The 135,255-nt window shown below is 45.5% G+C and overlaps 1 protein-coding gene and 1 non-coding gene across 4 annotated transcripts; one reads left to right on the top strand and one right to left on the bottom strand.

The window, feature by feature from the left end:
- Positions 1-23,569: 23,569 nt before the first annotated feature.
- Positions 23,570-78,095, bottom strand: oprl1 (opiate receptor-like 1). Of its 3 annotated transcripts, XM_038803368.1 has the most exons (5): positions 78,067-78,095; positions 46,069-46,140; positions 45,131-45,373; positions 29,733-30,088; positions 23,570-25,549 (listed from the first exon to the last, which is right to left on the bottom strand). In XM_038803368.1, exons 3-5 carry the CDS (start codon positions 45,355-45,357, stop codon positions 25,029-25,031), a joined length of 1,104 nt encoding a protein of 367 aa, XP_038659296.1. In that variant the 5' UTR covers positions 45,358-45,373; positions 46,069-46,140; positions 78,067-78,095; the 3' UTR covers positions 23,570-25,028. The 3 variants fall into 3 exon arrangements, with proteins under 3 accessions (XP_038659296.1, XP_038659295.1, XP_038659297.1); XM_038803367.1 differs by lacking the exons at positions 46,069-46,140; positions 78,067-78,095 and adding an exon at positions 45,917-46,037; XM_038803369.1 differs by lacking the exons at positions 46,069-46,140; positions 78,067-78,095 and adding an exon at positions 45,839-45,898.
- Positions 49,539-49,725, top strand: LOC119969786. The gene has a single exon (XR_005461465.1). It is a non-coding gene; the product is annotated as a U2 spliceosomal RNA (small nuclear RNA).
- Positions 78,096-135,255: the final 57,160 nt, after the last annotated feature.

Raw genomic sequence — 135,255 nt, forward strand, 5'->3', positions numbered from 1 at the left:
TATTACTTTATCAGAATTAAAAGGGCCAGAGCTCACAGGCAAACCCAGCATGGGAGTGTCAACACATCTTCTGGATTACGCACAAAAGCTTGTTGAAAGGGTTAATTGTCTTGCAGAGACAAAAAAGGGCGTATAGTGGGTGGATAAATTGGAATGATGCCATTCGCATCTCTAAACGTTTTTTTATATTTTTCACACAAATGGACTGGGAGTAAAAGTTGGAGTGCTGCCAAATTCCCGTTATCAAGTCTTTCAGCAAACACAATATGTTATTGAAACTCTGAGTCAACCAATTTTGCGCTGATCATGGACATATTTCATTTATCCATCTGTTGTTTATAAGTAATTCTGCAATCTCATAATTAAAACATCTGCGTTGTGAGACAGGCTAGTTTCACCCTACTGATGATTATTTGTGTCAGGGAAGTTTTAACCCTGAACTAATGAAACACCGGCTTGATCATATTTGTCATATGTATTTCAACTATCCTAACCTCCACTGAACACCATAAAACTAATATTTTCTTATTCTTACATACGTGATTTTGCACCCTGATTAAAATTCCTTGTGTATCAAAATTACCCTGGAAATGCCAATGATAGCCTTTGAAAATAAAAAATTGTTAACTGTACTCAAACTATAATCTTTAAAGGCAATGCGTAGACAATTAAGGTTAGGGGGGGGGGGTTGTTGGGTAACGGGTATAGGGTGGATACGTGGGTTTGAGTAGGGTGGTCATTGTTCGGCACAACATCGAGGGCCGAAGGGCCTGTTCTGAAAAAGTGTCACACTGACCTGAAACATTAACTCTGTTTCTCTCTCCACAGATGCTGCCAGACCTGCTGAGTTTTTCCAGCAATTTCTGTTTTATTTTAGATTTCTAACATCTTCAGTGTTTTGCTTTTACTAACCTAACAAAATGTTCATTTTAAAGGTTGCACGGTAGCATGGTGGTTAGCATAAATGCTTCACAGCTCCAGGGTCCCAGGTTCGATTCCCGGCTGGGTCACTGTCTGTGCGGAGTCTGCACGTCCTCCCCGTGTGTGCGTGGGTTTCCTCCGGGTGCTCCGGTTTCCTCCCACAGTCCAAAGATGTGCGGGTTAGGTGGGTTGGCCATGCTAAATTGCCCGTAGTGTCCTAAAAAAAAGTAAGGTTAAGGGGGGGGTTGTTGGGTTACGGGTATAGGGTGGATACATGGGTTTGAGTAGGGTGATCATTGCTCGGCACAACATCGAGGGCCGAAGGGCCTGTTCTGTGCTGTACTGTTCTATGTTCTAATTTGAAGCTTTCAAATAATCACAGCTCGTAACCAAAATTTTAAAAGTCAAAGTCTGAAGTCAAAGTCTGAATACAGAGACAGTGAATAGTTCAGAACAAAGTTTAGATGCCTAAAACTCCCTCTCTATAGATGCCTAAAACTCCCTCTCTCTCTCTCTCTCTCTCTCTCTACGTAACTCTGTCTGTCTCTGGAACTCTTGTCGCTCTTTTTCTTTATCTAACTATCTCTCCCCGTCTCTGTCTCTGGCTCTCTCTCTCTCTAACCCTCTCACTCTTTCTCTAAAATGGAGCTCAATTAAAATACTGAACAAAATTTTTAATTCTCCTTCGAAAACTTTATCTGTGTCATTCCATTTAAGTCAATTTCCACTGATTAATTTTAGAGGCATTAGCTATTCTTAGAGACGTATATGTCTTTGTGCAGATGACCTGCTTGCTGAAATGGTTAAATTTTTGTACAGAATCGAAAGTGGAGAACTTGGCATGATGCCATTTCCATCCGCTACGTGACCTCAGACATTATCCATCCTTTCTTTCAATTTTCAATGTTCATTATTTAACCGGTTTTTGGAAAGAGACATTACTGGATGTTTATTTTTCTTTTATTTCAAATGAGTTGAATTACTGCCGAATTTATCTGGACGGCTTGAAATGATCTGAAGTTATTCTCGACATGTATCCATTGTTAAATTTCTAACTGTAATCTTGTATTGATTTTCCTCCCCATTTTTTGTTTTTGGAGGGGAGGATTAGTCATCCTCAGATATTCCTGAACAAAACTAATTGAGTGTTTTAGCCCCTTTCTGATCTTTTGGACTTCACTTAATTTGATTTTTTTTCTCCTCCTTGAGACATTCCGAGACAGCCATTAGCCGTAATTGTTGGCAGTTTGCACAATCTGTACTGCCGTATCTTTACTCGCTTTATTGCTATGCTTAAAGAAGTTAGAGCTCAATTCCTCTAAACCAGCCTGTCTTCCAAATGGTGTGAAGGTTTAATTTATGTCATTTGTGCTTCTAACTTTATTTGTCTTATCTTTACTTTTGTGTATCTCACCATTTTTCTCTGTTCCACAGAAATCACACCCATCTTTGATCATTGTTTTTTTTTAACCAGAGTATTTTGCTCTTCAAAAACCAAAAAAATGTTTTAAACTGACTATTTTACTCATTTGGCCTTGATACCAAATTTATTGGATGTTACCTCACCGTCTGTCCGCCTTGCCGAGTGACTCTAATTTATGGCGGTCAATGGTTTGACTACTCGCCTTGTCCACTGGCTCGAGCGGCGTCCAGCTCAGCAAATCCTTGCAGACTTACACTAAATGTTAGGGGTGAAAATATTCACACAAAGGCCTGAGTATCAGTAACAAAGCAGTTTATTATGTCAGAATTCTGGGAGATAAGATTTGGGAACTCCGCAGTCCCTGACAGCACCTTATCCCACTTAAGCTTAAACTCACTCTAATGACTTGGTTATTTTCCCGTATGCGCATTCCTTTTAAGACCTTGGCTGTTTTAACTATTCCTTTCTCTGTCAATTTTATACCCAATTTTAATGCATTAGTTTTCCCCCTAGTGGCCATTTTTCTTCTCCTAAATTTTTATGAAATTCTCCTGACAATTGTCTCAGTTGCTTGGAATATTCCAGATATTGTTCACACAAGGTTTGAAGCGCGCTTCCACTATCAGAGGTTGTATCTAACGTATTACCCATCTCTAACACTATTGGCATTTAATGATCCTTGCGATTATTGTTTATTTGGCGAAATGGTCCTGGACCACTTTATTCAATCATGAATTTAAATTGAGTTATCCTGCTCCGTTGCCCAATTCAGGCAGGCTCATCCGTGCCTGCAAGCCTACCTAACTACAAGGTTATAACATCCTTGTTATGTTGTTACCTTAGGGTTGATCGCGCACCTTTCTAAAGCCTCTTATCGCGGGGGCACTTTTAGACAAAGGCAAGGATCATGATGATGCCAAAACCTCTTCTGTAGCTATAACTGTAGGGGCTACACCCCTCCCTTAAAGCACTAGTCCCTGATTGTGCCTGTGACTATAACTATAGGGGTCACACTCCCTCCCTTAAGACACTAGTCCCTGACTGTGCCTGTGACTATAACTGTAGGGGTCACACTCCCTCCCTTAAACAGGTTCGCCGGACTAACCTGGATTTCGTAGGAGCGTCCCTGAGCACTGGCAGCGGGGCCGAATCGCGGACAGTACAGCGGAGGGGAATACCAAAGTGGCAAAAACTTTACTCACAATGGGGACCCAATTCCTCCTTCGCTCCCGAACTCGATCAGTCGCTTATGCCGCCAGTCTCAGCGGAGACACTTTGAATTCCCACCGCTGCCACCAAAATGTGAATGCTTCTCTAATTCACTTGTCTCTCAGCCCGGAAGAAACGGTCTCGAACACGTCTGTACTTCAGAATATTCTTTATTGCGATCGGGGCAGCTCTCTACGTATTCCGGAGAACTACCTTGGAGAGTGCCAAAGTTTTGCTCGAAACATCCTTTTTTTATATGTATTGTTAGGGGCTGTCTCTTACATTCACTTGAGCTCGCCCCCATTACAAAGCATACATTTGTTATTAATTCGTTATTGCAATAGTTCCAGTACATAATTATACAGACTTTAAAGTTATCTATTGGCACATGAGTATATAGTAGTCTTAGCATAAACAGCAGGTGTTAGCCATAATTGCAAGCGGCTCCCACATTTCATACCCTGTCACCTGGCCATCTTCCTTGTTTCTCAAGGCTATTCAACTCCCTTATTTCAGCAAGTTCGTTCTCCTTCAATAACAAGCTTCTACACTTGTAATTTTCCACTAACATATCCCATTCATTCTGGCTCTTTAACTTTGCTTCACATCCTCAAGGGCACGTGTGTTCGCGCATCTTAGGGGACTGAAGGCGGACGTAATGTTGCAGGAGACGCACCTTAGAATAACGGACCAGGTTAGACTGAGGAAAGGCTGGGTCAGTCAGGTCTTTCACTCGGGATTAAATTCAAACACTAGAGGGGTCGCGATCCTGATCAATAAGCGGGTGGTGTTTGACATGGGTAGAATAGTCTTGGACGTGGGAGGTCGGTACATGATGGTCAGTGGGAAGCTAGTGGGGGTGCAGATTGTGGCGCTAACAATTATACTCAAAGACGAGAGACAAGCACAATAGAGGCTTTATTGCTGTGTGATGCTATTCCTCCGGCTGCAACTGAAGACTAGAGTCTGAGTGACTCACACGCATATTTATACACATGCTCCCTGTGGGCGGAGCTAGCCGGACTCTAGTCTTCAGTTGCAGCCGGAGGAATAGCATCACACATCAATAAAGCCTCTTTTGTACTTGTGTCTCGTCTATGAGTATAATTGTTAGCGACACAATTTATTGCTGTGTGATGCTATTCCTCCGGCTGCAACTGAAGACGAGAGTCTGAGTGACTCACACGCATATTTATACACAAACTCCCTGTGGGCGGAGCTAGCCGGCAGGGGCTTACCGGAGGAACCTGTATTACAGGTACAGCCATACATCCCCCTACTGCAAGTATGCATATCTACAGTGGTTATCACCACACAGGTGGTACTAGTAAATGTGTATGCGCCAAATTGGGATGATGTGGAGTTTATAAAGAGGATGCTGGGGAAGATACCAGACCTGGACTCGCACAGGTTGGTCATAGGAGAGGATTTCAACACAGTTATGGACCCTGGCTTGGACTGGTCAAGCTCGAAAATGGGCAGGGTATCAGCAATGGCAAAGGAACTAAGGGGTCATGGAGCTGATGGAGGAGGGGGGTGGATCCATGGAGATTTGGGCAGCCGAGGGTGAAGGAGTTCTCCTTCTACTCACACGTACGTAAAGTGTATTCCGAGATTGATTTCTTTATTTTGAGCAGGGCCTTGCTGGCTGGGGTGGTGGACATGGGGTACTTGGCGATTACAATCTCAGACCATGCTCTGCTCTGGGTTGACCTGCAGGTTAGTAAAGTCGGTAACCAGTGTCCATACTGGAGGTTGGATGTGGGACTTTTGGCGGACGAAGGGGTGTGCGAGCGGCTGAGGAGATGTATTCAGAGCTACCTGCAGGCCAATGACACGGGGGAAATTTCAGCAGCGGTGGTGTGGGAAGCAATAAAGGCGGAGGTCAGGGGGGAGTTGATCTCGATCTGGGCCCATAGAGAGAAGGTGGACAGGGCAGAGATGGGCCGACTGGTAAAGGAGATACTAAAGATTGATAGGAGGTATGCGGAGTTCTCAGAGGCAGGGCTTTTAAGGAAACGACGGAGGTTACAGGCGGAGTTTAGCTTGCTGATCACAGGTAGGGTGGTGGAGCAGCTGAGAAAGGCTAGGGGGGCGATCTATGAACATGGAGAGAAGGCCAGCAGAATGCTTGCACAGCAGCTTAGGAAGAGGGAGGCAGCTAGGGAGATAGGGAAAGTAAAGGACCGAGATGGGAACCTGGTTGTTGATTCAGTCAGGGTGAATAAGGCGTTTAGAGATTTCTATCGCAGGCTGTACAGGTCAGAACCCCCTAAGGCAGGGGTGGGCAAACTATGGCCCGCGAGCCGCGTGTGGCTCGCCAAAGGTCTTTATGCGGCCCACCAAGATCAAGTCATAAAAAAAAAGGTTAATGGGGGGGGGGGGGGGGGGGGGCTGTTGGGTTACTTACTGGTATAGGGTGGATACGTTGACTTGAGTAGGGTGATCATTGCTCGGCACAACATCGAGGGCCGAAGGGCCTGTTCTGTGCTGTACTGTTGTGTTCTATGTTTTATATGAGGCGCCCAGAATCATAACCGGGTGAAGTAATTATTTTACTTAATATACTATGCGGCCCTATAAAATTGTGAATTTCTGAATGTGGCCCTTGCATGGAAAAGTTTGCCCACCCCTGTCCTAAGGGGCCGGAGGGGATGGGGCACTTCTTAGAGGGGCTGAATTTCCCCAAGGTGGACAGGGAGCAGGTAGAAGGGCTGGGGTCCCCAATCGGGCTGGAAGAGATAGTGGAGGGCTTGAAGGCCATGCAGGTGAGTAAGGCCCCGTGTCCGAACGGGTACCCAGTGGAGTTTTATAAAACGTTCTCGGGGATATTGGGGCCGCTGTTGTTGAGGATGTTCAATGAGGCAAGGGAAAGTGGGGTGTTGCCCCCGACGATGTCACAGGCAACGATTTCGCTGATTCTTAAGCGGGACAAGAACCCGGAGCTGTGTGGGTCCTCCAGGCCGATCTCCCTGTTGAATGTAGATGCCAAGTTGCTGGCCAAAATCTTGTCCTCCAGGATCGAGGATTGTGTTCCGGACATTATTGGGGAGGACCAGATGGGGTTTGTTAAGGGCAGGCAGTTGGTGGCCAATGTCAGAAGACTGCTAAATGTGATCATGGTGCCCCTGGAAGGTAGGGAGGTGGAGGTCGTGATCGTAATGGATGCAGAAAAGGCTTTCGATTGGGTAGAATGGAAATATCTGTGGGAGATACTGGGACGGTTCAGATTCGGGCATGGCTTTATTGACTGGGTCAGGTTACTGTATCAGCCTTCTGTGGCAAGTGTACGGATGAATAGGACATCGGACTATTTTAGACTGCACCGGGGGACGAGACAGGGATGCCCCCTCTCCCCACTGTTGTTTGCGCTGGCTATAGAGCCGTTGGCAATTGCTCTGAGAGCCTCGAGGGGCGAGAGAGGACTGGTCTGGGGGTGGGGTGGGTGGAGCACAGGGTTTGGCACCATGCGGATGATCTGCTTCTGTACATTTCGGACCCAATAGAGGGGATGGAAGAAATCATGAGGACTCAAGGGGAATCTGGCCAGTTTTCGGGGTATAAGCTTAATATGGGAAAGAGTTCCTGTGGTCCAGGCGAGGGGACAGGAGAGGTGACTGGGTGAGCTGCCGTTTAGGTTAGTCGAGGGAAGCTTTAGGTACCTCGGCATCCAAGTGGCGCAGGAATGGGACCAGCTGCATAAATTGAATCTGGCCCGGCTGGTGGACCAAATGAAGGCCAATTTTCGGAGATGGGACGCGCTTCCACTGTCTTTGGCCAGGAGGGTGCAAACGGTGAAGATGACGGTCCTCCCGAAATTCCTGTTTGTATTTCAGTGCCCCCCATCTATATTCCGCGGTCCTTTTTTAAGCGGGTCAACAGAGTGATCACGGGCTTCGTCTGGGTGGGCAGGACCCCGTGGATAAGGAAGGTAATGCTTGAGCGGAGTCGGGGAGAGGGTGGGCCGGCGCTGCCAAATTTTAGCAACTATTACTGGGCGGCTAATATAGCCATGATCAGGAATTGGGTGGTGGGGGAGGGTCAGCATGGCTGCATATGGAGGCGGCTACAGGTAAGGGCACCTGTTTGGGGGGCATTGGTAACTGCGCCTATGCCGTCCCACTGGCATGGTACTCCACCAGTCCAGTGATGGTGGCGGCCCTGAGAGTTTGGGGCCAGTGGAGGCAGCATGTGGGAGCAGTGGGAGCATCGGTCTGGGCCCCAATCTGTGATAATCACGGTTTGTCCCAGGGAGTATGGAGTGGGGTTCCGGTTATGGCAGAGAGTAGGGATTGAGAGGATGGGTGAATATGTTTATAGAGGGGAGCTTTCCGAGTATGAGGGCGTTGGAGGAAAAGTTTGGGTTGGCGAGGGGAAACAAATTCAGGGATCCGCAGGTGCGGGGCTTCCTTCGCAAACGGGTGTCAACCTTCCTGCTCCTACTGCTAAGGGGGATTCAAGACAGGGTAGTTTCCAGAGGGTAGGTAGGAGAAGGAAGCGTCTCGGACATTTATAAGGAGCTTATGGGGTCGGGGGAGACGCAGACCGACGAGCTGAAGCTCAAGTGGGAGGAGGAGCTGGGAGGTGAGATAGAGGATGGTCTATGGGCAGACACGTTGAGTAGAGTCAACGTGTCCGCAACATGTGCCAGGCTCAGCCTGATACAATTTAAAGTTGTTCCCCGGACTCACATGACAGTGGCCCAGATGAGCAGATTCTTTGGGGTGGAGGACAGGTGCGCAAAATGTGCAGGAGGACTGACGAACCACGTCCACATGTTTTGGACATGTCCAAATCTTAGGGGATTTTGGCAGGGGTTTGCAGATGTCATGTCTACGGTGTTAAAAACAAGGGTGGCACTGAGTACAGAGGTGGCGATTTTCGGGGTGTCAGAAGACACGGGAATCCAGGAGGAGAAAGAGGCAGACGTTCTGGCCTTTGCTTCCCTGGTAGCTCGGAGACGGATACTATTAGCTTGGAGGGACTCAAAGCCCCCGAAGTCGGAGACCTGGCTATCGGACATGGCTAGCTTTCTCTGTTTGGAGAAAATCAAGTTGAGAGGGTCACTGTTAGGGTTCACCTGGAGGTGGCTTCTTTGCAGGAAATTAATCGTCAGCAGACGGAGGCGGGGTGGGAGGGGGAGTAGTTTAGATTAGATTAGGGGGGTAATAAGGGTGGGACCTTTACAAGAGGTAAATGGCTTTTGTACTATGTTCATGGTTTTATGTATATTGTTTATTTTGTTGTTGTTACTATACCAAAAATACCTCAATAAAATGTTTATTTAAAAAAAAGAAATATCACAAATCCAGAAAATGGAAAGCAAAACTGCTGGGTCATGCTGTTCACTGAATTATCCAAATTAGCTGAAGTCAGACACAAAGTTTGGAGGAGAAAAGTGTGTCTGTAGGAAAGCACTATGTAATCATTGTTAGGGAATGTGCTGAGGTGCAGAGACTATGTAATCATTGTTAGGGAATGTGCTGAGGTACAGAGACTATGTCATCATTGCTGGGGAATGTGCTGAGGTACAGAGACTATGTCATCATTGCTGGGGAATGTGCTGAGGTACAGAGGAAAGACAATGCTGAATTTGATGAAGTGTTATAGTATATAACAGCCAGTTGCCCTGAGAGTTGCCATTGTGATTCTGACTTAATGGTGCTGCCAATGAAAATTGCTTGTTTCACTGAATGATATGCTGCAGGCTGGCCCAGATGGTGATTTCATCACTCAGATAGGTAATGCCACATAATAAGATTTTTCTCCAGGCTGACACCGACCGTTATGCAGTATCAGTGGTTTCTGAGCAAGAGACCTCAGGTGCGCAGATGATGAGCACATTTGGAGTCCACGTCAGGCACAATCCACCTAGTGATGGACAGACATAATGATCCATAGTAAAGATGTTATAAAGATCAATTGTGAGCTGCTTGGTAACATTTGAGGAACAGCCATCAACAACAACATGTATTTGTGGAGTGCCTTTAATATAATCATGTCCCAAGGGCATTTTGATAGGACTGTGACAAACCAAAATGTAATATTCAGTCCCATCATGAGAAATTAGGTTAGATGACCAAAGAGACGCAGGCTTTAATATGTACCTTGAAGGAGGAAAGAGTAGGCTGCATGTGGAGGAGTTCCCTTCTGGGAACGCAATTTTGTTCTGTTTTTGTTGGGAACTTGCACCCAAAACACACAAACTTACTTGCTTCAGCCCGTCATAGCGAGGGGATACAGAATAGATATCAAATCAGACACCAAAAGAAGAAAGAAACAAATTTTGTGAGCAGACCGATCACAGGGCGAGGGCGCTCCAATAGATTTTTTTTGGATCTTTTTCGACCTTTTTGGACCCAAGGAACGGGCACCAAACCGGTGAAAACACAGTAATAAACCTCGCGAGAGTACGAGGCAACCAGAATGGAGGGACCGAGACTAGAGTGAGGGGCAATCGGAGAAGTGGGGGCCGAGTCCGCAACATCAAAGCCACGGGGCTGGGTACAGAGAGCCAGGCGGCCTGAGCGGCAGGGCTGAGTCAGAGCTTGAAGCAACCGGAACAGTGGGACTGGGTCTGGAGCACGAGGCAGCCGAAACTGCAGAGCTGGGTCCAGAGCACAAGGCAGCCAGAGCAGCAGTGTTGAGCCCAGAATGTGAGGCAGCCTAAGGCGGCCAGTAGAGGGGTTGTCACACATTGGGTGGCTCCTGCTTTAATGTTGATTGCTGGTTTAGCACAGTTCGCTGGGCAGCTGGTTTGTGATGCAGAACAAGGCCAACAGCGTGGGTTCAATTCCCGTACCGGCTGACATTATTAATGAAGGCCCCTCCTTCTCAACCTTGCCCCTCGCCTGAGGTGTGGTGACCCCCAGATTATATCACCCACCAGTCAACTCTCCCCCCTCAAAGGGGAAAAGCAGCCTATGATCATCTGGGACTACTGAGACTTCCATTTCATACTAATTGCTGGTACCAATGAACAGAAACGCATTAGATTCTTTGGGCAGCACGGTAGCACAAGTGGATAGCACTGTGGCTTCACAGCGCCAGGGTCCCAGGTTCGATTCCCTCCTGGGTCACTGTCTGTGCGGAGTCTGCACGTTCTCCCCATGTCTGCGTGGGTTTCCTCCGGGTGCTCCGGGTTCCTCCCACAGCCCAAAGACGTGCAGGTTAGGTGGATTGGCCATGCTAAATTGCCCTTAGTGAGCAAACAAGTTAGGAGGGGTTATTGGGTTAAGGGGATAGGGTGGAAGTGAGGGCGTAAGTGGGTTGGTGCACGCTCGTTGGGCCGAATGGACTCCTTCTGCACTGTATGTTCTATGCTTGAGGTGCATTTTGGGGGAATTTTAATGTTTCATGAATGATTAAGAAGTTAAAAAAAGGTGAAAAATTGTCTAAAAACCAAAGGAAAACAGCAGCGAAGAAGGCAGAGAGTGAGGGCTTGCTGCCGAGTGTGAAGAACAGCCCGGGGGCTGGCAAAATGGCAGAGGCTGGGCAACTGGGTGGAGCCGCACTGCTTACAGCAGAGAAGATGACGGAGGTGATGTCCATGGAGCTTGAGAAACAGTTTGCAAAACATATGGAGGTGCTGAGAAAGGAGATGGTGGTAGCATTGAAGGCATTGGTGGAGGAGGCAAAAGCCCCGGTGAAGGTAGATATTGCGAAGACGTGTTGGAGGTAGATATGAGATATGCAGAGGATGTGGATCCAGCACAGCTAGAAAAGAGCAAGGAGTTGCAGGCGAGTTTTGATCGGCTATCCACAAGGAAGGCAGTGCGCCAATTGAGGCGGGCGAGGGGAGCGACCTATGAGTCTGGAGAGTAGGCAGGGCACATGCTGGCAAGCCAGTTTCAGAGGGAGGCAGCGGCGAGGGAAATTGTTCAGGTTCAGGATAGGGCAGGGATATTGGTGGTGGCTCCGGACCAGATTAATAGGGTTTTCGAGGAGTTCTGTGTGATGTATAGGTTGGAACCACCAGGGGAGGAGCGGGATATGCAAGAATTCCTGGCTGATTTGGAATATCCGAGGTTGTGGGAGGACGATAGGGCCACATTGGACGGGGTGATAGGGCAGCAGGAGATAAAGGACGCGATTGGGAAGATGCAATCAGGGAAGGTAGCAGGGCCGGATGCGTTTCCGGTGCAGTACTACAAAACGTTTAGGGATAAGCTGGTGGGGATGAGGCAGTAGGGGAGGGGGTGTTGCCACAGACTTTGAGGCAGGCATTGATTTCTTTGTTGCTTAAGAAGGATAAGGATCCGACAGAGTGTGGATTGTATATGTCCATATCACTTTTGAAAATGGATGCAAAGGTACCAGAGAAGGTGTTAGCGGGTAGTTTGGAGAAGTGCCTCCCGAAAGTGATAGGGGAAGTTCAGATGGGGTTTGTAAAGGGGAGGCAGCTCTTTCCAAACATTAGGAGGGTATTGAATGTAGTTATGACACCGGCAGAGGGGAGCGAGACAGTGGTAGTGGTGGCGTTGGACGCCGAGGAGGCGTTTGACCGGATAGAGTGGAGGGATTTGATGCCGGTTTTGGAGTGGTTTGGGATTGAGTGTGTGGAGTGGGTAAAATTACTTTACTGGGAGCCGAGGATGAGTGTCTGCACGACTAATATAAACTCTGGGTATTTTGCTCTACATCGGGAGACCAGGCAGGGGTGTCCTATGTCCCCACTGTTGTTTGCGCTTGTGATTGAGCCTTTGGCCATTGCATTGAGATGTTTGGTGATGTGGAAGGGGATAGTGCGGGGGGGGGGGGGGGGGGGGGGGGGGAGGGAGTGTCGTGCATAGAGTATCCTTGCATGCAGATGACTTGTTTTGTCTGTGTCAGAACTGAGTGCATCAATGGGAGGCATATTGCAGCAGCTTAGAGTGTTTGGGTCTTTTTCGGGGTATAAACTAAATCTGGACAAAAGCGAGTATTTTGTGATGTCCCGACCGTGGGTGGGGGCAGGGATGGGGGGGGGGGCGGCCATTCTGTGGGACGTTACCCCACTTTAGATACCTGGGGGTGCATGTGGCACGAGATTGGGGGGGTTCCGTCGGTATAATATTACTAATTTGGAGGTGAAAGCGGATTTGGCAAAATGGGACTGTCTTCCTATATCACTGGCAGGTCGGGTACAGGCAATTAAAATGAATGTATTGCCGTGGTTTTTGTTCATTTTCCAGTGTCTGCCGATCTTTTTATCAAAGGTGTTTTTTAAGGAAGTAGAAAAGATGATTACATTGTTTATTTGGGAGCGGCGGGGGGGGGGGGGGGGGGGGGGGGGGGGGGTGGCTAGGATTAGGAAGGTACTGTTGCAGACAGGATGGCAGTCAGGGGGCGTTTGGTCTCCCGAATGTATTGTATTACTAATGGGCGGCGAATGCTGAAAAGGTGAGGGGCTGGCTTAGAGGCGGGACTCCCAGCGGGTTAAAATGGAGGAAAGTCTATGTAGGGGATCGGGGCTGAGGGCGTTGGCAACCGCGCCGCTCCCGATGGCCCCGGGGAAATATTCAGGGAGTCTGGTGGCGGTGGCAAAGTTGAGGATCTGGAGGCAGTTGCGCCAGCATTTTAGATTGTGGGCGGAGTCAAAGGAAATGCCAATTCGAGGGAATCATAGATTTGAACCAGGGGAGGTGGGATTGGAAATTTCGGTGATGGGAGGAGAGGGGAGTTAGGGTGTGAAAGGATTTGTTTCTGGGAGGTCAGTTTGTGGGGTTGGAGAAGCTGGGGGAGAGGTCTGGGTTGGGGCAGGGGAGATATTTAGGGATATGCAGGTTCGAGATTTTGCCACGAAGGGGGTACAGAGCTTTCGGGGGTATGGCCACCACACTATTGAAAGAAATACTGACAACAGGGGGAATGGAAAAGGGGGTGGTGTCGGCGATTTATGGGGTTATTCTGAGAGAAGACAAGGTATCACTGGAGGGGATTAAGACAAAGTGGGGGCAAGAGTTGGGGGAGGGCATGAAGGAGTGGTTGTGGTGCGAGGTGCTCCGGAGGGTGAATGCGTCAACTTTGTTCATGAGGTTGGGGCTGATACAATTGAAGGTGGTGCATAGGGCGCACCTCACAAGGGCGAGAATGAGCCGACTTTTGTGGGGTGTGGAGGATGTTTGCGAACGTGAGGGGGGGACAGGTGGGGGGGGGCAACAGAAATCACATTCATTCGCTTTGGTCTTGTCCCAAACTGGAGGGATATTGGAGGGAGGTCTCAAGGGTAATCTCAAAGGTGGTGCACGTGAGACTCGAAGCAGGTCCACTAGAGGCCATATTCAGGGTGTCGGATCAGCCGGGGTTGGAAGCGGCACCCACAGATGTCTCCGCCCTGTGCATCAGCGTGTTGGGGGGGGCCTGTTGGAGTTCTTAACACTCAAGAAAGTAAAGTTCGAGTTGAGGAGAAGGATGGAAGGGTTCCATAACTCATGGGCCTTGTTTATCATGCATTTTCAAGATTTGGATGACATCACTCGGGGGTGCTGGGTTTTGGGGAACAGGGTTTGAAATGTATACGGTATTGATGATTCTGTCTGAGTCGCTGGTGGATTCCGGATTCTTTTTCATTGATGTTTTGTATTTAAAATGTTGGGAGCTGTTGAGGATGGGTGGGATAAGGGGATTGTTGGTCAGGGCATTGCCATTGTATTTGTTATTGGTGATTATTTGTTGATTGTAAATTTGATGAAAATGTGAAAAAGGAGGAGAATAAAAATATTTGAAAAACAAAGAGGAAAGAGTAGGAGAAAGGTGGAGAGGTTTAAAGAGGGAATTCACAGCCGAAGGCTTTGGCAGCTGAAAGCACACCGACCAACGGTGGAGTGATTAAAATTTGGAACGCTCAAGAGGCTGAATAAAGAGGACAGGCATTTCACAGGGCTTTGGAGCTGGAGGGGATTACAGAGATCAGTGAGACATTTAAAGCAGTAGTTCAATAACCTCCACACACAGATTAGTGAATTGTAAAGGTCTCAACCTGCCACAGAAGCACAGAGAGAGGAGTGTGCTAATCTCCTAAATCTAGAGAGGTGGCCAGAGAAACGTTGCAAACATAGATATACTGAAGCCCTTATTAAAGAGATCACTGAAGATCTCATTCTTTAGGCAGTACCTCCTGCCCTGTTCACTACTGGAATTTGACACGCCATTTCAGTTCTCTTTATTCTTCTGATGTTATGGGCCAGGGTTTAGAAATTCCAAAGTATATTATGGAGTTCACCCGACCTATAACGTTTTGTTGAATTTGGCTCGGATGAGAACAAGAGCCTTCACTTGAGGTGTGATCCAACAGTCTTCCTAGACACTTTAATCAAATGAGCTTTATTCTACAAACTCAGTTAACATTTATATAAACACACAGCAAGAATTTTTTATTAAATACAAACATAAAGACACCCCACAGCTAGAGTAATCCATGTATTATACTTAATTAATTCCCCTTAACTGTTCCAATTCAAAACCAGAATCCCATAAACCAAAACCTCTTTTCAAGGGCATGGCCCAGCACTCTGTATTCTCACTTGAATAAGACTGGCTTACCCTGAGATTCTGACCCCGTCTCACCAGGTTTAAACTGTTCCGGGAAGCAAACTATATCTTTTAAGTTACAAAATCAGCAGGTAGCTATAAGCACTTTTGTTTTAAACTGGAACAGATATTTAAAATTAAAAGAGAGGCAGGCCAAAACACAGTCAAATCCGAAAGCAAAAGTAAAAGCCTCACACAGCCACAGCCCAGCCCCGCCCACACAATGACATCACTGAAGCCATGTGATAAGACAAAAACCTTTCTTAAAGCGACGCTCACATGACACTTCTAATATGCATCACTTCAAAATTCATCGCATTAAATTTCACTTTCCACCTGCCTATCGATCCTACCAGCCGATGTCCTCTTGAAGTCTATCACTATCCTCCTCACCGTACTTCCATCTGAAAATTTGGAATTATGCCCTGTACACTGAAATCTAAGCTAAGAATATATATCTGAGGGCAGCACGGTGGCACAAGTGGATAGCACTGTGGCTTCACAGCACCAATGTCCCAGGTTCGATTCCCGCTGGGTCGCTGTCTGTGCGGAGTCTGCACGTTCTCCCCGTGGCTGCGTGGGTTTCCTCCGGGTGCTCCAGTTTCCTCCCACAGTCCAAAGACGTGCAGGTTAGGTGGATTAGCCATGATAAATTGCCCTTCGTGACCAAAAAGGTTAGGAGGGGGTTATTGGGTTACGTAGGGTGGAAGTGAGGGCTTAAGTGGGTCGGTGCAGACTCGATGTGCTGAATGGACCCTTTCTGCATTGTATGTTCTATCAAGGAAAGCAGTGGTCCTAATATCTACTAATGCTGGGGGGGGGGGGGGGGGGGGGGGGACCCCAAGAACCCCAGGGGGAGACCCCAAGAACCCCATTGTTTGCTTTCTTCCATTTCGAAAAATAACTTTTGACCACAACCCTGTCTCCTCTCAATGAACTTTTTCTCCATGCTGTCCCTTTTATCCCACAGGCTTCAACTTTGCTGGCCAGCCTATCAATTGGAGAATTAGTATACGCCTTTTGGAAGTCCACGGTTAACACATCAATCTCATCACTATCATCAACCCTTTCTGTTACCTCATTAAAAAACTAAATCATGTTAGGTAAACACGACTTGCATTTAACAAATCTGTGCTGGATTTCCGTAATTAATTCAATCTTGTTCAAGTGACTGTTAATTTTATACTGCATTGTCATTTTACAAACTTTCCCACCAGTGGGTTAAATTCATTGGCCTGTAGTTGCTGGGTTTATCCTTACATTTGTTTTTGAACAAGAGTGTAACATTTACAATTCTCCTCTGGCACCGCCTCTGCATCGCAGTGCCTCCATAATTTTCTCTCTTGCTTTCCTCCATATCATCAGATGCATCCCACCTGGTCCTGGGGATTTATCAACATTAAGTACTGCCAACCCTTCTAAAACCTCCTCTTTATCAAATGTTAGCCCATTCATCAAGCACCTCCTCTTTATGACCAGTAGAATCTTCTTCCTTGTGGGAGGAAAAATAAAATTTCTCAATTTCTTTTCAATATTATTGTCACATACTGTGAAACGGGCTTCTGGGTGTTAGTATGAGTGTAACTAGTTTAAATAAACTGTAGAGAGTTAGACTTCAAGGGTCAAAACATCAGGAAGGGGCAAGTGTTTGAAATAGGAATTAACAGAGCTAAGATGGAGTGCCATGGTGGTGGTGGGGGGCAGGGAGAGGGAGTGAGGAAGGGGTGGGTATAACTAGGAATTTATATCAGGCAGATTTGAAAAGTGATTGAAAGTAAAATATTGTATTTCAAAAGAAACATATAATTGGGAGATCGTAAATGGATGAGGCAAAGTAGAAATTTACTTTTGCAATAAAAAGTAGGCAAAGAAATTTGAAAGATTGGTAAATTCGTGGCATGGTGGTTAGCACTGTTGCCTCACAGCCCCAGGGTCCGGGGGTTCAATTCCGACCTTGGCTGACTGTGTGGAGTTTGCACATTCTCTTGGTGTCTGCGTGGGTTTCCTCACGTGCTCCAGTTTCCTTCCACAGTCCAAAGATGTGATAGTTAGGTGTTCAACGGTTGGGTGGAGCTATGAGGATAGAATGGGGGTGATTGTGCATAAGTGGTGTGCTCTTTCAGGGGGGGGGGGGTAGGTGCAGATGTAATGGGCTGAATGGCCTCCGTCTGCACTGTTGGGATTCTATGATACTATAACATTCTGGGTAAAGGAACTTCTGAAACATAGAAATATAGAACATACAGTGCAGAAGGAGGCCATTCAGTCCATCGAGTCTGCACCGACCCACTTAAGCCCTCACTTCCACTCTATCCCCCTAACCCAATAACCCCTCCTAATCTTTTTGGACACTAAGGGCAATTTAGAATGGCCAATCCACCTAACTTGCATGTCTTTGGACTGTGGGAGGAAGCCGGAGCACGCAGAGTAAACCCACTAAAGGACTGTAGAAACAAAGAGTGGAAGATCAAGGGGGAAAAACATATTTAAAGAGGAACTGAACACAGCTCGAGGTGGCTATGAGAGCCTAACAAGGCAGTGTGTGCTGGAGACAGAGCTACAAAAACCAGCTGTCATAATCCTCAGAGAAATTTGTTTTTGTCTATAAGGCTTTTGAGGCAAGCTGTGGCTTCAAGTGAGAGATGAGGTAAAACCCGAGTCAGAATTCCCTTCTTGCAGCAGTTCAGTTTGTGGGAATATTACTGAAAATCTTTATAGATTAAAAATCTTTGAAGACTGGTTGCCATCAAAAGGGGGTTGAGCTCTGAGTTTACTTCAGCCAAAATCTTTTCGGAAATATTTGTATAAGTATTGTTAACTAGGTAAGGGATTATTGTGACTTTAAGTGTTACTTTCCTTTACTTATGGTGAATGTTTAAATTTAATATTTAATATAACGTATGTTCTGAAATTTACTTCTTTTTTTAAAAAGATACCTCCTCATAAATTACAAATTGAAAATCATCGTGACAGCTTGTTCAGATTTCCCTTTGGGCAGCCTGGCACTTACCATCTGGCATGTCATACCACTTGGTAAAGACAGATGCAAAGTACTCGTTTAGTACCTCAGCCATTCCCTCTGCCTCCATGTGTAGATCCCTATTGAGCCCTAATTGGCTCCCCTGTGCTCTTTACTACCCTTTTACTATTATGTGACCGTAGAAGACCTTTGGATTCCCTTTTATGTGAGCTGCCAGTCTTTTTTAATACTGTATCTTTGCCACTCCTATTTCAATTCCTTTCTGAACTTTCTATTTACAGCCGAGTTCTCACTTGTATCATCAATCTGACATCTGCCATATGCGCCCTTTTTCTGCTTCATCTTTTTTCTCTCTCTTTCATAGTCCGGGATTTAGTTGTCCTATTTTTCCACACGTCCGCATCCCCCGCTAGGAATGTACATGGAGTGGACCTGAAATATCTCTTTACAAACAATTCAGTGCTCCATTAAAGGTTTTACCTACCAATCAGTGATTCTAATTTGCCTTGGCTAGATCTTATATCACCCACTGAAATTGGACCTTGTCCAATTAAGAATTTTTACTCTAGATTGCTCCTCGTCTTTTTTAATAGCTAACATCAACCTTATGATAGATACCAAAATCACTGTTTCCCAAATATTCCTCAATTGTCCTTTGATCCCAATTGACTCGCCTCATTCTCCAGAACCAGGCTATCAATGTCTACTTCCTTTTTGGGTCTCAAACATGCAGCTCAATAAAATTCTCCTGCACTCTCTTGAAAAGCTCTTTCCCGATTCCATTGTGATATTAATATTAATATCAGGATCAAGTGTCCTATAGATATTGCACCTCTCCATATTTTCCATGCAAGTTTTCTTTTCTGTATATCTCTCCCATCAGCTGATAACTTCAGAATAGATTGAATAGTACATACTTACTGCTATTGTTTCTTAATTCTAATCAGATTTGGCCACTCCAGGACATCCCCTCTTTCAATCAGTCTCCATTATCAATAATGCCACATTTCCTTTTTTTTTTAAATTCCCTATCTTTGCTGAACACTTGGTATCCAAGAATATTTAGCACCTAGTTCTGCCATATTTTGCACCAGATCTCATTATCACCACAGCATCATATTGTCAGATAACTGGAGAAATGATGACTTCTTTGCCCATTTCTGATGACTGAAGTCACATCATGTTAGGGACTCATAGGCTCATCTGGAGAGAATGTCTCCATTAAAATTAAATGTATTTTTTTGTTTGCGTCAGTCGTTCTGAGATGCTCACAGAATGAGTGTTACCAATTGGGTCAAATAATGTGAATTAACTTAGCACATATTTATAACTTGCATTTGTTGTTGCACGAGACAAATATTGCTAATTAACTTTGCACATTAGCACATTTTTATTTCGATGTGGCATAAAATGTTGACATCAGTAAATATTTGGAACATTCAAGCTATTCATATGACAATTTGAAAATTTACATATAGCTGATGAAAACATTTATTCTCTTTAACTGAACTTTCTTCAATTAACATGTAAGTACATTTAAATTACAGCTGAATAGACCAATAATTTATAATTATTAACACAAAATGTTTTAACAGTTACTGCACTTCAAATAGAATCCACCGTGCCACACACTTCAAGTGCTGCTATATAAATGCAAGTAATGTGATAAACGTTTATACAAGTTACCATAACCTTTAAGCAAAACTGCAGCAAACATCATTTGAAACAAGATAAACAATCAATAACATGACTGCAGAAACAAATGTCAACTGCTACCCATGAATGAGTATCTGATCTTAAAATTATGCTGTTCAATATCAGAGTGCAAATGCTTAATGTACTCAGATACCGATTCTTCAATCTGGCCTTTATAATGCCAGTGTTAACCTATGAAAATGGGGAAGCACGTTCAGTGAAATTGGAGAGCGATAAATTTGATATTAATTTGTTCAGCGTTAATATGCTAAGCTCACAGAATGATTGCAAACCACATTTATGCACTTGTTATTAAATATATTATTGGGATATTTAAAACATGAGGAAGGATCATCTTCAGTTTATAAATTGGAAACGTGTAAAAATCAATGGCTCAAGTAGCTCACTGCATGGGAGATTGTGCTGTAAGAATGGGCACAAAGAGGACCTGGCGACAGTAACCATGCCAAGAAGAGCTGCCCAATCCAGTTCTATCAGTAGCTGCAGAGCTGCTGCTTACTGAGAAATATCAGTGTGATCAAAAAATAGGTGAAATTGGTTCATGAATACTTAACTCGTTTATCTTCAAAACATGTGTAACAATAATTGTAAGGTTTTATTAGTTATAGCAAATTTTACTAGCCATAGTAAATATTATTGGGAGTAGAAAATGGTATTACTTATAAATGAATAAAGAATAAATGAATTAACACGTAATAAAGAAGGCTTGGCTGTGACTGAAGAATGTGTTAGTTCTTGGACACCAGGGTGAACCAGTGCAAAGGTGCCTGGAGTGTGCCTGGGGCTTGAGGAGTTTCAGTTCAGAGTCACTGAGCTAGAGACTGAGTTGTAGACACTGCATTGCATCAGGGAGGGGACGGTTATCTGGACATTTTGTACCAGGAGGCAGTCACGCACCCCTTAGGGTTGGGTCTTCTGATTTGGTCAGTCGGCAGTGTCAGGAGGATGTGATTGTGAATGTGGCAGGGAAGGGGATCCAAAAAGTGGAAAACACTCAACGGTTGCAATTTCCAGCAGATCGGAGGTCCGAGGTCCTTGCAGCCTGTATGGATGGAAGCGGTGGCTGCAGGGTGGCTGAATAAGCGGACTATGGCACCATTGTACAGGAAGCCATTCAAGTGGTTGGGGGGGGGAAATTAATAGGTATATAGCGTTAGTTGGGGGGAAGTATAGTGAAGGAGATAGACACAGTTCTTTGCAGCTGAGAGCAGGGATCCAGACAGTTATGTTGCCTGCCTAGTGCCGGGATTTGAGACATTTGCTAAGAGAGGAAGAGGATCCAACGGCTATGGTCCACTTAGATAACTAAGTCATAGGTAAAACTAGGAAATATGTTCTGCTGAAGAAATATGAGCAGCTCGGGGCTAAATTAAAAAGCAGAACCTCAAAAGGTGATAGTCCTTGGATTATTACCTGAGCCATTAGCATAGGGTAAAGCCGATTAGAGAGTTAAATGAGTGGATTAAAAATTGTGGGAGAAATTAATTTTGATTCATAAGGCACTGGCGCCAATACTGGGAAAATTGGGAGCTGTACCTTTGGGATGGTCTTCACCTGAACTGTGCCAGGAACAGTGTTCTTTTGGATCATAAAACTAGGATGGTAGACATGACTTCAAACTAAAATTCTGGGGGCAAGGGATCAGGTTTGGGAAGATGTTACAAATAAATAGAGGAGGCAAGGCAAAAGAGTGAGGTGGGAATAAGGGAAATGATGATCACAGCATGGCAGGAAGGGACAGAGGGTGCAAACCTAAGAGTTTGCCTGCAGATAAATGCAGAAGTTACAAAAAAAATACAGTACTAAAGGCTCTGTATTTGAATGCACGTCGCTGTCAAAACAGAACAGATGAATTGACCGTACAAATACAGATAAATATGTATGATCTGGTAGCTATTACAGAGACATGGAAGCAGCATGACAAATACGGGGACCTGGATATGAAAATGAAAATGAAAATCGCTTATTGTCACGAGTAGGCTTCAATTAAGTTACTGTGAAAAGCCCCTAGTCGCCACATTCCGGCGCCTGTCCGGGGAGGCTGGTACGGGAATCAAACCGTGCTGCTGGCCTGCTTGCAAAGCCAGCGATTTAGCCCATTGAGCTAAACCATATATTCAAGGTTCCATAACGATTTGGAAGGACAGGAATGTAGGAAAAAGTGGAAGGGTAGTTCTGTCAATTAAGGATGATATTGGTACAATAGAGAGGGATGACCTTAGTTCTGTAGATCCTTTTGGGTAGAGATGAGAAATAGGAAAGGGAAAAAGTCACTTGTGAGTGTGGCTTATATGCCTCCTAATAGGAAGGGCTTGGAGAAAGGCAGTAATAATCAATCATGCATAATTTCAATCTACATATAGATTAGGCAAATCAGGAGATATTTCAGAATACTCAGAAAAGTTGCATTCGAATGAGAAAGAAATACTCTAGGGGAAGGACACATCATCTATGGCTAAATAAATGTTAAAGATAGTATCAAATTAGAAGAGAAAGATGAATGGCAGGCCACAAGATTGGATAGGATATAAAGATTAACTAAAAGATTAATTAGGAGGGAGAAATTAGAGTATGAAAAAAAGCTAGCTCGAAATATCAAAACAGATTACAAGTATATGAAAAGGAAACAAATATATAAAATGAGCATTGGTCCTCTAAGAGAGTGAGAATGGGAAATTAATAATGGGAAATAGCAAAATGGCAGATGAAGTGAACAGATATGTTGCATCCGTCTCCACTGTAGAGGGTAAAATAACATCCCAGACATAATTATGAATCAAGAGGTGAAAGGAAGGAACTTAAGACAATTACAATCACTGGGAGAAGGCTACTGAGAAAACTATTAGAACTAAAAGATGACAAGTCACCAGGCTCTGATAGACTTCATCTGGGGGTCTTTAAAAAAGTGGCTGCTAACTTGGTAAATGCATTGGTTTTAATTTTCCAAAATTCCCTAGATCTCACAAAGGTCCTGTCAGATTGGAAAACAGTGAATAAGACTCCTCTATTCAAGAAAGGAAGGAGACACTACAGGCTTATCATCTGTCGTAGAGAAATTGCTGGAGTCTATTATCAAGGAGGATATAGTGGGGTGCTTAGAAAATCTCAGTACATTCAAGCAAAGTCGACATAAATTTTATGAAAGGGAAATCACACTTGACTAATTTACTGGAATTTTCTCAGGAAGTAACAAGCAATGCAGATAAAGGGGAACCTGTGAATGTGATGTACTTAAATTTTCAGGGGGAATTTGGAACTCGCCAAGATGTGACATGAAAGCTTACTATGCAAAGTAAGAGTTGATGATGTAGGGGTAACAAATTAACATGGATAGAGGATTGATTAGCTAACAGGAAAGAGACAGAAAGCATAAATGTGTATTTTTGATGTTGGAAAGGCATGATGAGTAGAGTGCCACAGGCAGTAATGCTGGGGCGTCAAATATTTACATCAATGACTTGGATGAACGTATGGTTGCCAAACCTGCTGATGACAAAAAGATAGGGAGGAAAGTTTATGAAGAGGACAAAAGGTATCTGCAAAAGGACATAGATAGGTTAAGTGAGGGGGAAAAAATTGGCAGATGGTGTATAATGTGGGAAAATGTGAACTTGCCCATTTAGGCCGGAAGAATAACAAAGTAGCAGATTCTTTAACTGAAGTGAGATTGTGGAAATCTGAGGTACAGAGGGATCTGGGTGTCCTGGTACATGAATCAGGAAAAGTTAGTATGCAGGTACAGCAAGCAACCAGGAAGGCAAATCGGATGTTGTTTATTGAAACGAGAATGGAATACAAAAGTAGGGATGTTTTGCTACAGTTGTACAGGACATTGGTGAGACCCTATCTAGAATATTGCACATGGTCTTGATCTCCTTATTTAAGAAGGGAGACAAATTCATCAGAAGCAGTTCAAAGAAGGTTCACTCGACTGGTACCTGAAGCGGAAGGGTTATCAAATGAGGAAAGGTTGGAGAGGCTGGGTTGATATCCGTTCGATTTTTGAAGAATTAGCTGTGATCTTATTGAAAAAGATAAGATCCTGAGGGAACTTGACAAGGTGGATGCTGAAAAAGACTTTCCCTTGTGGATTGCCTTGAGCTAGGGGACACAGTTTAAAAATAATGGGGTATCCCATTTAAGGTAGAATTAAGAATGTTTTTCTCTCGGAATCATGAATCTTTGAAACTCTCTTCCCCAGAGAACAGTGGAAGTAGGGTGAATTAATATTTTTAAGGCAGAAGTAGATTTATTCTTGGCTAACAAAGGAGACAAAGACTATTTGGGGAAGGTGGAATGTGGAGTGGAAGCCAGGATCAGATCAGCCATGCTCTTATTGAATGGCGGAGCAGGCTCAGGGGCCGAGTGGCCTACTCCTGCTCCTAATTTATATGTTCATAAGGATAAAAAATCCCATTTAGTGCAAGCTGCAAACACCCACAAATGATGAAGGTTAAAAAGCAATTGTTTCCTCAAGCTACCGTCAAAAGGCAAGCCAACAAGCAGCAATATTTTAGCGTGTGTCCTGCAATAGGTTTTATTATAATCATATGGATATTTTGGAATATTGATGACTAAATTATTCGAAAATGCAAAAGTCTGTTTAGTCCTTACCTCTCAGCTATTTAACATCAGCAACATGAATCCAAAGATATTTCATGCTTTGCAAGATTACTCTGCGCTTACAGTCAAATAGTCCCGAACTGGAATATTGAAATTTGCAAAAAAAAATGCTTTGTATTCAGTCACAAAAGGTAAATATCAACATCATGAATAATTTTGTAGTGAGACAATCGCAATTACTCATCTGATGAAAGGACTACTTCATTAACATGCAATGATACCTTTATCATCAAATGTTCATTAATACAGCTGACATAACTCAATACTGTTTTTTTGTGTGGACAAACATTACAGTCACTTAAAGAGTTGTGTAACCCATCACAAATTTCTAGTGGGAAGCCAGTCTTATCTGAAAACCATGACCTGCATTAACCTGTCTGCAATTGTTTCTGTTTCCCACAATAATTCATTTCATATCAGATTGTTTGTCTCATTACCCATCATGGTAACGCATCGCTAATTGGGTCCATTCATTTAAAAATAAACAGCACTTGATTTAAAGAAGCCAGTAATGTGACTGCCACATTCATTTTAAAAGTGCAGCAGGTGTTTGTTTTCAAAGACCTACATAATTCGAGTCAGCTCTACATTTAAGTTAATTCGGTTCTCCTGATAGCCGGTCGCTGAATGAGTTGCCATCTCTCGTCATGCAACGTTTTCTGTGCCATCTGTATTCTTACATGAGTAAGCAACACCTTTTGTGATACTTCTCATCCCGTTGGACACCTTAAGTTCTTTTTTAAAAACCGAGGGAAAGCAGAACTCTTTAAAGCACCGTTTGAAGTTTTCGTCCAGAAAGGCATAGAGAACAGGATTGAGGCTGCTATTGGCATATCCAAGAGCAACACAAAAATACCAGCTTGGCATGATGGTCATGATTTCACGATTACAGACAGCTTGCACTAACACTAGAATGTGAATCGGGGTCCAACAGATGATGAAGACTGCAACGACCACTAAGACCATTCTTGTGATTCTACGCAAGTTCCTATCCTTCTCTTTTGATCCAGAAAGCACGCGCACACTTCTCAACCTTCTCAGCATTAAAGTGTAGCAAACTGTTATGATGGCAACTGGAATAACGAAGGAGAAAAGAAATACAGCTATTTCAATCGTGGGCTTCCAGTAGGTGTGGGGCTGTGGGTGAACCAGAAGGCATTCAATTTCTGGAATAAAAGAAGCAGAAAGCAAGATAAGATATGTTTCGATTTAAATCATCTTAATCAAGTTTGCGGCAATGATCCTGTACAATTTTGCATTACTGGTTGTTCCCCTACAGCATTTCACATGAGGGCAAGATAAAATTGCACCCCCGTGTGCAGATTCCGCACAACTCGTGGTTCAGGTTTGGAAGGCACTGCCTGGAGGTGTCAGAGCATCAACACAGAAAAGGCCCTTCAGCCCATTAAGTTTGCACCGGTCAAAATCAACCACTTAACTATTCTAATCCCATTTTCAATTGGCCTATAGCCTTGTATGCCCTGGGATCGCAAGCGCACATCTAAATACTCCTTAAATATTATGAGAGTCTCTGCCTCTACCACCCTTTCAGGCAGTGAGTTGCAGACTCCCACCACCTTCAGCCTGAAAAAGATTTTCCTCACACGCCCTCTAAACCTCCAGCCCCTTCCCTTAAATCTCTTCCCCATGGTCTTTGATCTTTCCACCAGAGAGAAAAGTTTCTTCCTGTCTACTCTATCTGAGCCCCACATAATTTTATACATATCAATTATGTCCCCCTTCAGTCTCCTCTGCTCCAATGAAAACAACCCCAGTCTATCCAATCTCTCTTTGTTACTAACTCTATCCAGCCCAGGCAAAATCAAGGTAAATCGCCTCTGCACCCTTCCCAGTGCTATCACATCCCTCCTGTAATGTGGATTCCAGAACTGCAAACAATACTCTAGCTTTAGTCTAATCAAAGTTTTATACAGTTCCAGCATAGCCTCCCTGATCTTAAACTCTGTGCCTCGGCTAATAAAGGCAAGTATACCACTGGTCTTTGTGCATATGCTTTCTTAGTCACTTTCCCCACCTACCCTTTTAGGGACCAGTGTACATGCACACCAAGGTCCCTCTGAATCTTCCCAGGGTCCTGCCGTTCATCATATATTCCCTTGCCTTGTTTGTCCTGCTCACGGGCATCACCTCACGCAGAACTTGGGATTGGGTGAGTGAGAGGGGGTCGAATCGGAGAAGTGGCTATCTAAGGGAGACATTCCCGAAGGTTGAGAAGGTCTGCGGGGCATCCACCCTCCATCTGTGACAGCCTAAAAGTTCCAACCCAGTAAGAAACAGTCCATAGGTGGACATTAACTGCCACTTTGTGACCTCAACTGGGATGATGGCAGTCATCGGCCTTGCCTGTCGCTGGTGAAAGTGCTACAAGCTTAGGGCAGATGGGTAAGCAGTGGGAAGGTAGCCTTTGTTGTTGCTTTATTTGTACGTTTCACGGTGTTCACGATGAAATTACATTTTAATTTCAATGTTAACATTAAACGCTCTCAGGCCGAACAGCACAGGCTAGATGTATTACAAATCCTGCCCAGGCTATATAAATGTACATTAATCTCAATTTCTAAAGAGCACTTGAAACTGAATGAGTGTTATAATTCTACTTTCCATTCTATCAAGCTGGATTTGGAATACCCAAAATCGCTTCATGTTGAATCCTTTTAACCAATAGATAGACGAGACTTTCATCCCAATAAGCAGGCATTGAGTGTGGTAAAGTTTGCAAGGTGAAATTCACCCGCAAATGACAGTTACTGATGGACCAATGTCCATTATGAAACACAGGACTCAATTGTACAGGGGTTCAGGGAGGCATATTACTTCCCCCCAACACTCCTGGAAGAAATGTAAGTCGCCAGCCAACTCGGGGTAAACAAGGCCGCCCCACAGTATTGACATGCTGTGGAAGGCATACACAGGGTGGGAGTGGCCAGTGGCGATGAAGTCCAACCATCGAGAGTTGCCAGCCATCTGAATGGCCAGCAGCTTTACCAGTTTCAGAAGGTTCAAAACACTGTAATAGTTGCTGCTGGGACTGCGAGAAGAGCCACAGATGAAGATTGACAAGGCCTCCGGACCCAGGTAGTCAAGGTTTTAGCAGGCAGGTGTGGGGGGGGGGGGGGGGGGATCAGGTTTTAGAAGCCAGGTAGGAGGAATAAGGGAGGGGTAACATCTTTGGGGGAGTGACGTGGCCCCCATGTGCACAGGGTACCTCTCTAAAGAACATGCACCCACTTACTTCCTGCCTTTAAAGCAGTTTGTTTAAAAAAACTGCCTGCCTAGTGCTGCCTGTTTGCCCACCCCAAATGTATTATAGCATGAGCATCATATTATTCCCGTCAATCGGCTTGATATTAAATTTATTTTAAAAAAAAAATTTAGAGTACCCAATTATTTTTTTTCCAATTAAGGGGCAATTTAGCATGGTCAATTCACCTACCCTGCACATCTTTGGGTTGTGGGGATGAAACCCACTCAGACATGGGGAGAATGTGCAAACTCCACACGGACAGTGACCCAGGGCCGGGATTCAAACCCGGGTCCTCAGCGCCGCAGTCCCACCCTTGATATTAACTTATAATTATTGATTTAAAAATTGCAGGCAGGCTGTTGATTTTGGCACCCATCCACCTTCTGTATGATGGAGCCAGATTGGGAGTCGGTGGGAAGCTGATGGGCTTAGAAACAGCAAAAATAGAAGCAGGAGGGGGCCATTCAGCCCTTCAAGCCTGCTCCGCCATTCATTATGATCATGGCTGATCATCAAGTTCATTACCCTGGTCCCGCCTTCCCCCGAGTCCCGTCTGATCCTCACCTATCATCTTCGGGAGGCACTCCTCCAGCCTACCCGCCAGTACCTTTGCCAATACTTTTGCGTCCACATTCAGAAGTGATATGGGCCTATACGACCCACACTCCGTCGGATCCTTATTTTTTTTAGCAACAGTGAAATCGATGCCTGCCCCAAGGTTTGTGGCAACACCCTCTTCCCTATCGCCTCTTCAAACATCCCCACATCCGGGGCGCCAGAAGGGAAATTCTTCAGATGAGGGATAGGGCAGGGAAGTTGGTGGTGGCTCCGGATCTGATTAACAAGGTTTTTGAGGAGTTTTATGAGAAGTTTTACAGGTCAGAGCCACCCAGGGGAGACCGTGAGATGCAGGAATTTCTAGATGGGTTGGAGTACCCGAGGCTATAGGAGGGGGACAGGGCTACATTAGAAGGAGCAATAGTGGAGCAGGAGATAAAGGATGCGATTGGGAGGATGCAGTCGGGGAAGGTGGCAGGGCCGGATGGGTTTCCGGTGCTTCGCTGGGTCCCCATCTTCTGCATAACTCATATCTACCTCCAACATCTCATCTATTACCCTCTGCCACTCCAACCTCTCCTCTTTGTCCACCCTGGCCTTAACAAAATTACCTCACCCCTCACCACCGCCTTTAGAGCCTCCCAGGCAACTGGCTTCGACACCTCACCCGTACATTTGAAACCTACACATTCCTTAATTACCTTTTCAATTTTCTCACAGAACACTTGGTTCCTCAAAAGCCCCACATCCAGTTTCCACCCCAGCCTCTGCGCTACCCTCTTCTCCAGTACCATATCCACCCAATGCGGAGCGTGATCTGACACTGCAATTGCCGAGTATTCCGACCCCTTGACCCCAGCCAGCAAAGCCTTTCCCACCACAAAAAAGTCGATCTGCGAGTATACCTTATGGACTGCTGAGAAAAACAAGTACTCCCGTTCCCTTGGGTGCAGGAACCTCCAAGGGTCCAACCGTCCCATTTCCACCATTAGTCCAGCCAGCGCTTTGCCCCCCCCCCCCCCCCCCCACCACCCCCTCTCCCGCCTCCCCGATGGGACCAGCGAGCGCGGTCGTGATCTGTCCAACCTTGGCTCCTGCACCAAGTTCCAGTCCCCCACACAATCAGCTCATGTGTGTCCAAGTCGCAAATGGCCCCATACACCTTTTTCGCGAATCCCACATCATCCCAATTGGGACCATATACACCTAACAGTGCCACTAATCTCCCCTCCAGCGCCCCTGTCATAATCACATATCCACCCCCCTGATCTGCCACCACCTTCTCCATCTGGAAGCGTACCCTTTTGCTGACCAACACCGCTCCCCCTCGAGCCCTTCCATGGCCTGAACTACTTTTTGTGGTAGAGAAATCCACAGATTCATCACCCACCACCCCATCTATACTTTACATGACCCCCTCCACCAAAATCATACCACTAGGAGCAGTAAAATCCAGCCGAGGTTTCTTTATATGATATGAATTGTATAGAATATGATAATATCAAAACATTTTGTTTGTGACTTACCATTGTTATCCATGTCAGCCGATCCCATAATCATTGCTGGTATTCCAATCATAGAAGCAAGTACCCAGATGCACACATTAACAACCTTTGCATTGAAAGGGGTTCTTAAATCTAATGCTTTAACAGGATGACAGACGGCTATGTACCGGTCAACGCTCATCACTGTCAGAGTGAAGATACTGGTGAACATGTTATAATAGTCAATCGATATTGCTATTTTACAGAGTATATTCCCAAAAGGCCAGAATCCCAGGAGGGTGTCGGTCGCCTGGAAAGGTAACGTGATTAATTCTAATGCATCTGCAAGGGCCAGATTGAAAATATAGATGTTTGTTGCTGTCTTCATCTTTGTATACCTGAAAGAAATGGAACTTGTGAAAGTCGTTGCTTTTTATTTGGAATTTAAACGGCACAATTGAAAATAATAATCAGATTGATACGTCACTTCAAGATACTGAAACTTTGCTTTTAGAAAAATACAATAGAGAAGAGGCAAAATTCAGTTTTATAATTAATCTGACCTACTGGATTGACAAGTCATTGTAAAGCCCTCCCAATGTTCATCCCATTGTTTTTGTGAAAGTTATCCCCTAATATTGTTTTACTTTCAGTGAGCTGTCTGTCACTGGTGTAATTCTCGGTTATTGTATTTTATTGAACCTTATTTGAAACCATCGTCCTTCAATTGCTTTTCCACTTCTGCTGCAATGCACACCAGTAAACCACAGCACAATGGTTGTACTGATAAATCATCCCAGTGAACAAATGTGAATTGTTCTATTTTCCTGAGAACAACAGTGACTCTTAAATAATAAGACATTTTTTCCCTAGCTATTCAAAATTGAAGAAATTATGGCACAGAAATTAGACTTTTCCTTCCATTGCATGCATGCCAATGGTCGCTCTTTGAGTGGGTTTATCTACTCGAATCCCATTTCCTCCCCTTTGTCGTATATACTTTGATGTTCTTTTTCTAATACATATTCAATTCTTCGAGTGATAATCTGGAGTCGATGCAATGATACGTACGGCTAGATGAAATGGAGGACCTTGCAATCCAACATGTTCTGGTCTCTCAAAACTTTATATCTAAAAATTCAATTCAGCTTGGATTGACAGTAAATCAAATGGCAGTTTTCAGTGAAGGAAAAAAACATGATAGGTATTGTATAAACTGAAAGGGACAAAATAGACACAGCATAAATGTGCAATAGTTTGCCTTAGTTTCAAAAGATTTTGAACAGCTATCCTCAGCATTGTGTATGATATGCAATTCATATTCCACAAAAATAATACTCAGCAGTAGAATTGCAAACCATTTATTACAGTAACACTGCATCCATTAAAATTCAAATAGTAGTTGAAGAAAATACATTTTTATTAGTTCATGAATATTGAAAGATAAGGACAAATGGGGCAAGTTATAGTTTGTTGCATAACTGAAAGCACATTAATCTAAATTTTATTCTGAAACTGGAATCATGAAGCACACTAATTTGTTTTTGTGATTGGTAATTGTTTTTCCACTATGCTTTATAGAATGTAATGCTAATCTTTTCATACCATTTCATAGTCCATGATTAGGTTGAATGGAAATCTCCCAGGATTTTTTTTTACACTTTGCAGAATTAATGGCCAGTATTTTGGGCTGTTTGGGTTGGCGTGCGTCTGATTCGGAATGTTGAATCAACGTCGCTGTCTGCTGTCCTCTGCATAATCTTGATGTCTAGAGGGGGTAGCCACCGGACCAGGGTAACACTGAGGTAAGTGACTCAGAGGATAGATCCAATGATGACTCAGATGCAGAGTCCGAGTAGGGAAATCCACAGATTCATCACCCACCACCCCATCCATATTTTACATGCAGCCCCCCCCCCCGGCCACCGGCGGGGCGGGCAATTCCCGTGCAAAGGAGTGGTGTGAACCACTCCGGTGTTAGGCCGCCCTGAAGGTGTGGAATCCTCTGCACCTTCAGAGGCTAGGCCGGTGCCAGAGTGGTTTGCACCACGCCGGCCAGCACAGAAGGGACTTGGCGCCACACTAACCGGCGCCGAAGGGCCTCCACCGGCCGGCGCGAGTTGGCACATGCGCGGGAGCGCCAGCGTGTGCTGGCATCGTCCCAGCGCATGCGCAGGGTGGGAAGGGAGCGGGGGTGTTCATCTCCGCGTCGGTCATCGCGGACCGTTACGCGGAGGAAGTAAGTGCCCCCACAACACAGGCCCGCCCGCGGATCGGTGGGCTCCAATCGCGGGCCAGGCCACCTGGGGCCAGATCCCCCCGCGCCCCCCCCCCCCCCCCCCCCCCCCCCCCCCCCCCCCCCCCCCCCCGAGGACTCGGGAGGCCGCCCACGCAGCCAGGTCCTGCTGGTAAGCACCTGTTGTAATTTACGCCGGCGGGACCAGCCGAAAACGGGCGGCCACTCAGCCCATCGCAGGCTGGAAAATCGCCGGGGAGAGGCTGCCAGCAGCCGCCGACCGGCACGGCGTGATTCCCGCCCCCACCAAAAGCCCTGGGCCGGAGAACTCGGCAGCCAGTGGGGGCGGCGATTCTCCGACCTGGCGGGGGGGGGGGGGGGGGGGGGGGGGTTGGAGAATCCCGCCTGAGGAGCCTTGAAGGAAGCAGGGTCACCAGGGGAGGCTTTAATTTAATGTTCATTCAGCTAGGGATGCCACGGTTTGCCTTCCAGCTGAAACCAGGAGCACCGCCTCCTTCCTAAACATTTCACACAAAAACATGCCAAGAACCTAATGTCGCATCACTGCCTCAGTGATAAAGTTTGAGACCCCTAACATTTTTCACTAGGCACGGCTGAGGCCAAAACCCATTGAATGCACAAGACACTTGGAGCTTGTGAGAAAAGTCGATATTTATCTTTGTGTCATTTAAGTGAAACAAACAAAAGACACCCAATTTGAATGGATTAAAACACAGGTGAGATTTTAAAAAACACAAGTCACCTGTGCAAACCCATTGATGTGTTCACTGTGCCTTAAGCTAATGTTTTTGGACGCTACATCTTGCTGCATCCCCCCCCCCCCCCCCCCCATATATACACCTCATTAGCAACTGCATCAGGGGCAGATTGCGGACTGTGCTGCCTTGTTGTCCCAGATGATTTTGGTGGCTGTCATCTGGCCAGTGGGGCCCGGGCACCCTCTGCCTGAGCAGGTGCATTCAGCGACATTGTTGGGCACTCCTCAGACATCATGGATTCTGACGATGGTGCCTTGTGACTGGCAGAGAGGCAGACAATCTGCTGCTCTCATCCGGGGTGCCGTGAGGGGAGCCTACAGAGATGACAGGGAACCTATCTGCCATTGTGAGGTATGTCGGGACCGCCCTCCTCATCATTGATGGGTGAGCATCCATCTGAGAGACTAGATACCACATCTATCTCCCACACTGGAAGTGACGTCCAGAGAGCACTGCCTGTCTGAGGGCTTGCTGGTCTGAACACAATTCCGGGAATCCCTGCTTCTGTTCCTGGAGCTGCCTCTCTATGAGAGTCGTCACTCAGTGCTCAGGATCAATGAGGCACTCATGCTCCACATGGACTCTTCCAAAACAAAGACCATGGCATGCAGATCCTCAGAGATCTCCGCTAGATCTCCCCCCGCATCCCGCTGGAAATCCAGCATTTGCCACCTGATTGACTGCTCCAGAGGCTCATCATCTGTTTCGGACTTAGCATGGTCCTGCTCTCCAGCACTCCTCGGAGTGTCAGCACCCTGGGCACTCCCTGTCTCTACCAGCTGCTCTCACGAACATGATGTGCGATCACAAAACCATCTCATCCGGTGTTGTACTGGCCACCGACATGCTAGTGTCTGTGCTGGTGCTTGGTGTAGAGAGAGGGTGCAACATGGGTGCATCTGTCATCTCCACCTGCCCTGGTGTTAAGGGACGGTCATCGGCTTCCTTGCTGGCTCTGGAGTCTGGCTCACCTGAGGGAGCAAACAAAATTGTTCAGTACTATTTTTCATACCACACAGTTGTTGTCCATGCTTTGTGTCCGAGTATGATTGATATCAACATCATCACATTGGCTTATTTATTGGTGAGTCGTGGCATACTAGTTCTCAGAAGTCCTGATGCAGAATGAGACAATCCTACATTATTCACACTCCACCTGTTCCACTTCTGCCCACTGGCTTTTTATCTTACTCAGAGACACCAGCCTCTGTGACCTCAGGAACTTTTCCCCCTCCTGCATTTGAGCTCCTGGGCTTCCAGATCAGGGCTGGTGAGGATTGCCAGGTTTGCCACCCCACCACCAGTGGCAGATCTCTCAATGTGGTTATGGCTGCGTTTTTCTTGGAAATGCAAAGCTCCATTCAGCACTCAACCCTCCACCCCAAGTACCATACCATGCTGTCTGCCACCTTCTTCACCCCTGCGAACAATGTGGACATTCCCATCCCTTTAAACACCTAACCCTTTGATGGGCCCAGGGCGTCTGCTCTTCTCTCCAGCCTTAATGCACGCAGGCAGAGGCGTGTTGAGTTCTGATTCCTACACCCATGAATGCAACTGACGGGCAGCCTTCCTCAGTCTCCGACACTGGGCCATGTCAACTCAGAACTCACCCTTGCTGAGCACCGAAGATCACTGAACCTTTTCCGGAGGTGGGCAGCACGGTGGCACAGTGGTTGGCACTACTGCCTCACAGCGTCAGGCATGAGGGTCTGATCCCGCCCTTAGGTGACTGCGAGGAGTTTGTACTTTCCCCCCGTGGTTTTCCTCCGGGTTTTTCGGTTTCCTCCCACAGTCCAAAGATGTGAAGGTTGGGTTCATTAGCCGTGCAAAATTGCCTCTTAGTGTCCAGAGATTGGGCGGGGTGCTCTTTCAGAGGGTCTGTGCAGAATCAATGGCCTACTACTGCACTGTCGGGATACTATGATTTTGTGTATCCATGTGCTTCAGGCCAAGTCCTGCCACTGACCTCAGCTGCCATCTCTGCCCAAGTCTTCTTGGTGAGATGTGGTAGCCTCCCCCTGCCATCCCACAGCATCAGGATATCCATCGCCTCCACAAGAGTGCATCGCCTGTCATCTGAGAGACAGGGGGCTTTCAGCCCACCTGAAGAAACCATCTCACCTGAAGTGGCTGCCAGGTGTTGCGCCACCATAATACAGACTTCCCTCGAAGTGTCAACAGCGGTCTCCGGCAGCCGCGTTTAAATGTCCCACATTTCGAGTAAAATTCACATCAAAGAATTCATTTGTAGAATCACATTGTGACTCCAAAATGTGTTTTCACATTGTAAAAACTGATAACCTTACCTTCTTAACAATAAAACAGATAAATATATACATCTCCCTGCATGCGCAGGTGAGTCACATTGTGAGCCCAACTAATAACCTTAAACTGGTTGTCAGTGTAATTTTTTTCAGAATCAAGATTATTGAGCAAGTGCTGTCCAGTCGCAGAATCAAATTGAATGTTGGACACTGTTACATAAGCTTCGACAGCATGTCTCTTTTTCTCAGCAATACTCAGTTCTGTACGACTGAATGTGATAATATATCATTCATGCATGATTGTGATTTTCTGAACTGTAAGATTTCATGAAATGGCAGTCCCATGGAGTCAGGAAAGCAATAAGTTCGATACGTATTTCCAGTCTGGTGTAGTATTTGTTTTGCCTAATCCAGAATTTTAAAGTAAGCATTTCATGGGGTCTTTAATGTAGGAAAGAACCCAAGATACTCTGGAGTAAAGGGCACGCGCAAAATGATGGATCAAAGAGGTAACTGAAAGAACTGTTGAATAAATAGCTTAAAAGAGGATTTTCAAGGTAGTGAGGAATGTAACAAGACTGAAGAATTTATGGAGGGCATTCTCTTCATAAAGTGAAGTGTGCAGACAAGATGGTTCAAGCTTTAGTTATTGAATATAGAGTGGAGGCAAAGGGGTGAATTTTGTAGATTTGCATTCAGTGTTTGGGGGGGGGGGTTCGAGCCAAGGATACAGAGAAAAATGATGCTGCACAACTAGAGAGAGCCTAAACAATGGGTAACTTTGATTTCTACACTCGTCCTCTCCTCCCCTGTCTTTTTACATAGAATTTACAGTGCAGAAGGAGGCCATTCAGCCCATCGAGTCTGCACCGGCTCCTGGAAAGAGCATCCTACCCAAGGTTAACACCTCCACCCTATCCCCATAACCCAGTAACCCCACCCAACACTAAGGGCAATTTTGGACACTAAGGGCAATTTAGCATGGCCAATCCACCTAACCCGCACATCTTTGGACTGTGGGAGGAAACTGGAGCACCCGGAGGAAACCCACGCACACACGGGGAGGATGTGCAGACTCCGCACAGACAGTGACCCAAGCCGGAATCGAACCTGGGACCCTGGAGCTGTGAAGCGATTGTGCTATCCACAATGCTACCGTGCTGTCACCTGACTATTTCTTGTTTCTTACCTTTGTTCCCTGTTACTTTGTCACACTTTTAACTGTTTTATTCTATCCTCTGGAGTTTGCTGCTCATTTCACTCTACCTTGTTTTATAAGGTCTCCTTGAAGCATTTCATTGTGACGATCAGCACCCACTCTAACACCTACATCTTTCCTTTTTCCCCCCAATTGCTGAACCATTAAGCAATCTGTCATCTTCCTACACAAATGCAGCACTGTAGCAATGGAACTTGCTGTCACTGATTGTCAAACATTAAAAAAACACTTTACTAATATTCACTTATTCTCTCACTGATTCTCACAAATTTCAGCCATATTCACTGACTCATTGTTAATAATACCTTGTGAGATTCATGATGATATAATGGTCCTGGACATAAAGAGCTTATGCAATCGTTGCTTTTAAAATGAAGTTCAGCTATTTTTATGGGCTATATCGCCTCTTAAGAATTGAAATTAGAATGTTAATGAAGGAGATCGGTTACAGAATAATAATGACTGACCTATTACCATTTCTACTGGCACAATAGCTTTGGGAAGCTGTAACTTTCCTGTTTATGGTATATTCTACTTCCCAATAACAATTCACAACACAATGTTGTTTATCCCATGGCTGGATGATGTATCTGTATGATACTAGAAATCAATCTTCTGAGTTAAAAAACTGGGCATGGGGTTTGTGAATAACGTCCACCCCATTTCTGCTGAACAGAGTATGCTTCTCATTTAGATGTTCCGCCATGCCACCAGCCTCTTGGGCACTCATTCCTGCTTCTTCCCATGAGTGAGGCAATCCATCTGTGTGGTCGCCAGGAGGAGTCCCCCCCAAACCCTTTCGCATGAGGCCCTGTCATTAAGATAGGCAGAGCTTCCATGTCGCCAATCTTGTTGGGTTCTTTGCTACTGTACTGGCCATCCTCTCAAAGATTAAGTGGAAATGTATTAAAAATGCTCAAGTAAAATAATAGCTCAAGGGGGCATAAAATGAACTAAAATCATGGAGCTGATTTTATATGTTATATGTAAAAGGAAGTCCAAAACATTGAAATGTGTTGAAGAAAGGGATTTGGATTCAGCAGGTTCTCGGATTTTGACTCCAACAGTGAAGGAACAGTGATATGTTTCCAAGTCAGGATGGTCAGGGACTTGAGAGGGAAACTTCCAGGTAGTGGTGGTGTTCCCATGTACCTGCTGCCCTTGTCCGTCTAAATGGTAATGGTCGTGGGTTTGGAAGGTGCTGACTAAGGAGCTTTGGTGAATTTCTTCAGATGTAGATGGGACACACAGCTGCCACCATGCATCAGTGGTGAAGGGAGTTAATGTTTGTGGAAGGGATGCCAATCAAATGGGCTGCTTTGTCCTGGACTGTGTCGAGTTTCTTTAGTGTTGTTGGACCTTTACTCATCCAGGCAAGTGGAGAGTATTCTATCACACTCCTGACTTGCGCCTTGTAGGTGGTGGACAGGCTTTGGGGAGACAGGAGGTCAGTTACTTGTCGCACAATTCCTAACTTCTGACCTGCTCTTGCATCCACATTATTTATATGGGCAGTCCAGTTCAATTTCTGGTCAATGGTAACCCCCAGGGTGTGGATAGTGGAGTATACAGTGATAGTAATGCCATTGAATGTCAAGGGGCAATGGTTTGATTTTCTCTTATTGGAGATAGAAATTGCCTGGTATGTGGCTTGAATGTTACTTGCAACAGGTCAGCCAAAGCCTAGATGTTGTCCAAGTCTTTCTGCATTTGCACGTGGATTGCTTTATGTCTGAGAAGTCTCAGATGGTGCTGAGCATTGTCCAACATCGCCACATCTGATCTTATGTAGGAATGAAGGTAATTGATGAAGCAGCTGAAGATGGTTGAGCCTAGGGAACTTCCCTAAGGAACTCCTGCAGTGATGTCTCGGGACTGGTATGACTGATCTCCAACAACCCCAACCATCTTGTGCCAAGTATGACTCCAACCAGTGGAGAGATTCCCTCCTGATTCCGATTGACTCCAGTTTTACAGGGCTCCTGATGCCAGACTCAGCCAAATAATGCCTTGATGTCACTTCTGGAGTTCAGTCTGTTGCTAGACTGCAATTGATAGCTTAATCTTCCATAGAATAGAATTGGAAGTAGTTCTAACTTTGATCATAAATTACAAATGTTTATGTTTGTCTATAAAGAAACCATAACTGGATATAGAGAAATTGAATTTACAATTTCACTGCAAGTAGCAAACAATTGAATCTCCCCGACCATAACTAACAGCAAGCGGTGTCTTATCAGCCTTAACAGTAGCTGTAATTAGAAGTAATTATATCTGAATTATATAATCATTTATTGATCTTGATTATATTTCATTTATGAAATGCTTTTCAACAACCTTGAAGTTATAGGCCATAAATACACAGACGTTATTTGGAAACAATGAAAATTACCACTAAATGTGTGCTGTGCTAATGGGAAAACCTGTTTGGAAGTGTGGATTTAGCTACAATTTTTAGACTAATTGATAATTATCATGGTTCAGACCTGCCTGCAGGAGCTAAAGCTGACAACTGTAAGTTTAGCATTCATCTGCTGATTAGAAGCATTTTTCCTGCCTTTGTAAATATGGCCTGTGCTTACCCAATTGGAATACACTGACTGGCTGAGGAGAAAATGTTGAAGGATGTTGTCGTGGAGCAACAAAGGAGGGAACCTAGATTCTTGAACATGGAAGCAGAGGCCCAGAGGAGGAGGGATGTCCACTACTTACACGGGTGCAGGAGGCCACAGAGGCTAGAGCAGTAGATCGAGGAAAATATTGCTTGAGAGATGCCATCCAGCAGCCCTGGTACAGGCATGCATCCAGTGCTGCAAGAGGTTTAATGACTTGAATCGAGTCATTAAGGCAAGATCTCACACACAGCTCAATAACTGCACCACTACCCAGAATCAAAATTCTTCATCCAGCATCTAAGCGTACAGCAATATTCACACACATATCTAAATATTGTCTCCTTCATATGCGCTGGGCAAACCTTAGGCACAACTCACAGATCATCAACCATGTACGGGCATCACACACTCAAATACGCCTGTCAGCACATTCATTCATAAAATTACCAATATAGTGCACACCAGGTGGCAGCAGGACATGGTTGGTTGAGGGGAAGCACACTTGCATAACATCACTCCCCTGTGAAGCAATGATGACCAAGTCTGGGAAGAGAGATGGGAGATACCATCACCAAAGGCAGAACAGTGGGTATAATTTCCTATACGTATGTGGCCTGCACCTTCCTTATAGATGCACAATGGTGTGCAGTGGTATCGTCACTTAACTAGTAATCCAGAAGCTCAGGATTCAAATCACACCCTGGCAGATGGTGGAATTTGAATTCAATAATAACCTGGAATTAAAAGTCGAATGATGACCAAGAAACCATTGTTGATTGTCACAAAAACCCATCTGGTTCACTAATACCCTTTAGGGAGGAAACCTGCTGTCCTTACCCAGCTTTGCCTACATCTGACTCTGAAATGGCCAAACAAGCCACTCAGTTGTGTCCTAACAGCACTTTGTGTGTACCTACACCTCAGGGATTGTAGCGGTTCTAGGAAGCAGATCAACACCTATCTTCTCAAGATCAACTAGGGATGGGCAGTAACTGCAGGCTTAGCCAGTGACACCCACGTTCCTTAAATTAATTTTTAAAGAACGATGTCTAATTCCCCCAACCAAATCTCATTCCCATACTCCATCTGGCCTCATCACATGCATCCTCTCACACTGCACCCTAACTGTCCCAGGAGCGAGGAAGTGCAAGATATGCGAGATCCTCCTTACTCCCTCTTGCTATAGTGCAATGCAAGTTCAAGCAGTTGCCATGGTATTGTTGAGCTCTTTCCTGGAAATGGAAACACAGTCCTGTCCTCTCCCAGATCACTGGGTTTCCTGAACACCGGCCCAAAGATAGTAATGTGGGAATCATGGTGTTGCAACCCAACCCCCCTCCTGATGGTCGCATTGCTTCTTCCTCCCTCATTGCTGTTGCCTGACATCAAGTGGCCCAGCCTGCTGAAGCCAAAATGGTGTAGTGTGAGGTTGGCCATCACACACCACAGTCTCTGGAGGGCATCTCAGAAAAACATCTGAATTGCGCTGTTCAGATTCTCTGCAACCTTCCACCTCACCTCCTGCTGACACTGGGTAGAGGTGGAATCAATGCTCTTTTTTATAGTAGTATAGTAATTGAGTATAAAAGCAGTTAGTTATGCCACAGAACCCCACTGAATCTCTACAATGCAGAAAGAGGCCATTCGGCTCATCGAGTCTGCAAAAACGTTCTGAAAGAGCACCCTACCCTGGCTCACTCTCTCGCCACATCCCTACAATCCTGTAACCCCACGTAACCTGCACATTTTAGGACACTAAGGGCAATTTAGCTGAACGTATACAAGCTCTGGTTTAACCACAAATTATGGATGTTCTGAAGGATCCATCACGAGATAACAATGCTCTTGAGCCTGATGGTGGAGGACATCTCTCAAAGTTCTTCAAATAGATGGTGACAAGTGCCCCTTCCTGGTGCGGGACTTCTACTGGAAACCTCTGGTGCTCTTCATGGTCCCCTCCTCTCCTTGTGGCTCCGGAGCCTGAATCTCTGGCACAATTACTGACCTGAAATAGCTAATCTCTCAGAATCACTGGATTGTGGATATTGCAACAATTCACCACAAATCTGGACAACTCCTCAGGCGAGAGTCAGGTCACTGCCTGAATGATCAAAACATCTAAATCTCTACCTTGAGGGCCCCAAACTCAATTAGGTTCCAGAAAGCTTTCATCTTATGAGTACTTATTTGTTGTTTGGGGATTTTTCAGGAAAGTTATGAGCCATCATGTCAGAGGCTATCCTTTGTCACCTAGTCATACATGTTGAGCTTCTATTCAAAGTTTTGTGGGATGTGTGACACTTACGACTTAAAGGTATAAAAACATTATGGCAGCTCCCTGGAGAACAGGCACTCATCGGCATGACTTGCTGCTGTTGGTCACACACACAAGTTGCACACTGAGGAAATGGAAATCCTTCCTGCTCCTAAACCTCTCGGGCTCACATGGTCACGTGTATGCAATCAGTGGCTCGCTGGACAATGAGGAATCACACTATCGTTTCAAATCAATGGAGTTCTCTGCCTCTGATCTTCTCTGGAAATCAGTAGTGATATAGTCATGCTTCAGAGTGTAGAGAGCTGGAGCATCCTCCATTATTCTGAAGTGCAGAGAGGACTATGAGGTGTGACTGATCTCACATGTGGCAACCTGGAAGGTTTCAGTACCATAAAGGTTAGATGGTACTGTGAGTGTGAGGGCCACAGACAATGCAGTCCTGTCTGTGCTGTAAGGTTTGAGTTTTTGTTCCATAAAGCCACAGATCTCTATGGTGACCTCCTTAGTAAAGGACAGTTTGCTTATGCTCTGCTTTTGGGTCAGGTGAATGTAAGAATTGTAATCGCTGATTAACCAGGGTGCAGAGAGCCTCCTCTGCAAATTCTCCTCACCTTCCTGTTCCTCCCTCCTGGGGCAGCTGCTCTGCCTGTCCTCATCCCCTCCTCCAATTCCCCCAGCAGACCAAGACTAGCAAGGTGTCAATAACAGCAATCCCTTTCTGATGGTGACTCCTACACAAGGTAGCACTGCACTCAATCTTTTCAGATGGAGTCCTGAGAGAATTTCCAGGAACAGAGTTTATGGCCTGTTGGTCCGGGACAGGTGTCCCAGCAAATCTTCCCAGATTCTCAAAAGCCTTCTTCAAACATAGGGTCATCTCTCTAGCAGTAAGTAAATGCTGAAAGCTGATGATGGCATTAGGTGGTACTTATGCTCAACAGTGACTTGCTTACCCCTGTTCAGCTGGCTGCTGTTAGAGGAGATTGCTAAATGAAGTGTTAAACATCAAAATGACATGCAGTCTCATCGGCAATTTAATTTTCAATCTGCTCTTAATGATTTGCTAGGAAGACATTCATGCCCGACACTTCAACGTTTTCCCTGTGATGGGGTCTTGCGCTCAACATTGGCTAAACCAGTGATGCAGTTTGAGACAGCTTGACTACTTCAGAGGCTCTTTAATGCCTAAAGTATCTGGGGAAATCATCCTATATTCGTTACTTCAAGGTCCTGTTTCTATGTTACCTAGGCAATAACACCGAGGTACACTTAGCAAAACATTACAGGAAAACTAAGAGCAGAAATACATACCTATCTTGTTTATCCCTTACATGTCACATTATATTTGCCAGATTGCATATGCATTTGGTAAAAAGCGAGTGATCTTTCTTTTGTACCTTTGTTTGATTTCGACACAGTAATTGCACATTTTGTCGCTTTCTACCTTTCCTAATCTCAGAAGCTGAATCAAACTACGTTTTCTTTTTGCTATAACGGTGTCAGGGACAGGAAAATATATTTTACTGAAGAAGAATGACAGGTCCGAGCCTGAACGGAGAAAAAAGGTGTTTCTGTGAAATGAATAGGATAGAATATATCCAGAAAGGGATGACAATAATGCATCAGATAAGGTACATCAGCTATAATTCAATCTGTGAGAAATGATGGAAATGGAGCCGGAGAAACAGTGACAATACAAATGTGGAATGGTTACTTTAAGGTGATTCTGGGATAGTGATGATTTGCTGAATGTAGATTAAACTCAGGTTTAATTTATTTACCTATATATTTTTTGATTCAAATCATTCAGCTGAGAAAGAAAAATACATTTCAAATTTACCCAGAATTTCCCAATTCAGGGGAGGATTTCCATTCCTGCCCACTCCGAGAAATGCATGTCAGCGAGTGCAAAGTGTAAGGCAGCAGATGGGAAGGTGGTGTACAATTGTGAATGTGCTGCCTACATTTTTGGCTCCAGCAAATCTGTTTTTTCACAGATATTTCAGCTCAAATTAAAGTGCTTCTGAGCATGGATTTAAAAATCCAGGGGCAAAGGAGGAACAATCTCCATTTCACACAGATGAAAGCAAATTTCTGCGGATGCTGGAATGTGAAGCAAAAACAGAAAATGCTGGAAAGTCTCAGCAGGTTTGACAGCATCTGTGGAGAGGGAACAAAGCTAATATTTTGAGTTCTAGGTGACTCTTCTCAAGAGCTGTTCACTGTTCTCTCTCTCCACAGACCTGCTGAGATTTTCCAGCATTTTGCGTTTTGTTCCAATTCACACATTTTGTGCTGACTGTAGAACCTGCTTCATTTTTGTTTCAAGAGCATAGAACATAGAATTTACAGTGCAGAAGGTGGCCATTTGGCCCATCGAGTCTGCACCGACCCTTGGAAAGACCTCCCCACCTAAGCCCACACCTCCACCCCATCCCGGTAACCCAGTAACCCCATCTAACCTGTTTTGGATACCCGGGGAAATTTAGCACGGCCAATCCACCGAACCTGCACATCTTTGGACTGTGGGAGGAAACCGGAGCACCCAGAGGAAACCCACGCAGACACGGGGAAAAAGTGCAAACTCCACACAGACAGTGACCCAAGTCGGGAATCAAACCTGGGACCCTGGAGCTAACCACTGTGCTACCGTATTTTGTCCTGCTCAAGCAATTTATTGATGGAAAGGGGGGTGGGGAGGGGAGCAAAAAGAAAAGAACAATGGGTAAGACACACTGTTGATCTACTTAGGAGTGTGTATTCCTGCAGTTGGCACCGAACACGAGAAAGAGTCTGCCTCTGGCCCCACTGTTACTTCTTCATCTGATCATTTACATTGGAATGAAGGTAAAAATATTGGATCATTCTTCAAAATGGAGGGGGAGGAAAATGCCAGGTTCATTTTACAAAATAAATATTTTTAAAACTGCACAAGACTATTGCGTGGTATTATTGTAGTTAAATTGTACAAGAACTGTAGGACAGACATTCTATACAATGTATGGTCTGGAGACCAATGTAATCAGTTCTTCGCAGGAAGAAGAATTTATCAACAGCATGGGCAATTTATTCTAATCTTCACATCAAAATAATGAGGTAATATCCTATAACAGTCAGGCACACTGCTGCGTGTGTGTGTGGTGGAGCATGGTAAAGAATTAGGTGGAAAATGCAGTAGATTGATATGTATATATTTATTGCTCAGGAAGGTTGAAGGGTCCATCGCTTGCAACACGTGTAAGCTTTAAAATATTGAACTGAACTTAATTGGACAGTGGGTATATTTGATGAACGTCAACCTTAAAATATATAATCAGAAGAATTTCAAATGAACATTTTTTTTTCTTCTACCAGCTCTCCCTGCAGAACTGACACATTCCACTGCAACGCTGATCTGCCCCAATAACCATAGACTGGGCGAATGCAGTAAACGCCAGTTTTATTTCAGAGATATGGACTAGGGCGCGTCTTAGTTCTAAACATGTCACATCGTGTGCACAAATGCAGTGAAATTAAACCCATCTTAGAAAGGAAAAGCTGAAATGCTCCAGTTGGAGAATTCTTACCCCCCCCCCCCCCCGCCCCTCTCAGATGCAAATAATCGATTAATTTCAGTAACTGTATTTCACAAATCCATGAAGAAAATGTATTGAATATAATGGGTTCATTGTAAAATCTTACATTCTGAAATGTTTGATAAAAAATAGTTTTTTTGCAAGTCGGCTCCAGGTGGAGCCAAACCCCTCCTAAAATAGACGCCTTTCCATCGACTTATTCCCCAGTTAAAGTTTATCAGCCGTGTGTCTCACTCTCTGGGTGACAATTTGTAAAATGTTGTGATATTCAGATGTAGACGGACGGTCCTTAACATGAGGAGGACATTAGGGATTTATGGGTTTCCAGCCAGTCTGGTGTGCCCGGTTACCTCAGGGGGGCGCTCTAAGCCAGTAACCACGGCACCAAGTTGTCTTTGCAGCTTCACGAACTTTAAGGGAAATTTGTTGAAATGCACAATGTTGATACGATAAGAATAATCGAAGCCTTACCTGACGATAACGTACATTACCAGACAGTTGCCCACCAGCCCCACGATGCAAACAAACAGATAGACCACAATGATGGTAATTCTCAGCGTGGTTGACCGTTCCATGATGAGGTCGGTGATATTTTCAGACCAGCGATCAAGTAGAATGGTGTCATTGTCATCAGCGGAATCGTTAAAATATCGGTAGTGTTGCAGGCTCCCAAAACCGCAGACGGTGTCAATATCCATGGTGCCAACGCCTGACCTGGAGTAACACAAGGTCAAGACACAATGACAAGGTGGCTTTCCCCCCCCCCCCCCCCCGGATAATGCACAAATGCAGTAAATAACTGGAAAATAAACACGTTACTACAAATTGTTACAGTGGCACCTGAATCCTTAAATTCAGAAATCTATTCCAAACAATTGGACTTCAAAAGAAGTCTATCTCATTGGTGACAGCTACTAGTCCATGCACTGCCCCGTACGGAATGAAGAATCTCAAATTGTCTCCAAGTTATATAATCTGAAAGCTTTAAGACACGTCCTCCCCCTCCCCTCCCCTCTTCCCCCATCCCGGGTGGGGCCGGGGGAGGTTCTCACTCTCCACGTCGCCGATCGTTCGTATTGCAGATGTAAATATTTGCAGTCTGTTACTCCCGACCGATATGAAACTCCCCTTCCTCTCTGCCAGCCTGCTGACTCCCCCTTTCAAACTGTTCCATCTCACCCGCCACGCCGCCGACCGCAAGTTGTTATTTTCTTTTGTCCTCCAGCCCGAGTGAGATAAGAATGCAGGTCCCAATACCTTCACAAAAGCCTTCTCTCGGGAGTGCAATGCAACGTCTCCTGGATGCAGTTTGCCAGCTGCACACTAGGGGACAGTATCTTGGTCAAATCTTCATGGCTGGGGAAATATTGGACTCGGGCACTCACATAAACCTCTGAAGTGAGACATACCGGAATAGGATGTGGAGCTGAAGTTTCCAGTTGCCCTGGTTCTCGGTCACTCATGTGGGTGACGACCTCAACCTAGCACAAACGAGCAAGTTTTACTGTCGGAGGTTACTGTTTAGCTGAAGATTAATAAAAGTGCTATTTAAAGATTATCCCCAACCTTTGTTAATATCCCACAAAAGCCATTTAAACAGGACAGTTTTTTATTTTATGATAAGGCCACTCGATAAAGCGACATGCTGTGGCCCGGTGACAGGTATTAAATTGATCTGCTTTGTCGCTAATGAACCGTTCCCCTTTTAATTGTTCATTGGTTTGCTGTAAAAGTCATTACATTGATTTCATGTTCCTCTTGGGCACAGCATCGTAAATTATCAGCTGCCATAGTTTAACCCTTCCTCAGTGAACACTTGCTGAATATTTCACACGAAAAATCTTCTGCGGATTCGACTTCTATTTGCAACCGGTAAAAGGGATGTTAGATTTTGGACAAATAGAGTAAAATGGTCTTGATTTTATTGTTAAACATGTTAAATCAAAGCAGTGATTGTGTGGGAAGAACTGCCTCCGCGGCGGACACTTTACCTTCGTCAATGTTTTTAATTCTTCACCGCCTTAATTTGTTTTGCACATGGTGGCAAGGGAAGGGGACTTAATAATTCAGCTTCATTTAAAATCTTTTCGGTTAAAACATCTATCCCGGGAAATAATCAATATTTGTTCTTCAGACTGTTTTACACATTGATAGAAAACAAATGTGCATCGCCTACATGTAGATAAGTTGCCAGCTTTGATCGCCTGTCTACATGTATGTCTTTATCAGGGACTGCTCCGGAAGGGGGGGAGGGGGGGGGGGGGGGGGTGTAGGTGACCGTTTGAAATAGAGGGCATGATTGGGTTTGGTTCGAATGGTTTTCCCCAGTCCAACGATCCAGTAATGTTCATAGTCCAGGCTCCCCACAGCACCAAGAACCATGTTTTGACTGTGAAGTTACTGAAACTGAACAGAATGCTGATCAGACCTTGGACCATGTTGTGTTTGGCTTTAGTTGCAGTCCTTAAAAAATATTGATCGGATGATATTTAGCTTGGAACAGTGTGTAAACATGGACAGTATTCCCCTGAGATGGGCAATTTAATCTTCCAAAGTTCTCTCGATTTCAGGAACAGCTATTGAAGAATGGTGAACGACTGAAACTAGGTAATTCTAGACAAGATCACCTAATATCTGAAAATTAATAGAGTCTATAATTAAGAATAAGGTGACTCAACATTTTGAACATTTTCAGCTCATCACAGTGCGCCAACATGGATTTGTAAGCCAACATGATCTCTGAACAAGTCATTTGGACTGAAAACATTAACTCTGTTTCTCTCTCCACAGATGCTGGCAGGCCTCCTGAGCTTTTCCAGCATTTTTCTGTTTTTATTTCAAATTTCCAGCATCTGCAGTATTTTATTTTTATTTGTGGTTTTGTAAAGGGTATATCACCCCTGATTCACATCATTGAATTTTTTTGCAGAGGTCACTAGAGTAACGAACAGAAGAAAGTCTATGGAAGTTATTTGTATGGACTTCCTAGAAACGTCTGGCAAAGTCCTTGTTAGCTAACATGAAATTCATTGAACTGAAGGTGAATTATTGACCTAGTTCAGAAATTGATCAAATGGCATGAGATAGAGAATAAATATTCTAACTGGTAGAATGTAACTAGTAGTGACCCACAATGGTTTGTGATGAAGCTTCATATGCTCGTATTTATTAGTTACTTAGATTATGGACAATAAAGTTACCAAGCTAAACCTGCTGATGACAGAAAGACAATGGAGAAGCATAAAATTACAGAGATATTTATAGTTTAAGTTAATTAACGGAATTGTGGCAAATACATTTCTATGTAGCCAAATGGAAAATGATCCTCTTTAGACCTTTAAAAAGGACATAACAGTGTAACTTCCTAAATGGGGAAAAGCTAGAAACAATGGCAGTGCAAAGAGATTTGGTGGATTCATGCACATAAATCATTGAATAGGTGCAAAAAAAATATCAAAAAGGCTAATGGAATGCTCATCTTTATATCTAGAGAAATAAAATACAAAGGGGTAGAAGTAATGCTTCTAATCGTTATAAAAAGCCACGGTGAGATCGCACCTGAAGTACTCTGAATAGTTCTGGGCGCCACATCTTAGGAAGGACATATTGACCTTGTAAGGAGTGCAACACAGATTTAGCAGAATGATACCTGTACTCCAAGGGTTAAAGCGAATAAACAAACTAAGGTTGTATCCCATGGCATTTAGGACATTGGGGAGTAATTTGATCAAAGTTATCAATATATTAACTGGAATAGATAGGGTATGTAGAAACTATTTCTACTGGTTGAAGAGTTTAGGACTAGCGGACATAGTCTAAAAATAAAGCCGGACCATCAGGGGGTGCAATTGTAACAGAAACACTCTTCTAACTAAATACAGCTAGCTCAGCACAACAACAAACCTGTGGTTTTCATGTCTGTGGCAAAGCTACCAATAGAATCATTGGAAATTTCCGATTGATATTCAATCTAGCTGATGACATATTGCAATATTGGCTAAAACTTATCACAATGCATCAATATCCCAAAACCTCCTGAAGAATAATGTTAATTCAATGGCCCATCAAAGCATTGAATATATTTTCCCATACAATAGTCCCAGAATATTATGGCGCATCTGACATGATAATTTTGTGGACCTTCGTGCCCTCCAGAAATATCATCACCAAAACAGTGAGGAGTTGATTATCAGAGCCCTGCTCAGAGCCCTCATTGAAGTCATTGGTAATCTGTAAATTTCCTAGATTTATATTAGCTTTCCAACCACAGCTGGGTCCTTGGTCACCTGCCAGTGACATGATTTATGGTTTTCACTTGATTTGTAGCCAACAGAGGACACCAATTCAATGATGTCTGCCACACATGCATTGGTAGTAATTTCGAATTTAAAAATCTAGCCTTGCAGTGCAGTCAGTCACAGAACAATTGATTAAATAACATACATTTTCAGTGAAGACACTTTAAAGTAGTTGATTTAAAATGATTGTTCAGCCTCATGATAATGCAGAAAGTGCTGTGATTCTGGTTTTCCTGAGAACATTTCAATTTTCTGAGAAGACTGGTAGAATTCTTTCATGGATGTGGCAGGCAAGCCCAGCATTTGTTGTCCATCCCTAATTGCCCCCAAACTGAGAGGCATTTTTTAAAGAGTCAACCACATTGCTGTGAATCTGGATCTGGAGTCACATGTAGGCTAAACCAGGTGAGGACAGCAGATTTCATTCTCTACAGGGCATTAGTGAACCAGATGGGTTTTTGCAACAATTGACAATGGGATATTGATGCATTGTGATAAGTTTTAGACTTTAAGCTCCAAATTTTTATTGAATTCAAATTTAATTCCATTGTATAATCAGTAAGGTAAAGGTAAAGTCCCCCATCGTTTTTTTTGGCCTGTTGGCTAAGATCAAGTGTAGTTACTGTTCTTAGCAGTTTAATATCTGATACGTTCCCTATCTGTAGACAAAATATTAAATTGATTTTTAGGACAGGGAGTTGAGACAGGGGCTTTCTCCTTCCTGAGGGTGGGTTTAGTTAAGATAGTTAGACAGTTGGTTCATTCTGCAGAGCGAGACCAGCTGCATGGGTTTAATTCCCATACCGGCTGAGGTTATTCATGAAAGCCCCCCTTCTTAACCTTGCCCTTTGCCTGCGGTGTGGTGATCCTCAGGTTAAATCACCACAAGACAGCTCTCCCCCTCAAAGGGGAAAGCAGCCTATGGTCATCTGGGACTATGGCGACTTTACACTTTACAATCAGTCAATAGTAAGCAGAGGACTCTAAATAATTTGTTCATAGCAATACTAGATAATAGATTTGTAAATCATTTGAGTAAAGTGACATATAAACTTTATATTTTATAAATCATGTTTTCTATGAATTAAAATACAATCTAGCCCATTTTAGCTACACAAATTGGTGTGCATTGTAAACTATTTCTAACAGCCCTGCCCTCCTTTGTATGCATGGCGCATTCACAGTATTATCTATTAACATTCAAATGATCGCTTGACCGTGTTCTTTACCATGCCTTCAATTGGTTTTAGCTGACATTTATGTAATGTCAATTGTCCTTTTCTAATGGGGAGAGATGTTGATGGTTCTTTGTGGCCCATGGCTAATTACTTACTTATTTTAAGGTAATTTTTGTTTAGCATTTATATTCTGCATCCAAAATGCTTTTTCCATCTTGGTTCCTTAAACAGGATGAGTCTAAAGATAGATTGATGGCTGTTTACAGTTGTAAACATTTGTTATTATCCATTATATGGTTATAAGATGAAGTCAGTATCTATCTAATACAGCACTTGTTTCAATAAATAGCAAACAATTGATTAATCAGTTTTGGGTATTGTCCCAAAATATATACTAAAGCTGTATTTTAGCTTTTCAAGCTTTATTTTACCTCTGGATTCTGAATCCGGGAACTGTATTTGCCTTTTTCGATCAAATTCATAGTTAACAACAGAAGATTTTAGTTAAGAATTGCAATCACAATCGAAAATGGAAACAACACTGTCGAGAATATGCCCATGGGAAGTTTGAAATGAAAGTGGAATAGAGTGGGTTGAATTTCCTAACTCAATTTTAAGAATCATACATCTGAGCTGCTTTGGTGCAAAATAAACATCTTTTCTATTAAGGAAGGATGTGGCTTTTATATATTACATCTTGCAGGCCACTTCAGAATCAGTAAATTATCTTTGAAAAGCTGTTGTCATGTATGCAAATATGCAGTCAATTTATGCAAAACAAACTCTCATAAGCAACAAATTAGATGAATGTCTACTTATTCCCATACCAGCCTCCCCGAACAGGCGCCGGAATGTGGCAACTAGGTGCTTTTCACAGTAACTTCATTGGAGCCTACTTGTGACAAGAAGTGATTATTATTATTATTATTATTAATCTGTGCATCGGAGATTGTGCATCGGATTTATAAGCCACCTGGGAATCCATTGAACTAGAGTGGCTGAAAGTCATCATCAATCCCGAGAGCTTACCGAAGAAGACGAAGATGACTCTTTGGTTTATTGTGATGCCTCATGTACACTTGCAGACTGCCAAAGAATGAAAGCATCATGACTGCTGCTCGGAAACAGGACATTGACTTGCAGCATTTTCTCTCATTCGTCATACACCAGCTGAGGGAGTGAAGTCCCTGTTGTATTAGGCATGGTCGGTATGTGATACCTGCATGGTGTACGTGTAATCAATGGCACAGTGCATCATGGGGAAGCCTGTAATCCTGGCAAAGTCACATGTTGCTTACTTCCCGCTGACAAGAGGAAATGAAAATCTAGTTAAATCCTCAAAGAATCCTCAATAACCTCCGTAATGCAAAAGTGGACAACAAACAGATGTTACAAGTATCACGTGCTCCAACCAAGAAGAAGCCAGACACATACAAGCCCATCAATGTGGCCACCTTAATAGTAGTATTTGTGCGGTTTAACCAGTTTCATTTTTCTTCATTCTTTCATAGGCTATGGATGTCACTGGCAAGGCAAGCATTTGCTGCCCATATCTAATTGCCCTTGAACTGAATGGCTTGCTAGGCCGTTTCAGAGGACAGTAATGAGTCAATCACATTGCTGTGGGTCTGGAGTCACATGTAGACCAGACTGTGTAAGATTGGCAGATTACATTCCCTCAAGGATATTTGAGAACAAGATGAGCCTTTACGAGTAAGGACAATAGTTCCATGTTCACCATTACTTTTTTTAAAAATATTTGTTCATGGTTAACTTTCCATTTCAGATTATTTTAATATAATTGAATTTAAATTCCACCAGCTGCCATGGTGGGATTTGAACCCATGTCCCCAGGGCTACTGGATTACTAGTCCAGTGACATTCTTACTATGTCAACATCTCCCTTGTATTCCTGTGAATATTTCCCATTATGCTCATGAGAGGGGTTAGGAGCAGGAGAGTTTTGATCAAGCAGAACCATACAATAACTGCAGCACAGCAACACCATGTTAAAAGATTCCATTTGCAAGCCCTTGCCACAGCCTGTGTCAAGCACACTCCTCACTTTGAGGGACTGTTAAAGAGAGACAGGGGGAGAGAAAGAGAGAGAGAAATAGGGTACTCTGCTCTCATTAACACTGCATTAACACTGTAATGAAGTTACTGTGAAAAGCCCCGAGACACTACACTCCGGCACCTGTTCGGGTACAGAGGGAGAATTCAGAATGCCCAATTTACCTAACAAGCACGTCTTTAAGGACTTCTGGGAGGAAACCGGAGCACCCGGAGAAAACCCACGCAGACACAGGGAGAACATGCAGACTCCGCACAGACACTGACCCAAGCCAGGATTCAAACCGGGTCCCTGGCGCTGTGAAGCAATAGTGCTAACCACTTTGCTACTATGCCGTCTTAACCCGTACAATCTTAAATTATTGTTCCAATTAGTAAATACAGGTAGTTCTCGACTTAAATGGCGTTCAGGTTACGACGAACAGTGCTTACAAGGATTAAAACTTGACACCCTCTATCAAGTTTATGACATCGGTTTCAAACTTTTGATGCTACGCCAGCCAAACTTTTACACTTTTATAAATTTGATTCAGAAATTTGATATGTATTAAATGACCTTAGGGAAGTTGTAAAACTTGCCGAAACACTGGGCCCAATGCACCCGCAATGTGCTACAGAGGTCACTGTGGCCAGAAACCAGAAAACTGTTTCTGAAAAATGATGCCGCAATTTGCCAGTAAAAATCCTGCCTTGAGGATGTCCTTAATGAAGCATAAATGAATGTTGTTGCTCACTGAGGTACAGATAGGGCTTTTAGTCTCTTGTTGAGATCCCTTCTCCCCATCTTCCTCCTCACTCTTGCAGAAGCCTACACTGTTCACTGTGGCCTTTATTCATTCTCCAAATGAAGTATTCCAGTGGAAATACCTGTTGGTGCAACTATGTCTGGGAGCAATTGGTTTTGTCAGAAGCCTCAAAATAAATCAGCAAAACCCCATCAGCACTTGTTCCCTTCCCTTCTCACTATGGAAAATCTAATGCTGCTGTTTTTCAGTTAAAAGTGCAGTGTGTAGCTTAGTGTCTGATTGGTTGAAGCTGCCCCCACCCTAATTGCTGAGAGGTAGTTATCTGTCAGTCACCTGAGGCCTGTTTAGGGGCACATTGTATTCTTCTCTTTGAAGTTTAGGTATTTTTTGAGTCATCGATTAGCTGAGGTCTGCATCAAAGACAGACAGAAAGCGCACTCAGTAAGCTTGCGCTTTTCAAGGAGACACATCCGGAGTGAGGCACATCTAGAGTGGGAATTGCAACTTGGTAATTTGGTGCAGTGAGGTAATTCAGTGCAGAGTGAGAGAAGGTGCTTTTTCGGAGGTGCTTTTTAACCCTGGTAAGTGACTGGTAAGTAGTTTTTCTTTTCATTGTCTAATTTATTTATTTTTCTTTTGAAATTGTAGTTGTGTAAGTTTACCTAAGGTTTAAGACATGACAGGAGATCCCAGACCCATGTCATGCTCCTCCATGTCACGTCCACTGTCCCTGGCTCCTTCACGTGCAAGAGGTGTGTTCAGTTGCAGCTCCTGTTAGACCGCTTGACAGCTCTGGAGCTGCGGATGGACTCACTTTGGAGCATCCGCGATGCTGAGGAGGTTGTGAATAGCACGTTTAGTGAGTTGGTCACACCGCAGGTGAAAGTTACTGAGGGAGATAGCAAATGGGTGACCAAAAGACAGAGCAAGAGTAGGAAGGCAGTGCAGGTGTCCCCTGCGGTCATCTCCCTGCAAAACAGATATACCGCTTTGGATACTGTTGGGGGAGATGGCTCACCAGGGGAAGGCAGCAGCAAGGTTCATGGCACCGTGGCTGGCTCTGCTGCACAGCAGGGCAGGAAGAAAAATGGCTGGGCTATAGTGATAGGGGACTCGATCGTAAGGGGAATAGACAGGCGGTTCTGTGGACGCAATCGAGACTCCAGGATGGTATGTTGCCTCCCTGGTGCAAGGGTCAAGGATGTCTCGGAGTGGCGGCAGGATATTCTGGGGGGGGGGGGGGGGGGGGAGGATGAACAGCCAGCTGCCGTGGTGCACATAGGCACCAACGATATAGGTAAAAGATGGGATGAGGTCCTACAAGCGGAATTCAGGGAGTTAGGAGTTAAATTAAAAAGTAGGACCTCAAAGGTAGTAATCTCAGGATTGATACCAGTGCCACGAGCTAGTCAGAGTAGGAATGTCAGGATAGATAGGATGAATGCGTGGCTCGAGAGATGGTGAAAGAGGGAGGGATTCAAATTCCTGGGGCATTGGGACCGGTTCTGGGGAAGGTGGGAGCAGTACAAACCGGACGGTCTGCACCTGGGCACCTGGGCAGGACTGGAACCGATGTCCTAGGGGGGGTGTTTTCTAGAGCTGTTGGGGAGGGTTTAAACTAATGTGGCAGGGGGATGGGAACCGATGCAGGAAGTTGGAAGGTAGTAAAACAGGGACAGAAGCAAAAGGAAGTAAGGGGAAAATTGCAAGGCAGAGAAGACATAGTCAAAAATCAAAAAGGGCGACAGTACAAGGTACAGTGACTGAGGGGAGCTCAGTGAATAGGCCAGTAATACTAAAAGGAATAAAACTGGAGATGTTAAGATTCAAAACAGAGGTAAAAAAACCAACATAAGTGTACTTTACCTGAATGCTCGTAGTATTCGGAATAAAGTAAATGAGTTGATGGCGCAAATCATCGTGAATGACTATGTTTTAGTGGCCATTACTGAAACATGGTTAAAGGATGGTCACGACTCGGAGTTAAATATCCGAGGGTATCAAACTATTCGGAAGGACAGAGTGGATGGTAAGGGAGGTGGTGTTGCTCTGTTATTTAAGGATGACATCCGGGCAATAGTAAGGGATGACATCGGTGCTATGGAGGATAAGGTTGAATCCATTTGGGTGTAAATCAGGAATAGTAAGGTGAAAAAGTCACTGATAGGAGTAGTCTATCGGCCACCAAATAGTAAGGTTATGGTGGGGCAGGCAATAAACAAAGAAATAACTGATGCATGTATGAATGGTACAGCAGTTATCATGGGGGATTTTAATCTACATGTCGATTCGTTTAACCAGGCCAGTCAAGGCAACCTTGAGGAGGAGTTTATAGAATGTATCCGCGATAGTTTCCTAGAACAGTATGTAATGGAACCTACAAGGGAACAAGCGGTCCTAGATCTTGTCCTGTGTAATGACACAGGATTGATTCATGATCTCATAGTTAGGGATCCTCTCGGAAGGAGCGATCACAATATGGTGGAATTTAAAATACAGATGGAGGGTGAGAAAGTAAAATCAAATACTAGTGTTTTGTGTTTAAACAAAGGAGATTACAATGGGATGAGAGAAAAACTAGCTAAGGTAGACTGGGAGCAAAGACTTTATGGTGGAACAGTTGAGGAACAGTGGAGAACCTTCCAAGCGGTTTTTCACAGTGCTCAGCAAAGGTTTATGCCAACAAAAAGGAAGGATGGTAGAAAGAGGGAAAATCGACCGTGGATATCTAAGGAAATAAGGGAGAGTATCAAATTGAAGGAGAAAGCATATAAAGTGGCAAAGATTGGTGGGAGACTAGAGGACTGGGAAATCTTTAGGGGGCAACAGAAAGCTACTAAAAAAGCTATAAAGAAGAGTAAGATAGAGTATGAGAGTAAACTTGCTCAGAATATAAAAACAGACAGTAAAAGTTTTTACAAATATATAAAACAAAAAAGAGTGGCTAAGGTAAATATTGGTCCTTTAGAGAATGAGAAGGGAGTTTTAATAATGGGAGATGAGGAAATGGCTGAGGAACTGAACAGGTTTTTTGGGTCGGTCTTCACAGTGGAAGACACAAATAAAATGCCAGCGGCTGATAGAAATGAGGCTATGGCAGGTGAGGACCTTGAGAGGATTGTTATCACTAAGGAGGTAGTGATGGGCAAGCTAATGGGTCTAAAGATAGACAAGTCTCCTGGCCCTGATGGAATGCATCCCAGAGTGCTAAAAGAAATGGCTAGGGAAATTGCAGATGCACTAATGATGATTTACCAAAATTCACTAGACTCTGGGGTGATCCCAGTGGATTGGAAATTAGCAAACGTGACACCACTGTTTAAAAAAGGAGGTAGGCAGAGAGCAGGAAATTATAGGCCAGTGAGCTTAACTTCGGTAGTAGGGAAGATGCTGGAATCTATCATCAAGGAAGAAATAGCGAGGCATATGGATAGAAATTGTCCCATTGGGCAGACACAGCATGGGTTCATAAAGGGCAGGTCATGCCTAACTAATTTAGTGGAATTTTTTGAGGACATTACCAGTGCAGTAGATAACGGGGAGCCAATGGATGTGGTATATCTGGATTTCCAGAAAGCCTTTGACAAGGTGCCACACAAAAGGTTGCTGCATAAGATAAAGATGCATGGCATTAAGGGTAAAGTAGTAGCATGGATAGAGGATTGGTTAATTAATAGAAAGCAAAGAGTGGGGATTAATGGGTGTTTCTCTGGTTGGCAATCAGTAGCTAGTGGTGTCCCTCAGGGATCCGTGTTGGGCCCACAATTGTTCACAATTTACATAGATGATTTGGAGTTGGGGACCAAGGGCAATGTGTCCAAGTTTGCAGATGACACTAAGCTGAGCTGTAAAGCAAAAAGTGCAGAGGATACTGGAAGTCTGCAGAGGGTTTGGATAATTTAAGTGAATGGGCTCGGGTCTGGCAGATGGAATACAATGTTGACAAATGTGAGGTTATCCATTTTGGTGGGAATAACAGCAAACGGGATTATTATTTAAACGATAAAATATTAAAGCATGCCGCTGTGCAGAGAGACCTGGGTGTGCTAGTGCACAAGTCACAGAAAGTTGGTTTACAGGTGCAACAGGTGATTAAGAAGGTAAATGGAATTTTGTCCTTCATTGCTATAGGGATGGAGTTTAAGACTAGAGAGGTTATGTTGCAATTGTATAAGGTGTTAGTGAGGCCACACCTGGAGTATTGTGTTCAGTTTTGGTCTCCTTACTTGAGAAAGGACATACTGGCACTGGAGGGTGTGCAGAGGAGAGTCACTAGGTTAATCCCAGAGCTGAAGGGGTTGGATTATGAGGAGAGGTTGAGTAGACTGGGACTGTACTCGTTGGAATTTAGAAGGCTGAGGGGGGATCTTATAGAAACATTTAAAATTATGAAGGGAATAGATAGGATAGATGCGGGCAGGTTGTTTCCACTGGCGGGTGAAAGCAGAACTAGGGGACATAGTCCTAAATCTACTTCCCCTTATTTTGAGGCTGAGTTTAGGAGGAACTTCTTCACCCAAAGGGTTGTGAACCTATGGAATTCCTTGCCCAGTGAAGCAGTTGAGGCTCCTTCATTACATGTTTTTAAGGTAAAGATAGATAGTTTTTTGAAGAATAAAGGGATTAAAGGTTATGGTGTTCGGGCCGGAAAGTGGAGCTGAGTCCACAAAAGATCAGCCATGATCTCATTGAATGGCGGAGCAGGCTCGAGGGGCCAGATGGCCTACTCCTGCTCCTAGTTCTTATGTTCTTATGTTCTTGTATAATGTCGAAACTTGAAACTGCTATAGAAAGGATCAAACACATGTGACAGGCAGAAAAAAAAAACAACTTGCATATGGTCCCATTATATCGTGCTGTGGGGGGGGGGGGGGGGGGGGGGGGCTGCAGAATGAGCCTGCATCTCTTTCCTGCTGCTAATCCTGCATTCAGCTGTGCAACGTTAAGTGGAAATATAAGAACATATCAAACATATTTTTTAAAAATATTTTTATTTTCCTTTGTACAATTTCTGCCAAATATACACCCACCAACAATAAAGAATAATCAGTAACGAATGCAATGTCTATCCCCATATCAATAACAACGATTCCATCCTCCCACCAAACCCCAAACATTAGCCCACATGTTAACATAAACAAATGACAAAAAGGAATTAGGAATCACACATGTAATTCGATGCAATCCAATTCTCCAAAGTGAATAATGAATAACGGCCATGAATTGCAGAACCCCTCCATCCTTCCCCTCAGTTCAAATTTGACCTTCTCTAGAGTCAGGAATTCCAGCAGGTTCCCCCACCACGCCAGGGCACAGGGTGGAGAGGTTAATCTCCATCCCAACAGGCTACAATATCTGCCTCCACACCCATTTCCAATCCCGGATGATCCGGAGGGCCTGGGCCCAGTTTCATGTGCACCACAGATTATCCTAGAAACCTCCTTCCAGTAATACTCCGGCTTTGGACAGTACCAAAACATAGGAACCCCCTGCCTGTCTTCCTCTCTGTAGTAGCACCTTTCTAATTCTGACCACCTTCCCTCCTCCCATGAGAACATATCAAATATGAGCGGGAATAAACCATATAGCCCCTCGGTCCTGCTCCACCATTCAATATGTTATGGCTGACCTGCCTCACTCCATATTCCCTCCCCCCACGTCCCATTTGATTACCTGAGTGACCAAAATTCTGTCTACCCCAGCCATAAATGGATTCAACGATGGAGCATCCACAATCCCCTGGGGTTGAGAATTCCAAAGATTCACAACCCTATTGAGTGAAGGAATTTCTCCCCATGTCAGTTCCCATATGCTGATTCCGTGTCCACTACTTTGAGATTCCCCAATATATTAGCTGGAATATTGAGCTCTGAAACAGCATGCTAATTGACATTGTGATCTGCATACTCTGTATTCTTCCAGTCGACGTTCACCAGGCAATGCCCTCACCAAAATAGCATTCAGTATCATTTGCCCCAGAGGACTGGAGAATAACCAATGTTGTTCCCTTGTTTAAAGAAGGAAGCCGGGATAATCCAGCAAATTATAGGCCGGTGAGCCTGACATCAGTGATGGGAAGCTTTTGGGGTGGCACAGTCGCACAGTGGTTAGCACTGTTGCTTCACAGCTCCAGGATCCCAGATTCGATCTCTGGTTTGGGTCATTGTCTGTGCGAAGTCTGCATGTTCTCCCGTGTCTGCGTGGGTTTCCTCTGGGTGCTCTGGTTTCCTCCCACAGTCCAAAGATGTGCAGGTTAGGTGGATTGGCCATGATAAATTGCCCTTAAATTTCCAAAAAAAAGCTTAGGTGTGGTTACTGGGTTACGGGGATAGGGTCTGGGCTTGGGTAGGATGCTCTTTCCAGGGGCTGGTCCAGACCCGATGGGCCGAATGGCCTCCTTCTGCATTGTAAATTCTGTGTTTCTATGAAAAGATTCTGAGGGACAGCATATGCACATTTGGAGGAAAATTAACTAGTTAGTGACAGACAGCATGGTTTTGTACGTACGGGGAAGGTCATGTCTTACCAACTTGTTTGAGTTTTTTGAAGAGATGACAAGGAAAATTGATGAAGGGCTGTGGATGTAGTTTATATGGAATTTAGTAAGGTGTTTGACAAGGTCCCACATGGCAGACTGGTACAAAAATTTAAATCACATGGTATTTGGGGTGGGCGAGCTAGAAAGATACAGAACTGGCTTGATTATGGAAGACAGAGAGTAGCAGTGGAAGGTGCTTTTCAGAATGGAGATCTGTAGCTAGTGGTGTTCCGCAGGGATCAGTACTGGGACCTCTGTTGTTTGTAGTGCATATAACTGATCTGGAGGAAAATATGGGTGGTTTGATTAGTAAGTTTGAGGATAACATGAAGATTGGCAGAGTTGCTAATAGTGCCAAGGATTGTCAGAGGATACAACAGGATATAGATAGATTGGAGACTTGGGCACAGAAATGGGAGATGGAGTTTAATCTGGACAAGTGCAAGGTGATGTATTTTGGAGCATCAAGGGCATGATTCTCCCAAAGGGAGACAAAGTGCCGACACCGGAGTGAAAACCAGAGTGTTTCACTCCGGCGTCGGAGGCCGCTCCTCGCCCCCTATTCTCCCACCCCCAGGGGGCGAGGAGCGGCGGCGCGTCAATCCCGCGCGCCAGGCCTTGATGCCCCCGTCAAAGCGCCGCTGCCTGAATGACGCGGCCAGCGGCACCTAAATGACGTCACCCGCGCATGCGCAGGTTGGCCGGCGCCAACCCGCGCATGCGTGGTTGCCGTCCTCCCCTCCGCTGCCCCGCAAGACATGGAGGATTGATCTTACGGGGCGGCGGAGGAAAAAGAGTGTGTCTTTCAGAGACACCGGCCCGACAATCTGGCACCGATCGCGGGCCAGACCCCTCCTGAGCACCCCCCTGGTGCTCGATCCTCCTTCCGCCCCCCATAGGCCCCACACGCAGCGGTCGTACGATGTTCACGCCGGCAGCGACCAGGTGTGGTTGGCGCCGGCGTGAACCAGTCGTATTAGGCAGGCCGCTCGGCCCACCCGGGCCGGAGAATCGCCGCTCGACCAGAGCAGCGATTCTCCAAGCGGCCTGTCGCAAAACGCAACATGCCGTTTTGGGGGGATGGGAGAATCGCGTGCGGGTGCCAGGGCAGCGTGGCGTGAATCACCCGGCACTCCCGCGGTTCTCCCACCCGGCGTGGGGGTCGGAGGATCGCGCCCCAAATCTAGTTATGAATTATACTGTAAATGGCAGAACATTAACATACAGCAGGATCTGGGCGTGCAGGTGCACATTTCCCTAAAAGTGTCAACACAGGGAGATGGTGATTAAGATGGTGATTAATCACCCGGCCAAGGTGATTAAGAAGGCATATGGCATGCTTGCCTTCATCGGCCGGGGCATTGAACACAGGAGTTGGGAAATCATGTTGCAGCTATATTATATATATATATATATATATACCTTGATTGGGCTGCATTTGGAGTATTGCATGCAGTTCTGGTCACCACATTATCAGATGGCCGTTCAAGCTTTGGAGACAGTGTAAAGAAGGTTCACCAGGATGTTGCCTGGTTTCGAGGGTGTTGGCTATGAGGAGAGGTTGAATAAACTAGGGTTGTTTTCACTGGAAAGGTGGAGGCTGAGGGGAGACCTGATAGAGGTCTACAAAATTATGAGAAGCATAGACAGGGGGGGAAGTGTCAATTGCAAGGGGGCACAGGTTCAAGGTGAGAGGGGGAAAGTTTAAGGGAGGTGTGCAGGGTATTTTTTTCACGCAGAGAGTGGTGGGAGCCTGGAATGTGCTGCCAGAGGATGTGGTGGAAACAGGAACATTAGCAACATTTAAGAGGAATCTGGATGGGTACATGAATATGGAGGAAATAGAGGGAAATGGACCGAGTAAGGGCAGAAGGTTTTTTTTTGGTTTGGTCATCGTGATCGGCACAGGCTTGGAGGGCCGAAGGGCCTGTTCCTGTGCTGTACTTTTCTTTGTCACCAATGTCATTTTGGAGCTTTAATGGTTCTTGTAATGCCCCAAGAAATAGGCCAAACCAATTCTAGTTTGCTGCCAATTGTGCTCATCAAGGGGATTTTAACTGTGTTCTGCATATACTTTTCAACCAGTCAATTTGATTAGAGAACAGGGTTGCTTTTAACTTTGTATATCATAATAAATTTGAAGTAAGGAAGATAGAATTCCCAAATGACAGATCATCGCTGAAACCTTTTCTTTTTATCTGTTGCAAAAGATTACTTTGAACGTGATTTATTTGAAGCTGATGATATTCTTGAGGCCCTATTAACATGTATCCCACCTATTTCATATTATCAGCGTAAAATGTCAGCACAAATATCATTCTTGAAATCTTCCAGTCCTTCTGCACTCAGACTTCTAACTGTTGTAATGAGACTTAATTGCCAGACATCAACTTTCTCTTCCAAAAGAGAATGACTAATTTCTTAACATCAAATGATAACTCAGTGAGACATCCAATGTCTCTTAAGCTTCAAAGGATATTCCTCGGGGTTCAATAATTGGTAATGATATAATCTAGAAGCTTCAATCAAGCAAGTATATGGAGATAGTGATGACAAGTCAAAGCACAGAAAATTCAGATAAGATACATTAGGATTGAATTAAAACAAACACCATGTTGAGAATATTATGAAATCGAGTATCATTTGTCTGAAGTAAGAAATATTATAAGCAGTGAAAGAATAGAGGTACTGACGATTTAAACAAACTACCGCAACTATCCGAGCAGCATAATTAATGGTTTGCTGAAATAATCACAAATTCTGAGTCATTTCATGTAACGTATTGAAGCTTGGAAGTAACTTATTTTTTAAAAAGTTATACTTCATGAATAGGCATATTTTAAAAACTGGAACAGCCTAGTATCTCTTACAAACCTTATTGTTCTTGTCCTGGATAACTGATGAAATGCTGTCAGTTATACTTTCCATCAAAACAAGTCTGATCGGGGAAATTCTTTCACCGGAAGGATATAGCAATGGGTTTACTGCAAGAGGCAGTATCAAATTATGTTGAAAAAAGTCAAGTTCACTTGCTTCTTCTGGGTTGCTAACTCCTTTACTAGCTTTGGAAGAATTACCAGCCAATTATTCATGTTCAATTAGTGATGGGTCTATTCGGGTACAACTGTTTACCATGATCTCATAATCAGAAGTGAAATCAAAGTCAAAACTCTTGTCTGATTCTTTACCCCTCTGGTCACCTTCAGTCTGAAATGTGCACTTCAGAACAGTTACCACTTCTTCCCAGGACCTAAAGCCTCTTTACACAAACCAGTTTCAGGAATCAGCAGTTATTGTGATGAACGCCAGAAAATCCATCAAGGACTCCTGCCAATTTCATAGAATTTACAGTGCAGAAGGGAGGCCATTTGGCCCATCGAGTCTGCACTGGCCCTTGGAAAGAGCACTCTACCCAAGCCCACACCTCCACCATATCCCCATAACCCAGTAACCCCATCGAACACTAAGGGCAATTTTGGACACTAAGGGCAATTTATCATGGCCAATCCACCTAACCTGCACATCTTTGGACTGTGGGAGGAAACCGGAGGAAACCCACGCACATGCGGGGAGAACGTGCAGACTCCGCACAGACAGTGACCCAAGCTGGGAATCGAACTTGGGACCCTGGAGCTGTGCAGAAATTGTGCTAACCACTATGCTACCGTGCTGCTCTGAGAGCCTGTTACCATGTTGCAGATGTGGAACGGGCAGTCGGCAACGATCCTTGTCAGGTTGCAAAATCCAGGCTGTGGTGGTCTGTTAAGATCCTGGAACAGACCCCAACATTTGTTAGGATGTTAGCCAAAACCCAAAACAAATTTTTTTTAAAATTTCTACAACAGTGAGGAAAGGATATTTCACCCCAGGTGTAATGACTCTGACCAGTAGGTTTCTTTTATGTCAAAACAAACTTTAATTTAAACACAGAATTAACCACATTGCCATCAAAGAAAATAGCTTTATAATTACTTGTTAAAGAGTTCTTAAACACATGGAGAAACTTAAACATACGCCTTACACTTTCACTATAAACATTCTAATCAAGCAACCCAATACAGTTCAAATGCCACTTATAAATAAAGTTAAAGTTTTGTAGAGAGAACCTTTGAAGAATAACCTGAAAATACTTCTGTCTGGTCAGAAGCCTCTGCTCAACGTGACAGCATTTGGCAAAAGTACTGTTCAACTTAATTTCTTGCTGACTCCAAAACTACAGACACACCTGGCTCCTCCCATTAATTATGTTACCTGTATCCCACTATGCTGTTCCATCACCTGCTAATCCCTCATAAGTTATCCACTCTCCAGCAATCAAAACACAACTGAATTGGCCCCATTATCTGTAACCAATTAAATGGTTGGATTCATTCATGACCTCACCTTTTACAACTCTTAATTTCAGTTTTGGCAGACACACATTCTGAATATCTTAACCGAGGTTATTTAATAATATTACTGCAACAAATATATATAGATCTAAAACCAGGCTTTTAAAAACCTTACTGCAACAGATATAGAATACAATATATACACCAATTTCTTACATTCATCACAAGTCGTGCATTTGACTTAATCCTTCACTGCAATCCTGCTGCAGGATCACAAAAGAAACCCAACTGCTTTGGCTTGGGGAGAAAGCTGGACAGAGATTGCTGACTTGGGATGCTTTTGCTGTGTGGCATTTTCATTTTTGACAGAAGTGGAATTAATGTACTGTAAGCGTTGTCCCACTGGCAGCAGAACTTCTTGATTGACAGGAAAAAGACCAATTTCTAAATTGTGTTGTGTCTACCATCGCAGCAATGACAACCATTGAGGAAAGTTGAGTGGCATGTTTGCTATTACTGCTGTCTGACTTTATAATGGACTAATGGTCTCCTACCTTGAACCTTGCTTATTATAGCTCTTGCTTGCAGGAGAAAGGTAATTGAAAGCCCAGTGCTTGTCCAGCAATACTAAACCTGCCAGATAGATTACCTGTCTTCTAAGCATAACCAGCAGGACGCTTGCTGTGTGCATAAAATGCAAGTCTTTTGATTAGTTCACGGGATGTTGGAATTTGCAGTCAGATTTGTTGAATGTTGGGTAATTATTTGCATTCTATCCACCAGGAATTTTCAAATGATTTTTGTTGATAAGGAATCCCTTGTACTCAATCGTCATTTTGAGAACTACATTGTTCTCACGGCGCTGAGGACCTGTGTTTGATCCCGGCCCAGGGTCACTGTCCATGTGGAGTTTCCACATTCTCCCTGTGCCTGTGTGGGTCTCACTCCCACAACCCAAAGATGTGCAGGGTAGGTGGATTGGCCACACTAAATTTCCCCCGATTGGAAAAAAAATTCTGAACCAGAGTAATTATTGTTAGAGATAGCAGTGGGTATACCTTTTAAATTATAAAGGTCTCTGATTTTCCCCTGATCATCTTACAAGACAATGGGCGCGATTCTCCGCCCCCCCACGACGGGTCGGAGAATAGCGGGAGGGCCTTCCCGACATTTTTCCCGACCTCCCGCTATTCTCCCCACCCCCACGGCCGCCCCACGACACGAATTGCTGCTCGCCGTTTTTTTACGGCGAACAGCGATTCTCCCCTATCCGATGGGCCAAGTTCCCAGGCCTTTCCGGCCATTTTCACGAATTTAAACACACCTGCTCTCACCATTTGTGAAAACGGCCGCAGAGTGCCGTTCTGCACAACCATGGCACCGATTGGCACGGCCGCACCACGACCGTGCCAAGGGTGGCATGGGCCCGCGATCGGTGGGCACCGATCGCGGGCAGCGGGTCCGATACCCGCGCACTCTTTGTCCCTCCGCCACCCCGCAGGATCAGTCCGCGGGGCGGCTGAGGGGCATGATGGACCGCGCATGCGCGGGTTTTACGCATATGCGCGGCTGACGTCATCGTGCGCCTCAGCCGCTGTGAGTCTTAGCGGCCGGGCTTCGCGAACGTTCGCTAAGCCCGCGATGCCGTTCTTCACGGGGCCGCGATGCTAGCCTCGACCGGGGGGGTGAATTGGGTCCCGGGAGGGGGCGCGGAGGCTGCCATGAAACATGGCCGGTTTCACGGCAGCCTTTACGACTCTCCGCATTTGCGGAGAATCGCGCCCAATATACATTATTAGAACAATAACAGGTTTTAATTAGTATTAAAGTGATATCTTCAGTGAGTGAGTTAATTGATCATTATTCAAAAGAGCATGAGTGTGCTTCATGTTGTTATTTGTGTAGTAGGTTATAAAGGTCCCAAGGGACCCTATTAACAGTTGTGAATATTCACACTGAACATGGCATAAATCACTTTCTAGACAAACACAATTTCGCTATAAATGTTTGTTGTGATATTAACAAATAGTTTTTGTGTCGCCAGGGCACCTACATTGTTACAAATAGAAAGTTTATAGAATTATTATGTTTTGGAACTGTCTTGTTAATTTAAAGTAAAATGGAGGAATGAGGGGGCTTGTGACCTGCTTTGAATTCTGCCCGGCAACAAGCCAGGGTGGTTTAGTTGTTAAAGGTTAAAGGGGGCACAGCTGGTTTACTGGGAAGATGTTTCATGATTTTCACATTTGTGGACAACGGCAAGAGCATTTGTGCTGACTGCGGGTAGATTGTTAGTCTTCAAGTCTCACAGGGTGCTATTACAAATGCCAGGTTTTGGAATTGGATATATTTTAAACTATCTCTAATTCCAATATAGAATAAAGTTGGTTGTCTTGAAGATAGCGAAGTAACATTTTGTCCTGATTATAAAGTGGAGATGAGGTTTGAGATGGGGAAAGATCCACAGAAAGCCATTGTGTTAACGGGTTACAGTTTTTCTAAGATATCGCTGAATTTCACACGCACAAATTAGTCTTCATGAATCTGCCTTCTTTTATATTGTTAAAACCAAAGGTTTAAGTTTCCAATCTCAGGGCAGGATTTGCCAGACCCAATTTCCACCCAAAGTCGATGGAACTTTTGCTGGTCCATCAAATGTCCTATCCTGCCTGCAACAATTCCTACAATAGGCAGGACCGGAAACATCCACCCTGAATTTCAATTTCAGTTTCCTTAGCAGCCGGGAGGGCCAGAGTCCTTTCTCAAATTCCCTTTTCAGTTTTCCCTTTTAAGTTTTTTTTTAATAAAGTCTGTCTCTCAAAAAATACAAGTTTGGAGCACAGATACTACATATCTTCCATGCATCACACAACCCACGTTTGTTGTAACCACCTGGAGTGTCTGAACTATTGGATCAGATTTTGCAACAGAATAATGGCGGGACTAACAGTGCTCTGGAGTCTGCACATGTGCAGTAAAACAATGGAAATTCAGACCAGCTCTTCCATCACTTTTTTACACCGTACTTGCTGAGAGATTTAGAATTAAAATAGATGTTGGATGTGAAATTGTGTTACTTATCCACTACACATTCACTAAACATGCCAGATATAGTTAGGGCATGTCCATTCACACATAAGTGATTTTTCTTAGCAGCATGATCAGGCTGACAAACAACGTCTCTGGCCCTGCAAATGTAATTTTATAAGTGTGGAATATCATTCCTTCAGAATTTTATTATTGTAAGAGTTTTTTAAAGAACCTTTCTTTCTTTCTGACTCTTTTGTCTATCGATTTTTAATTCAATATTTATTTCCCTCTATTTCACTTTCTGTACATGATAAAAGTTTTAATTAATGCTCCCTGGTTAAGACTCTGAGGACAACTTTAGCCCACAAATTGTGTAGATGTGATTCTGGTGTGTGGTTAAGGAGCAAAACATTTGTAACAGGAGTGCAACCTGCCTCAGACCAACTCACCGTTGATTTGAAGAAATGAAGAGTGTATTCACACTTGCTATTCTTAAAGAAAACTGTTTCCTTTTATTTGTTCACGGGATGTGCATGTCTTACCCATCACTAATTGCACTTGAGAAAGAAGCACGCACTGCCTGCACCGGACCCAGACCCTGTGAGTGATGCTCCTGATGTTGACCACCTGGACCATGCTGCTCCACCACATGTGTTTCAGAATATTCCTGTCATTGGCTGGACTGAAAGCTTCCTACTTTTCCCTGACATTTTCTGCTCAGAATTCCAAGGAAGCTTTAGTGAGCTCAGGAGCTTTTTTCCATTTTCTGTGCAGCAAACTTAATCCAGGGTCAATCGGCAATGCAACCACATTTTAAGGTGCATAGTCACACTAATGAATCCTACTTACCTGCTGAAAGTAGACATATGATTCTGAATCAGATGGGAAATCCACATATGAGATTCTAATGAGGCTTTTGAGTTAAAATATCCTGGGTCCATTTTCTGGGACAATGTGCAAATCAATGGGACAACTCACCATACTATCCCATCCACCCAAATTCTACCCGGAGTTAAAAATGGGGCAGGAAATCATGTTTGGTGTTGCAAGTCTGACTGTTGTGAAGCCTCTGTAAAAAGAAGCAACTTTTCCTAAAATGTCAATATTTAAAATAAGAGAAATAGGGTGCAATCTACTGGCTGAGTCGGAGCGAGATGCAGACGGTAAATCCTGGAAGAGGCCTTCCCCAGGATCTCCGACGGCCTCAACACCTCTAATTAGATCTAGTGAGATGTCACAATCTGGGTCCTGTCCACAATGGGCGTGAACCAGTCTCATACAGTTAATGGGTTTAAGAACCCACTTAACCATGCTGATATCGGATCTAACCGGCTGCCGGCATCTATTGGCCTCTGCAAGGAGACGCCGCCAGGCACCGATTAGTACTGGTCCACACAAATGTGGACCATGTGGAACGCCACTTGGGGGAAGGGGGATGGGATCTATCAGGCCATTGGAGGCCCCTGGGTGGTCAAGGCAGGGCCGGGTGGCACCATGGCTCTCCCCTGGCACCCGGGAAGCTTGGCATTTTCAGGCCGGCATCTTGGCACTGTCAGGCTGGCACCTTGCCACTGCCACCTTGGCACTCTCAAATTGCCAGATGGCTCGTCCAGGGTGGCATTGTCAGGGGTCAAGGCCTGAGGCAGGTCATGCTCATGAAAGGACTGATGAGAGGGGAATGAAGCGGGGGGGGGGGGGGGGGGGGGGGGTAATGGTGAAGGGTGAGTATGAAGGGGCCTCCGGAAGATTTGGCGAGGTTCTGGAGGAGGGCATGGGAAGACCTGAAAAGGCGGGCTCTCAGCAGCCCCATAGTGGGCTGTCCTCGCTTGGAGAGGTGTGGGGCAATTCCCAAGTGTGTGGGGAATGACAGTGTCCATGGGTGGGGGGGGGGGGGGGGGGTTGTGGGGGACCCTTAAGCTCACTTAGAGATTGAGGCACCTGTTCAAAATGGTGGCCCAATCTCTGAGGAGCCGGTCTGGCCAACAAATTCAGCTCCACAGTGATGAAAAAAATTCGAAGTGTGGGCTTACCTGGAGAGAAACTCCCCAGGCCCACTGCGGGCACGATTAAAGTCACATTTGAGAAGCTAGCCTCACAGATAGTCTCACTTTAATATGCATTTCCAAGATGTAACCGAGGCATGGGATCTAACCCCCTCACCTTGGAGACCTCGGAGGAGCGCCATTCGGTGTTGGTCTCCACAAAGGGGACCAAACAGAATGGCGTGTGTGGTGCCCTCCCACGGGATTTTAGACCCGTATGTGCTTGCCCTTTGAGCAGGGTGGCACCCACGAGTTGCTGGTGGAACCCTGGCACTGCCAACCTGGCACCCTGGAAGTGCCACCTGGGTGCCAGGCTGGCACTGCCAAGGTGCCCAGGTGGAACTTCCAGCTGGCAGGGGCACTGCCAGGGTGTCAGGCTGGCACTGCCAAGCTGGCGTTTTTCACATGATGGGGGTCAGGCACAGGGGTGCCTTGCATGGGTACAGGGAGATGGGGATGGGAGCGTTGAGGACTCCTTTTATAGGTGAGTTGGGGCTTGGCGTGGGTTTGGGAACCATGTTGGGGGTCGAGAGATCGGGGCGACATTTAAAATTAACACTTAGTCACTAACCAGGTCTCGCAAGGCATTGCAGCCATCGAGGTCCCAGGAGAGGCCTCTCCCAGCATTTACCGGCCGCGTCCCGCTCCGATTCCGGGAGGATGCGGCCGGTAAATTACGGCATAAGTGTGGTTGGAAAGCAGTGGGGAACTCACTGACAGGGCAGGGGAGAAGCCCACCAGACAAACCCGCCTAAAATGACACTTAGAAACCTTTCCATTAAACCGAGCCCGTATATTGTGAAACCAGTTAGAAATTAAACTTTCTCAATATTTTGAGTCTTTACAAATACAGAGAATATATAAGATCAAGTGCTGTGCGTCCATCATTGATGCTGTGAATGAGAAATAAATCACTTCATGGTTTAACTCAGGATTAGCTGTAGAGTGTTCAAGGAATTTATGACTTGTGCAGGAAGTTTGCAAAATATTTAGCTTTTAAATTAAGATTTTGATGGAGAATTTACAGTAAAACTGTTATCTTGATGTGAATTTCAATTCCCCCTTTCAGAAAACTCCAATGAAAAAGCATTGTGCATTGATGCTCTTCATTGCTCAAGTGAAATGATTGGAATGACAACAATGTCACGGAATATGCCGAAAACCTGCATAGTTGTCATGGCACATTGTGAACAAGTGTATGCAATTAATATGGTACAGAAATTACAGGGAATGATAGTCTGAGGGACTTACAATTACTTACACCACACAATCATTTGCTGGTATGCAGACACCACAGAGGTACTTGCTGAAAAGATTCACCAGATAATTGTAGGTCTGCCCACCCACTGCGATTGTGAATATGGCGATGCCTACCACCAATTCACCTCATCACTGAAACTGGAAAATAATGGCAGCACTGTGATTTATGGCCTTATTCCCGATAATTGATTCTCATTCTTTGTTATTCATATTTCATTCACACGGGATAATCTGAATAGAATCTCCAAACTCATCAGGTGTTAAATAATTACAAGTCTTTGTAGCTAAACAAAAGTATAAATTACAGATCCACATGTATTTTAACATATTGTCAAGAGCTGAATTATGCATCTGGAGTACGTGAGGAAAACATGCCCTTGATAAAATGATTCACCAAATGAATATAGAAACAGAAGTTAACTGAAATGAAAAATGAAATGAAAATCGCTTATTGTCACGAGTAGGCTTCAAATTAAGTTACTGTGAAAAGCCCCTGGTCGCCACATTCCGGCGCCTGTTCGGGGAGGCTGTTACGGGAACTGCATTCACTTCTTGGGTATTTCCAATTTGACATGTTTTTGACACAATTCTGAATGCGATTAAGCACGCCAATATAGGAGGAAAATAGAATGGAACATGTTCCTTTACCATAGGTAGCAATATGAACAAGCACCAGCAACTGCTTGTGTTTCACAATCAGTGTCACTAGCTGACAATCAGTTGAACATTTTTCTCGTTAAAACTTGAATCTCATTAAGCAAATAGAATTTAATGCACATTTTATGACTTAAGCAAAAAAGGTATTCCAATGGATATTATCTTAACAATTCAAATAATTTATAATGTGAACACACTCTTGGTACCACGTGAGGCAGATACAGTTAAGAATGATTACAATCTTAGCATTGATGATACATATTGCTTCCTTTCAAAAATAAGTATAGATTTGCATTGTGAATGCGTGTGCAGATGCAGGATTATAATTATATTATAATTATATTAATCATCTTCCCCAGAAAGCAGTGGTGGCTGAGTCATTGAATTTATTCAAGGTGGAGTTAGACAGACAGTCAAGGGTTATGTGAGGTAGATGGTAAGATGGAGTTGAGACACAACCAGATCAATCATGATCTTATTGAATGTTGGAGCAGGCTTGAAGTGCTGAATAGTTGTGGTGATTATCCCTTTAAGGGTAACACAGCAGAGTAAGGATCACTTGGCATGGATGACCAATCGGGAATCTGAATGGGCAGCACGGTAACATGGTGGTTAGCACAATTGTTTCACAACTCCAGGGTCCCAGGTTCAATTCCCGGATTGGTTCACTGTCTGTGCGGAGCACGTGCTCCCCGTGTCTGCATGGGTTTCCTCCGGATGCTCCGGTTTCCTCCCACAGTCCAAAGATGTGCAGGTTAGGTGGATTGGCCATGAAAAATTGCCCTTAGTGTTCAAAATTGCCCTTAGTGTTGGGTGGGGTTACTGGGTATGGGGATAGGGTGGAGATGTGGGCTTGGGTAGGGTGCTCTTTCAAAGAGCCGGTGCAGACTCAATGGGCCGAATGGCCTCCCTCTGCACTGTAAATTCTATGAAATTCTATGAGCAGTTCACTTAGGCAGGAGGCATTTCAGGACTAGCAGGAGACCTGCTGCTGTTCTTGTTGATCCTTGCACATAAATCCTTTGTTGCTCACTAATGAAGTCTCTGAAAATGCATCATTACAATGGCATAGACCTGCTCCTAAGTCCCACGTTCCTTGGAGAAAATATTCGGCGGGATTCTCCAGTCCCCCAACCGTGTGTTTCTCAGCGGTGCACCATTCGCTGGTGGTGGGATTCTCTCTTCCTGCTACTTGTCAATGAGATTTCCCAGTGAAGCACTCCCCTGGGAAACCCATGGGCAGGGGTGCACTGCTACTGGGAAAAAGGAATCCCAACGAGCAGAGAATTCTGGCCACCATTTCCCTGAACAACTGGCTCAATCCCTGCCACTGTGGTTGTACTAGTCCTGACGCACTGTGATGCTTACTCTGCTGATTTCTAATCAATTCCCCCAGCAGAGAATCATGGAACACAACAATCTAGCTTCTGACATTCATCACCAATATCGTGGTTGCTGTGAATTCTGGGCGAAGTTAACATGACAAAATAATGATTACTCTGACAATTCTGCAGAAGAGATGCATTCTAACAGACTCTCAAGTCTAACCTTGAATTTTCATACACCCAGTGATCCATGAATGTGATGACAGTTTAAATGAGGTGATCAGGTGGCCCTGACAGATGCAGGATCCCCAGCTGATATTGTTCCTCAAACAAATCACGTGTGTCACTATTGATGACAGAAATGATTAAGATTCAACAGATGGCTGTGGTGTGTCACAGTTCACAGGCAATCCAAGTTGCTGTGATCAGGGGAGCGATTGAACAAAACAGAGACTGTTGTGGGAAGCTGGCGCTGCCAGGGTGCCAGGCTGCCAGAGCCAAGGTGCCGGAGTGGCATCAGCAGTGCCAGGTTGTCACCCTGCCCAGAGGCCAACAGAGACAAGTGTGCCTAACTTCACACTTTGATATGCAGATTTGGGTCCCATTAATCCAGATCGTAATATTTTGCAAGATCTGTTAGATCTCGCACAGCGTAGCGAGTCGGGTTAATCTCACAAAAAGACTCTCCCGCGTCGGGCATGGCCACTAGATTTCACCCAACATGTACTTTTACATGCATGATGTAGTGCTGAGTGATGGATAGTGATAGTAGAGGCTCCAATATTCTTTCCACCACATGCTTAACCAGGCATTACCCCTGCTTTTACCACCTGCAGTTGGTATGTTATTAATAATAATAATATCTTATTGTCACAAGTAGGCTTCAATGAAGTTACTGTGAAAAGCCCCGAGTCGTCACATTCCGGCACCTGTCCGGGGAGACCAGTACGGGAATTGAACCTGCGCTGCTGCCTTGTTCTGCATTACAAGCCAGCTGTTTAGCCCCTTAAATCAGCCTCTGTGCTAAACCAGCTTCTATTTGGCTGCTTTATGAATTAAGGCTTGGCTTTCAGATCCTGGGTAGAATTCAGACCCCAGGCTCCCGGATTAGAGGCAGGGACAGTATTCACTGTGCCTCAAGACGATTGTGTAAAGTTACGAAACAATATGACATTTAAACACCATAATATATGGAGAATATCCCTAATGTATTGACATTCTATTGTCAAAAATGTGATCAATTTGTTTGGGATTTTATGAATATCATAAGAAAGATGAGTCAGGACTTCAGAATATAATCTCTGTAATGTAAATAATCATTGTAATAATTGCAGAGTGAAACAAGGAATCTACATATTTCCTCATAAACCTTGTAGCTGGATATGATTCAGAAATTATGTGTAAGTTTGTTACAGGTATGTAGATAGGCCAACAAGAGGCAAGTTACTAGTGGTGTTCCACAAGGATCTGTTTTGGGGCCACTGCTGTTTATCATTTTTATAAATGACCTGGAGGAGGGCGTAGAAGGATGGGTGAGTAAATCTGCGGATGACACTAAAGTCGGTGGAGTTGTGGACAGTGTGGAAGGATGTTGCAGGTTACAGAGGGACATAGATAAGCTGCAGAGCTGGGCTGAGAGGTGGCAAATGGAGTTTAATGCAGAAAAGTGTGAGGTGATTTATTTTGGAAGGAGTAACAGGAATACAGAGTACTGGGCTAATGGTAACATTCTTGGTAATGTGGGTGAGCAGAGAGATCTTGTTGTCCATGCATATAGATCCCTGAAAGTTGCCACCCAGGTTGATAGGGTTGTTAAGGCGTACGGTGTGCTAGCTTTCATTGGTAGAGGGATTGAGTTTCAGAGCCATGAGGTCATGTTGCAGCTGTACAAAACTCTAGTGCGGCCGCATTTGGAGTATTGCGTGCAGTTCTGGTTGCCGCATTACAGGAAGGATGTGGAAGTATTGGAAAGGGTGCAGAGGAGATTTACCAGGATGTTGCCTGGTATGGAGGGAAGATTTAATGAGGAAAGGCTGAGGGACTGGAGGCTGTTTTGTTAGAAGAAGGTTAAGAGGTGACTTAATAGAGGCATACAAGATGATGAGAGGATAGATAGGGTGGACAGTGAGAGCCTTTTCACTCGGATGGTGATGGCTAGCACGAGGGGACATAGCTTTAAACTGAGGGGAGATAGATATAGGACAGATGTCAGAGGTAGGTTCTTTACTCAGAGAGTAGTCAGGGCGTGGAATGCCCTGCTTGCAACAGAGTGGACTCGTCAACATTAAGGGCATTTAAATGGTCATTGGATAAACATATGGATGATAATAGAATAGTGTAGATGGGCTTTAGAGTGGTTTCACAGGTCGGCGCAACATTGAGGAACATTGCGCTGTAATATTCTAAGTTCTAGGTACAAATCCAGCTACCCAAAAACTGTTTATGTCCTAAAACTGGACATTTTATTTCGTGGACCATGTAAGAATCCTAATGGGAGACAAGTGTTTAAGTAAAGGTTTAATAATGTAAGCATTCAAACCCAAAAGGATTGTTATATTCTGCTAGTTTTAGTTAATTACCTAACCTCAAATCCACGTTAGAAGGCAAAATTCCATACGTGCCCTTTGGTCAATAGCAGTATGAGGAACAAAGTGAATTCTTCCATGCAGTAGCTTATTATTTCCCATTCTCTGAGTCAGAGCAGCCCTTGACCCCACCTGATCTCATTCAGCCCAGCCTGACCTGAAACTTAGTCACAACATTGTGCCAGTCTCACCATTAGTGCCCTGCTTCAGGAAAGGGGCTGGTTTAGCATAGTGGGCTAAACAGCTGGCTTGCAATGCAGAACAAGGCCAGCAGCGCGGTTTCAATTCCTGTACTGGCCTCCCTGAACAGGCGCCGGAATGTGGCGACTTGGGGCTTTTTCAGTAACTTAATTGAAGCCTACTTGTGGCTTCTATTATTCAGCTATTATTATTGCTGGTGAATTAAAGGACTGTATGGCAGTTTTTGCTGTTACTGACAGGTAAACAGCGCCTTTACGCACCCACTGAAGTATCTCTTACCTGACCTTTACAATGAAAAGAAGCAACATAGAAGAGGGAAACATGCAGCCTGACGTCAGGGCTGAACAAGGCTCATAAAGAAAGGATAAGCAGATAAGGAGCAGACAGATGTATGAGGCTGAAATCAGCCATCACCTTGTCGCAAAAACTGGCTAGTTCTGAAATCCGACACAGACCTGGTCCCGAAGTTACTGGTCGGATTGGATTTGTTTATTGTCACGTGTACCGAGGTCTAGTGAAAAATATTGCTCTACGTACAGCTCAGACAGATCATTCCGTACATGAAAAGAAAATACATAGGGCAAAGATAAAATACACAATATAAATATATAGACACAGGCATCGGGTGAAGCATACAGGAGTGTCGTACTACTCGGTAGAGAAGATGTGTGAAGAGATCAGATCAGTCCGTAAGAGGGTCGCTTAGGAGTTTGGTAACGGTGGGAAAGAAGCTGTTTTTGAATCTATTAGTGCATGTTCTCAGACTTTTGTATCTCCTGCCCAATGAAAGAAGTTGGAAGAGTGAGTAAGCTGAGTGGGAGGTGTCTTTGATTATGCTGCCCACTTTCCCAAGGCAGCTGGAGGGGTAGACAGAGTCAATGTATGGGAGTGTGATGAACTGGGCTGTGTTCGCGACTCTCTTGTTCACGACTGTCTGTAGTTTCGTATGGTCTTGGGCTGAGCAGTTGCCATACTAGGCTGTGATGCAGTCATATAAATGTAAATGTGGGTATGAATCAATATGGACATGCCGAATTTCATTAGTTTCCTGAGAAAGTATAGGCGCTGTTGTACTTTCTTGGTTGTAGCGTCGACGTGGGTGGACCTGAACAGATTTTGGTGATGTGCACACCTAGGAATTTGAAGCTGTCAACCATCTCCACCTCGGCTCCTTTGATGCAGACAGGGGTGTGTACAATACTTTGCTTCCTGAAGTCAATGACCAGCTCTTTAGTTTTGTTGATATTGAGGGAGAGATTGTTGTCGTTAAACCACTCCAGTCAGTTCGCTATCTCCCTCCTGTATTCTGACTCATCGTTATTCGAGATCTGGCGCATTATGGTCGTGTTGCCACACAAACCTGCAGGTGAAGTTAGAGACTAATTTTGCCACGCAGTCGTGTGTGTACAGGGAGTATAGTAGGGGGCTAAGTACGCAGCTTTGCGGGGCCCCGGTATTGAGGACTATCATGGAGGAGGTGTTGTTTATCCTTACTGATTGTGGTCTATGGGTCAGAAAGCCGAGGATCCAGTTGCAGAGTGAGGAGCCAAGTCCTAGGTTCTGGAGCTTTAATATAAGTTTGGCTGGGATTATGGTGTTGAAGCTGTAGTCACTAGGAGTCTGGTGTAGGAGTTCTTGTTGTTGAGATTCTCCAGGGATGAGTGTAGGGCCAGGGAGATCCCTGTGGACTGGTTGCGGCGGTATGCCAATTGCAGTGGATCTAGGCATTCGAAGAACATGGAGTTGATGTGCTCCATGATCAACCTCTCGAAGCACTTCATTACGATTGATGTCAAGGCCACAGACGATAGTCATTGAGGCACGTTGCCTGGTTCATCTTTGGCACCGGTACAATGATGGCCTTCTTGAAGCTGTAGGGGACCTTGGAAAGGAGTAGGGCGAGGTTGAAGATGTCTGCGAACACATCTGCCAGCTGGTCCACGCAGGCTCTGAGTGCATGACCAGGGACCCCATCCACACCCATCGCCTTCCAAGGGTTCACTTTCACAAATGCCGATCTGACTTCGGAAGCTGTGACGGTGGGTATGGGTGTGTCCGGGACTGCTGGGGCAGTTGACAGCAGTTTGATGGTTTCATGCTCGAACCGAGCATAGAATGCATTGAGTTCGTCGGGGAGGGGTGCGCTGCTGCTTGGGATTCTGTGTGGCTTCGCTTTGTAGCCAGTTATATTTTATGTTGTTTAAGCCTTGCCACAATGGACGAGAGTCTGTAAATGCTAGTCTGTGACTCTAGCTTGGTCTGATATTCTCTGTTGGCATCCTTGATGACTTTGCGGAGGTCGTACCTAGATTTCTTGTATAGATCAGGGTCACCTGACTTGAATGCCTCAGACCTGGCCTTCAGTAGGGAGTCAAACTCCCTATTAAGCTATGGTTTCTGGTTGGGGAATGTACGTACTACTTTCTTAGGCATGCAGTCATCTACACATTTGCTGATGAAGTCTGTGAAGGTGTTGGCATACTCGTTTAGGTTGGCCACTGTGTTCTTAGATATGGACCAGTACACATAGGAGCTAGGAGCTCTTCTGTTGCCTCGGACCAGCACTTGACGACCTTCTTAACCCGATTCTCCCACTTAAGTTTCTGCTTGTATGCCGGGAGAAGGAGCACTGTCTTATCGTCTGGTTTTCCGCAGTGCGCCCTTGATTTTTGTGTAGCAATGGTTAAGAGTGTTGTCACCCCTGGTGGAACAGGGGATGTGTTGGTGGAATTTTGGCAGTACACTCTTGCGGTTGGCCTTGTTGAAGTCCCTGGCCAAATGAACAAGGCCTCCGGGTGTTCAGTTTCATTGTTATTTATAACTGTGTACAATTCATCCAGCGCCTTCTTCGGTTCTGCCTGGGGTGGGATGTAGACTGCTGTGATAATGGCCGAAGTGAGCTCACATGGAAGGTCAGGTATTTTGAGCCACTCTTCTTGTACAACATTATGGATCTTTTAAACCACCCTGTGAAAATGGTTAAGAACACAAACAGCTTTTCAAGACTATCTCGAGAAAGATCACGCTAAAGAACTTGCTCCTAATTGCTATTATTGAGTTTATGTAATTGACTGTCAAACCAGTAGGGATCTGAGAAATGAATTTTAAACTGCCAGCTGATCAATGCCAATTGTGTTACTTACATGGTCCTGAAAAAGAAGAGGCGAGTGCTACGCTAGCTTGTATTCACACCAGCTGAATCGAACTCCTGTCGCTTTGTCCTTCTCGCTTCCATTATAGAACACGCTGTTAAAATAAAATGTATCTTTAAAACTATGAAGCCAATTTGAACTCTGTACAATAAAGAGGAAAAGAAAGATCGGACTAAAGGAAATAAAAAAAAGTATGAAAAAGTTAAAAAATTTAAAATTTCAAACAAAAATGTTCTACCTATAGGATTGAGACTTTACAGTTTACATTGAGCCCTTTCTAGGCAGGACAAGTTGATTGGGAACACAAACCATTGAACAATAGAATTCCTACAGTGCTGAAGGAAGCCATTTGGCCCATCGAGTCTTCATTGATCCTTATCTAGGCCCGTAACCTCATCCAACCTGCACATCTTTGGACTGAGAGGAAACCTGGGTGCCCAAAGGAAACCCATAAAAACAAGTGGAGAATGTGCAAACTCCAGTCACTCAAGGTTGAATTGAACCTGGGTCCCTGGTGCTGTGAGGCAGCAGAGCTCACCGCTATGTCACTGTGCCACCCACAGTAAACCTCATCATTAAAAAGATACTTGCAAAGTTAAGAACCAGACCAAACTTTCTACAGAGAGTTTAATTTGCAATTAATACTCAAATTAGATGTAGAGACGTTTCAAATATCGGGAGGGAGACCAAAACTGGGGAACATAAATTTAAGATAGTTACCAATAAGTCTACTAGAGAATTCAGAAGAAGGTACTTTACACAGAGTGGGCACACAGTGTGGAATGTGCTACCGCAAAGAGCAGTTGAGGTGACTAATATGGATGCATTTAAGGGGAAACTGGATAAGTGCCTGGAAAGATCGCAATAGAAAGCTATGCCACTAGAGTTGGATGAAGAGCTTCTCTGGTGGTCTAGTGATTAGGATTCGGCGCTCTCATCACCGCGGCCCGGGTTCGATTCCCGGTCAGTGAATGATTGTTCTGGGGGGTCACGATGGCACAGTGGTCAGCACTGTTGCCTCACAGTTCCAGGGTCTCAGCTTCAATTCCGGCCTCGAGTGACTCCCTGTGTGGAGTTTGCACTTTCTCCCCGTGTCTATGTGGGCTTCCTCCGGGTGCTCCGGTTTCCTCCCACATTCCAAAGATGTGCGGGTTAGGTGGATTGGCCATGCTAAATTGCCCCTTAGTGTCCAAAATGTTAGGTGAGGTTACCGGGTTATGGGATAGGTTGGAGAATGTGCTTAAGCAGGGTGTTCTTTCCAAGGGAAGGTGCAGACTTGATGGGTCGAATGGCCTCCTTCTGCACTGTAAATTCTCTGATTCTATGATGAAGAGGAGTTGGAGGAGACTCATTTGGACCATAAATACCAGCATCGACCAGTTGGGCTGAATAACTTGTTTCTGCACTTAGATTCCATGAGGATAATTTTAATCCCGCAAAATGGATGTTTTTGAGTTGGGTAGGAAGAACATTCAGGGTGGAATTTTAAGACCTCATTGTGGTGAGTGGGCTGGTGGGAGAGGGGAAAATGCAACTAGCCATGTAAAAATCCACTGACTTTGACAGGACCGTGAAATCCCACCCTTAAAACAATCTCAAACCTGACCCCAACCCATCACATCCAGTGTTATCAGGGGTGTGATGTGGTAAGCAACCAGCCGAGGTGAGATGTAAATACTGTAGCCACCTGGGATGGCCACTTACAAAGGATCCTGGGAAATATGACCCCTGCAAAGGACCATGGGAAATATGGTCAACCCAGAACTCAGAAGCTTAGAGCTGATGTATATTGGCAATTCAGATAACTAGACTCTATCGAAACCCCCAGCTACTTTGCATTCTAATGGCCCATTTCCCCAGAACAAAAGACCTGTACTCGGGTAACAGATACAGAAACAGACTCATCGGCGCAACTCCCTTTGCCCAGGGAGCCCAAAAAACCAAGGTCAATGACCGCTCAAGACATGCCCAGCCATCAAGGCACCCGCCCCTTTATTGGCCAAAATCGAAGGCTGTGATCGAAGCCTGTCGAATTATTGGGTCCAAAGCTAAGGACCGCCCAAAAGAGCGCGAAACCCCAGAAGGATAAAGAGAGACACTGCCATGTGTTCAGCCTCTCTTGGCCCCGACCTACGCCTAAAACCAAGTGTAGCATCACGACCAGAAGCCAAGTTCAAGACCAACGATCGCCACCAGACGGATGAGTCCAGCAAAAATGATGTCACTTCTCCAGACCCAGCCACACAAGATCCGAACAAAGGCCTTGTTCCGCTGCATAAAGTCGGGTGCCTGAAGTTAAGTACAGGTTGTTGTAGTGTTAGGTGTAATTTAGCTTGTAGTGTTTTATGTTGCATGTCGAAGTAATTCTTGTGTGTAAATAAACTATCATTAAACTTGAACTAACTAACTGGTTGTTTGGTCTTTGATCGATATCCGGTAAAGCCTTGTGGTGGCATCATTCGATACTTGGCAACTCTGAAAAGCAATATTATCATTAATAGCTGTCATATCAGTATCCAGTTTAAAAGAGCAACATTAGAGTAGAACAGCAGACATGACTTCTTCAAACATTTCTGTGCTGAACCCCACTCGCATTGTGCCACCTACCTGCAGGAAAGCAGACTTGAAGTAATCAGTGATGATTCGCAACCCCTATCAATCTGGTCCAGCAGTTTCTCCAAGGTAGAGGATACATTGTCAGCAGATTTTTCTCTATTTTAGAGAAGGAGAGAGTTACTGAATAGCAATTTAGAAAGAATGGGCATATGTGGATGGCTTTTTATTTAGGTGCACATGATGAGAGTGAATAGAAGTAGATTACAAACTGGATGGAGCGGTGTTTAATGGGAAGCAACTGACTGGAGTGTGACATGAGAAAGGAATCATTAGAGGAGTTTTTGTTCCACCGTGTGAGATCGGAATGCTATTTAATGGCTGTGTAGGGAGCAAACAAGAGGTGAGTGTGTGCTTGTGGATTGAGAATGAGAGGTGGTATGCTGTCCCCTTCTGGATGAAGAAGGATGTGATGTGGTAAAGGGAAGTGTTGGAGGAGGGGCGGGAAGATTATTGCCAGGAATAATGCAGAGAGAAGGAGAAATCGAGAGTTGTGCATGCCCTTGCTCCTCCAACCAGTTCATTAAAATATTCCCTGGACATTGTGAGGTAATGCGTTTTGGAAGGTCTAATGCAGGTAGGGAATATACAAAGAACAAAGAAAATTACATCACAGGAACAGGCCCCTCGGCCCTCCCAGCCTGCGCCGATCCAGATCCTTTATTTACAGTGAATGGTGGAACCCTCAAGAGTATTGACAGTCAGCGAGATCTAGGTGTACCGGTCCACAGGTCACTGAAAGGGGCAACACTTTCAACATTTTCAAACTTACAAGATAATACATGGCTTAGAAAGGGTGGACGCAAAGAAACTGTTTCCGTTAGGCGAGGAGACGAGGACCCATGGGCACAGCCTTAGAATTAGAGGGGGTAAATTCAGAACAGAAATGCGGAGACATTTCTTCAGCCAGAGAGTGGTGGGCCTGTGGAATTCATTGCCGCGGAGTGCAGTGGAGGCCGGGACGCTAAATGGCTTCAAGGCAGAGATAGATAAATTCTTGATGTCGCGAGGAATTAAGGGCTACGGGGAGAATGCTGGTAGGTGGAGTTGAAATGCCCATCAGCCATGATTGAATGGCGGAGTGAACTCGATGGGCCGAATGGCCTTACTTCCACTCCTATGTCTTATGGTCTTATGGTCTTAACACAGGTGGAGAAGGTAGTCAAGAAGGCATAAGGCATGCTTGCTTTCATTGGCCGGGCATTGAGTATAAGAATTGGCAAGTCATGTTGCGGCTCTATAGAACCTTAGTTAGGCCACTCTTGGAGTATAGTGTTCAATTCTGGTCGCCACATTACCAGAAGGATGTGGAGGCTTGAGAGAGTGTGCAGAAGAGATTTACCAGGATGTTGCTGGTATGGAGGGCATTAGCTATGAGGAGCGGTTGAATAAACGCGGTTTGTTCTCACTGCAACGACAGAGGTTGAGGGGTGACCTGATAGGGGTCTACAAAATTATGAGGGGCATAGACAGAGTGGATAGTCAGAGGCTTTTTCCCAGGGTAGAGAGGTCAGTGACTAGGGGGCATAGGTTTAAGGTGCGAGGGGCAAGGTTTAGAGGAGATGTACAAGGCAAGCTTTTTACACAGAGGGTAGTGCGTGCCTGGAACTCGCTGCCGGAGGAGGAAGTGGAAGCAGGGACGATAGTGACATTCAAGGGGCATCTTGACAAATACATGACTAGGATGGGAATAGAGGGATACGGACCCAGGAAGTGTAGAAGATTTTAGTTTAGACGGGCAGCATGGAGGGCCGAAGGGCCAGTTCCTGTGCTGTACTTTTCTTTGTTCTTTGTATTGTTCTCAGAATTGACGACCTCTTCCAACTCCCTCCAGGCTGACTGAATACGGCCTCCTCGCCCTCATCTTTTCCACCAGAAACTCCTGGAATTTGTCAGAAAACCTGAAGCAGACTTAATTGTGACTTGTTTCTTCCCAGCACAAAGATATGAAACAAATCTGCCAGAAGTGAACACAGTTTTCCTATAAGATGTACATTCATGCTTTAAGTAATTTCCAGAGCTCCATAAGAATGAGAACTGCTTTTACACTAGAACCGTGAAGCACATGGGTGTTTTACTCAGGAATACCGTAACTGTTGCAGTAGGGAAAGCTATTTTGAAATTGGTGATAACCTACATTGTTTGAAAAATATAAAGAGAGGGTTAACATTCAGGTAAATTATATTAGCTATTCAAGTAGTAAAAGGGTCTGGCACACAGTGGTGTAAAAAAAATACCTGAACCAGAGGCTGTCTGGAGATGGACACCAGTAGGTTAAGGCCGAGAATGGAGTCAGCTCCATACCTGTACCTTTTACTGTAAATATGTATCTAGTTGTGAGTTGTTTTTGTTTTATAAATTTAGAGTATCCAATTAATTTTTTCCAATTAAGGGGCAATTTAGCGTGGCCAATCCACCTATCCTGCACATCTTTGTGTTGTGGGGATGAAACCCATGCAGACACGGGGAGAATGTGCAAACTCCACACAGACAGTGACCCAGGGCCGGGATCGAACCTGGGACCTCAGCGCCGTGAGGCAGCAGTGCGCCACCGTGCTGCCCATTGTTGTGAGTTGTTAGTAATGACTTGCTGTTAACGCTAGACTATGAATGTTACTTCATGATGTCTAAAAAAAGGAATCATCAGTTCTCATCAATGAGGGCACCTGTGACGGGTTTGGTGGCAGACACGGGCGGAGAATCTAGCAGAAGCCAAAAAGTCAGAAACCCGCCAGTGTCAAATCACACAGCAATTCTCCCAAGGTAGTTTAATGATGGGATAGTCGTCCCACTGGCTGGTGGTGTGAACGCAATTTGCATACGATCAATGCTTTTTAAAACAGCTGCCCACCGGCGTCCCGTCAGATCTTCCAATCTTGTGTCATACCGGTGGGAAATCATGTCAGCATCAAACCCGATTGCTAAAGAGTGTGAGTGCAAAACATTATTCTACCATCGTGCTGTGCTGCTTCTGATGCACTGTTCACCACTCTGCCGGGTCAGACCAGTTCCTGCCCCCCATCTCCAGGCCGAGCCTTCATGGGCAGGTCAATCTGGACAGCAATGTGCTGCAGGACTCATGCTGCCACTGAAACAAAGATCCAACGTTTGACTGGGGGGGCGGAGTACAAAATTAGGTGGAGGGGGGAATGGGGGAGTGGATCAATGAAGGCTGGGGGGCATTGTGAAAGGAGAGCTGTGCAAGGAGGGGAGAAGGCGTAGGGCAATGGCTCACCATGTCAGACAGAGGGACAAGGAGCTGGATGAAGAAGGCAAACAATGGAAGGGAGAGGAAAGATCAATGGGAGGGAAGCTGCACCATGACAAACCTGTATGAGCTCACAAACAAGGGACTCAGAGGGAAAACACATATTTTACTGGAAGGGGGTGGCTGAAGACTCTAGATGCAGTGGGTAAAGGTCCAAGTAGGCATGGGTACCTCACAGGAGATGGACTTGGGCCCAGAGAGGGGGGATGGGGGGGGGGCAGTGCGATGGGAAAAAGTAGTTGAATTGAGGACCAGACATCTTCTTGAGCTTTCTATCATTTTCCTTCTGGGTTGCTGACATCCTGCACCATCTGGTGAAGCCAGCTGTGCCGGAGTGAGTGATATGAATGTGCTGGATTTGTATGTAGATATTGAGCTGGGATCTTCGAGCCTGTCAACTGTGGGTGGGCAGGTGAATCAGCTGCTGACCCGCCAGGAGAGTCAAAGGGCAACTCGCCTGGATATAGTTAATGAGGTTCCAAGCACTGAATTAGGTGTGGAATTTTCCAGTCTGACCAGTGGGAAAGGCTTCGCCGGATTCACCCTCCTTAGTCTCAAAATGGGAGACGTTTGCCCATAATTTGTGAAATCTACTACTAACCACTCCAAGTACAAAGTAATTCTCTGGGCAGGCACATTTCCAGTATCTAATGTGCTTCATTTTGTAAAAGCACATTTTGCTGTATGGAACATGCATTTTTAGCATATTGCTAATGTTTAATATGTAGTAATGATATTCGCAATGGAACACGTATTTATTTGGTGATCCATTACGTGAGTTTTAATTCTGTACTTAATAATCTATCCTATAAATAATATTTGTCCGCCAAGTAAATGGTAAAACTAATTGAATCATCTTCAGCATCTCATTGCTGGTTTACAAATCTCATGTATAATACAATGACCTGGACCGATATTGAGGACAAACGTTTTCTTGTTCTGACTCACATCATGTTCACTGAACACTGACTGAATATAAATTATACTGCCATTTATTTGCAGGTTTAAAGTAGACTTTAATCTCCAAATTGCCTTCACTAATATGATGATCATCAGAGATCTGAAATGAAAAAGCAATTTCTAAAATAAGCAGGTAAGTCCATCCAATAGCCCAAATATTATTGCACATTTTAAGCTACTTAGGTCAAGTTTGTAGCATTTTGATAAATAATGTTCCCCTTTTGAAACAAAAACAACATATATTACCTCCTGGTCATAAAGCTGCAGTTTGTTTTCAAAGTTGCATCTGTATAAAATGGGGATAATTTCCTTACAATCCTGCGATGCAATTCTTTATGAACTAACAAAACATTATTTAAATGTTGGATTGCTTCTAAGGTTCCCAAACATCCCGCATCGAATAAGCAATGACAATGACATTTATTTAACAGCACAACGTTTACTTATAAACACCAATTTGAAGGTTGATTGGATTCTGCAATCTGAATGTAACTGATTGCTTAATTGAAACATTTATTCTTGAGAAAACATTGAAATGTTCGAAGCCAATTTAAGCTATATTATCTTTGAATTGTTGTTCCGATTACACACTCCATGCATAAGCTCTCATCTGTTGGGAACTCATCAAGACAATGGGTGCGATTCTCCGGAAATATTTCTAAGTGTGGTAGCGAGCGGAATTGCCGCGAGCTTCCCGAAATTCGGCCCAGATAGGTTGGCAACGCTATTCAACATTAATTGGTCCACTTAACGAAGCCCCATGGGCTTCTCGTCGCAAATTAAGGCTCGCCAGCAGATTCACCAGCACCGTGCTCGCCAGCTCCCCGCTAACAAGGTCGAGCAGCACATAAGCAGCACTTGCTTAGCCAACCCCAGCCAGCTAGCAACAATGGCGCCCAAGAGACCAGCCCCAAGATTCGGGGATGCAAATCTGGGGAGGCCTCAAGGCGCAGTGGAGGCCTGGAGGGATGTCCTCTTCCCCGAGGGTCCCAGAGGGTAAGCCACAGGGCAGCCAGTGCTGGCTGGGATGAGGGGGCAGCGACTGTGAGCGCCGGGAACGTGACCAGGAGGACTTGCCTCCAGTGCCAGAAAAGGGTCAATGACCTACACCGGGCAGCATGACCAACGACCAACGACTAACGACCCTCACACCCAACCCGAGACCTTGCCGCCTCCACATGAGCATCCACCTAACTCTCCATGTCCCCCCCCCCCAATCTCTCCTTCACAGCCCCCTCCCCAGCACTATGAACCACACAGGTGGCTAATGATATCCTCTCTGTGTCTCGTCAGGCAAAGCTCTCCCACAATCGCTGGGAGAGGGCCCAGACTGGCGGTGGTGTGGCGGACATCCGTGCTGTGGCAGCACGGTAGCATAGTGGTTAGCACAATTGCTTCACAGCTCCAGGGTCCCAGGTTCAATTCCCGGCTTGGGTCACTGTCTGTGCGGAGTCTGCACGTTCTCCCCGTGTGTGCGTGGGTTTCCTCCAGGTGCTCCGGTTTCCTCCCACAGTCCAAAGATGTGCAGGTTAGGTGGATTGGTCATGCTAAATTTCCCTTAGTGTCCAAAATTGCCCTTTGTGTTAGGTGGGGTTACTGGGTTATGGAGCTAGGGTGGAGGTGTGGGTTTGGATAGGGTGATCTTTCCAAGAGCCGGTGCAGACTCGATGGGCCGAATGGCCTCCTTCTGCACTGTAAATTCAATGAAATCCTCCACTCCTTCAAGGAGCATGCCCTGAAGGTGACGGGGGGGGGGTGGCCAAGGACAGAGCAGTCACCAAGGCGGAGGCAGGTGGACACCGCAGAGGTGAGGAACCACCGGGCTACCCCCGGAGGACCTGGTAAATGTGAATTGCTATTGCCTTACTGACTGACCCATCCCTCCCGCTGACCACATGTCCATTCTCGCACAGGTCCTCCAGCCGACGGCGACGTCCCAACCTGGGCGGCATCATCTCCAGCACCCCAGGAGAATCCCAGGCACTGCAGAGCATGGCCCATCACTGAGGAGTAACGGCATGATGGCGAAACACCAGGGCTGGCAGGGACAGATGTTGCATGGGCACCCAAGGTGAATCCCAGGGCCGTATGGGCATAAAGCCCGTGGAGGAGGGGCCGAGTGCCAACCCGGACCCATCTCATGGAGTGGCGATGGTAGCCACCAGCCCACTTGAGTTCCACCCCTCTGATGAGGCCATGTCTCACACCCAGCACACGGCACAGGGCAGCATAGCTGGGCCAACAAGTGAGCCGGGCCCTTTGGCCCCAGAGGATTCCCGCCACGGGCATCGAAGGCCATGGGACAAGCTAGGCAACTGGCTGCCTCCACCGCTGATGTGCATCCTGGGGACACACCTCGACATAGAGGTTGAGCCAGGAAGGCAAAGCATATTGAGGTTCATTGAGGGCACCATCGGGGGAGTGGCAAATTGTAAGACAAAATAAACACCCTTGTGCACAATTAGTATGATGCATCTGTCACTTTCTTTCGCAATGTGGGGCCGACCTCCGAAACCTTGGCCCATCTCTCCAGGCATTTCACCCCCTCTCCATGGCACTCACCCACCGTCCAGCCGTGGACATGTTCCTGGATCTGTGTCCCATCTGTGTTCGGATGTTTGGTGCTGTGCGTGTGGTGCTACCTCCCGCAGTGTTCAGGCACACCGTCCAAGCATCAAGGTGTGATTGGGAATGAGCTGCACATGCTACATGTCTTGCCCACCACTTGGGTTGTATGAAGTTCTTACAACCACGATTGTCAATTCCCTATTAGCAATAGCCTTCAGCCGCTCGGCCAGAGGTCTCAGCAGTCAGTGGGGGTTATGGGTGGTTGGTGGGGCAGATGGGCAGGGATTGCCTCCTGAACGGGTGCACATGAACCAGGGGTTGACATGGTGGTGCTGCACACGGTTTTCCCCCGGTTCCCCCCCTTCCCCTGCCGAGCACTGGGGTGTCAAGCCCAGCACCCCTGGGCTCTTTGCCTGCGAGCAAAGATGGCTACTCATCTCCTTGGCTCCCCACAGAAGTCCTTCCACCAGCTTCACGTTTTTCAAAAGGAATACTAATTGGCGCTAGTGTGACCAATTGCTGGGAAGGCCGCTGAATGACGGCAGGCCTTTGGATATAAGGTGGTTCCGTTAATAATATGGAAATAGGGCTTAAGTGGTGATAATTGCTTTCTCGCCATGCTATAGTGAGATCCTGATTTTGCCTATGGGAACGGGTTGGTTGCATCGCAAACTGTTTGGCGCCTGCCGCGGTTCTCATTTTCTGCCTCTCCCGCTCTTCAGCGGCCTCATTTTCCTCGAGCAAAGGCACAACAAAGCCAGAGAATCCGGCCCAATGAAACTGTCAGTCCATTTCCAATTTCAAAATTATGTATTATGTGTGTGCAATTTCCTGATCTGTGCTGCCTGCACACTGGAAACAGTCCAATACTCGGAAACACTCAGATATTCCTCCTTCTCAGTCATCCGAAGCAACTCAACATTTCACTCCGTCCGAAGTAGAGGTATTCTATAATAGTTGTACTTCAGGCATTATCACTTCAAAATGTTATACAAGATGCAAGGAAGAAGCACAACAAAGTGAAGAAACCCATTAAGTTCCTACCAGCTTTTGTTTGTTCTTGGAGAGCAACCATCAATTTGAACCACCCATCAACTTGAAGAGGAGGAATTATTTGCTAATTAACAGTGTCAGACGGCCTTAACAGAGATGGTGTAAGGGCCTTTCCTGATGATTCCCTTTCTTCCCCTTTCTTTATCTTTGCCGTTATCATTTTGACCCATGGATGCTTAATGGACATATATTTTTAAGTCGAGCAGCAGAGAAAGTGAGGAATTTAAGAAGTTGCAGCATAGTCTATGCTGGCTTTGGACAGCAAGACCTAGACTCTGCAGCACTCAAGAGATGGGGTGGAGGGGTGACATGTTGTTAGCACTGCTACCTACGGCGCTGAGGACCTGGCTTTGAATTCATTGCTGTGTGGAGTTTGCACATTCTCCTCGTATCTGCGTGGGTTTCGCACCCACAACCCAAAAAGATGTGCAGGTTAGGTGGATTGGCCACGTTAAATTGCCCCTTTATTAAAAAAAAAATTGGGTACTCTAAATTTATTTTAAAAAATAGATGGGGTTGGACTCGGTTCGATTGATTGGCTGGTGGCCCTCTATCTCTATCCCTCTATTCCTCCATCTCTCTATTTCTAACTCTCTCAAAACCATCCGAAACAAAGACTCTTTTTCCTTACTATTTTCACCCCTCTCCTCCCCTCTGTGTTTGTCTGTCTTGTGTGTGTAGAAGGTGGGCACGTTAAAGTGGGGCATTAGGAATTAGATAATAGTTACCCAACTGTATTTGCTGCGTATTTCATTGTAGTTCTGGTTATAAATAAAAAAGTATTTGTGCTTAAACTTACAAACCTGGTGACTTTAATTATTGGGTATTGTACTAAGAATTGTTGGTTAATTCAATGGTGTTGTGACTCTGGGTTGAGTGGGGCTGGAATTGACTGTGCACTAGCTCAGGGGTCATAACAGTGGTCTATGATGGGCGGCACGGCTGCACAGTGGTTAGTACTGCTGCCTCACAATGCGAAAGACACGTCTTCAATAACTGTCTGTGTAGAGTTTGTATGTTCTCGCGTGCCTGCGTCAGTTTCCTCACACAGTGCAAAGATGTGCAGGTTAGGTGGACTGGTGATACTAAATTGTCCCTTAGTGTCCAAAATGTGCAGTTTAGGTGGGATTATGGGATTACAGTGATAAGGTGGGGTAGTGGGCTTAGGTGGGGTCCTCTTTCAGAGGGTTGTAGGTTCGATGGGTCAAATGGCCTCCTTCAACACTGTAGCAATTCTATTCAAAGATTCTATGATCTCACTTAAACAATTAGATCTTGGGACCTTAAAAGCAAAACCATAATGTTACAAACCCAGTTGGCACTCCTACCAGACAAGTCAGATCCCAGGATGAAACCTTGCTTGGTAGATCCTGGGCTGGAATCTCCAATTCTGAGGCTGTGTCTCCACGCCGGCATAGGAACTGTGGTGTTTTACAAAAGGAAACATGGCGTAAAGCGGCCACCAATCCTCCATTTGGGGAGCAGCTAGCCTGGCAGCAGCGTAGAGCACCCGGTTCTAGCTGCCGATATGGCCCGGAGAATTGCTGGGTCCGTGGCTGCGCTCGTGGACCCGGCCTGTGAAATAGTGCCTCCCCTTTGGCTGGCTCATGCGCCCTGGACCACCCCTCAACAGTGCCCCCAGGCCCTGGCAAAGTCCCCCCGCCCGCAGATTCGACTGTGGCGGCGCTGGACTAAGTCCCCAGTTCCCACGTCAAGTTCCCAATGGATGAGCCCACACGCGACCAAAGCCGTCGGGAACTCGGCCGGTCGGGTGTAGCATCAGGGGGTAGGCCTCAGGTAATGTCCTGAGGCCACTGTGGAGGGGGCGGAGAATTGTGAAGCGGAGCCGCCCCCGATTCGGTCACGAACCGGGATTCTCCTGCCGATCGCCGAACGCGATTTCAGCGTCGGTGACCGGAGAATCCCGCCCCCTAACTTTTACATTTTGTTTAGAGATACGGATGAACAGAATCACAGGACTGCCGATGAACTTTTAGCACAAGAATAATACATTTATTAAATTAGAAAAGTTTAACTATGATATAATACACCTTCATCCCAGCTATACCTTTACAGATATATACAGATTTGTAAGGATAAGACAAGTTACAAAATTTATCTTAAACCCTAATGTTCACAGTAAGTACACAGTCCCTTTAACCCCGTGGACAAAATGTGGTCAGATGCACCACACTCTAAAACCATGTGACTGATGCCACCCACCACAACTACTGTGCATCTGGCATCATATCCCTCCAAATGCATGTTACACAGTGAACCAACTGGTCTCACTGGAACTCTGGCATTCACACGAGGGTTTCCAAATGCCCTTCTCGAGAACATGACTCAGAATCTTCTCCCAACCACCTCTTTGTCTTGGATGCCTTCACCAACCATCTACAGCTAGGATTTCAACCTTTCCTTTCAGTATCCCTCTGCCCTGAAACTCAACGTCCTCTGGGTTACCTGCATCCAACTGAACACTAACTGCTTTTTCTTTGTCAGTCTGGGCCTCCAGCTGCTAAGTAACAGCTTAGGTTTTTTTTAAGCCTGTGATTGCTTTTACTGCATAAAACCTTCATTACAATGCAGGAAAAATGTACAGTCAAACTAAACGTATAGACTTGTAGGCACCTTTGTTTAACATGAAGCTGAAATAAAGTTTTAACCCTTTCGTGGCACACAAATACAGAAACACCAAATATTAAGCTTATACCTTATTCCTGACACACAAAATACAAATATAAATTACCTAAACAATCTCTATTTCCGAACAATTACAGTAAACTCATAATTCTAAATTTCAATAAAGCAAAACGATAAAGAGGCTTATATTTCTACCTCATCCCATGAACAAACTGTCAACAAATTGTGTCAAGGATATTTTGCAATGAAGATCTGATTTAAACACTAACATTGGGATATCTTTAATCCTTCAAGATTTATCTTTGTAATATTTATTGGATGGAGCAGAGACTGACAAATTACTTGCAGAGCACGGGAGTCCTCGTTCAGTGTCCATTCTATTCAACTCCTACTCACTATGGGACAGAACGATGGATGTTCACATGCATTTTATTCTCAGTATAAATGGTCCAATTTATCTATGTAGATTCTAATATGGTAGAATGCATTTTATAGCAGATAATTCAATTTCACTTTCTTTCCACTTACTTTAAATAACTGCTGAAAAGGATTTGTATGTGTTCCACAACAGTTTGGCATACTTGGACCAGGTACCAAATTCTTTCGGATATAGAGGGCGGGATTCTCCCAGCCCTGGGCCGGGCCGGAGAATCCCCACGACCGGGCCACGCCACCCTGACGCCGGCACGATTGGCGCTGGCGTGGTTGGCATGGCGCCAGTCGTGTAGGGGCCAGAATTAGTCCTGGCGATGGCGTTTACGACGGCGTGGACACTCTGCCGTGGGATGAGAGAATCCCGCCCATGTTGCCAAAAGGTAAGAGTCCCAGTCACTACTTCTACAGCATATGTATTCGAGCAACCTTCTTCCATTGTCACACAATTTAGATCCTTGCAATATAACTTGATAAGAACAAGCAGGACCCAGGAGATGGACTGGGTGCACTTGATGCAAAGCACAGAGGCCTGAAGCTAGGGGGCCTGGACAGTGATATAGTAAATGGAGATCCCTTCATTTTCCAGACTGAGCAGCCAGAGCTTTAAACCTGAGAAACAGGCTTTAAAAACATTAGAACTGACAGTTTCCCCTGACATTCTGCTTCTGACCTTCGAGCAGTTTCATGCTTACAATTTCTTGTTGAAAAGCCTGCCAGAAAATCACAAAGTTGCCCGAAGGTTAACAGCAGCAGTTCTAGCCTGCAACAATTGTCATGAGAGGGCTGTTGGTTGAAAGTCTGGTCACAAAATGGGAAGTGGAATTTGTGAAATGACTTTGGAGCCAGTCGGATGCGGTGAGGGCTGGGGGTTCCAATGCAGTGAAGACGAATGTTGTTCAACTATTTCACTTAGTTACTTTGGAGTTATTTGGTTTTTCTAATCTGTGAAATTAATGATAAAATAGAATATAATTACACCCCTTGTATGAAATAATTATACTGAATAATATTATCCACCCAGACAGCAGAAAGTGTTCTACTTTTCTTTTCAAATTTAGAGTACCCAATTATTTTTTTTCCCAATTAAGGGGCAATTTAGAGTGGCCAATCCACCTAACCTGCACATCTTTGGGTTGTGGGGGTGAAACCCATGCAGACAGGGGAGAATGTGCAAACTCCACACTGACAGTGACCCAGGGCCGGGATTCGAACACGGGTCCTCAGCGCCCCAGTTCTAGTGCTAACCACTGCACCACATGCCGCCAGTCTCCTTTTAATGAATGGAAACAATCATGTGCAATTCAAGCAATCTTCACAACACAGGAGATCGGCAAGCACATTGCAGCCAGCGACTTACTCTTGAAGGGTAGTAATTGCAATGAAACTGACAGTTCCGATTTGTTTTTGTTCAAAAGTGAGTCAACCTCAATACTGCCCAAAATTCTTTCAGTTCTCAGCAACTGTAAGGATTTATTTAACAGAACAAATTGACTCTCAGTTAAACTCCGTTGCTGAGAGTGGGAACTGGCAGCAGAGCGGTAACTGAAGGAGCAACAGGCGGAGGTAAGACAGAGCTGCTCCTCCAATCACAGATTTAGTCTCTCCCACAATGGATATATTCAAGTTATTCCTTTGATTCTTTAAGTTCCAGTAATTGACTTGCCAAGCTGGTTTTCTAGCAGGTCTGCATGTTGCAGTCTATTCTTCTCTCTCCCTCTTGCTGATTAGTCTGTAAAGGTCGTCTAGCAATTTCTGAACAAGTAATAACTTATGAACAGACCTGCAGCAATAGGAGTACTGCTGAGGGGTTTCTTGTTAATCTTTCATGTCACCTTCTCTTGAAATTGATAAGAACTGCTGAGTGCAATCTACTGGGAAACCAAAGGCAGAAATGTGCATTCAACGCTCGAGTTAGTATTTGCTCCAGCTCCTCCAATCACAGGTGATCTCCATCCTGAACTTGCCACTGCTCCAGAGACGGAATCTATGATTGGAGGAGTGGAAGGAGCGGGAGAGAGTGAACCTGAGATGTGAGGAGCTGGGCTTGTTATTCTAGCCGCTCCTTCTGGTCATCGGACTGAAGTAGTTCAGCTGCAGTTAACAATTTGTGACATCTGGGAAGCCAAGGAGAATAAACAAAACATTAAAGAACAGGAGAGAGTCTCCACCCGTAACAAGGTCAGAGAAAGCCCAGGGGAGCCAGGCCAAATCCAGCTGCCATTCAGGTCCGCTGCATGGGCCACTCCCAGAGAAATGCAACTTTGCCTTCCGTGATACAGAGTTATCGCGAGCAACGTGAGCGAGTGAGTCTGGGGAGGGAGGAGTAGGCTGAGGCAGCAGCAAGTGAATAGAACTGTGACATCTCCTGCTTCCTTGTCTCCCTCCCTCCCTCTTTCCTTTCGATAACTTTCCAACAATGAAACAATGCAAGTTGCAGCATGAAGGCATGGGATTCAGGGTGATTTAGCAGGTTGGATCAGACATTGGCACGCTGTAAGAAGACAGAAGGTGGTGGTTGATGGGAAATGTTCAGCCTAGAGTTCAGTTACTAGTGGTGTTCCACAAGGATCTGTTTTGGGGCCACTGCTGTTTATCATTTTTATAAATGACCTGGAGGAGGGCATAGAAGGATGGGTGAGTAAATTTGCAGATGACACTAAAGTCGGTGGAGTTGTGAGCATTGTGGAAGGATGTTGCAGGTTACAGAGGGACATAGATAAGCTGCAGAGCTGGGCTGAGAGGTGGCAAATGGAGTTTAATGCAGAAAAGTGTGAGGTGATTAATTTTGGAAGGAGTAACAGGAAGACAGAGTACCAGGCTAATGGTAAGATTCTTGGTAGTGTGGATGAGCAGAGAGATGTCGGTGTCCATGTACATTGATCTCTGAAAGTTGCCACCCTGGTTAATAGGGTGTTAAGATGGCATACGGTGTGTTAACTTTTATTGGTAGGGATTGAGTTTCGGAGCCATGAGGTCATGTTGCAGCTGTATAAAACTTTGGTACAGCTGCATTTGGAGTATTGCGTGCAGTTCTGGTCGCCGCATTATAGGAAGGATGTGGAAGCGTTGGAAAGGGTGCAGAGGTGATTTACCAGGATGTTGCCTGGTATGGAGGGAGGATCTTATGAGGAAAGGCTGAGGGACTTAAGGCTGTTTTCGTCAGAGAGAAGAAGGTTAAGAGGTGACTTAATTGAGGCATACAAGATGATCAGAGGATTAGATAGGGTGGACAGTGAGAGCCTTTTTCCTCAGATGGTGATGGCTAGCATGAGGGGGACATAGCTTTAAATTGAGGAGAGATAGATATAGGACAGATTTCAGAGGTAAGTTCTTTACTCGGAGAGTAGTAAGGGCGTGGAATGCCCTGCCTGCAACAGCAGTGGACTCGCCAACATTAAGGGCATTTAAATGGCCATTGGATAAACATATGGATGATAAGGGAATAGTGTAGATGGGCTTTAGAGTGGTTTCACAGGTCGGCGCAACATTGAGGGCCGAAGGGCCTGTACTGCGCTGTAATATTCTATGTATGTTCTATGAAGTTGGCCGTCCTTTCTATACAGAACAGATATTAGAACTACCTAAAACACAACCTAAACAGTTTTCTTGCAAGTGAGTTTAACCAATGAATGTTTCTCTCAAATATGAAATTACTGTCACATTAGTGCAGTTTGCAGGATATGTTAATTGGGGCTAAAACAGTTGACAAGGAAATCTGTAGGTTCATCTGCAGCTTTATAAATAATAATGAGATATTTTCTTGGCAAATTAACAATATTGCACAACGCTGTGAAATAAAATTTTTTACCGTCTGATTTGTTTAATAGTTACAGAGACCACGTATAGGGTGCACATGAACCAGCACTGCATTATCTAATTGGTGCTCTAAAATTAATAATCCACACTGTATATATATCCGACAATATTTGTAACCAGATACCAACGATGGGTGTTATCATTTTATGAGGACGTCTATGTGATTCTTTGGTGAAATGATTGGTGTATCTTGAAATGGGAAAACAAATAACATGCATGAATGAAGAGGTGGCGATGGTGGGGGGGGGGGGTGGGGGGGTGGGGGGGGTCATGGACATGGGGTCCAGAAACAGCACAACCACCAGGACCGATGATCTCTCTCCCTGACCTTAGTGACACAGTTTGTCAATGCAAAATACACCCATCATTTGTTTCCAGCCAAGGGGGACAAGTAGATTCAAAGCATTTTACTACAATGTTAAATTGATTGGTTTCATTAACATATGCAGATTTCTGTTCCTTCTGATATCAAGTTATTGCAGTGCAGCCATTACGTTTTGAATCTCAGCTTATCTCAAGCTTGCAAACTACATATACACTGGGAAAATTAACTTTGGTTTCTTAGAAAAATATTTTGTGACATTAATCTTTATGCGGTATAATCTAGCATGAACTCCTGTGTCCAGGAAAAGGAGGTTTTTTTTAATAGCAATTTAAGAGGGAAACCATGGAGGTGAATTGCTCTCTCAGGTGTTTTAAGAGGAATTGAGAAAATTCAGTAGTGTAAGGATATAGATTAGCATTTATTAATTGTAACTCAGGCGACCTTAACTGTGTGAATGTTAATTTGGCTTTCCCTCACCATTGGGCTCAGTAACTGGTGCAGGAATATTGATAAATGATATGAAACCAGAAGGAAAGTAAGTCAAAATGAATTCTAATTGTTTAATTTGGTCACTATTAAACAAGCTCCCTTAACATTAATATTCACTGTTTTATTTTCAGTCATTTTAATATTTTACTTTTTTCTGCATCTCTAACTCTATCACATAAAGCTTCTGAATTTGTTTGCACCTCGTAGAATAGATTCAAATATGCCCATTTGGTGACTCCCATCTGCTTTTGTCAAGCATGTTTTATCTTTAACTTTCACACTTTCCAGAGTCAATATCACTTTTCAAATCAAAAAGCAATTCTTACCGAAAATTAAGTGGAAGATCTTGGGCTGGATTCTCAGATTTTGAGGCTTTGTCCGGAGGATGTGTCTGGCTTTACGTTGAAAAAGTTGGTGCCGCCCCCGCACTGATGCTCCGACCGGTGAGGCTAGCAGCCGGGCCACATAACATGCACGGCCTTCCCGATATACACACCTGGAGAATTGCCGGGTCCGTTACCTGACAGCAGACGTGCCCTGCACGGTCGAGAACTCGGCCCATCCGAAAACAGGCGCCACCCCAATTCGGTCATAAACAGGGATTCTCCGGCCAATCGCTGATTATGATACCGGCGTCGGGCAACGGAGAATCCCACCCCTTATCTGATAAACTTCCACAACGATAGTATCAGCCGCTCCCCTTTTAACATTCAAGGATTTTACACTAACCGCTTGCATCTTTAGTTTACGTTTTTCATTTCAAATTCTTTTTCCTTTTCTTTTGTCTGAATTTCTAATTGGTTCATTTGTAATTGAATTTAGTTAATTCAATTGCCTCACTTTTGAAAATACTTGGTCCCACGGACAAACCTTGCAATTTTAAATGTTTCACTATGCTCTCAATAACCTCGATGTGGAGATGCCGGCGTTGGACTGGGGTGAGCACAGTACTGGGGTGAGCTCAATAACCTCAGCATTCCTGACCCCGACAGGTAATTCCCAACTCCAATTTACCTGCCACTTCATTCAACTGACCCTTGGTTACTTTCTGTAAACTAGTCAGAGTCACATCTACCATTTTTAGGAAAGTCTTAGCAATTTCCAATGCCAATTTGGATTTCAACTTGTACAATGTAGTTTACAGTAACTCCAATTCCTTTGTCCAGTACCTCTGAACCCCATTTACTCTTTTTTTCAGGGTTTACAGATCCCACCATTAACAATAAACCCTAGCTCAAAGGATGATAACTTTTACTTTTTTTAAATAAAATGTGCAGGAGTAGAGTTCGCAGCACTGCTAATTAGTTTTAATAGGAAGAAAAAAACATTTATTAAATAAGAAAAAAATGGATAATGATATAATTAATACTCCTTTCACAGAGTGTCATTTTGAGTAGAGTGCTCTTCTCAGTCTTCTCCTATGTAATCATTTTACTGGCAGCTGTTGAGGGTTCTGACCATGTGCAAGCTTTGGGTGGGCTCTTGCGGTCTGCAAGAAGTGACCCGTAAACAATAGCAGTTTTACTGACACTACTAGTTTATTTATGCTTCCTACCCTAACCCTCTCTCAACACAATAGAACCACAGTTTCAACTTAATCAATCCAAGCATATTTTTCCTTCAGTACACAGGGCCCAAAAGGTTGTGGATCTTACATCAACTTAAATATTCCAGATTGAAATTGACAGATTTGTACCAGGTGATTACATCTAAGGAGTGGATAAATGGAGTTGTCATAAAGATCAATCAGGAACTAATAGAATGCTGGAAGAAATGGGCTGGATGACCCATATTTCATGTCCAAAGTTCCTTTTTTTTCCAGTAAACCACCAGCAGTAGTAAAATCCCAAACCAACGGGAAAAGAACAGGAAATAGAGCAATTCCATTATAAAGGCTGCCCACTCACTATTTCCTCAGTGGAACTAGCTGAAATGCATTACAGAAGAAGGCAATTATTATCACACCACACTGATGCTAGCTTTTCAAATGGAGCTATCCAAGTGGGATATGGCTGTATCCTGTCATTGATTGTTACGATGAAATGGCAGCACTATTGTGGGTGCCACACATTATTGTTTTTGTTTTATTACCTCCTGGCACACCATAATAGCTCTGATTTGTTTTAGTGGCACAACTGGTAAATAAATCATGTTGCATTTGAGATGAACTTATCAATCCTGGATATCACCATCTAAAGATTTTAACATATTAGCAGGATTGTGTAGAAAGGATAATCGGCAATTCTAAAACTTAAGAAGACCTGCGGAATTCATCTACTTTATTGCGTTTTTAGAAATACTCATTAAATGTTGGCACTGGACCGGACTTACAAGCAGTGATTTGCTTGAGTGTTGATTTCACAAGTACACTTAATATTTTTACCTCATGATGTTTTTCTCTTCTTCCATGGCAGAGACTATGCACATAGGTGAGTTCCTACTCTCTACAGATTAATTCATCTATTACTTTTTCTGAGTTACAAAGCCAGCGCTCAGAGTGTGGTCAGGGGCGAACCCCTAATCCAGCTCCTTGCCTGCTCCAAAAAACAATTCAAATTCAAATTGAATCCAATTCATGGTCCCCACAGGGGAGACATACCAGATCTGAGCCAAAAGGCTACTACACTTGATCTTAGCTGCTTGATATCTGGATATTAATGGCAAACCCATGAACACAGAAAACCGTCATCCCATTCAGACAACTTCACTCATGAACTGAGGGCCATTCTCATTCATCACAATGTCTGGAATGCTGTAACATCTGAACTGTGCTTTCAGGCATTCTCCAATTTCATCTGTCATTGTTGAAGTCAGTTGGCCTAATTCGCAGTAGTAAGAACAGTAGTATACAATTATAAATTAATCAGTTCCTGCCAGAGTTAAGAGGTCCCATCCGACCTTCATCCATGGTGTCTGGGATGCCATGTATCATCAATGTCCTCTAGCTTGCTTAGCTTGGCACTCAGCATAAACACTGCACTGACTGATGTGGTCTTTAATTTTATTGCTCATGTGTGGCCAGTAGAATACTTCTCTTCCCTTCTTCGGACTCGACTGAATTCTTTGATGGCTTGCATGGATGCGCATCAGCATCTCTCCACTCACCTCTGTGGGAAAATTACTCTATTTTCATTGTACAAGATGCCACCTTGGGCTGCCATTTCAACTCGGTATGCCTAATATTCTCTTGTGACCACAGTTGTGTCCTCTCAGACCATCCTTTCATCATTACTTCTTGTAGCACTTAGAGAGTTTCATCCTGTTGGGTAGTTTGCTTGATTTGAGCAATGCGCTTGTCTGTCAGAATCAGTGGGCTAGATGCTCCGCTGCGCTCCGCCAGTAGTGGAGTTTCCAATGCAGTTGGAAAAAATGGGATCGGCACCTTTCCGATGCTGCGGTGCCCCGCTGGCATCAGGATCGAGGTTCGTGCCATGTGCCAGCGGGAGGATGCAAATGGGTCATTAAATGGGTCCGAAAATCCCAGGGGTGGGCTGAATTGCGCTGCGTGGATGGGAGCCCAGGGATCTTGCTATTGGCCACCATGTCCTCTCTACTCTCTACCTTCACCATGCAGATATTTGCATGGCTAAGGATTGGGAATCGCTTCCTGATTTTCACTCCCAGCTTGAATGCAAATCAGGTCTGGCGGGAGAACATGGGACTGGATTCTCTGCTTTAGCGGCTAAGTGCCGGCTGAAACTGAGAATGTGCGGGCATTTTACACCGCCAAAATCATTGTCGAACCCTCACTAATTCAGGGATCGGTGAGGGGCCAGCAGAGGCGCTGGGTGAAACATCCCGGTCCCGCGCCAAGCCACCATACACGACCCCACAGCCCCCCCCCCCTCCCGGCCAGTGGCATGGATCCCAGCCGGGTGTGGCGGCTCTGAACACAGTCTGTAGCTGCCACACCGGGTTGCCGACCGGCATGTAGCCCGCAACATGATTAAGCCACTTCCGAGGGGGCGGAGCATTGCTGACCAACCGGCGCCGGCCCCGACTTGCGCGTTGGAATGGATTCTCCTCCCGATAGCCAATTATGATATCGGCGTCGGGCAACGGAGAATGCCGCCCATGGTTTCCCAAATGAAGAATTCTGCCCAATGTCTCTGCTGGGTTAATAACTTCCAGAATCTGTCTAACTACAGGGTGCGGTACGTTTCAGCGCCGCCGTTTCAGCGCAGCTGTTTCAGCGCCAGGACTTTTCAGCGCCAGGACATTTCAGCGCCAGGACATTTCAGCGCCAGAAAAAAAAATTCTCCAATGTTGTCATATAGTTATGACAGAATTTTTTTTGGCACTAAGCAATTTACAAATCTGTAAGTTCATAAAATGAAATAAAACTCAAGTGTTAACAAAATGTTTTTATTGTAAAAGATCCACTTATAAAGATCCAAAAACAGTACATTAAAACAATTTACAAATCTGTAAGTTCATAAAATTAATCATTAAAAAGAAAGTTCATTGGACATTCATTGGATATTCATTAGAAAAAACGCATTTAGTTTGTTAAATTGTGCCCTACTGAACGAAGGTAGTCAATTTCATTCCTGCTGCCATATTCGGAAACAATTTTCAATATCCTCTCATCAGCTTTTCTATATTTAAGTAATTTTAATTGCGGTTCATTGCCAGCTAAAAGTTTCTCGAAGTGCTCGTCTCTTCCCTTTTGAACATGCTTAAGGACATCAATGAACTTCCAGATAGTTGGGTGTGACATTAACAGTTCACTTTTCAATCTCCTGTTGGCTGCCTCAGCATAGTTATTTGTTCTGTCATCCCCATCTAATGTTCTTTGATACATATTCCACATCTCGGTAGGAAATAAAGGACTTCGTCTGCCTGCTCCTCGGCGATTAGGACGGCCAAAATAATTGTCTTCGAAATAGTTTAAAACCGGAATTAACTCCTCCGGTAAATTACCTGCTAAAGAATCCACGTGACTGTCAAGGTCGTCAACTGGCACAAAACATAGGGCAGTTATCATTTTCGAATGTAATGCAAAATCGGGATTGCTCTTATATAAACGCATGAGACCAAAACCACTTATCTGCCTAAGTATATTTTGAGACAGATGAAAAAGGCAGCCTCTTACTTCTATATTGGGGAAGGAGTCTTTCATGGCGGTAAAAGCAGCGCGTTCAAAATCACAATTGATAATGGCAGGTCCTGCGTTTGTAATCATCTCTTTTACCATCGCAAACAACATCATATAGGTTGCATACTGTTTGTTTTGTAAAAGCGCGTACAATACAGGGTGAACTCTGTTATTTTTCCTAACCATGATGATATAAACTTGATAAAATAGGTGTGGTGCTACCGCAAATGTTCCGTCAGCATACCAAGTCGTGGAAGTTGCCATGTGTTCTAACCAACTCTCTCTCCCAAATATAATAATCCGTTCGTTGTTCGTACCACTATCCTTTAAACAGAAATTTTCCTCGGTTTCTGGGGTGGGTTTATACATCATGTATTCATGAGGTAACTGAAGCTCTTGAATTAATCTTGGATTATCGGGGACCTGATTAACTTCGTCTCGTTTTCTACGAATAATTTTTCGCATTGCCTGCCTGTTTGGTAACTGTGCCATACCTGCCACGGACATTTTTTCAATGCACTTGTTGATAATCGTACTTGGAGGCTCACTTTTCAGCCCGGTCTCTCGCATCAGTTATGACCTTTTCCACTTTGATAGCAACTGCAGATGGGGGATGAGTATGTTCGTTGATCTTTTCGATCACCTCTCTTTCTAACGTGTGAATGCGGGCCTTGCACCTACCATCCTCATGGCATCGCCAAAACTTAACTTGCTTTTGTTTCTTGCTTTCTTTGTTGAAACGATATATAAAACCTTCATGACAGAACTTCTCTCTGCCTCGCTTGCTTTTCACTGATTCAGCCATGGGTTTAAAGATATGGAACTTACCAAATTTACCAAAAGAAATTTACCAAATAACTACGTAAGTATACAAACTTGTTAACAAAACTCTAACATTATCTAAACAGTAATCATAATAAAACTCCAACAAAATCTAAAGACAGTTAGAACGATGAAACGACCAAATAACTAAGTGTAAAAGCTGGTATACCTGTGTCATACCTGTGACCATACTCAAGAATGATTTCTGAATGAATGAGCGCTGAAACGTCCTGGCGCTGAAATATTTGGCGCTGAAATATTTGGCGCTGAAACGTCCTGGCGCTGAAACGGCAGCGCTGAAACGTCGGCGCTGAAACGTCGGCGCTGAACTGACCCATTCCCCTAACTACAGCTTCATGATCAATCTGGAAGATTTTCCATTCTGTTTCTTCATAGGAAGTTCTGCTTTTGAAAACCTATCAGCTGTACACATCTGATTTATTTGCTTGTGTGTCATGTCTAAATGATATGTAAATGAAGTGACATTCTTTGCAGATTCTTTGAAGCAGAAGGTAGCAGTTTGAGGGAAATATTTCGAATGGCCTGTGGTCAGACTTTACTGTCACTTAGTCTCACCTACGCAGGTATTGATAAAAATGCTGGCCAGTAAAGACAATAAATAAAGAAGTATAAATATAATCTTTATTGCCACAAGTAGGCTTACATTAGCACTGCAATGAAGTTACTGTGAAAAGCCCCTAGTCACCACATTCTGGTACCTGTTCGGTTACACCGAGGGAGGATTGAGAATGTCCAAATTACCTAACAGCACGTCTTTCAGGCCATGTGGGAGGAAACCGGAGCACCGGGAGGAAACCCACGTAGACACAGGGAGAACATGCAGACTTTGCACAGACAGTGACCCGAGCCGGGAATCGAACCTGGGACTCTGGCGCTGTGAAGCAACTGTGCTGCCCACTGTGCTACTGTGGTGCCCAATAGGTTCTCGATCGGAGCATAGCGTCATTCTATTTGCGTTAATGCTCTGGACAAAAATACAATTGGCTGTCTTTCTTGCATTAGAGTTGCTCCAAGACCTGTCTCTTGGCGCCCCACTGCAAAGTTACTTCATTATTGAAATTACAGTACTTCAGCAGGCGTTGTCATCACTAATTGTTTGATTTTAGTGAATACTGCTTCTTGTTCTGTGCCCCAATGCCACAGCACATCTTTGGCAGTAAACTGGCATAATCACACTCACGTACTGTCACACTCCGACAACAAAGATTTTGATAAATAGATTACTAACCCAACAAATTGTTGAACGGCTTTCACATCAGTTCATCACTGCATCACTGCTCCAGCTCCCACCTCTGGGCGAAGACCTTTTCCTGTCAGTGCATGACCTATGAACTTGACTTCAGGCGTCATCAATTGTAATTTTTTTCTTGTTTAGTTAAACAGGTTCATCTGGCGAGCTGTCTCTCCAGCAGTCACACTAGATTCTGACCTTGGCCAGCAGTGGCTTCTTCCTTTGTGTCTCCACATCCCTAAACTAGCAAATGGTTTCCACAATGGTTTCCATTTCAGGCAGACCACTGACTATTTCATGCTGACTGCATTGATTCTCTTCTCGAGCCATGGAAGTGTGAAATGCCATTGTGCAATAATCTGTATCTTCTGAACGGTGTCCAAAATGTAGCTAGAAAGTTGCTGCTTTTGTCCAACTTCACTTTTTTGGTAGACCAGCTTTCACTGCAGGATGTCTTCGGTTTAAAACAATCCTACGTTTAATGAGATAATTTTTTTATCGTCAAAATTCACAATATTCTGCAAGCTGCATTGATCGATAGACTCTTTTTCTCCTTGAGCCTTAATGTTGAACAAATAGGGTTCATGAACTACGTTCACATAGGGTTCAGAGCATGTCTCTGTGGGTTTCATGATTTCTGCCATTTGTCCTTTCTGCTTTTTTGAGAGATTTAGGGTGGAATACAATTTGGAACAATCTCTCCATCGCAGTATATTTCTTTAAAATTTAGAGTACCCAATTCATTTTTTTCCAATTAAGGGGCAATTTAACGTGACCAATCCACCCATCCAGCACATCTTTGGGTTGTGGGGGCGAAACCCACGCAAACACGGGGAGAATGTGCAAACTCCACACGGACAGTGAACCGGAGCCGGGATCGAACCTGGGACCTCAGTGCCATGAGGCAACAATGCTAACCACTGTGCCACCATCTTGCCCTTGCCGCAGTGTTAATGGTCTTGCTATTTTTATTTTCTGAAGCTTGTTAATTATGTCTGTTGAAATCTCATAGTTTTGCCATTGCAAGTGGAAAAACTGCCAGTTCTGTCGCATGTCACCTTTAATTTGACATGAGCTGGGAGAGGAAAATTAACTGGCATTGCCACTCATTTCCACTTGTAATTTGTTTCCTTTGTTTCTCCATGGCTATTTTTTTTTGTTTTTGCATCTGAACATTTCTATGTTCCTCTTTCCTCTTTCATTAGTTGTGGTTTCTTTTCAGCTCTGCACAACTCAATTTTATATTATTTTTAAAGATTTAATATACCCAATTCATTTTTTTCCAATTTAGGGTCAATTTAGCGTGGCCAATTCACCGACGCTGCAGATCTTTGGGTTGTGGGGGTGAGACTCACGCAGACACAGGGAGAATGTGCAAACTCCACACAGACAGTGGCCTGGGGTCGGGATTGAACCTGGGTCCTTGCCGCTGTGAGGCAGCAGTGCTAACCACTGTGCCACTGTGCCACCCTTATAACTCAATTATAGCTCCACTTCTGACACCGTGTATGAGCTCAAAGAGCACACTGTGCTTTGAGTACAAAATATGTGGTTAGCACTGTTGCTTCACAACACCAGGAACAGGGGGCGGGATTCTCTCAGCCCAGGCCAGGCCAGAGAATCGCCGGGACAGGTGCGAATTGTACGACGCTGCCCCGATACGGGTCCGCCAATTATCTGGAGAGCGTTGCCGCCGGTCCCACTGCGTATGCGCAGACCCGCGGCGCCCATCTGACACTGGGATCGGCAGCAGGAGCGATGTGGGTCGCTCCAGTGCCATGCTGGTCCCCTGTAGGGGACGGAATCGCTGCTCCTGAGGGCATGTTGACGCCGTCGAGAAACACTTAGCCTCAGGATCGGAGAATCCTGGCCAGGGTTCGATTCCCAGCTTGGATCACTGTTTGAACGGATTCTGCATGTTCACCCTGTGTCTGCGTGGTTTCCTCCAGATGCATCTGTTTCCTCACACAAGTCCCGAAAGACGTGCATATTAGGAATTCTGAATTCTCCCTCAGAGTACCTGAACAGGTGCCGGAGTGTGGCGACGAGGGGATTTTCACAGTAACTTCATTGCAGTGTGTGGTATTCACCACTGTTGTATATATCACATACGAGATGTAATATGATAAGGCTCCTGTACTACAGGTACGGAGGTAGATCTCTGCCTGCTGGCTCCACCCAGTAGGCGGAGTATAAATGTGTGTGCTCACCGAGCTGCAGCCATTTCGGCAGCAGCTGCAGGAGGCTACACATCTCTGCTTAATAAAGCCTCGATTACACTCTACTCTCGTCTCGTTGTAGTTGATAGTGCATCAAATTATTAAGCAGAGATTTTACAACGATGGACCTCCGCATCAAGCCAGATCGCCTGCAGCTGCACCCTCAAGCAGACAATGCCAAGTCGGCCTTTGCCCATTGGCTAGCTTGCTTTGAAGCCGACATCGGATCTGCGACAGGAACACCCACAGAGGCACAGAAACTCCAGATCCTGTATACACGGCTGAGCTCCAATATCTTTACCCTCATCAGGGACGCACCCACCTATGCTGAGGCCATGGGGCTTCTGAAAGAGAACTACAGCCAGCAGACCAACAAACTCTACGCCAGGAACCTCCTTTCCATGCGGCATCAACTCCCCGGTGAGTCTGTGGAAGATTTCTAGCGTGCCCTGCACGCCATGGCAAGGAACTGCGATTTCCAGGCCGTTTTGGCCGTTGAACATTCTGAACTCCTAATCAGGGACGCTTTTGTTACGGCCATAGGGTCGGCGTACATTCAGCAGCGCCTCTTAGAAGGGGCTACCCTCAACCTCGCAGTGACCAAGAAACTCGCAATCTCACTAACAATCGCCTCCCGTAATGTACAAGCGTACATCCCCGACCGCAAGGCGCCCCACTCCTGGACATCGTGGACCCCACCAGCAAACACCCCATCGTGGACCCCACCAGCGACCGCCCCATCGTTCACCCAACCAGCGACCGCCCCCAGCCAACCCCAAGCCAGCGCCGCACGTCAGCCAGCCAACCCCGGGGGGACTCAAGTGCTACTTCTGCGGACAGACAAAGCACCCCCGGCAGTGCTGCCCGGCGCGGAGCTCACTCTGCAAGGCCTGCGGGAAGAAAGGACATTTCGCTGCTGTGTGCCAGGCCCGCTCGATCGCCGTTATAACCAGGCCCATTGTTCCTGCACCCCCCACGTGCAACCCGTGGGCGCCGCCATTTTCGCCCCCGCAACCCACATGCAGCCCGTGGGCACCACCATCTTCCTCGCCTCAGACCACGTGTGGCCCGTGGGCGCCGCCATCTTCCCCGCTTCAGGACCTCTGCTTGTCGGGCACCTCACCAGGCTGCTCATCGCTTCCAACACCAGCTACAGCTCGCCTCCATCACAATCGACCAGTCCCGGCCGCACAACGTCGCAACCACGTCGACGATGGTACAGGTCGATGGGCACAAGATATAATGCCTTCTGACTCCGGGAGCACAGAGAGCTTCAGCCACCCCAATATGGTAAGGCGCTGCTGCCTCGCGGTACACCCCATCACACAACATATCTCCCTGGCCTCCGAATCCCACTCCATGGAGATCCGGGAGTATTGCACCGCCACCCTCACCATCCAGGGCGTAGAGTTCAGCGACTTCCGGCTCTACGTCCTCCCCAACCTCTGTGCTGCCTTGCTACTTGGCCTGGACTTCCAGTGCAATCTCGAAAGTCACACTCTGAAATTCGGCGGCTCCCTACCACCCCTCACTGTATGCGGTCTCTCGACCCTTAAGGTCGACCCGCCTTCTCTGTTTGCAAACCTCACCCCGGATTGCAAACCCGTCGCCACCAGGAGCAGACGGTACAGGGCTCAGGACCGGACCTTCATCAGGTCTGAGGTCCAGCGGCTGCTGCGGGAAGGCATCATCGAGGCCAGCAACAGCCCCTGGAGAGCCCAAGTGATAGTTGTGAAAACTGGGGAGAAAAACAGGACAGTCGTTGACTACAGTCAGACCATCAATCTGTACACGCAGCTTGATGCGTACCCCCTCCCACGCATATCTGGTATGGTCAGTCAGATTGCACAGTACTGGGTCTTCTCGACAGTGGACCTGAAATCTGCCTACCACCAGCTCCCCATTCGCAAGGCGGACCGCCCTTACGCTGCGTTTGAAGCGGACGGCCGCCTTTACCACTTCCCTAGGGTTCCCTTCGGCATCACTAATAGGGTCTCCAATGGAGATGGACCGAATGGTTGACTGGTATGGACTGCGGGCCACCTTCCCATAGCTGGACAACATCACCATCTGCGGCCAAGACCAGCAGGACCACGACACTAACCTTTCCAAATTCCTCCACACCGCCAAACTCCTCAAACTTACGTACAACAAGGAGAAGTGCGTATTCAGCACCAACCACTTAGCCATCCTCGGCTATGTGGTGCAAAAGGAGTTCTAGGGCCCGACCCTGATCGCATGCGCCCCCTCATGGAACTCCCCCTCCCCCACTGCCCCAATGCCCTCAAACGATAGCTGGGTTCTATTCATACTACGCCCAGTGGGTCCCTAACTATGCGGACAAGGCCCACCCACTCATTCACTCCACCACATTCCCACTGACGGCCGAGGCTCACCAGGCCTTCAAGCCTTCAATTCACGCAGTCGACGAAAAGCTCCCCTTCCAAGTCAAGAGCGATGCATCAGATGTCACTCTGGCCGCCACCCTCAACCAGGCAGGCAGGCCAGTGGCATTCTTTTCACGCATCCTCCATGCCTCCGAAATTCGGCACTCCGCCATCGAGAAGGAGGCCCAAGCCATCGTAGAAGCTGTGCAGCATTGGAGGCATTACCTGGCCGGCAGGAGATTCACTCTCCTCACTGACCAACGGTCGGTTGCCTTCATGTTCACTAACACACAGCGGGGCAAGATCAAAAATGATAAAATTTTGAGGTGGAGGATCTAGCTCTCCACCTACAATTACGAGATTTTGTATCGCCCCCGTAAGCTCAACGAGCCCCCGATGCCCTATCCCGAGGTACATGTGCCAGCGCACAAGTGGACGGACTCCGGACCCTACACAATGGTCTCTGTCACCCAGGGGTCACCTGGTTCTTTCACTTCATAAAGGCCCGCAACCTGTCCTACTCCATTGAGGAGGTCAGGGCTATCACCAGAGACTGCCAGGTCTGCGTGGAGTGCAAACCGCACTTCTACCGGCTAGACCGCGCACATCTAGTGAAGGCCTCCCGCCCCTTTGAATGCCTCAGCGTCGATTTCAAGGGCCCCTCCCCTCCACCGACCGAAACACGTACTTCCTTAACGTGGTCGACGAATACTCCAGATTCCCCTTCGCCGTCCCATGCCCCGATATGACGCCTGCTACAGTCATCACTATCTTCTCCCTGTTTGGTTTGCCTGCCTACTTCCACAGCGACCGGGGAACCTCCTTTATGAGCGATGAGCTGCGCCAGTACCTGCTCAGCAAGGACATCGCCTCGAGCAGGACGACCAGCTACAACCCCCAGGGAAACGGGCAGGTGGAGCTGGAGAATGGGACGGTCTGGAAGGCCGTACAGGTGGCCCTACGGTCCAAAGATCTTCCGGTCTCCCACTGGCAGGAGGTCCTCCCCGAAGCCCTTCACTCCATCCGATCGCTACTTTGCACTGCGACTAATGCAACCCCCCATGAACGTCTCCTTGCCTTCCCCAGGAAGTCCACCTCCAGGGTTTCACTGCCAACGTGGCTGGCCGCTCCAGGACCCGTTCTCCTCCGCAAGCACGTGCGGCTCCACAAAGCGGACCCGTTGGTCAAGAGGATAAAGCTACTCCATGCAAACCCGCAGTATGCCTACGGGGCGTACCCCAACGGCCACCAAGACACAGTCTTCCTCAGGGACCTGGTACCAGCTGGTTCCCCACCCCCCCGCCCCGGCGCCCCCCTTCCTCCCCCCAGTGCATCTCACCACAGCCCCCACTCCAGGACGATCCGTCCTCCCCTAGGTCCTACCCGGGGATGAAGATGAGGAATACACGCTCCCGGAGTCACCGGCGACCGAGCCGACGCCTGCATCGCCACCAGGACTGCGGCGCTCACAACGGAGGATCAAGGCACCCGATCGGCTGAATTTGTGAACTTTCCCCAAAATGGTAACCTTAAAAAGCATGTAAATAGTTTTTCCACCACCCCCGCTGGACTCTTTTTTAACAGGGGGTGAATGTGGTAGTCACAAATTTGAGTCGCCGCCAAATTTCCTGTTGTGAAAGTCCACATATACTCGGCTGGCGTCAGCACTTCATCTCCAGAATGCAGAATCCAGCCCCTTGTTTTAAAGGTTTCCTGAAGAAAGAACAAAACAAACAACCCTGTAACAGCAACAGGAGCACAAAGAAAGCTGGTTGTCGATAAAAAGAAATGCAACTTGAAGGAACGCAAAACATCATTCAAAAGGTGACACCTAAGTGTCAGAAACACAGATCAGGACAATTTAAACTCTGAACCGACAAAGCCAGCCCAAAGCAACTCCACCAAACATGACAATAACTAGATCTCGAAGAATTGTAAAGCCTCCAGACGGTCATACAAACAAATGAATTAGGAGCACCAGTAGACCACTCGGCCCCTCAATCCTGCTCTGCCACTCAATATGGCTGATCTGATCCCACACACCTGCCCAGCCCTGATAGCCTTTCACCCCTTTGCTAATCAACAATCTATCTCGCTCTGCCTTAACAATATTCAAAGACTCTGCTTGCACTGTCTTTTGAGGAAGAGACTCCCAGAGACTCCTGACCCTTGGAGAGAAAAGGTTTCTCCTCATCTGACTTCAATGAGCAACCCCTTACTTTCAAACAGTTATCCCCAGTTCTAGATTCACCGACAAGAGGAAACATACTCCCTACATCCACTCTGTCAATACTACCAAAATTGTGAAATCAGAAACTTGCAGGGGTGGTGGTGGTGAGGTGGGGCAGGGCGGGGTGGGGGGGGGTGGGGGGCGAGTAGGAGCAGTAGGGGTAGCATGAAAGTAAAGTAGATTGTATTGTAAATGTATTGGATAAAGACTGGGAGGAGGTGTAGTATAAGGGTCTAGCATAGAAAGGATTAACATGGGGCTGGATATTGTACCACCCAGAGTATGATGTAGAGAGTTACATGATGGTAGACTTCATGTCGAGGAGTCTGGAAGGAGCAAGTGTGGAGACATCACCCATGCAGGTTTGTACCTTGGAGATGTCTGTGGTTATGAGTTGTTAACAACCCTTAATGTTCAATTGTACAAGTCTCTAAACCTGAGACACCAAGCAACCCTGACAACACTCTGGTTTGCTGATGTCCAAGAGTTCAGCATTTACAATGAAGGTGATGCTACAAACATACAATACTGTCAGTGAACATTAGATAATACAAAATGACTTCAATAAGGAGTAAACACAAAAATTTATTGTGTTTGAAAACAATACATGATTCAATGCCATGTTAGGCAATTTGGAAGCTAACACACATTTTAAATTGTTCCCTGCCAAGCAGCAATTTGCAGTCTGTACTTCCCAGTTTTGAGCAGGCTGGAGCAATTTTTGCTTAAAATCAGAGTCTCATTTCAGCTCACCAGATTCTAGTCAACCCCATATTGGCAGCCCAGACCTTTGGGTCAATAGCAAGGTGACTCCACTTTGTGGGGGAGTCTGGGACAACCTGGGAGGGAGAAGACAGGGCAACCAGTGTCCAGATTAGTTTCCTTAGATCCAAAAAAGTGCCGCTGTTCCTGCCAGCACTGCAAAAATAATTCTCAACATAGAGTTTCCAGTACAACTCCACAGCGGACATTCTCGAGTTCTGTCCTGAAAAGGTAAGCACAATCCCTTGTACATTTATAGGATGTTAAGCATAGAAACATAGAAAATAGGATCCGGTGTAGGCCACTTGGCCCATTGACCCTCCTCCACCATTGGTTATGATTATGATTGATCTTCCAATTCCTGCTTTCCCCCACATCCTTTCATAACTTTAGCCCCAAGATCCAAATCTACCTCCTTCTTGAAAACACAATGCTGAAATTGAGAAAGGGTATTGGTCGGAGAATCGGTTGTGAAGCCAGAATTGTGGCAGGCACAGGATTGCCAAACTGCAATGCTCCGGTGCCTTGACAGTGGGGGTCAATGCATTGTACTCTGCATGTACAGTAAACACCCTGAACCTGGGTGTCCAGGCATGAACCGCCATCTGTCATTGCCGCGGCCTGTAAGGTAGCCATCTTGCTGCGCACCCCACTGACAGCCAATTGTGGCCTCTGGTCGTGCAGAGAGAGACCGACTGTATGGGTGCCCCCACCTCACCACTTCCGCACGCCAGCCCCCCCCCCCCCCCCCCCTGCAAAACTGGCCACCACACACTTTGCTCATCTGTATTAAGCTCTGATCCTGATCAGGTGTGTAGCTTTGAAGACAGATTTGGGGCTTTTGATGATGTGGTTGGGCAGAAACCATGGCAAAGGGCACGTACAGTGCAGGTGTCAGAGGGCGAGTTCACACATGGAGAGCAATCAGATGAGGACATCAGTGTGGCACCCTACAGAGGTACGTTGAGAGAAATGCTAAATGAAATGCTTGGTGAATTAGGAATTCTGTCAGAAAACCTTCAGTCAATATAAAAGGACATGGAGGCAAGGGGCATGGAGGAATCCAGCTCCAACTTGGCTCAGGGCTTTGTACAGAGCTTGGAGCCCACCCATTATAGCATGGGACTTCACTCCAACATCAAATTCAGCCCATTGTTCCTTGATATTCAGGTATGGAAATTTCTCCCTGAAAGTCCTGGCTTTATCTTCTCCCTCCCCCTTCCATCAACGTGTCCTTCTCTGCGTGACCTCGATTAGTCATTCTGCATTTCAAGGGAAATGTTTACTACCCATACCTGGGAGAAATTAGTTGAGGCAGAAACCTTGAAGTCAACAAAAGGTTCTTCAGCCAAAGGGCCCATCATTCTCTTTCTATACTTCTTCAACGTGAAACAACTAAGAAAGCAAAAATTACTTGTAAAACCTGAGTGGCAGCCAGAACAAATCAACCAGCAACTAACCTATAAGTAGTTGATGGTGCCTTTTATTGAATCCCTTACAGTGCATAATGAGGCCATTCAGTCCATCAAGTCTGAACCAACCCCCAGAAAGAGAACCAAACCCAGGCCCATGCCCCCTACCCATCCCAAAATTCCACCTTTTGGACATTAAAAGCAAATTTAGCACAACCAATCCACCTAACCTGCATATCTTTGGAACATGGGAGGAAACCAGAGCACCCAGAGAAAACCCATGCAGACATGGGGAGAATGGGCAAACTCCACACAGGCAGTCACCCAAGGCCGGAATCGAACCCCAGTGCCTGGCACTGTGAGGCAGCCGTGCTAACCACTATGCCACCCTTCCAGGGACTTACCTGTGCTGACTGCATATTCAGCTGTCTAAGTTTAGTGCTGCGTAGAGTGTTGAACTCCAAAAGTACGTCATATCAGCATGATCTGCCTGCTTTGCATATTTCCATTCATTGTTTACATCATATACAGGAGCACCCTCACCAATCTGGGGTCTGGTATGATTCACCCAACCACCATTAATATCCACTAGCGATGGCATCTTTGAGATCAAAATACATGCACTGATCAGTCCAAGTTCTCATCCAGGGACTAATGTAGCCATGAATGGAGATTGAGAATGTTAAACTTGAAGCACTCTGGGGCTCTAAGACCCCATATAGTTCAGAGAGGACAGAGAGGATGGGCACGCTGGGTTTGGTGTGAGAATCCATATGGGCAGTTGAGTTTTGAAGTCTGGACAATGGAATTGTTCGGAAGAGGAGATCAATAAAGGTATGGTTGCAATGCAAGAAGCAGGCAATCTGTGCAGCCAGCCGTTAGGAAGACAAATGGTATTCTGGCCTTCCCTTCACGTGGATATGGTTACAGGAGCAAGCCTGACTGACTGCAGATGAACAAGGCCTTGGTGAGACCACACCTGGAGTATTGTGCGAAGTTTTGGTCTCCTTACCTCAGAAAAAATATACTTGCCATAGAGGGAGTGCAGTGAAGATTCACGAGACTGATTCCTGGGATGGCAGGATTGTCGTTTGAGGAAAGATTGAGCCTGAGCCTGCATTCATTGGAGTTTAGAAGAATGAGAGGGGATCTCATCAAAACATTTGTGAGTTTGATGGGACTGGACAGACCGAATGCAGGGATTATGTTTCACCTGACTGACGGATGGGGGGGGGGGGGTGGTTCTAAAACAAGATGTCGTAGTTTCGGGATACGTTAAGGACTGAGATGAAGCAAGATTTCTTCAACACAAAAACAGAAAATGCTGGACATTCTCAGAGTTCTGATAGCATCTGTGGAGAGAGAATGGAGAGAACAAAATTTATTCATCCCAGGGGTAGTGAACCACAGAGGGTTGTGGTGGCCAAGTCACTGAATGTATTTAAGAAAGAGATAGCTAGGTTCCTAGCCACTAAACATGTCCATGGTAATGGGGAGAGTGCGGGAGTATGACGTTCAGACAGTGGATCAGCAGTGATCGCATTGAATGGCTCGACGGGCCAAATGGCCTACTCTTGCTCCTATTTTCTACGTTTCAATGGGATTTGAGGCAGGCAGTCTGAAAGAGGATATAAGGTCAGAAGCTGAATCCATGGTTGAATAGGATGTTAACAGTCTGATTCAGCCCGAGACTGTACCTGAGGAGGGGGAATACAGAAGAATGCAGGAATTGTTGAAGATAGTGGCTTTGCTAACTCACCAGTTTGCGAGATGAACGTTGGACGAACATGTGGAAGCTGAACCCATATCATAACACCAGGGGCCAGTTTATAAATGAAGACAATGAAAGGATCAAAGATAGAACCTAGTAGCTTGAAAATAAATCATCGTTGGGGATGTTCTTACTACAGTTAGATAGTTAAAACTGATATCTGGATTACAGGGATTGAGATACGAGGAGAGATTTCTCAAATTAGACTTGTTTTTGCTAGAAGATAAAAGATTAAGGGGTGATCTGATTGAAGAATTCAACATATGAACAGGGAAAGACAGGATAGATAACTATTTTCACTGGTTGGAGATTCTATAACTGGGAACATAGTCTAAAAAATAGGGCCAGACTGTTCAGGAGAGATGTAAGGAACAACCTCTTCACTCAGAGGGTGGTAGAGATTTGAAACTCTCTCCCACAAGCAGCAGTTGAAGCTAGATCAGTTGTTAATTTTAAATCCGAGATGGGTAGATTTATGTTTAGCAAAGATATTTAGGATTATGGGCCAAAGGAAGGTATATAGAGATCACAGACCAGTCATAGAAGCATAGAATTTGCAGTGCAGAAGGAGGCCATTCACCCAATGCCTCCCATTTATCCCCATAACCTTGTGACCCCACATAACCTTTTGGACACTATTGGGCAATTTAGCATGGCCAATCCATCGAACCTGCACATCTTTGGACTGTGGGAGGAAACCGGAGCATCCGGAGGAAACCCACACAGACACGGGGAGAACGTGCAGACAGTTACCGAGGCCAGAATTGAACTTGGGTCCGTTGGACCTGTGAGGCAACAGTGCCAAACACTGTGCCACCGTGCTGCATGATCTAACTGAATGGTGGGTCAAGCTCAAGGGGTTGAATGGCCTACTCCTGTTCTCTGTCGCACTGTTTGTAATACAAGAAAATAGCAAGGGCAGTCCAGCTGGACATCAAAGGAGAGACATTGAACAAGGATGGTTATATGCAACCTTAAGAAAGGCTGCAGATGTTAAGAATGGATAATGCATGACAGTCACAGTCAGTTGTTTGTGACTTTGATTTGTGTAGTTACAGTACTGTGGGAAGAATGGAAACAGACCAGAGAATTGAGTATAGATCTTGGAGGTGAATAAATGAAGAATAAAATGGGCCACTTTATTCATGCTGTTAATATCAAACTGCGCTACGATAGAAATTGTATCGTACTGGCCTCCCTGTGGGGACCAACTCCTATATGGACTGGACATAGGCCACATATTGCACAAAGCTTAATGATTTCTCATGAATTGTGTCTCCATTATTCGGCAGTAAAATGCAATTGGAACCCTGCCACTTTTATTCACTATTTCACAAGTTCTCAGTCATATATGATCAATTGACTATATTTTCCTCAATTGGTTGAAAATTAAAAGTCCTTGCAGATTAAGGCACTTTATTAAAACACAGGATTATTTTGTAGGCCATCAAATGTGAGCAGTACATTGGGTTGCATTCTGAGAGCAAAATTGATTTCATTTACTATGAATCCCATGAGGATCACAAGCCGGCTATCAATGCTAATCTCATCAGCTTTTTAGCATCACTTATTTCATCCATGCCATAGTTAATTTTACCCAGTGCCTATCCTTTAGCTTAATATTGTAATCAAACAGTTTAGTGTATGAATATGTGGGAAGCTAACATTTGTAAATATCAATGTTTATGACGACAATTTTGGGGCTGTTTAAGGATTATGCAAAATGATTTAGTTTCAAGGTAGAATCATCTTGAAATATCCAGTATATGATTTTAATTCAGTTGCTCAGTTAAATGTTTCCATATGTAACATAGCTTGAAAGAGTCAATGTGCAATCAGTCTCAGTGATACAAGCTGAAAAGCAACATTGCGAAACCCAGATACATGTAAACTGGAAATGATGAATGGAGTGCGAAATTGCTTAGGCTGGTCAGGATATTATTTGCGTTACCTTGTGATGATCATTACATAGATTTTACTAACCTCAGTGCGTTACATTTTAGCAATCTCTGCAGTCCCGTAATCAGTGCATACCAATATCTTTAAGTGTAAGTTAACCCCTGCAATACCAGGCAGAATGATGCAAACATGAGATTAAGATGGGGTACTGAGATGGGCCATGGTCTGAATGTGTTCCCCTCCATGTTAGAAGAACAGAGGCCCAGCTTAAAAGACAAAGTTGCATCCTGATGATATCATAGAATCCCTGCAGTGCAGAAAGAGGTCATTCGGCCCATCGAGTCTGCATTGATCCTCTAAAAGAGCACCCTTCCTAGATCCACCCCCCACTCTGTCCTTGTAACCCTACCTAACCTGCATATCTTTGGATTTTAAGGTGCAATTTAGCTTGGCCAGTCCACCTAACCTGCACATTTTTGGACTGTGGGAGCAAACTGGAGAACTCAGAGGAAACCCACAAAGACACAAGGAGAACGTGCACACTCCACATACACGGTTGCACAGTTGTTAGCACTGCTGCTTCACAGCGCCAGTGACCCGGGTTCCATTCCCATCTTGGGTCACCGTATCTGCTGAGACTGCAAGTTCTGCCCAAGACTGCGTGGGTTTCCTCCAGGTGCTCCGGTTTCCTCCTACAAGTCCTGAAAGATGCGCTGTTAGGTGATTTGGACATTTTAAATTCTCCCTCAGTGTTGTTGCTCGTTTTGGTGAGTGTGCTTTACACTCAATTAGCTCTGTTTAATTACCTTGCCCTAGAGTCGCCAGGTATCTTTATGATACCACCACGAGGTTCAAGTTCAAGTTCAAGTGCTGATCAATAACTCAATACACCAGTTAGTAAGGTTCAAATCAAAACACATTTATTATATACACAGTCTATCGCTATTCAAGCATAAATACTACAAAACTAGACTACTTCTACCACTAAAGGCCAATACTTATCTTCTGGAAAAGGAACCCATTGTGTCAGGGAACAATGGCCTCTTGTTTAATCCTGAGACTGCAGGTTTCCAGCTGGTACAGACTAAGGGTCAGGAGCGCCTATCTCATAGCGTGCGTTGACTGGACACTTACTTGTTGGTGCAGCTGCAAGGCAGTTCAGGGTCAAGTGTTGTTTCGGTCTGCTGCGTGACCCTGCCGAGAAGCCTATCGAGAGAAACTGCCAAGAGAGTGAATTGAACTTGGGACCTGTCTTTTATAGGCTCCAGGGGCTTCGCGCCCTTTTGGGCGGACCCCGTACCTGACTCCAATCGATTGGATCACGTACCAATCGATCGGTTTGAATTCCCCAATACTGGGGCTGTTTCCTGATCGCTGGGCGGTTCTTGGGTGCTCGTTAGCCTCTTTTGTCTTGGACTCCTGCTGGCGCCGAGAAGTCTGGTTTTACCTCGATTATCCTAACTGTTGCTATTGTGACTGGGAATCGCTCATTAATATTCAGATTGCTGGTTTCAATGCTGTCTGCTTTCTGCAACTCCAATATACAGAACGACTCTGCAAACTGCGTGTTTTCTCATACTGTCCAATTTTCCCTGCGTTCTTTGCGAAACTCCATTTTAAGTCGGGAAGTGGCCAACCCAGCTGGCTAGTGTACCCAAACAAGTGGCGGAGTATGCGATGAAGGGATTATCACAGTAACTTCATTGCATTGTTAATGTAACCCTACTTGTGGCACTAATAAAGATTATTATTATGCTAAGCTATGCCACACTGAAACAGCCCTTATAGCCCCTTAATTCCCTCATGTTGAACTATGCCAAGTCTATGCCCATTTATCTACTATATACTCTATAGAACCAATTAACCTTATAGTAACAGTAGTTGTATCAAAAAAGTTTTTAAAAACTGTCATTTATTGATAACATTCAACTTTCTTGATATAATGTTCCTTCTTGCTGAGACCAATAGAAGTTTCAATCATCAACGCACTTAAAATATCAATAGCAGAAAGTGTAAGCACTTGAAACCTCTTTACCTTATGTATAGAAACATTGTGAAATTGACAGAATAGGTCAGATAGCAAGAGCTCTCAATCAAGAAATGTGGTTGGCGCATAACCTGGTATGGAGAGGGCACGAGCAGGACCATTTGAACTTACCTCATGCAAACTACAGATCATGACGACTCAGAGGTGCAGGCAGCCAAAATTCTGGAATCTTGTCCCAACTCCATGAAAATTGCAGGGGGTGAGGACATGTCTATCCTAAAGTGGAGCCCGCCCGGTTGAGACAGCAGGGTGTGGGCTGGCGACGTCAACCAAGTTACAAGGTACTCCTGAAAATTGGAATCTTTGGGATTTGGATGGGAAATTTGAGAATTGAGAGCAACCCACCATTTCTAAAGAGCTCAGTCGTCATCCCAATTCGGTGAAAATTCAGCCCATAGTTTTTTTGATTATTTGTTCTTTAAATCTTCAGATGGCGATGATACTGGCAAGGCCACCTTCATTGCCCATCCCTATGCAGACTGCGAAGACAATCCTTCGACTGGCCGCCATCTTTGCTGTTGCATGTCTTATTGTGATGAAACTTCTGCCATTAGCGAGGACATCCCAGGACATTGACGCCTCAGTGAAGGAACAGGGTAAATATCTAACTTAGCACAATACTCATTGAATTATTTTTTAAACTTTTCATTATCTTCCACCGGAATCTTGGACCAATGAAGCCTGTCATCTCTGCTACTTTCACATTCTTCCCTTTCACCTACCTATTGACACACTCTTTGGGCAGGATTCTCAGTTGGCTGATACCAAAATTGCGATTGGGCAGAGAATATGTTCCAATGCCAAAATCGCAGCCTGCGCTAATTTGATGCCAAATCGCAATTCTCCGTGACCTCGACAGCGGCATCAATGCGTTCCGGAACACATGTACATTAAACACCATTTGCATGTCATTAGGGGGCCTGACCCAGTATTCTCCGGGGCCTCCGCAGTTCTCCACCCTCGATGGGTGGAGTTCCCAACGGCGTGGTTCACTTATGCTTTTATAAATCGTGAAACCGGCATCCTAAATGATGAGGAGGAGAGAGGTGGGAGGACACAGAGAGGCGTGACTGATGGTTGCCAGGCTGGACACTGGCCGACAGGACTGGGGTGGAGGTAGGGGCACTGTCAGGGTTGGGGAAGGGGGGCTGAGGGAGTGATGGGGGAATGGGCCATTTGGTCGGTGTGACCTCCTACAGGACTGACGCGGTCCAGGCAAGGCAGCCATCTTTCTGCATACCCCACTGACCACCCACCTTGGCCCTGATTCTGAAGAGTGACACCGGCCATATGGGTATCCCCCACAGGCCCACTCCCGTACCCTGTCTCCCCTCCTGCACCACATCCTCTGCCACACACCCCACTCCCCAACCGGCCACCAGCAAACGGTGGGGCATCAGGCGGCCCACCCAAGAGCAACGCCCACTGTAGCCACTATGGGGGCGCCGAGCGGGGCCGCAGTGCATACCGCTGCCAAGGGCAGTACCAGTCAACAGTACCCCTGGCACCAGGGCCAGGGGCCACATGGTGCCAGACACCGATGGGTCTAGGAGTGCAGGGATGGGGTGCTGGGATGGGGGGGGGAGGGGGGGGGGGGGAGGTGGAGCCCGCAGTGCTAACCAGAGCCACCATGTAGTCCATTGGAACCTGTTTGGGCACGGGGGTACACAGCATTCTGACATGCTAGCCTTTCACCCCCTGGAGACAATGGATATTGGAATTCAACTTGCAATAGTGGCCTTCCTGCTAATCACCGGAGCCCTGGGGGATGACCTGCGGCTGTACGAGCTGGCAGAGCTCGAGGAGCAGGAAGCTACAGCATCCGGGAGTGTAGCAGCAGAAGGTGCCGCAGAGGAACAGGAGGCAACTACCCAGGATGGAGAGCCAGCTGCCCAAAAGGCCAAGGAGGAGGAGGTGCCAAGGAGGCGCCGCATGAGACTTTGTGTGTACCTGTAGCACTTGTCATTCGAGGACCTGCCAGACCAGGCATGCCGTCGAAGACTCCAGCTGAGCAGGAAGACAGTGCGGCATACTTGCCAGATTATGGCACACTTGGCACCGCAGGGGTATGGGGGTGGACTCCCGCTCCTGGTGGCCTTCAAGGTGACGGTCGCTCTGAACCTTTACGCCACGGGGTCCTCCCAGTACCTCCTAGTGGGGACCTGTCCGGGATCTCACAGACCTCGGTGCACAGGCTCATCTACGCCATCACGGAGGCCCTATATGTCCAGGAGGCTCAATACACCCACTTCAATGTGGACCGAGCCCACCAGGATGCCTGGGCATCAGCATTCGCCGTCATCGTCGGGATGCCCCAGGTTCAGGGATGATCGACGGGATGCATGTCCCCCTGCGAGCACTTGCAGATGACTGGCCGCTCGACACAAGCCTAAAGGGGTTCCACCCGATGGACATGCAGCTGATATGTTACCATCAGCTGTGCATCATGCACATCTGCGCCCAATACCCAGGCAGTGTGCACGATGCCTTCATCCTCGCACACTCGACGATTCCTGACTCCCCCTCCCCCTCCCCCCTATACAGCAACCAGGAGCATGATCGAGCATTGCTCGGCCTACTGGAAAGTACGGTTCAGATGCCTGCAATGCTCTGGATGGGCCATCCTGTATGATTCTAAGAGGGTTGCCTGTATTGTGGCGCCCTGCTGCGTCCTGCACAACACCGCACAGCGGAGGAGTGACGAGCTGGAGGAGGAGGAGGAACATAAGTCATTGAGGAGGATGCAGGGGAGGGGGAGAATAGGCAGGACATGGAGCCGAAGCAGGCAAGGGAGGCCGCACGATGCGTGCGCCAAGGCCAATGCGCATGAGACACTCTGATCACCTCCAGGTTCACCAACTGGGGGGGGGGGGGGGGGGGGGGGGGTTGCGGCCCAATCAACCTGCCTCCAACTGTCCACCCCCTCAGGAGTTCCTGCCTCCACCTGCTGTATCGGATCAGCTATGGGGTGCGTGCCAGATAGTGTCCCAGGAGCCTCTTCATTAAAATGCCCAGACTGTGGGGAGTGTCTCTGGGATGGGAGAGTGTGTTGGAGAGAGCTGTGAGGGGGAAGTCAGTACCATCCTCAAACGCGAGCTTCGGGATATCCTGCATCTCGGGTGCAGGGCCAACGTCCGAGCAGGTCTCATTGTCAGTGCTCGGCTTACGGGGGGGGGGGGGGCTCCGGCTATGGCATTGGCTGAGGGCAGGGGACACCAGATGGGCCGCCCTATTTCCAGCATGAACTGTAAGACACAAGACAAATGCAGAAGTAGGTCACGGGCCAGGTTGGTGGGGGGGGGGGGGGGGGGGGGGGGGGTGAGGGGGTGGTTGGTGGGAGGGTGGTGAGAATGGGGGTGGTGTAGGGTGAGGGTGGGGTGAGGGCGGTGTGGGGATGACAGTGGTATGGGGGTGGTGTTGGAGTGGGGGTTGACATTTGTGTCACAGGGAATCACAACTCTGCAGGATCTCACTTCCTCGCCCGTGGCCGAACTCCACTCCGGCGGTCTCCCTTTCCTTCGGGCCACAGGCCACATCCAGGGCCCTCTGCTCTGCCATGGTGAGGGGCCGCGAGTCCCACTCCCATCTTTTCCTGCTCCCGGTGGTTATGGGTGGCCTTCTCCTGCGGGGGAGGCGGGGAGGGGGGGAGGGGGGGGGGGCAAACAGAACATGGCAGAAAATCCGAGGTATGCAGCTCAGGGGATGGGTGACCAGCAGCAGCAGCTATCCTGAACACTTAAGAGGATCCAGGACCTCGGGTGGGCATGACAGATAAGTGGCAAGACAGGTGCCAAGGCCCACACTCTGACTTGCACAGCATTCACCTGAACATCCCGTCTCAGGTCAACACATCTTGCAGCTCCTCCTATTTCTCTCCCTGTAGGCACCTTTGGCATCCCCATCTGAGCAGTCAACATTCACATTGGCCCTCAGCTTACACTGCCTCTTGAACCAATGCCTCCCAACCATCATACATAAAAGTAATCTTTCACTCCTCTGAGCAGAAGCCTACTTCATCCCTACTTTTTTTCTTTTTTAATAAATGTAAAGTACCCAATTCATTTTTTTCCCAACTAAGAGGCAATTTAGCGTCACCAAAACACCTACCCTGCAAATCTTTGGGTTGTGGGGGTGTAACCCACGCAGGCACGGGGAGAATGTGGAAACTCCACACGGACAGTGACCCAGGGCTGGGATCTAACCCGAGTCTTCGGCATCCCTATTTTCTGTCTTTGCAGAAGAAGAGATCATACAAGTTGTCATGCATCAGAGATGCAGGCTGGGCAGTCCTCCAGAGACAGGCAACTTGACAGCCATTGGGAATGCTTGGCTACCTGGTCCACTGGGAAGGAGATCTTGCACCATGAAGCTGAAAATGTCTGAAATGAACTACTGTGAGAGCCTGAGATCCTCTGAATGTAGACTCAGTGTTGGCGATCACATCTCCCTCTACTTGTGTCTCAGTGGCCAGCCCCTCTGTCCTGTGGCTGCGCAGCGTGCTGGAGCATGTTGAAGTGGAAAGCCCCTTATTCTAGACACTCAATAGATGTGTAGAAGCTGGGGCAGGGTAGGAACGGGGGGTGGGCAGTGCAGATACAGAACTTCTTCATTGAAGGCTGGCAGCAGGCATTACAGCTGAGGGTATGTGAAGTGCTAGAGGCCCTTGGCACTTGCTTGTCAAACATGTGATACGCTCTCTGTCAGAAGGAGTGCGTTGCAAAGCAGCATCACACCTGCACCTCTTAATTGCAAATAATCAAAGCCTGTCAGGTTCACGGAGGTCATCCCTCTCGCTGTATTCCTTCCACCTCCTAACTATTGGATTGGAGACCCAAAATGTTACTGCTCCATCCTCGGAAAGAGGGATCCCCCTGGGAAAATCCATTGTGTCTTGTTGGCTTCCTTTCTCTGCTCTGGAAGTTCCAGACTCCTTCACCAGCCTTCCAGTGGAAAAATTGGCTGGAGGTGGGAAGATGCCGGCAAAACCAACCCGATGTACCTTTTTCTAATTTTCCCAGCAGCCCTGTCCCCAAACCTGCTTCCAAACAACGGGGAAAATTCGTCCCAATAACTTGTTTGTTTTCTCCACAAATGCTGCTTGAACTGCTTAACATTTCTCACATTTTATGTTTCTTCTTTTGTGTATAACAAATAAGGAGTTTGTTAGCTGACAAGTTTAATTGCATGTTTAATACTGGTTTTTGGAAAGTAATGTTCCAGATATCAATATTTATCTCTCTGCACTATTTTCATGCCAGGAGCTACTCGGCACGGTAGCACAGTGGTTAGAACATAGAACATAGAACATAGAACGATACAGCGCAGTACAGGCCCTTCGGCCCTCGATGTTGCACCGACATGGAAAAAAAATCTAAAGGCCATCTAACCTACACTATGCCCTTATCATCCATATGCTTATCCAATAAATTTTTTAATGCCCGCAATGTTGGCGAGTTCACTACTGTTGCAGGTAGGGCATTCCACGGCCTCACCACTCTTTGCGTAAAAAACCCACCTCTGACCTCTGTCCTATATCTATTACCCCTCAATTTAAGGCTATGTCCCCTCGTGCTAGCCACCTCCATCCGCGGGAGAAGGCTCTCGCTGTCCACCCTATCTAACCCTCTGATCATTTTGTATGCCTCTATTAAGTCACCTCTTAACCTTCTTCTCTCTAACGAAAACAACCTCAAGTCCATCAGCCTTTCCTCATAAGATTTTCCCTCCATACCAGGCAACATCCTGGTAAATCTCCTCTGCACCCGTTCCAAAGCTTCCACGTCCTTCCTATAATGAGGCGACCAGAACTGTACGCAATACTCCAAATGCGGCCGTACTAGAGTTTTGTACAACTGCAACATGACCTCATGGCTCCGGAACTCAATCCCTCTACCAATAAAGGCCAACACACCATAGGCCTTCTTCACAACCCTATCAACCTGGGTGGCAACTTTCAGGGATCTATGTACATGGACACCGAGATCCCTCTGCTCATCCACACTACCAAGAATTTTACCATTAGCCAAATATTCCGCATTTCTGTTATTCTTTCCAAAGTGAATCACCTCACACTTCTCCACATTAAACTCCATTTGCCACCTCTCAGCCCAGCTCTGCAGCTTATCTATGTCCCTCTGTAACCTGCAACATCCTTCCGCACTGTCTACAACTCCACCGACTTTAGTGTCGTCTGCAAATTTACTCACCCATCCTTCTGCGCCCTCCTCTAGGTCATTTATAAAAATGACAAACAGCAACGGCCCCAGAACAGATCCTTGTGGTACGCCACTCGTAACTGAACTCCATTCTGAACATTTCCCATCAACTACCACTCTCTGTCTTCTTTCAACTAGCCAATTTCTGATCCACATCTCTAAATCACCCTCAATCCCCAGCCTCCGTATTTTCTGCAATAGACGACCGTGGGGAACCTTATCAAACGCTTTACTGAAATCCATATACACCACATCAACTGCTCTACCCTCGTCTACCTGTTCAGTCACCTTCTCAAAGAACTCGATAAGGTTTGTGAGGCATGACCTACCCTTCACAAAACCATGCTGACTGTCCCTAATCATATTATTCCTATCTAGATGATTATAAATTGTATCTTTTATAATCCTCTCCAAGACTTTACCCACCACAGACGTTAGGCTCACCGGCCTATAGTTACCGGGGTTATCTCTACTCCCCTTCTTGAACAAAGGGACCACATTTGCTATCCTCCAGTCCTCTGGCACTATTCCTGTAGCCAATGATGACCTAAAAATCAAAGCCAAAGGCTCAGCAATCTCTTCCCTGGCTTCCCAGAGAATCCTAGGATAAATCCCATCTGGCCCCGGGGACTTATCTATTTTCACCTTGTCCAGAATTGCCAACACTTCTTCCCTACGCACCTCAATGCCATCTATTCTAATAGCCTGGGTCTCAGCATTCTCCTCCACAATATTATCTTTTTCTTGAGTGAATACTGACGAAAAGTATTCATTTAGTATCTCGCTTATCTCCTCAGCCTCCACACACAACTTCCCACCACTGTCCTTGACTGGCCCTACTCTTACCCTAGTCATTCTTTTATTCCTGACATACCTATAGAAAGCTTTTGGGTTTTCCTTGATCCTACCTGCCAAAGACTTCTCATGTCCCCTCCTTGCTCGTCTCAGCTCTCTCTTTAGATCCTTCCTCGCTTCCTTGTAACTATCAAGCGCCCCAACTGAAACTTCATGCCTCATCTTCACATAGGCCTCCTTCTTCCTCTTAACAAGAGATTCCACTTCTTTGGTAAACCACGGTTCCCTCGCTCGACCCCTTCCTCCCTGCCTGACTGGTACGTACTTATCAAGAACATGCAATAGCTGTTCCTTGAACAAGCTCCACATATCCAGTGTGCCCAACCCTTGCAGCCTACTTCTCCAACCAACACATCCTAAGTCATGTCTAATGGCATCATAATTGCCCTTCCCCCAGCTATAACTCTTGCCCTGTGGGGTATACTTATCCCTTTCCATCACTAATGTAAATGTCACCGAATTGTGGTCACTGTTTCCATAGTGCTCACCTACCTCCAGATCTAACACCTGGCCTGGTTCATTACCCAAAACCAAATCCAATGTGGCCTCACCTCTTGTTGGCCTGTCAACATATTGTGTCAGGAAACCCTCCTGCACACATTGTACAAAGAACGACCCATCTAATGTACTCGAACTATATCTTTTCCAGTCAATATTTGGAAAGTTAAAGTCTCCCATAACAACTACCCTGTTACTTTCGCTCTTTTCCAGAATCATCTTCGCCATCCTTTCCTCTACATCCCTAGAACTATTAGGTGGCCTATAGAAAACTCCCAACAGGGTGACCTCTCCTTTCTTGTTTCTAACCTCAGCCCATACTACCTCAGAAGAAGAGTCCCCATCTAGCATCCTTTCCACCACCGTAATACTGTCCTTGACTAGCAGCGCCACACCTCCCCCTCTTTTGCCCCCTTCTCTGAGCTTACTAAAACACCTAAACCCCGGAACCTGCAACAACCATTCCTGTCCCTGCTCTATCCATGTCTCTGAAATGGCCACAACATCGAAGTCCCAGGTACCAACCCATGCTGCCAGTTCCCCTACCTTATTTCGTATACTCCTGGCATTGAAGTAGACACACTTCAAACCACCTACCTGAACACTGGCACCCTCCTGCGAAGTCAAATCTGTGCTCCTGACCTCTATACTCTCAATCTCCCGTACCCCAAAACTACAATCCAGGTTCCCATGCCCCTGCTGAATTAGTTTAAACCCCCCCAAAGAGCACTAACAAATCTCCCCCCCAGGATATTGGTGCCCCTCAGGTTCAGATGTAGACCATCCTGTCTATAGAGGTCCCACCTTCCCCAGAAAGAGCCCCAGTTATCCAGAAATCTGAATCCCTCCCGCCTGCACCATCCCTGTAGCCACGTGTTTAATTGCTCTCTCTCCCTATTCCTCATCTCACTATCACGTGGCACGGGCATCAACCCAGAGATAACAACTCTGTTTGTTCTCGCTTTGAGCTTCCATCCTAGCTCCCTAAAGGCCTGCCTGACATCCTTGTCCCCTTTCCTACCTATGTCGTTAGTGCCAATGTGGACTACGACTTGGGGCTGCTCCCCCTCCCCCTTAAGGACCCGGAAAACACGATCCGAGACATCACGTACCCTTGCACCTGGGAGGCAACATACCAAACGTGAGTCTCTCTCGCTCCCACAAAATCTCCTATCTGTGCCCCTGACTATTGAGTCCCCAATTACTAATGTTCTACTCCTTTCCCCCCTTCCCTTCTGAGCAACAGGGACAGACTCCGTGCCAGAGGCCCGTACCCCATGGCTTACCCCTGGTAAGTCGTCCCCCCCACAAGTATCCAAAACGGTATACTTGTTACTCAGGGGAACAACCGCAGGGGGTCCCTGCACTGACTGCTTCTTCCCAGTCCCTCTTACAGTTACCCATCTATCTCCAGTCTTTGGTGTAACTACTTCCCTGAAGCTCCTATCTATGACCCCCTCTGCCTCCCGAATGATCCGAAGTTCATCCAGCTCAAGCTCCAGGTCCCTAACACGGTTTTTGAGGAGCTGGAGTTGGGTGCACTTCCCACAGATGAAATCAGCAGGGACGCTGACGGCGTCCCTCACCTCAAACATTCTGCAGGAGGAGCATTGTACTGCCTTCCCTGACATCACCTCTAGATTTAAAAAAAAAACAAGAAAAAGAAAAAGAAAGGAAGAGCTTACCTGATATTACTTCAAACCCTGCTCCCGCTGAAAGGTAAGCAAATTTAAAGGCACTCGCTCACCTTCACGACAGGCCCCTGCTCCCGCTTCCCAACCACTGTGGGGTGGGGGGGTTGGTTAGAGGAGGAGGTACGGTGGGAAACACTCACGAAGTGTTTCGGGTTTAACTGTCACTTGCCAACAGCCTCTCCACAAACCACCTTCAACTTAGGCTGACCGCACTGCACGTATGCAAATTTCCCCAGAACAGCTGATCAGTAGCTCTGCTCTGCTGCCCTCTGCTGGATGATTGCCTTCACTCAAACTCCTCGGGTCTTCTTCGCAGATTCACCTTCAACTTAGGCTGACCGCACTGCACGTATGCAAATTTCCCCAGAACAGCTGATCAGTAGCTCTGCTCTGCTGCCCTCTGCTGGATGATTGCCTTCACTCAAACTCCTCGGGTCTTCTTCGCAGATTCACCTTCAACTTAGGCTGACCGCACTGCACGTATGCAAATTTCCCCAGAACAGCTGATCAGTAGCTCTGCTCTGCTGCCCTCTGTTGCTTCACAGCGCTAGGGACCCGAGTTCGATTCCTGGCTTGGGTCACTATCTATGTGGAGCCTGCACGTTTTCCCTTCTCTGTGTGGGTTTACTGCAGGTGCTCCGGCTTTCTCCCACAAGTTCCGAAAGACGTGCTTGTTAGGTGATTTGGACATTATGAATTCTCCCTCAGTATACCCAGACAGGCGCTGGAGTGTGGCGACTAAGGGATTTTCACAGTAGCTTCATTGCACTGTTAATGTAAGCCTACTTGTGACACTAATTAAGACTATTGTTACGTGTCAACTAGCTCACTATTACCTCTGCACCATAGCATCAACAAAAGTGCAGAGAATGTCCTGGCTGTTGTGTTTGGGGGTCTTGTCTAGCAATGAATCTACAGAATTGCTGGTGACTTAGCCAGACCTATGATTTATTAATGTAATGATCAGGTACAGAGCAAATTTTCACAGAGATAGATTACACTATCCTGGAACTACCCTGATACTCTTATCCTCATGTATGCCTTACAACCTTCTGGCCGTAACCAGATGTCCCCTGACTTATATCTTATAAGATTAGTTATATGTGATTTTGATTACCCAGATACCAATTTGAGTAATAGCAGAGGGAAAACTTAGGTGGGGCTAAATGACCAAACATACAATGGGAGGAGGAATCTTTACCTATATTCTGGAATTGGAATTAGAATATAGAACATAGAACAGTACAGCACAGAACAGGCCCTTCGGCCCTCGATGTTGTGCCGAGCAATGATCACCCTACTCAAACCCACGTATCCACCCTATACCCGTAACCCAACAAACCCCCCCTTAACCTTACTTTTTAGGACACTATGGGCAATTTAGCATGGCCAATCCACCTAACCCGCACATCTTTGGACTGTGGGAGGAAACCGGAGCACCCGGAGGAAACCCACGCACACACGGGGAGGACGTGCAGACTCCTCACAGACAGTGACCCAGCCGGGAATCTAACCTGGGACCCTGGAGCTGTGAAGCATTTATGCTAACCACCATGCTACCATGCTGCCCTTATTGTTCATGCATTTTTATTCCCTACCCCAGGAACACAGTCAGGGAATCAGCTCCCATGGTTCTAAAGCTGGCATGTGATTCACTCTGTACTTAGTCTGTCAAAGAACCCACATAACCCAAGTCCATTCTGGATCCAGTCTTTGGTAGGGTTAGTTTTGGCGCGCATGACAAATGTAAAAGATCAGTTGAGATCTGTAATAAAAATATAATTGAACTGAAAGGACAGTGGCAAAAAAAATAATGGCTCATAATGATTCAAACTGTGATGTGGATGACATTGGGAGAACGCTCAGCTTTGATTCCCATGGAGAGAACATCCTCAACAGATTTTGTGAAATTATCCTTTTCTCACACATGAATAGGCCTCCTGTGCAAGTGAACGAGGTGTAAATAAAGCTCAGTCAGCCATGTGATTTGTTAGGGGGTGGGAAATGCAGTTCAGGTCAGCTCGGAAAGAGACTGGTGCACTTTTCTGATGGATAAGTTGTCTCGTCCCGATGACAACTTGTGCTTGCTGTTTTAAAGCTTATGAGCATGCCGTGATCACACCAGAATAGTAAGAAAACTTAGCAATTGGCCTCAGGATACTCGGAGGTCCTGCTGCGTGGAGAGCAGAAGAGGACTGGTGCTGAAGTAGAAGCTCACTACTTATGTGTCAAAAATGTAGTTGTGCCATTAGAGCTGCAGCCTCAGGGCAGCACAGTGGCCAGTGGGTTAGCACTGCTGCTTCACGGCGCCGAGGTCCCAGGTTCGATCCCGGCTCTGGGTCACTGTCCCTGTGGAGTTTGCACATTCTCCCCGTGATTGGGTGGGTTTCGCCCCCACCACCCAAAGATGTGCACGGTAGGTGGATTGGCCACGCTAAATTGCCCCTTAATTGGAAAAAAATGAATTGGGCACACTAAATTTAAAAAGAAAGAGCTGCAGCCTCACCCAGGCAGATTTAACTCGAGGCTACAATCAATATAAAATAAGAGTCACAGATCCCGCAGCTTTGTGTCAGCACTGGGAAATCTCCTCAGCAATCCTTTCCGTTAAGAATGTATTCCTGAAATTAGCTCCCCTTATCAGCTTGAAAGTCAGAAATATTGTTTCCCCCACTATTTGAAAAGCTTTATGCCTCTGTTTAAACATCGAGAAAGGAATTGTTATAAATTCACTAATATTTGAAGAGCCTAATGGGAAAAGAAGAAAAGAGTTCCATGAGAAGAGGAAAGGAACAACATAACCAAGCAACATCATTACATAACATTCAGAGGTCAAGCAAGTGAGGCACTGATAAATAGGCTCCATATTATGTTGTCAACTTCTTTAATACATTTTGAGGGTAAGCAGTCTCGGGGGAGGTACAATCAATAAATCTATAGAGCTTTTAGATGCTCGCTGAAAATAAATTTTCCATGTTAGTATATGCTGTGTCTTGAATTAATAGTTGGTTCAGCTATCTGGCACCCGCAGGTAAAGCTCTTCAGAAAAAAATTATGAGTGCGTAACCTGTGATTTCTTAAGATACACTGCCTGCTCAGACTGCTTTTGGATGATGGATATGCTCCCAGATGGTAAGATTAATCAGAATTATCCTCATCCAAACTACAACGTACATTTTATTTGGTTAGAATTAATAATGCATTGAAAGGGACAGCAACAAAGAAAATACAGCTCAATGGAAAAACCTATTTTTTTTGTATTTAATTATTTTTTGGGATACGACAGCTGCCTTGAAATTGTGAGTTTTCCTCAGCTGTTGCTATGAACCATTGTCTGTTGCTATGCGACAGAAAGGTGGTACAAGCAGGAAGTGTTCACATTCCTAATTCCAGCTGTTAAATTGGATGAATTAAGCTGAAATTCATGTTTGTTCTTCAGTTTAAAAAAAAAATTTGTAACAATTTAGATTTCAGTACAGCCACTGGGACATAATTAGTGATTAATTTAAGCTTGGTTGCTGATGCTCGTTCAGACCTGTGCTATTTCTTCGCAAACTGCAATGTTCCCTCGTTGTCGAGGGAAAATTCTCAGAAATTCAAAAGCGCAAACAATTGATTCAGAGAATCCTTGAACACAGTAGCTTGTTCGCACCCAGAATTCTCTCCCGGAGATAGAGAAGGATATAACATCTAAAATAGCTCTTCAAAGTGAAGTGGATAAATATCTGAAAAAGATAAATGTGGGATGATGCAGGTAAAGGTCAATAAATAGGAATGAGATGAGCTAGCTAGCTCTTTAAAAGTGTAGGCACAGATATTGTAGGCCGAATGGTCAGTTCTGTGCTGCACAATTCTATTATTATGCAGTGTTCTGTTCCTGACATGGAGTCTCATAAAGTCTGGGTACAGAACGGAATTATCCTTACAGGTTTACAGTTTTGTCTCTGACTTTTACTCCCATTTAATCGGGGGCACAGCTTTGCAAGATTACTTCTTGTGAAAAGAAAAACAAAGATAATTGTATGAGAAGCAGTTCAGAGAAGGTTTAGTTGACTGCTTCCTGAGAAGAAGGGGTTACCTTATGAGGAAAGTTTGGACATGCTGGGCCTGTGTCCATTGGAGTATAGAAGAATGAGAGTTTATCTTATTGAAACACAAGACCCTGAGGGGACTGGACAGGGTGGATGCTGAGAGGATGTTTTCCCTTGTGGGAGAGACTCGAACTAGGGGACACAGCTTAAAATTAAGTCTCTCATTTCGATGGAGACGAGGGGCAGCATGGTAGCATAGTGGTCAGCACAATTGCTTCACAGCCCCAGGGTTCCAGATTCGATTCCCTGCTGGGTCACTGTCTGTGCGGAGTCTACACGTTCTCCCCATGTCTGCATGGGTTTCCTTCGGGTGCTCCGGTTTCTTCCCACAGTCCAAAGATGTGCAGGTTAGGTGGATTGGCCATGCTAAATTGCCCTTAGTGTTCAAAATTGCCCTTAGTGTTGGGTGGGGTTACTGGGTTATGGGGAAAGGGTGGAGGTGTGGGCTTGGGTATCATGCTCTTTCCAGGGGCCAGTGCAGACTCAATGGGCCGAATGGCCTCCTTCTGCACTGTAAATTCTATGATTATTTTTTTCTCTCAGAAAGTGATTGGTCAGTGGCATTCTCTTCCCAGAGAGCAGTGGAGGGGCAGTGATGAAATATTTTAAGGGTGAGTTAGGTGGATTCTTGATTGACTTAAGGGAGTCAAGGTGCATTGGCAGCCGCCAGGTAAGTGGAGTTAAGACCACAATCAGATCATCCCTGACCTTATGAAATGGCAGAGCAGGCTCATGGCCTACTCCTGCTCCTGACTAAAATGTTTGTAAGAGATTATACTGGAAATATTGCTTTGCATCGTTTTCATTCAGAAAGATTTCCAGCATAGAAGTTGTTCTGGAAGGAGAAATGGAGACATAGACTATTTTCTAAATGGGGAGATGCTTAGGAAACCTGAAGCACAAAGGGACTTGGGAGTCCTTGTTTACGATTCTCTTAAGGTTAACGCGCAGATTCAGTCGGCAGTTAGAAAGGCAAATGCAATGTTAGCATTCATGTCGAGAGGGCTAGAATACAAGGCCAGGGATGTACTTCTGAGGCTATATAAGGTTCTGGTCATACCCCATTTGGAGTATTGTGAGCAGTTTTGAGCCCTGTATCTAAGGAAGGATGTGCTGGCCTTTGAAATGGTCCAGAGGAGGTTCACAAGAATGATACCTGGAAAGAAGAGCTTGTCGTATGAGGAACGGTTGAGGACTCTCGGTCTGTACTCGTTGGAGTTTAGAAGGATGAAGGGGGATCTTATTGAAACTTACAGGATACTGCATGGCCTGGATAGAGTAGAAGTGGAGAGAATGTTTCCACTTGTTGGAAAAGCTAGAAGCAGAGGACACAATCTCAGACTAAAGGGACGATCCTTTAAAACAGATATGCGGAGGAATTTCTTCAGCCAGAGGGTGGAGAATCTGTGGAACTCTTTGCCACAGAAAGCTGTAGAGGCCAAATCACTGAGTGTCTTTAAAACAGAGATAGATAGGTTTTTGATCAATAAGGGGATCAGGGGTTATGGGGAGAAGGCAGGAGAATGGGGATGAGAAAAATATCAGCCATGATTGAATGGCGGAGCAGACTCGATAGGCCGAATGCCTAATTCTGCTCCTATCTCTTATGGTCTTATGCCTGTCCCAACAGTTACATTGAAGCCTACATCTTTGCGCAGAAGTCATTGACTAACACAAGATGGTTTCCATTGGCAAGACCAACCCAGGAGACAGCCGCCATCGGTCAACACCGCTGCAGCACTTAAAGAATTGAGGTGAATTTAAACGGCAGAAGCACAAAGTGCTGCATTGTAGGCATTTGCAAGACCAGCGGGTATCAGATTGGAACGGTGAAGGGCCATAGAGACCTGTTCCACGACTGGAATAAGCAACAACCTTTACTGCTGCTTCCAATGGCTATCTTTCCCAGGCAATGTCACAAATTTGCTGTGGGTGGGAAAGATGGGAGGGAAATCTTCTTGGGACCTGCAACCACCCCCACCCCACTCCCCAACCATCCCCACCTAACCACCATCTGGATGCAGCAGGTGAGGAAGGACCAGTCAATAGGAGTCGTCACACCGTCAGTGGCACAAGGAAATCTCAGTCAGAATAGTAAAGCTGAAACAGGCCTCAACAGCTGCATTTTTTCTCATGCAATTGCAGGGGAGAATCCCAGTCACTGGGTGAAACAAATTTATTTTATGTGGGCAAAATCTGAAACGTTAGCTGCCCATAATTGAATAAAGGTGCGATGTTTTCTGGCACCTCTTCCTAAATGTACTTCAGTTGGCAGGGTACTTGCTCTCCCCGTGTGACTTTTACCTTCCCTGACTCATCAGTGCTTTTATTTCTTACTTTCACAAATATGATCAGAATTAACAATGCTCCTACACAGCCCCTACAAAGCTGAGTAGTTTTGAAACCTTTAAATACGCGTTGATCCTGATGAACATTAGCTTGTTGGTTTCTATTCAGTTATTTTAAAACTTTAAATCTACCACAGAAATTGATCTGTCTAAACTTCAATGTTTCTCATTCAATATTTCCCAAATAATATTGTGATTTCGACCTACCATGTTAAATAAAACAAAAAAAGTTTGCAGCCGGATAGAAATGATCTTTGTTGTGGCTTCAACATTTTCGGTTTGGCACTTCAGTACTGGTTTTTTTTAGGACATTCCTTGAAGCAATATCTAATTAGACAGCATTCAACTTTTTTTGAACCATATAACTGTTTATATTTAAAACAATGATTCTTAATACAAATATACTCTACTTCCTCGAATCTTCCTGAAACTGTCAGCTTTGCCTCTCCCTCTCCTCATCCTTAAACATTTTCGCAAAATTGTTCCTCATTCTTAAACATTTCCTCAGAATTGTTTACTTGAACAAGCTGCCATTCCTAACTCCTCTACATACACTCTCTTATGTGATTTGGGATATTTTGAATGTGAACTGTTGTAAAATTATGTTATCACGTTTTCGGATCCCTGTCTCAAAATCCTCATGGTGCAGATTTATGCAATTGAAACAGTTGCAATGAGAGCTTCTTCTTCACTTTCCATGAAAAAAGGCCCACCCAACCGTGTCCGAGAATCCGCAGACGCTTCAAGCTGTTGGTTGTCCTGAAGCTGCTGCACACCTTGGCTGCAGCATTTCACATGTTACGAACTTGTTTCCAAATGGCAGCATTCCTATTCCAATCCAAACATGTGATGGCTTCTCCTGCTGGACGGTCATATTGTGAACCCAAGTGGGAATATATAATCTCCGCTGCCCCTTCCGCCGCCAAACAATATTATATTCATTAAGGATGGAAAAACACATTTGAATGCTCAATAAACTCTCATAATGGGCAAAGCGGCAGACCAAGTATGCAGATTTATAAAATGACCTTTTCCAGAATGTTCTGCTATTTGAAGAACTCCATGCTTGACATTACTGTAACAGACGTAAGTGGCCTTTATAGGAACGGCACGAAGACATGCAAAGATTAAACGCAACTGCAATTAGTGAGTAATTTACCACAATTTTAAAAATGTGTTAATATTATGGTGGACTCCACACAAGTATTAAACAGCAGAGATACAATTAAAAGTGGAAAATTGATTGAAAAAGATAAATTCCCCGTGTTTGCATGGGTTTCGCCCCCACAACCCAAAGATGTGCAGGGTAGGTGAGTTGGCCATGCTAAATTACCCCTTAATTGGAAAAAATGAATTGGGTACTCTAAATTTAAAAAAAAGAAAAAGATAAATTCAACTGCATGCAAA

This window comes from Scyliorhinus canicula, chromosome 7 (assembly GCF_902713615.1).
Source record: "Scyliorhinus canicula chromosome 7, sScyCan1.1, whole genome shotgun sequence".
NCBI classification, from domain to species: domain Eukaryota; kingdom Metazoa; phylum Chordata; class Chondrichthyes; order Carcharhiniformes; family Scyliorhinidae; genus Scyliorhinus; species Scyliorhinus canicula.

What these genes read in the sequence shown, in the direction of transcription:
- oprl1 (XM_038803368.1), bottom strand. Translation starts at nt 45,357, where the DNA reads ATGGATATTGACACCGTCTGCGGTTTTGGGAGCCTGCAACACTACCGA. An exon ending in GTAATGTACGTTATCGTCAG is followed by an intron (nt 30,089 to 45,130) that starts GTAAGGCTTCGA and finishes CATTTCTTTCAG; the next exon opens with GTATACAAAGATGAAGACAG. An exon ending in GGCTGACATGGATAACAATG is followed by an intron (nt 25,550 to 29,732) that starts GTAAGTCACAAA and finishes CTTTTATTCCAG; the next exon opens with AAATTGAATGCCTTCTGGTT.